General features: G+C 42.3%; 6 protein-coding genes across 10 annotated transcripts in view; 5 read left to right on the top strand and 1 right to left on the bottom strand.

The window, feature by feature from the left end:
• The window catches only part of egln1a (egl-9 family hypoxia-inducible factor 1a), a 41,464-nt gene extending 15,365 nt beyond the window's left edge, over window positions 1–26,099 (top strand). Inside the window, exons 2-5 of one of the 3 annotated variants that reach the window (XM_085428610.1) lie at window positions 9,221–9,340; window positions 24,422–24,558; window positions 24,647–24,714; window positions 24,816–26,099. In XM_085428610.1, coding sequence (XP_085284736.1) covers window positions 9,221–9,340; window positions 24,422–24,558; window positions 24,647–24,714; window positions 24,816–24,871 — 381 coding nt within the window. In that variant the 3' untranslated portion in view covers window positions 24,872–26,099. Of the gene's footprint in view, window positions 1–9,220; window positions 9,341–20,171; window positions 22,826–24,421; window positions 24,559–24,646; window positions 24,715–24,815 lie in introns of those variants that run through there. The other 2 variants (XR_014914376.1, XM_085428611.1) reach the window with 2 other exon arrangements.
• Window positions 26,100–27,256: 1,157 nt separating this feature from the next.
• gpr137ba (G protein-coupled receptor 137Ba) lies at window positions 27,257–32,019 on the bottom strand. The gene is made up of 7 exons (XM_085428616.1): window positions 31,252–32,019; window positions 29,710–29,759; window positions 29,382–29,604; window positions 28,684–28,830; window positions 28,104–28,232; window positions 27,865–27,986; window positions 27,257–27,772 (listed from the first exon to the last, which is right to left on the bottom strand). The coding sequence occupies exons 1-7, from the start codon at window positions 31,630–31,632 to the stop codon at window positions 27,664–27,666; spliced, it is 1,161 nt and encodes a 386-aa protein (XP_085284742.1). The 5' UTR covers window positions 31,633–32,019; the 3' UTR covers window positions 27,257–27,663.
• Window positions 32,020–36,933: 4,914 nt separating this feature from the next.
• On the top strand, window positions 36,934–48,841 carry nid1a (nidogen 1a). Its single transcript, XM_085428607.1, has 20 exons — window positions 36,934–37,201; window positions 38,766–39,068; window positions 39,146–39,372; window positions 39,447–39,736; window positions 39,954–40,094; window positions 40,279–40,530; window positions 40,810–41,010; window positions 41,126–41,359; window positions 41,554–41,691; window positions 42,387–42,515; window positions 42,897–43,034; window positions 44,165–44,284; window positions 44,737–44,958; window positions 45,075–45,247; window positions 45,728–45,854; window positions 45,939–46,110; window positions 46,284–46,441; window positions 46,523–46,646; window positions 47,371–47,483; window positions 48,040–48,841. Exons 1-20 carry the CDS (start codon window positions 36,998–37,000, stop codon window positions 48,162–48,164), a joined length of 3,591 nt encoding a protein of 1,196 aa, XP_085284733.1. The 5' UTR covers window positions 36,934–36,997; the 3' UTR covers window positions 48,165–48,841.
• A 2,841-nt stretch (window positions 48,842–51,682) lies between these two features.
• On the top strand, window positions 51,683–111,779 carry lyst (lysosomal trafficking regulator). 2 transcript variants are annotated; one of them, XM_085428604.1, is made up of 54 exons: window positions 51,683–52,202; window positions 61,550–61,641; window positions 65,638–65,836; window positions 70,641–70,731; window positions 74,868–76,959; window positions 82,057–82,999; window positions 83,101–83,262; window positions 85,342–85,498; window positions 87,228–87,439; window positions 87,560–87,626; window positions 88,140–88,249; window positions 89,015–89,384; window positions 89,475–89,631; window positions 89,744–89,917; window positions 90,009–90,160; window positions 90,848–91,038; window positions 91,746–91,991; window positions 92,629–92,802; window positions 93,663–93,812; window positions 94,718–94,855; window positions 94,936–95,134; window positions 95,225–95,353; window positions 96,149–96,773; window positions 97,211–97,391; window positions 98,128–98,297; window positions 98,438–98,668; window positions 98,857–99,023; window positions 99,793–99,945; window positions 100,056–100,217; window positions 100,570–100,761; window positions 100,859–101,070; window positions 101,189–101,398; window positions 101,675–101,851; window positions 102,062–102,138; window positions 102,242–102,430; window positions 102,624–102,769; window positions 102,862–102,958; window positions 103,048–103,109; window positions 103,276–103,331; window positions 103,443–103,595; window positions 104,682–104,926; window positions 105,158–105,224; window positions 105,313–105,469; window positions 105,892–106,032; window positions 106,130–106,347; window positions 106,448–106,675; window positions 106,799–106,988; window positions 107,073–107,209; window positions 107,318–107,416; window positions 107,845–107,984; window positions 108,086–108,183; window positions 108,303–108,459; window positions 109,443–109,514; window positions 109,613–111,779. In XM_085428604.1, the coding sequence occupies exons 1-54, from the start codon at window positions 52,122–52,124 to the stop codon at window positions 109,749–109,751; spliced, it is 11,634 nt and encodes a 3,877-aa protein (XP_085284730.1). In that variant the 5' UTR covers window positions 51,683–52,121; the 3' UTR covers window positions 109,752–111,779. The 2 variants fall into 2 exon arrangements, with proteins under 2 accessions (XP_085284730.1, XP_085284731.1); XM_085428605.1 differs by lacking the exon at window positions 100,056–100,217.
• Window positions 111,780–112,183: 404 nt separating this feature from the next.
• gng4 (guanine nucleotide binding protein (G protein), gamma 4) lies at window positions 112,184–127,211 on the top strand. The gene is made up of 3 exons (XM_085427509.1): window positions 112,184–112,552; window positions 113,786–113,891; window positions 125,491–127,211. Exons 2-3 carry the CDS (start codon window positions 113,793–113,795, stop codon window positions 125,617–125,619), a joined length of 228 nt encoding a protein of 75 aa, XP_085283635.1. The 5' UTR covers window positions 112,184–112,552; window positions 113,786–113,792; the 3' UTR covers window positions 125,620–127,211.
• Window positions 127,212–130,453: 3,242 nt separating this feature from the next.
• On the top strand, window positions 130,454–139,211 carry b3galnt2 (beta-1,3-N-acetylgalactosaminyltransferase 2). 2 transcript variants are annotated; one of them, XM_085428600.1, is made up of 12 exons: window positions 130,454–130,744; window positions 131,301–131,427; window positions 131,842–131,942; window positions 133,795–134,021; window positions 134,275–134,370; window positions 135,353–135,463; window positions 135,581–135,659; window positions 136,140–136,323; window positions 136,658–136,783; window positions 136,979–137,138; window positions 137,219–137,275; window positions 138,227–139,211. In XM_085428600.1, exons 1-12 carry the CDS (start codon window positions 130,636–130,638, stop codon window positions 138,362–138,364), a joined length of 1,515 nt encoding a protein of 504 aa, XP_085284726.1. In that variant the 5' UTR covers window positions 130,454–130,635; the 3' UTR covers window positions 138,365–139,211. The 2 variants fall into 2 exon arrangements, with proteins under 2 accessions (XP_085284726.1, XP_085284728.1); XM_085428602.1 differs by having other exon boundaries at window positions 130,455–130,744; window positions 133,822–134,021.
• The last annotated feature ends 3,153 nt before the right edge of the window (window positions 139,212–142,364 follow it).

Raw genomic sequence — 142,364 nt, 5'->3', positions numbered from 1 at the left:
CACGTATCCCCTCTCAAAGCCTGTAATTCATCTGTGGATTTCTTCAAATGCTCATGATACCATTCTTTTATTTAAAACCATAATGTGGTCTAAGCCGTGTAGAGTGATTTCTAAATCAGTGTGACATACCAGAGAGAGGGATGAATGCATCTAATTTAATCCAGCATTTGTTACAGTGTCGTTTTCTTGAATAAGTGCTCATCGGTTAAAATGAAGCTGTTAAAATATACATTTTATTAAAGCTTAAAGCGCACATCCATCCTTCTGTTTCCTATCACAGCTGTCTAAGAGCAACACCTGGCCACGATCCAGGTGGAGCCCTGAGAAAGAGCTCTTTGTTTTTTACTACTTGCAACCGTGGGCTTGAAGACAGGAAGGATTTATGGTGGGTGGAGGGTGATAGTAATGGTGGTTTTAAAAAAACAAATTAAAGCATAATTAGAATTTTTTTCTTTTAAATAGAGAAAGACAGTCTCAGGGGATCACAAGCTAATGTATTCCAAGCCCGGATAAACAGGATGGTTGCGTTCAGGAAGGGCATCTGGCATAATTTCAGTGCCATATCAAACATGAACATCCATCCACTGATGAACATATTTTTGCAAATTAGATACTTTAATAATTATAATTGCCTCTTTGCAACAGTAAATGAAGGCTTCGGCTGTTATTTAAGTCATGTTTAATATAGATGTAGATTTCACTTTGTCTTTTACTTAGAAAGCCAATTTCTTAACTCATATCTTGACATGTTCAACTGTAACATATCAACATGCTGCATCACCCAGTTTCAGAATGAGTTCACATGGCTCTCACACAGTTGATGGAGTGGATGGAGCCATCAGAGGTCAGATACAAATATCTGCTCTGTTGGTTTTTGGGCTGTTCGATATAACGATATATATCGGATGACGATATAAAAACGTCTATCGTTTCATTTTACGCAATCGTTTGTTTCGTGGTGTCGCAAAATAGACTGTTTACGGCAATATTTTTTCATTGTTTTGATGGTCACTGTAGTGGCTATGTTAATTAGTTAAAGTTCTCTCTTTCTCTTATATTTTATATAACCACACTACAGACAGACAAGCGTTTGTTTTTATGCGTTGTCGTTAGCAACAACGACGGTAAAACCACCGCGTGTCCGCTTGTTCCACATAAACCTTTCACAATAAAGCTCAAGATCCTGTTGAGACTTTTCAAAATAAACTGAATCACGTGAAAGATGCAGAGTGTTTACGGATGAGAAGCAAAAAAGAGCCGTCATGTGCTAAAAAATAAACCTTAGACTCAAACGTTAGAACAGGCTTTTCCCTGCAGCACGCCGTGTAATAAACACAAAGAAAACGGCGGGCGTTACAACTTATGTCTAAAAATGTATCATTTCAGGCAGTGGTTAAAACACTCGACTCCAGCTACACGATGCCCAGCTGTCGAGCTGCCTAAGATTCACAGAATTTACAGAAAATGTTACATTTTTGGGATTTATATCGTTATCGGACGATAGATGTCTTAATATCGGGATATGAGATTTTGGTCATATCGCACAGCCCTAGTTGGTTTTCATTGAATATGAGTCAAGGCTCTTGAACTCTGTGAAAAATCATAATGATTTTAGTCAATATTGCAATTGTGATTATTTAATAGAATTATTAACTTAAACATCAAGTTATTGAGATTAAATCTTTTTTCTGGGGGATTTCCTTAATAAGCCGGTCGTGCACCTCTCGGTTTTTGTAACCTGTCGCGTTTTGCTGCCACAGCTGGGTTGAAGACTCAAGTGTTCAATCATGTCAGTTTTTTATCACCATTTTAAGGATATTTTGATACAGAAGATTAGAGGGTCACTGATTGCACATGTTTTATTATATCAGCTCTGATGTGATAGTATTGTCTGAGTGGAAACGCCTTTCGTTGAGGAGAAGACCGCAGCGGCTGTCTGCGCCTTAACGGCAAGCATAAATAGACGTGGCTTTAAAAGCCATTAACAGCGGTGCACGAAGCGATCAACATGGTGGGTACACTGGGCCCTTTAGTAGACACTCACAGCAACCATGGGTGAACAACAAGGCGCTGAAGCTGACAGTTTTACTTTCTCTAGATAAATCTTGTTGACCGAAGGCTCTCTTTTAGTCCTCGTGGCTGGAGCTGCACTAAACAGTGAGTGAGCTTGAGATTTAAAGGGAAAGGGTGGGCTCGATTTATGACACAAGAAAAAGCGAGAGCTTTATAGCAAAAATGAATAGTAATAAAGAAAAGTTATCCTTTTTTCCCCCTGTTGGTTTTATAACTCAGTTAATTCCACTAAAATGAATAGACACAGACTGACTGACTGCAGGGCAGTTTTGGTCTGTCACTGGATCCCAGACCTGAGTTTACTCCGGGTGAAACTTAAAGCAGCTCACAGAGACCAGCATATGCATTTATCTTTAGTTCGTCAGCGGGAGAGTGTGCTGAGATATACAGCGCTTTCAAGTTTAAACAATTCCTCTCAGAATATTTGCGTTTGTGTTTCCACCGCAACATGTGGAGGTTAAAGGGTAGTGTTGCTGCTGCATACGTCCCTCAATTGTTCACAGCCTGCCATAAAGAAGAAAAGAGTAAACTGGGCCATTACTTTAAACAAGGATTTCCTCTGAGGCAGCACCACTCTCGGACAGATAAAGCAGTGAGCTATCCTGGGCCAAAACCCAAACTGCCGTGGTTCCCACACTCCTCTGTGCTACAAGGTCTCCATCCCAACTGTTTGTACTCATGTTTGGATAAGCATCTCTTATGTGAAGTGAGCGGACTCCTTGCAGCTTTTCCATTTTTCTCCACCCCAGTTCAAGGCTCACATCCTGAGTTATGTGTCGACACAGGGTGAAAGTTCCCTAATGTCATGTGTAGATGCATTTGTTTCACAGGTCTGTTTTAAGCAACTGTCCTTTATGTTTAAAGCTGTAATCAGTTTTTAGTTTGAGGACATGTTCTGGTAAATGTATGCCATTCTGCTGAATTTCTTAGTTATTTCCTTCTTTCTATATAGGAGCCCTTTAAATGTTTGCATTAGCATTTCTTTTACCCGACAATGTTTAAGGTACCATAGCTTAGTTAATGTTTGAGCTACAAAAAACAACTTGGGTTTATTCTCTCATTTCCCACTGAAACGTTAATCCCATATATATATATATATATATATAGGCTGGGGTCTATCACACCAGGCAAGACCCCAGGTGCAGGCTGTGTAAAGATGCCCCAGAGACAATCCAGCACATAACAGCAGGGTGCAAGATGCTAGCAGGCAAGGCATACATGGAACGCCATAACCAAGTGGCCGGCATAGTGTACAGGAACATCTGTGCCGAGTATAACCTGGAAGTCCCGAGGTCAAAATGGGAGATGCCCCCAAGGGTGGTGGAGAATGACCGAGCTAAGATCCTGTGGGACTTCCAGATACAGACGGACAAAATGGTGGTGGCTAACCAACCGGACATAGTGGTGGTAGACAAACAGAAGAAGACGGCCGTAGTGATCGATGTAGCGGTTCCGAATGACAGCAATATCAGGAAGAAGGAACACGAGAAGCTGGAGAAATACCAAGGGCTCAGAGAAGAGCTCGAGAGGATGTGGAGGGTGAAGGTAACGGTGGTCCCCGTGGTAATCGGAGCACTAGGTGCGGTGACTCCCAAGCTAGGCGAGTGGCTCCAGCAGATCCCAGGAACAACATCGGAGATCTCTGTCCAGAAGAGCGCAGTCCTGGGAACAGCTAAGATACTGCGCAGGACCCTCAAGCTCCCAGGCCTCTGGTAGAGGACCCGAGCTTGAAGGATAAACCGCCCGCAGGGGCGTGCTGGGTGTTTTTTAAATTTTATATTTATTAGGGGTGCAACAATACTCGTATCGATATTGAACCGTTCGATACAGTGCTTTCAGTTCGGTACGCATATGTATGAACAATACAAAATACATTTTTAATTTATTTTATCAACTTTCCTTCTGACGATGCTGTCTGTGTTGAGTGCTCAGTGGATCTGCGCTCGACAGTGCAGCCTAGGCGGAGTGGTCAAACGCAGATTCACTGAGCGCAGGGCAAGCTAGCGAGACAGAAGTTAAGCTCTCCTTGCAACATGGCAAATTGAACCTCCCCTACCCTCATTCAGATCTGGCGTTTGGATGTGATGTATGACCCTGAAGGTAAGCGCATCATGGACTAAAGTAAAACAGTATGTTGTATGTGCCATGCAATGCTCAATTACATGGGTGGGAGCTAGTGTGTTAGCGCAGTTAGCTCGTTAACGTGTTGCACGGGGTGATCCGGTAGCTCGTTAACGGAGATTTGCCGTGTTGTGGCCTTAACGTCATTTCGACGAGATTAACGCTGACAGCACTAGTGGGAACACAACGAATATGACTGCACATTTACTCCGACATCATCCTAGTGCAAAGACAAGTGGAAGCAGACAAAAACAACAAGCACGCATGCACCAAACTTTACCCGAGTCATTTAGACAGCCGTTAGCACATGATTCTCCTTATGGGGACCTGATATGTTTAATATGCTGCTGAGAATATAGCCCAGAAGAAGCGTATAGTATAGCTTTTATTTTGGAAAGAGCCATTTCTCTGTAATAAACTCTCTTTTCCAAAGATGAGTGATTCCTCAATCAGATACAGGGCTCGCAAAATCGCCTGCTCTACGTCCTGGGGCTAGCGATTTTTTCCAGTCGGGCTACCAAAATCTATCTCTGCCCTGCCCGTCGGCCTATCATAGGAAGGAAAAATATATGTCAATGCTTTTGCATTCTTTCGGAAATGTAGCTGGGTAATTATGTCATTGGCATCGGTGAGCCACTGTCAATATGTGACATATTGAAATCGCGTTTGAATTTGCGCTTGTTTTTTGCTTTCACTTTGCAATCGCGCGAACTGTGTATAGAGAGCGACAGCACTGATTGGTGAGTGATGATAATTTGCGCACCAATTCCTCTGACATCGTTAGCTTACTATGCAAACATGATAAGTGAAATCTCCCGCAGCAAGCTCAAACATGTGCAGAGAATCGCTGAGCGTTATGTGTGTGTGTGTAAAAGCAGCAGGATACATATTGTAGCGGGTCAGGGCTGTTCGGGGTTCTGTTTGTACAGTTATGTTTTGTTTATGTTGCCATAGTGACGGGTGACGCCCTCTCACTGCGACGGTGTGTCCTTCCGGGGTCAGAGGGCGCCCTGTGTGTTGTTGTTGCTGTGCGGTTGCCGCGCTGAGCAGTTAGCTAGCGGCAGTGTTCTTCTGCAGATGTCAATAAACGGCTGTGCTCCCTGGCTAGCTCACGGGAAGCAAGACCAAACGACACCTCCGTCTCCTCGTTGTCTGAGCTCGCCACATTGGTGTCAGAAGTGGGATGATGGTGGCACCCCATGTTCTGACCCGAGTGACTTTTCCCCCGCCGGTCGTGACCGGCCGGTGCGCCAAAAGAAGGCACCTGGACATTTGCAGGACTTTGTGTGGGGTAATGGGGTCGTCGGGGACGACTGACCCCTTAGGTGGGGGCTATGTAGCGGGTCAGGGCTGTTCGGGGTTCTGTTTGTACAGTTATGTTTTGTTTATGTTGCCATAGTGACGGGTGACGCCCTCTCACTGCGACGGTGTGTCCTTCCGGGGTCAGAGGGCGCCCTGTGTGTTGTTGTTGTTGTTGCTGTGCTGTTGCCGCGCTGAGCAGTTAGCTAGCGGCAGTGTTCTTCTGCAGATGTCAATAAACGGCTGTGCTCCCTGGCTAGCTCACGGGAAGCAAGACCAAACGACACTTCGTCTCCTCCTTGTCTGAGCTCGCCACAATATTTTAGTTCTGCTGAGCCAAATAAGACAGGTCAGGGTGAAGAAGTGACAGCCAAAGAAAAGCTTACCACAAAACGGAAAAGTTATGACAAATCAGACGATAAGGCAAAAAGAAAGTGCAGCTTTATGGTTTCATGGACAAACGAATTTCTGTGGCTGCAGTATGACGAGCTGTATATCCGGGGCTGCACATAAGTGGTCCGCAGGTGCGCATTCGCTGTCAAAATAAAAAACGGGCACAAGATAAGAAGTTGCAACGCCTGTTTGCGTACATAAGATTTTCAGGAGGAGGACAGACATTTGTTTAGAACTCTTAAAGATGTCGAAGAAGCAAGCTCCTTTAAGCAATTACTGTGATGTTCCTCCACCTCCAAACAAATGTCAGAAGGAGTCCAAACCACAAAAGAAGCACGTATTCTCGGAAAAGTAGTTGCAGGAGGTGAGCTGGCTTCAAACAAATGATGAACGCACAGAGATGTGGTGCGGAATGTGCCGTGAAAATTTAATAAATGACAAATTAAAAAGGCATGAACATTTTTTTTTGTATCGAAAAAATGTCGAACTGTGACACCAAAGTATCGAACCGAACCGTGAATTTTGTGTATTGTTGCACCCCTAATATATATATACACACACACACACACACACTAGTCTGGAAAAATTCATAATGCTAGTTTCCAGTCTAAAAGTACCAGATAAGTAACCCTTCAATTATTAGCTTTTATTATGCAACATTTGAAAGCATGTGCTGCAGCAGCAGTGTTTGAGTACCAGGCTTTATTTGTTATGTTCTCGGCCATTATCAAAGACCCATTTATTTAATTGACTGCTGTTTTTTGTTTTGGTTTTTTCAATCAAGGAAGTGCATGGTTTGGTACTAGTTGCAGGTTGTGCGTGTTTGTAATGTCAATTATTTTCATGCTCTTTTAATATCCATCTGTGAAATGAAGCCTTCCTTTCCTGTGGCCTCAGCGACAGCCTCTGAGCTTTCTTCTGTGACCTCCTCTCGCTCTCTGCCTGTGAATGCCCATCGGCTTCAGAAGCCATGCCTATGGAATGTAAACAAACAACACCAAGAGTAAGGTCAGCCTCCTAATGAGGGCCGCGGAGGAATGCGGAAGAATAAGTGGCTAAAGGAAGGGAAGCTCAAATAGGTATAGAGGTTAGGGGTGAAGAGAGTGAGGAAACAAGTGTGTTAAAAATAGCTTTCATTTGAAAACATTTACTCCTGTCCCCACTATATCAGCAGTAACTCTGTTAGACAAAGGGAATGGAATTATGGGCTACCTGAGTTTAGTAGGACATGTTTTTTATTGTGGGAAATATGATTTTTTTTTTCCCTTCCCAACTATTATTATTATTATTATTATTTATATAGTTGTTATTATTTTAATACAGATTCTAACACGCCGAGGCTGTCTGGATTTTGCATTTTTGTAAATGTTTTAGCTAAAACATCTTATTCTCTTAGGATTTTTGTTTTTGTATAGACCAGCAATCCATATAGGTTTAGCTGTTATGCATGTCATGTTTTTTTTGTAACAAGAATAATCACAAACCGCTCTTGCATTTGTTATATAGCATGTGCTGATGTCAAGCTTTCCTGGATCTGATGAAGCATTAGAACGTTTCTACAGCTGTCTATTTGAGGGAATTGTAAGCTAAAATGCCGCGTCGGGAGTTTTGCAGAGCGCCTAGGCTCTTGCACCTCGGCTCAGCAGACGCACAAACACACACACACACACACACACACACACACACACACACACACACACACATCTCCTAGCAGCCGCTGTTTACCCATCTCCAGCCTTGCAGCGCAAGCCCAGCAGTTGAGGGTGGGAGGGGTGACATTGCCGAGGATCAGCCAGCCCTCCTCACGATCTGCACGTAGCACAACCATTAAAATACTGCAGCCTCTGGAGGGAGGCCAAGAGTCAAAGTTCACTCAGTTCACTCTTGTCTTCTTCTCCAGCCCCACCCCTATGCTTTCTCTGTCTGTGCCCCTCTACCTCTTTCTCTGCCACACACAGACTCACACAAAGAAAGAAAACATACTGGATTGCGACTTACTTACAGGAAGCGCTTTGTCAGTTCGTACCCCCCCCCCATCCCCCAACCCAGCACCTGTTCTTGTTAAACCCACCCCATTTATATTTAAAAAAAAAAAAAGATAAAATCCATGCAGCCAGAGCTACCTCCCCCATCTTTATGTCAGATTTTTTGTTGTTTTTCAGCTTTAAAGGCCCTGATAATGTGCATTCCAGCGGTAACCTGCATCACACAAAACATGTGAACACAATGTGGACTGACGCAAGTAACTGTGATCAGACATGTAGAGTAAGAAGATGCCGACGTGGGTCTGATGTCATTTTATTTTAATGCTCTCACTATGGCGTTAAAAGGCTTTGCACGCAAAGATTTACAATTTTTCTGTGGTGCAGTGAAATAATCATGAAATTTGTGCTTGTAAATGTACCTGTTCAACTCCCGGATGTTCATTTTGAATCCCAGCACCTTCAGTCTTTTCTTTGTTGAAAGGGTAGCTTTAACTTCTAAATGTGCTAGCATAGATGCTCTATAATATTTTACAGGGTAGAAACCCCGAGGAAGAAGTTTAGTCTACACTGAGTGTTTATAATAATGTTGCTATGGTTTATGTTGATGCAAGTTCTTGAAAGAATGTGGATGAACTTGCCTTTGTCTGTCATATCGCTGCTTAGACACTGCTTAGCATGAGGGCTTATTCCACCCTGTGTGCACGTTCACCACTCATCTGAAAAGAAAACACACGCTGTTTGGTGTTCAAGTGTCAGCTGTAATTTCCAGTGCAAAAGCTCTGAGATGTCTGAGAAATCTCTACTGTTAAAGAAAACACATTTTTCTGTATCACAGTCCTCGGGGTGGTGTGCAAATCACCGCTTGTGTGCGTCTTATTCCTGAAGGGCATTCGAAGGAGCGGGCGTGCTCCCTCGATGTTTACACCGAGAAGTTTACAAGAGCTCGTGGAGGTTCACTGCCAACACCCAAGCAGATCATGCAAGTCTTAGTAGAGCAGGAAGAGACGAGGGGAAGTTGCAGCATGATATCTCCGGTTTATTTTCCTTGCCAGTTTAAAGTTTATAACGAGGCAGCTGTGTTTTAGGCAGCTTGTGCCTTGTGTCAGTCCTGGTGCAGGTGAGGCAGTGCTACAGTCAGACTGCGGCGAGGCTTTCTGCTGCTTCCACATCACGAGCCAGCAAATGCAGTTCAAGCTCCTTTGCTCCCGTTCCTCCCTTCTTTCTTGTCCTTGCAGTACAGCTTTTGTTTGACACATGAGCTGTAGAGACTGAATGCCTACATTTCTGCTGTTGTCACTGCATATCTGTTTTTACTAATCAGGGTTTTTTTTTCATGTTCCTCTCTTCAGGCAATGGTGGCATGTTACCCCGGAAACGGGACAGGATATGTGCGCCATGTGGATAACCCTAACGGCGATGGACGGTGTGTCACATGCATATATTACCTTAATAGAGATTGGAATGCCAAGGTATGGTAGTGATGTGTAGAGAACCTTCTTGTTATCACCATTTGATTCAAGAGTGATTTGAAATTAGAGCCCTACCGATACCCGGCCGTTATTGGTCTGCCGCAGATCTTTAACGAGTTTGAGCAATACTGGAAGGTTGATTTTAAGAAAGCAACCCCATCGTTTTGAGTTATTTTACATTATATTTTTTGTTTTAATTTCAATGACTCCTGTATTGGTCGGGCTCTATTTGAAATTATTTGTAAAATAATCATCAAAACAAAGTCATCTGTCATGTGTTTGTGTGTCAGGTCTTCATAACTTCTGACTTCCTGCCACAAGCATTTGACCAGTCAGTGCAGTTGTGGTGTGTGTGTGTGTGTGGCACTGTTGTCACCCTCCACCCTGCTTTATTCCATACACCACACCCGTACAGAGTTCATGATAGTGGTTACGTGTAGGTAAATGCTGTGTGGCCACTCTCCCTTTTTCATATTTCCCATTAAAATGCAGAGAAGGAAAAACACCCCATACTACCTTCCACGTTTCTTTGTTGTTGTTGTTTTATTACAGGAATTTTCATATAGTGGTCAAATTAATTGAACTTTGTGTCATACAGTACTTAAAATATATCCACAGGAATTCAGTATTATCCTAACTTTATTTTTAGATGTCCTGCTAGTAAGTTGAACTGCCTTTCACCTTTACAATTGCCTATTTCATTGAAGGTCTTAGAAATGTTGTCTTGAGATTTTTGTGCATATCAACAAGATAACGTCATGTACTTACTGCAGATTTGCGGAGAGCTCTTTCATGGTTTGATCCTCCTCATCCACCACATATCAAAGCTGCTCTGTTCAGTTGCTGACTGTAGAGGCCATTTGGGGACAGGGAATTCAGTGTTACTTACAAGAAACCAGTCTGAGATTATATAATATATATGACATTAGAGCATATGACCAAAAATATTTATCATGATATACATTTGAAAATTTGTGATAACGATATAACTGACGATATAATTGACACTAGACAAATTATTTTCAACTCCACAACTTTATTAGTGCAAACAAAAAACCATCAATGTATTTTCACTTAAACAAGCAGCTGTTTTTTATGTGCATTAAAGTTATATAAAAATTTAACAGTGCAAATGCAAATTCCTTGCTGACAATTTAACCAAAAGGCATTTCCAGTGGAAATTGGCCAACATATCCTCAGCATAACCATGTATAATATCCACAAAACTTAAAAAGAGGTTATACACACACAATAATAATAATAATAATAATATTATGTTGAAGCGCAGTACGTATCACTCCGCGAGGCTCCTGCCTACAATAGCCGTAATACTCCGACAATCCATCAAGCGGTGCGGGTTCGTAGCTTAGCAAAGTCGTACTAAAACATTTGACTGATTTGCTAACGCCGTGTACCACATAAAGGTCAGTAAACACAACCAGAATTCATACATAAGGCCCATGGGATTATAAGGGGTACTGTCGATTTTCAGAAAAATCAAAGGATTGGTTTTAAGTGTGCCGTATTTTCCAAAAAACATGGTAATAACGACGGCCCTCTAGCATGCTCTACCAAAAATAGTGCTTTGGTGTGTGTCTGACGGACGAAAGCTAAACCAGTTCCACATCACTGAAGTTGCAGCATTTTTACAAACCAATTCTGGTTCATCCGTTTCATTCAACGATCCGCTTTCGTCCTTCTCATTCTGCGTCGTCGCCATGCTTTTTCCGCCATGTGCGTATGAAAACAAAGGCACTGCGCATGTGCGTTTTACCCATATTCTATCGTGATATTTCGTTTTCTTATCGTTGCCCATTATACCGGTATTACCGTGAATAGTATGATATGGCCCAGCTCAATATGACATCAACATCAGGAGATGGGTACACTGGTCACAGAGTGAAGGGCATGGTCAAAAAATATTCAGGTAGGTCATGACATTTAAATGAAGCTCAGCTGGTATTAAAGGGGACAAAAGGGTGTGACATGAAACTGCCTCCCACACCATTACACCCCCTCTTTGAATCTGCTGCTGGAGCTCATCTGCTTTAAGGCTGACGTGTTGCGTGTTCAGTGTGATGTAACAGATGTGTGATGTAATGGGTGGTTATTTGAGTTACTCGTTCTGTCAGTTCAACCCAGTCTAGCTGTTCTTCTATGACCTTTGCCATCACAAGGCATTTTTTATTCATTTAACTGGATCATTTTTCCTTCCAGACGTTTCAGTAAAGCCTAAAGTTGTGCATGCAAGTGTAAGTAGATCCTCTTGGCAATATGCATTTAACTGCAATGTGCTTCAAGAGTTTGACGTATTTGTCCTTAGATAAGCAGTTGGGGAGCATACCTTCTAGACAGGTTCCAAGTTTCCATAACAGAAGGCAGCAACTGTAAAGTGGATCACTTTCATGTTTCTTTGAGGAGACGGTGACATGACACCAGTGCTGGGGCAGTATGACCTGTATTTGTATCGCAGTGTTTTTTAGTCTTTTTACAGAAGCAGGCCTTTTATATATTTTCACAGTAAGTTGTTTATCTGTCAGGATTGTGCAGAATAAAAAGCGTTTTACTGTCATAATAAAAACTAAATAAACATAGAGGGTTTTTTCTTTAAATGATTAAATAAAATAAAAAAATCTACTCTTGGGCTATCTTTAAAAAAATATATACATTTGAAAAGGGCTCTAGAGGCAGTTTTCAACATAGACTGTATATAAAAGATGGTCCTATCCACCATACCATAACCTGTTGCATAGTGAAGTCCTGGGTTGAAGCCTCAAACAGCATTTTCACTACTTTTTCAAACAGTCAGGAATAAATGGCGGGTCTGACAGTGAAATCAAGGGACACTGCATTCCCTGCTTTATCTTCCATTCTGACTGTAGTGAGGAACATAAGTTACTAATTGAACTGCATCTTACTGTCACTGTGACCTGAAACTAGCGACTGACCTCAAAGTCATTCACAAAGTGTTTATTGAGGTCGAAGAGCAAAGCAATCATTTTCCTACAACTGAAAGTCTTTGTGCAAGGCACTTGTCATTGGCTGTACTTGTTCAGAACTGGAAGCTGTGTCCAATTTGTACATATAGTAAAAGTTTCAGTTCACTGTATTGCCACATTTTGGCTTACTTTTTAAATGATTGTGGTGTTAATTGTTATAATCCATTGTCATATAAAACACCTGTTAATAAAATAATCGTGAATTATTATTTGTCAATCTAATATAGTTTTGTTTTTTTTTGTTTTTTTGTTATAAAGAGGGTGCAGAGATCATACAGTTCCCCTCCCAATATGCTCTAAAATGCATATAATATATTATGTATAATCTCTGGGGAAAACCGTGTTGAGCGTTGTCTCTTCACCGATATAGCGATATTTGAAAAGATCATATTATGCATGAAATTAGGACTGGTATACCGGATGTGCGGCTATATCTGCTAGCATTACAAGTCACATGAGTAAACAAGAGGCTGACGTCCACACTTCCTTACATAGTTGACCTCCAGACCTGTATATGAAAATGACATAATTACAGGAAACTCTGTGCTGCTTTGAGATGCGAGTTTGCGGCAGGTCATGCATGAGTCTGTGTTCTCGCTGTGATTTCTTTCTAAACATCTATCACTGAGCGAGCAGTGAGGTGAGTGGAATGTGAGAGGAGACAAAATACACAGCCGAGTTAACAGTACTTTTACATTTAATTGCAAATACTGATACTGTGATCGACCCTTTTGCTGGTCACTTATGTACTGCTTTCAGCTGCTGCCTTATTCATCACAGGTCTCCACATACAACCCTCAGACCCTCAAAGGGATTCCTGGTTGTTTTAACATGTTGCTGTTGTTCATCTGCATTAATGCAGTTTCTGTGATGGTCAGGATGATTTACTTTGATTTGTGATAACAGTAGGTACTTCTTTTTTTTTTTTTAGTTTATCAGATGTCACTACACCTTATTCAAAGCAGCAGTCTCCTGAATCTGACTTGCACCATTTACATTGTATTATCTGTTCTCTGAGCACTTCCTCCGCAGAATTGCCTGTTTTCTTATCTATATAGTAAATCTTTTCCTGTTAATGCGTATATCAGTCATGAGGTAGGTTGTACTGCTTTTTTTATGCGCATGCTTTAGTTGTTACAGCAAGCCATGTGCTAGATTCCTGTTGGACATTTGAATAATTACAATCTGGCCTCTGATTGGCTATTAGTAGGCTTATAGAATGTGGTTGCCTGGATACCGGGGCCTCACTATGAGAGAGTGACATGGCTTTGGAATGTTCAGGTTCAGTTGTTCCAGTTATTTACCCCCCAAATTTATGTCTCTTCAGCCGCCACGCCTTCTGTATAAAATCACTTTGAGACTTTAACATGTAGATGTCCATCTATCTGCAATGCAGTAAATAAAATGTTGATTTAATATTATACACTCATTTACCACACAGGCAAGCAAATGTAAGAGAAAGGAAATGACTCAGCCGCTTTACTGCATATACGAAGTGCAAAGTATGCTTAAAGGTTTAACCTACAACCCATATATTTTTCCCTCCTTTTGGAGTCACTTTAAACATCAAGCTAAAGTACTTTGCGACTGTAGGGAAAGGAAAAGCTGCCTTTCAGAAACCTCAGCATTTTAGTGTCTGCCAAGGTGAGTTGAGAGGAAAGCAAAACGACAAAATATGATCACTGAGAAACAAGGAGCCTTACGAACAATAATAAGGTTAAATTCATGTGTTGTAAGATTTGTTAAAATGGAAAGTAAAGGGGCCTAATCTTTAAAATATAGACGAGCTGGGCTGGTTCCACAGTAGAGGAACGTGATGGCCAAAGGTTCTGCCTCCAGTTTTATTTTTGGAAACTCTCTGAACCACAAGTCTGCACTCTGACAATTGTGTACTCTATTGGAATAATGTGAAAATGCCAGGCCTTAAAAATGCGATGCAGCTTTGTATGCACTGAGAAGAGTTTTAATACCGTTTCTCGATTTAAAGGGAGCTTATGAAGGGAAGCTTTTATGAGAAAATGTGTTCTTTTTGTTCTGGTTGCTCTCAGTACTGTGTTTTTGTTTTTGTTTTTTTTATGGGAAGGTGAATTAAAGGCTTTTCAGAGAGAGAGGCATGCAGACATCCTAAAAACATGAAAATATAAAAGTTCAATTAGGAAGTAACAATGCACCAACAGTTTTTTTTCACTGTCTTGTGACAGGATGTTCCGTTTTGTTGACAATGCTGCACAGTCGTCGAGACTGTTACGTATGAGACAAAGAATATATTCTTGTCAAAAATGACTCCCGAGATTTCTCGTAGTAGCAATAAAGGCCAAGGTAACATCACCGAATACACATGTTAAGACTGTGTTTCCCTGAGGTTTTTGGCCAATATACTTAGTTGGCTTTAGAAAAAGAAAATTACAGGTCATCGAATTCGTTGTGCCTTCAGATGTTTTTGTAGTTTAACCAACTGATGTGTGTGTTCTGGTTGTGTGTTTGAGTCTCATCTGCATGGAAATAGAGATTTATGCACTTTCTTTGTAACATTCCCTAAGGAAGCACGTTTAAGGTAGAAAGTATCTATCCCTAACACAGAACCCTGTGGAACTCCATGGCTACATACAGGAAAGAATCATCTCAGACATAAAAACATGGGGAACTTGAATTATTATGTTAAAAACCTGTGCTGTGTCAGTTTATCTAGTAGGACAAGTATAGAGATGAGTACAGTAGTCTGAGATTGTGACAAGATTGTTGGTGGCATTTGCCGTTTCTGTGATAAATCCTGACCTAGACAGACTTTAATGATACAGCTGTGAGAAAGATGTGATGTTCAAAATGGTCACCATTTTATTTTTAAAGATATGAAGAGTCATGTGATCATTGGTGGTGTCAGTCTGGCTACAGTGCTGGGTTTTTTTCCAGTCAGCAATGAGCAATATGCAATTCTGCCATTACTAAAGGCATATTTTTCAATGTTGTGATACTTTGGGTGAAATTCTTCCACATTAGTAAAACTCCCACCTCCCATGCAGCTGTATCGCAGCTGTATGAAGTATTTATATTTTGCAAGACTAGCTGCTATTTTTTAAAAGTTAATATGCTGTAAATTAGTAAGAAGTATGAAGTGTCCATACATGCTTTTTCTAGTATAATTATTTTACTCAGGGTTCCAGGGGATTTTATCTTCCTCCAGCCTACAGTGGGTGAGTGGCGAGGACCGGTCCTGCGTGCGTTAACACCCACGCTTGTAGTCGCCACTCCTATCATTCCTGTGAGCATGTTGCAGTAATCACCGCCACCATCACCAATACTAAAGCTAAAGTTATGAGCCCTGATTTACAGTAAATGTTATTTTAAATGATAAACATTCATACTGGTATCAGTGCAAGGTGCTGTCAGGTTTGGTGAGATTTTATTTGTTTAACTTGGACAGGGTGTAAAAACATCACGTCCCTACCACAGTTTCCAGCACCTACTCAAAAAAAAAAAGTGTCTCATCAGCAATCTCAGTATTAGTAATTTCATAACTCTGTCATTGATGGGACGCTTCCTTTTATGAAGAAAGTTAACAGACTATTAATACTGAGAAAATTCTGGTAATGTGATCGCTGACTTTGAAATAATTTAAAGCTCAGCCGTCTGTTAAAGCAATCTGTACAGTCCACCCCAGTGTGTGACTCAAGCTGCATGTGTGTGTGTGTGTGTGTGTGTGTGTGTGTGTGTGTGTGTATATTTATAATATATTTATTAGGGTTGCAACAATACACAAAATTCACGGTTTGGTTCGATACTTTAGTGTTATGGTTCGATATTTTTTCGATACAAAAAAATGTTCATGGTTTTTTAATTTGTCATTTATTAAAATTATAAATATATATTTTAACTCAAAAGTACAGTTTTTAAATTTAATGTTGCTGAAACAAAAGTACCACCCAGCACGCCCCTGCGGGCGGTTTATCCTTCAAGCTCGGGTCCTCTACCAGAGGCCTGGGAGCTTGAGGGTCCTGCGCAGTATCTTAGCTGTTCCCAGGACTGCGCTCTTCTGGACAGAGATCTCCGATGTTGTTCCCGGGATCTGCTGGAGCCACTCGTCTAGCTTGGGAGTCACCGCACCTAGTGCTCCGATTACCACGGGGACCACCGTTACCTTCACCCTCCACATCCTCTCGAGCTCTTCTCTGAGCCCTTGGTATTTCTCCAGCTTCTCGTGTTCCTTCTTCCTGATATTGCTGTCATTCGGAACCGCTACATCGATCACTACGGCCGTCTTCTTCTGTTTGTCTACCACCACTATGTCCGGTTGGTTAGCCACCACCATTTTGTCCGTCTGTATCTGGAAGTCCCACAGGATCTTAGCTCGGTCATTCTCCACCACCCTTGAGGGCATCTCCCATTTTGACCTCGGGACTTCCAGGTTATACTCGGCACAGATGTTCCTGTACACTATGCCGGCCACTTGGCCATGGCGTTATATATGGTTCGATACTTTGGTGTCACGGTTCGATATTTTTTCGATACAAAAAAATGTTCATACCTTTTTTAATTTGTCATTTATTAAAATTATAAATATATATTTTAACTCAAAAGTACAGTTTTTAAATTTAATGTTGCTGAAACAAAAGTAATTAAAAAAATAAATATATCTCAGGGCTCTCAAAATTTCAAAATCCCTGGTAGCCCTTCGGGCAGGGACTCTTCAGTTTTTGGTTGCCCAAAATAAATTTAAGTAGCCCGAATAAAAAAGAGAGCAATTTTTTGATTGATGTTTTGTTTCCTGTTTTGTTTCCTTTACAATATTATACATTAAAGTTTAATATTGTAAAGGAAACAAAACATTAATCAAAAAATTGTTGAAAAACAAATTACAACATTGTATAAAAATTGCAATCATCAACTCAAATACTTGGTTCTAATTGAACAGAAATTTCTATGAACTTGTAAGAACTGTGTAGGACATGAATCCATCTGTGTCAGATCCTGAATTTGAAATTTCCGCTGAAGTCACGGGTAAGAGACAAGTGGAACCAAGATCTAGGCCATTTGCTTTTTGAAGTTTGCAAAGACTGCTACATTTTGCCAGTGGTAGTTCACTCTTTGCAACATAGTACGCTGTTCTAAACAGATTTTTCAGGTTTATTTTTAGTATGTTATTTGCAATTGGTGTTTGTTCTGGGAAAGATATTGCAGACTGAGCAATAATGCGTTTCTTGCATTTCTCATGGGTTCTAATGGGGGCCTTTCTTAAAATGACTGGTCCCAGTAACAAAGGCGCTTGTCGACTCAGAAATCGAGAGAAAACCAACAACACACCTGGCAGAACATCATGTTATTTACACGGGTGCACATAAGTGGTCCGCATGTCGGCATTCGCTGTCAAAATAAAAGACGCGCACCAGATAAGAAGTTGCAACGCGCGTTTGCGTCCATATAAAAAGCACTGTTTTTGTCCGCTAGAGTGGGATTTTCACGGCACATTCCGCACCACATCTCTGTGCGTTCATCATTTGTTTGAAGCCAGCTCACCTCCTGCAACCACTTTTCCGAGAATACGTGCTTCTTTTGTGGTTCGGACTCCTTCTGACATTTGTTTGGAGGTGGAGGAACATCACAGTAATTGCTTAAAGGAGCTTCTTCGACATCTTTAAGAGTTCTAAACAAATGTCTGTCCTCCTCCAGAAAATCTTATGTATGCAAACACGCGTTGCAACTTCTTATCTTGTGCCCGTTTTTTTTTTGTTTTTGTTTTTTTTTTTTTACAGCGGATGCGCACCTGCGGACCACTTATGTGCAGCCCTGGTTATATAGCTCGTCATATTGCAGCCACAGAAATTCTTTTGTCCATGAAACCATAAAGCTGCACTTTCTTTTTGCCTTATAGTCTGATTTGTCATAACTTTCACCCATAATCTTCACCCTGACACATACACATAACGGTCAGCGATTCCCTGCGCGATCAACCTCTCATATGTTTAAGCTTGCTGCGGGAGATTTCACTTGTCATGTTTGCATAGTAAGCTAACGATTGATAAGACGATGTCAGAGGAATTGGTGCACAAATTATCATCACTCACCAATCAGTGCTGTCGCTCTCTATACACAGTTCGCGCGATTGCAAAGTGAAAGCAAAAAACAAGCGCAAATTCAAACGCGATTTCAATATGTCACATTGACAGTGGCTCATCGATGCCAATGACATAATTACCCAGCTACATTTCTGAAAGAATGCAAAAGCATTGACATATATTTTCCCTTCCTACAATAGCCCGACTGGAAAGATCGCTAGCCCCGGGACGTCGGGCTAGCGATTTTGCGAGCCCTGTATCTGATTGAGGAATCACTCATCTTTGGAAAAGAGAGTTTATTACAGAGAAATGGCTCTTTCCAAAATAAAAGCTATACTATACGCTTCTTCTGGGCTATATTCTCAGCAGCATATCCGGTTGTTCAGTCTGACGTCACTAGCCGTGTCTGGGTCTAAACTCCGCTGCAAGTCCATATATCAAACGATCACTGTGGCATTAATGAGAGTTGAAAAACTGTCTAAAGTCTTTCATCTTTAGTAAAATGATCAGCGTTCTGCTCTACCAGGTGTAACAATTGAGTTTAACATCCAGGCATCCATGAAAACGGAATTTATGACATTTAACTGAGTTAGAAGTTAGCAGGGAGTTAGCTCGCTAGCTTCTATCTAAATACAATATAGCATGTCCTGACTGCGGGGTTTTGGAAACAAATTCAAACGTACAGCTCTGTTATCACTTCCAGCATAAATGAAGACAGAAAACTAAACAGCAGTGACGTTTGTAGGGTTACTGAAGTTGGGCTAGCTGGTATATAATGATGTGCTACGTGACCGCTAGCGACACAGCTATGCTAGCATAATATAGGGCTTTGGAGTTGACGTCACGCCGCAATGCATTGTGGGAGCGCGGCACCATTTTCGGGGTCTACGAATCAAATCAAACACACTGTGTTGGAACAATGATTACAAGATGCTTAAAAGCAGCTCAAACGAGAATGGACTGTATAGAGACCGATTGCGTCCAGAGGCGAAGCGGCGGTACTTGCAGAAAATAGCGTGCATTGGAAATGTGGGCCCGTATGAAATACGGCCGTGGAGTAGAAACCCTGAAGACCAACCGCTATTGACGTAGCCTGACATATTTCATACCTTATCTGTGGAATCAGCGCGTAAAAGTCGTCATTCAAACAAAGGTAAGTCAGCTCGAGTACTGCGTGTGAAATGCGTTTGATTTCCCTGCAAACATTCACATTAGTGCAGCATAAATTCATTCATGAGGGGAAATTACAGTGAGAACATGTGGAGGCTGTTAGAGGGATAACATAGTGAGTTCAGTGCATTGATGTGACATTGTCCTGAAGGATTGTTATTCTTTATGGTTAAAGAAATTGCAATGATTTATTAATGTTTATTATAAATATTCCTAATTACACATCTTGCTTCCATATTTGTATCCTGTGTCACTAAAAATACATTTTATTTTAATTTTATACATTGATTAATGACCTGCAGAATCTCCTTATCATATTAAGTGATTCATAATTGTCACTTTATGCTTTCTCCATCTCTAAAGTGATGACATCCTTGCATTACATGCTTTAGGTTCATTTTCTGCAGGCAGGTTTCTGACAGAGAACAGACAGATTTACACTATAACCTGCAGCGTTCTATAGATGGACACATAAAGAAATGCATAATTACATGTATGTGCTAACTTTCTAAACACTTTGTTACATTTATGATAAAGTAGATAAAACACATTTACGTCGGCCTTGGCTCATAGTTCTTGTCTTTAAATGAACTTTGTCTGTGTGTGTTTCAGGTGCTGCTCTCTCAAAGACTGAATGAACCAGCATTGCAGCCATGGGTCACTGTGAGCATCACAGGGAAGGTTGAAGTCGCCCACTGCAGCTGTAAGGCCGGAGTCGCAGAGACCTGCACCCACGTCGCTGCTCTTCTGTCTAAAGTAGACAAAACAGTGTTGATCCGTGGCACAAGGACTGTTACAGATGAACCTGCATACTGGGTTTTGCTGGGTAATGTGACCAAGATACAGCCTGAGGTTGGCCATAAGATAGACTTCTCCTCTTCAGCTGCCCAAAAAAAGGCTCTTGATCAAAACATAAACAGACCATCTGTAGTGACAGGTAAAAGGAGCCGTCCTCAAAAAAGAAATCCCACCTGCTACTGTGGAGGAGTTGTCACTGCTATTGGATACTTTGCTGGAACACGGTAAAGCTGTGGGTTGTGGGAATGACCCATAATGTTTTATCTAGGGGTCTAGATTTATGCCTGTAGTGCACTGCTGTGTAAATAATTTGCATTTACTGAATATGTACTGACTGAGTCCCACTGTTCAAAAGTTGAATAAAGAAACAAAATAATTTTGCCTTTTTTTTTTATTAAAACCACTTTATAGAGCATCACATCAGTAACAGTGTAAAATCCATATCATTTACAGTTTACAAATGACAAAATGTTTACACCAAATCATGAGTGTTTACATGATATCACCCACTACTAACGTTACTTTATTTACTGTATCTTTTGAAAAAATAACAGCACAAGACTTAAGAATATTTAACAGGAGCAGGTTTCATTTTTCCCTGGTTTTACTACCACACTGTTCACTAAACGCAGCAAACCTTCACCATCTTATCCAGGAGGGTCACCTCTTCACCCTCACATGGAAGAAGTAATTTGATTGGCATGGTGGTATGTTTGAAGCAGGTCCCTTGTGTAGCGCTGGAACTCAGTCACGATGTTTCATCCATTTCATAGGCTGGTTTGCTGCAATAATGCCAAATAATTAGCAACTCTATAAATAGAAGGTAGTTCTGCAAAATCACTCAGTAGGATGTTTGTTCCAATTTGCTATGACCTCAGAGCGCATCGAAAATGAAACTAATAGGCTATAAAGAGTGATATGAACATATTTAGAACTTACCGGAATGAAAATGTCTGGAGCACCAACAGATATTTGGAGATGGAAGAGAACTGCACGTCAGCTCGTCTCACAGCTGCTATCCAGGCTGGACGCCTTCGTTTGCTAACATCGATACACGAGCTGCTTCCGGGTTGGGAAAGAATGAAAAGATAAACCATTTTCAACCTTATTCTCTTGCCGGTCGTGCGATCGAACATTGCAGCCGACCACACAGCAAATACGAACCGTGGCTGTTGTGTGTGCTCCCTTTTCACTTGCGCTAGACCCCCAAAATGGCGGATCGGGCCAAAATCCTTTCCACGCCCACCCCCGTGACATCACGCTCCAAAGCCCTATAAACAAGCTAACTTTTTTTCCACTCGATAAAAGTTAACGTGAGTGTTCTCGGTGGTCAGGAACAAATGTAATCGCATGGCAGGATGCTGTAAAAGGACCAAACTTCAGCCAGGAGAACAACTGAGATAATCCATCCATAATACCAGGTTAGTCATTCATATACTGCTGCATGGGCTGGGCTGTAGTTACATCCTACGGTTTTAAAAACTGAGCTTAAATAAACGATTAGTGGTAATAAAAGCCGAGGGAGGTCAACAGGGATCACTGACTGTTTTAGGAGCTTTTTGAGATCAAATAGAAGAAAATACATAACATTAAACATGTTAACAACACAAAAGCCATATTAAACGCAGACTACTTTAGACCCGGAAGTAGGATTCGTCGCGTCATCACTGAACAACCGGATTGTAGCGGGTCAGGGCTGTTCGGGGTTCTGTTTGTACAGTTATATTTTGTTTATGTTGCCATAGTGACGGGTGACGCCCTCTCGCTGCGACGGTGTGTCCTTCCGGGGTCAGAGGGCGCCCCGTGTGGTGTTGTTGTTGCTGTGCGGTTGCCGCGCTGAGCAGTTATCTAGCGGCAGTGTTCTTCTGCAGATGTCAATAAACGGCTGTGCTCCCTGGCTAGCTCACGGGAAGCAAGACCAAACGACACCTCCGTCTCCTCGTTGTCTGAGCTCGCCACATTGGTGTCAGAAGTGGGATGATGGTGGCACTCCATGTTCTGACCCGAGTGACTTTCCCCCGCCGGTCGTGACCGACCGGTGCGCCAAAAGAAGGCACCCGGACATTTGCAGGACTTTGTGTGGGGTAATGGGGTCGTCGGGGACGACTGACCCCTTAGGTGGGGACTATGTAGCGGGTCAGGGCTGTTCGGGGTTCTGTTTGTACAGTTTTGTTTATGTTGCCATAGTGACGGGTGACGCCCTCTCGCTGCGACGGTGTGTCCTTCCGGGGTCAGAGGGCGCTCTGTGTGTTGTTGTTGTTGTTGCTGTGCGGTTGTCGCGCTGAGCAGTTAGCTAGCGGCAGTGTTTTTCTGCAGATGTCAATAAACGGCTGTGCTCCTTGGCTAGCTCACGGGAAGCAAGACCAAACGACACCTCCGTCTCCACCTTGTCTGAGCTCGCCACAATATTAAACATATCAGGTCCCCATAAGGAGAATCATGTGCTAACGGCTGTCTAAATGACTCGGGTAAAGTTTGTAGCATGCATGCTTGTTGTTTTTGTCTGCTTCCACTTGTCTTTGCACTAGGATGATGTCGGTGTAACCGTGTAGTCATATTCGTTGTGTTCCCACTAGTGCTGTCAACGTTAATCTCGTTGAAATGACGTTAACGCCACAACACGGCAAATCTCCGTGCGTGGGGCTAGACGGCCAACACATTAATGAGCTAAGTGCGTTAACATACTAGTTCCCACCCATGTAATTGAGCATTGCGTGGCACATCCAACATACTGTTTTACTTTAGTCCATGACGCGCTTACCTTCAGGGTCATACGTCACATGAAAACCAAAATAATTCCAAATGCCAGATCTGAACTATTGAGCATAAGGACAATAGTTTGTGGCAATCTGTTGATGTAATTAGCTGTAATCAATAATAAAGAGTTGCACTGGTGATCCAGAGCACAGCTAACTATTGAATATTAATTCCAATCATGTCTTGGGCTTTTTTTCTACTTACATGACTTTACTGACTGGCTGAACTACAGGATGGACTCCAACCCTGATTCTGTATTTGAGGATAGCCTAAGAGTCTATAGCCATGCTAGCATTTGCTGCATTCAGCATGTTCAGTTCAGCTCCATGTGGGTCAGGAGGTCGTGCCCTTTAGGCAAAGGGTAATCCTGGTTGGGTTAATCCATACAACCTCATCTGCAGGCCTGCATAATAATGGTCAGGCCAGGTGGCTGCCCCTCCCTGAGCCTGGTTCTGAAAGTACTTCCTGTTAAACTGGAGATTTTCCTTCCCACTTTCGCCAATTAGGGTGTCATGGACGTTGACGGATTGTTGTGGTTTTCTCTCCATTATTGTAGGGTCTTTACCTTAGAATATAAAGTGCGTTGAAGCAACTGTTGCTGTGGTTTGGCGCTGTATAGATAGAATTAAATTAAAATCACATACATGGAGTTAAACTGCTGTTAAAATGAGTGGTCCCTGAGCTCGTTGACTCAAATTGCAGGGGAAAACCATTTCTCTCATCTTCTTTGTCGCTATTGTGCTTTATTTAGTTTGGTCACACCATTGGCATTCCCCCTCATTCACTGTACATGGGAATAGCATTACATTAGGGTGTGAGCCTTTATACTGTGCCAGTTTGCGTGTGAAGAGAGGGCTATCATATCAGCTGTGTGAGAGTTTAAGCGGCACGCTTGCAGCAATCTGCTTTTTCACTCCCCAGCTCCTTTATCCAGCCACAGCAGTTTTCCTGTGGGTTATTCTTCCTATCCCTCCACAGGAAAGCCGTCCCCCGCTGCTGCTTCCTATCCTGAGCTTTCCTCCTTGCCCTTGGAGTTGGACAGCCCTTTTCCTTCGACACTATCGTTCCACGTTGATAACTTAAGAAGCTTTTAAGTGTCTGTTTTATGAGTAGTACATGTGTTTATTGTGGGGGCCTCCTGTCTCTGAATAGTTACCTGTCAGCGATGAAGATTAAGTCCAGAGATGTGATCACTGCAGAAGCTTCACATATGTTTGCTTCCTACGGTCTCGCTTTACCTTCCTGCTATTGCTTTGTCCTGATTTGTATACATAATGGGGTTGTTTATTCGTGTTCTGCTCTTCCAGGAACATGGAGGCCTTCTTCGAATCTTCCCAGAGGGAAAGGCCCAGTTTGCCGACATAGAGCCAAAATTTGACCGTCTGCTTTTGTTCTGGTCGGACAGACGGAACCCTCACGAGGTTCAGCCCGCTTACGCCACAAGGTCAGTGTCTAAGTGTGTCCGCTGCACATGCTCAGACAGTCTCGTTCTCTTTTACGGGAGGCTCACTGCTCCCGTTCCATCTTCACAGGTATGCCATCACTGTGTGGTATTTTGACGCAGACGAGCGAGCCAGAGCTAAAGAAAAGTACTTAACAGGTAGGATTTAGCGTATCAACTGCACAGTCTTTGCTTCTGGGTATCAACCCCTTTGTGATGTCTTACGTCATCTCTTGTGTGTTTGTTTCCCTTGCGTGCAGGTGCGGGGGATAAAGGAGTAAAAGTTGATCTCAACAAATCGTCAGATCCCAGCTAGTGGGATGCACAGTTCCCCTGCAAACAGCCATTAAGTGCTCTGTCCTAAGAATGTGGCCTATAGTGAGCGTGCGAGTGTGTGTTTTAACTGCCATACAGCAGACTTTAGTATGAGTGGGTGGAAGATCTGTGCTTATGGAGAGAGAAAAAAACAGACAAAAATCTGGTGATTTCTGTTCATTTTCAGCCAACCTCTGCGACCCAGCGGAACTTGAATGTCATAACATTGTACTGAAAGGGATAGTATGTTGTTTTTGCTCTATTTTCTTTCACCTCTGGTGAAGGAAGCTTATGTTACAACTGACATTTTCAGCCATTTGCTTTGAACAGGTATTAAGCTCAGAGCAAGTCTTCATCTTTTTTTTCTTTTTTTTTGCTGTTTATTTTTTAAAGGTACAGTGTTCTGCAAATTTGTCATGTGTTATGCTTTTCACAATGAATCAGCTGTTATAATAAGCTACTGTATGTGCTTATGTTTGCAGTCATTTCAGAAATGATCTAAAATTCAGATTCCCGTCAGAACGTCTTAGTTTAAGTTCTTCTGCAGCGCAGTAGATGCTAATGGAGGATACATGAACTCGCGCTGACTGATCATTTGTATTTTCAGCGTTGCAATGTGAATATGCGCAGAAATGCATCTTAAGGCTACCTGAAACGTGATTTCTGAGTCAGTTTATTTACGCATACCAACCTTCCACACGCTGCATGAGCAAATATTTTTAAAGCGTGTCTAATTTGTTTTAATCCAGTATGTCTGGACTAAGCAGTATTTGAACTCTCTAAGCAAGGTGCAAGCCCCCCCCCCCCCCCCCCCCCCCCCCCCAAAAAAAACTTTTTTTAAAAAAGGCATGAACTGTGTTGCTAAAAGCACTTTTCAGATTTGGTTTTATTGCAAATCGTCATCTTCCGATGTCAAACAGTCTTATGCAGTTTTTCCTCACATTATTCAGGCTTAACATGAATTATCGGACTCAACATCAAGTTTGCAAGACACATGCTTAGACAGTATCCTTGACAAGGACTCTGTTTTTATGTGCAGTCCTGGTTGCACCATATACAGTACAAAGATCTGTGCTGCTCCCTGCAGGAAACTTGCTGTACTGCATCTTTTTTTGTTTGTTTGTTTGTTTGTTTGGAAGTTTTTTGTCCGTAGATGCGTTGCTGGCTTCAAATTGAAATGAGCATCTATTTTTGGAAATAAAAATAAAAATTTCTCAGTTTCAACAATTGATATGCTGTCTTTGTGCTCTTTTTGGTTTTTAGTTATTTTACGCAGTTACGTTCTAGAGAAGAGCTGACGTGTCTGTGCTCAGAAGTGCTCTCCTTTTCATCACAGCTCAATGGGAAAATGTGTCAGGGCTGCAGAAGCTGTTATTAGTCACGGAGCATGATCATTATGTAACAGTCGTCATGGGTTCACCTAAACCTATTTGTGTTATGTAGGGTTTGAAGATTTGCCATGAGTAAAGGTGACACAGCTAAAATTTGTGATATTGGAGTTGCAGTTTAAAAGGACAGAAATTAAAATGCTCCATCGCATTAAGTACAGATAGATTAGATTTGAATAGTAGTAACTGGCTTTTTTTCCATTGTGAAACCCACAACTGCACGCTGCCAAATTTCAGAGGCAGTGAAGCAACCACAAACTGTAACATCTGCGCCATCATCTTGTCATGGGGGAAATGAGGTTATTCTTCTAGCAAGCTCTATTTGGTTTTCATCAATGTGGTTATCTCAGCTATCCAGTTTTTTCTAGTCATCTGCAGATGCTGCGCTGAAATCTCATTTACTGTAGGACAATTTGACACAATGTTGAGGTTCTTTTAAATCACCTGCCAGACACAGTTTCTATTCACTCTTTAGTCTTTGGAGAAGGCTTCAGATCTTTGAAGATGACCCTCCACGCTTCCAATAGCAGAGAGGACAAGTCCTCGTTGTCAGGTGTTCAAAGAAAATGGATCACTCTCTAAAGAGAGTTTAGTCATCAGTACCTAATCTTGTTTTTTTGATTTTCTGTTCCTAAGTGACCACAAACCCTTGTGAGTTCTCCTTTGAGTGTTTCATTAATAGAAGCTGGAGAGGAAAGCCATCTCTTTCTGCTTTCTAGCAAGACTGTTGAAGTTAAGTATCTTTACCGTTAGTTTCTTGTGCTTATCTAGCTCAAAGGCACTGACATTTATGTACTGAGAATTACTAGATTCCTAAAAGGAAAAGACATACTCCTCATGTGTTAATGTCATAGATGACTCCAGGTGCTACAGAAGTCTCCACACAGTCTCTGCACATTTTTTGTACAAAAAGATGAGAATCTGTAGCTGCCAAAGCTGTACGTGATCCACATAGAAACTATTCTGGTGTGATATTAAAACTAAACTTCATTTGTACATTATTTTTCTTTTTTGTTTTTTAATATGAACTAAATGAATATCTTCTCTATAGAAACAAATCTGTATGGAAAAAATGAAACTTGTTCATAGATGTTACATAAAACAGAAATACAGGACATATTACAGAGATCAGGATATATATTAAGTAATATTCAATATAAACCTTTACAAGCAGATCAGGCTTTGTACAAAGTGTGTGCAAAATCACGTCCCTTTACTGGGTCTGTATACATACTGGCAACAAAAGTCTATTAGTTCTTTAGACAAAATAGAAAATTGGATGTTTGTAGTCTGAAGGGCACTTTGATCCCAGTGTGCCTTGGTCGGTCAGTCAGTGTGCAAAACTTTACAATTTAAAAAAACAAAAACAAAGCCACAGGTCCGAGGAAGTCATCATGGCCTTCTGTCAGTAGTGGCTGAGCTCCTCTGGAGGAGTGAAGTTGCAACTGTCATCGCCGATGTAGGCGCCGATGCCGCCGCTTTGGCTCCCCCACTCATAACTGTCGGCGGCGAGACTAGAAAGTCAAAAATCAAAACACTTGAAGCATCTCATGAACATTTTTTTCCTGTGCAGCAGTTTCCAGGGAACAGGTTGTGGCACGCTTACCTGGCTTGGATGTTTTGGGGCATTATGCTCCACGCTAGGTCATCGTCACTGTCGTAACGCCGCGGGTTGTCAAAGAAATAGGCCCTAGAGGAGAAGATGTGACCAGGAAGCCCAGTGCCGCTCTGCGGTACAAGACAAACAGAAGGCATCAGCGCAAACACTCAAAGGTAACTGTCCTCCTTATAAACCTGTGATCTCAAGGAGGGTTCCTGACTGGTTTAAGGTAACTGCTGGCTCACCCTGTCCAGTTTAGGCTGTCGAACTCTGAAGAAGAAAACGACAAGAGATGTGGGGAGCAGCTCCCACACGAACAAGATCACTCCGAAGACGATGTAGCCGGTGTCGCCCAGAGTCGACTGTAGGTCTGCCTGAAAGAAAAAAAATTGACGCATGCATTTTAGAATAACATGAGAGCAAAAAGGGGACACATGCAAGTCTTGCTAAATTCTGACCAGCTAGTCTGAACAGTCAAAACACAGCTAATTGGCTTTTAAGAGATAAGAGATAAAATATTTAAAGGAGCTGGAAAACAGACTGATTTCTCTAGAACTTGCACTAAAACCCACTTTTTGTTACATATTTGCAGCAGAGCAAAGAAACAAAAAAGTAAGCTTTAGATGGGCCGGTCTGAGCTAGCATAGCTGCTTCCCCTTGTTTCCACACTTCCTACAGTCTCTTTGTGAGGTATCGATTTACTATAGAGAGCAATCATTCCTCTTATCCAGTTTATCCAGTTAGACAGGAAACCAAATGACATTTTCGGACAAATGCACTCAAACTTAACATGAACCATCGTGACCCCCTCCCCCAGTGATTCACCTGGTCTGAAACGTTGTACCAGTCATAGTCAAAGGAGTTAATACTCTTGTTTGAGAGTGCCAACACCACCAGATTGTAGCAGGCCCTGGATGCGTACAGAAGGATGACGATGGCTCCTATAATCGTCACCTGGCACACTGATGTCCCCTTCAGTTTAAAAAAACCAAAACAAAATAGAATGACTCGTGAATTCACGTTAGGCTGAAAATAAGACAAACTGGTGAGACGTCAAGAAATGGCTTAAAGAAAGTGCTCTAGATCGTCACTAAAAATATTATGTGCTTCCCCTTTCCACGCCTCACCACTCCACTAAGTTTCATGAAACTGTGCTGCTGGGTTTTTTGCATCAGCATGCTCAAAACTTGGAAAACAGACCTCCTTCATGCACAGGAGAAATTTCTGTATCTTTAATTAAGGTGTGATTGGAACACAAGAAGCATGTCCACACCGTATCGAACCTTAAGCTTTCGTATGCACCGCAGCACAATTTGTCACGCACAAGAACGACGCCCAGTTGCTAGGGAACTATCTCTACGTGGCAAGCACAAATTATGTGCAGAAGTGACTCTTCATACAAGGGTGCACAATACCTTTTGATGCTAGTGACGCACCGGCTGTTAAATCAGTCGTAAGTGGCAGTGTTCAGGAAGTCTACACCGCACCAATCCTGCCTGACTTTGAGTTGCAGGACATCTCACCTTGGACTCCAGGTAAATGTTGGCCAGCGACATCTTGGCGATCTTGTAAAGACACAAGGCCAGCGAGATGGCGCACAGGACGAAGAGCGTGTCGTTGATCGCGACCCTCACCAGCACGATGGTGTGGGCTTCTGCAGAGGACATCCTCACCAGCAGGGCGCACACCAGATTGACAACTAAAAACACCAGGCTGATGAACAGGAAGGTGAGATACAGTGGCAGCCTGGTGGTGAGGAAACAAAAACAGGCAAAGATTTATTAACCCCAAAAATTACTATTAAAAAGAATAAGACTCTTTATTTTATTTAAGTCCACCAGCTGGTCTTACCTGTACTTCAAAAGCTCCGGTGCATATTTGGACTTTGCCTTAAAAATAACCTGTGAAAAGGAAACAAACAGTTTCATTCAAATGAGCAATGGCCTTGTGTCAGACTGCTTTCACTTCTCTGTTCTTGCTCTCCGAAACGCACAAGACACTCTGATTAAACAGGAACCTCCAGGCTGTAAAACGATTTAGAGCTGAACTTCGGATATGCAATGGTCACACAGCGCAGGGCCTCAGAAGCTTTGAGCCTCGCTTCTCGTTCGCAACTGTGACTCACATCAAGCGCAATAGGATTTACGCTAAAAATAGGCTTCAGGCAGAGGCCAGAGGAGCTATTATTTTGTATCTGGATTATGTAAGCAGTTGAAGGAATGATTCACTGCATCCCACTTTTGCACCTGATGTGAATGGGAGTCTGTTGCACTGAGAGCAACAGGTAATATTCAGTGGACGACTTACTTCCTATATGAATCACCGTTACAGTGGCATGTCAAGCCCGGGGTCATGGCCTGTATCCTGACAATGCCTCTCTAAAATTCAAAATCCTGAAAAATTAAAAAATAAATAGAGCCATCCATCCAGCCATAGTGGGTGGGCATAAGAAAATTATGACATGAGGTTTATGGACCTATATTAGGTCCATAGGGGGCAATTGTGGCTCAAGAGTTGGGAGTTCGCCTTGTAATCGGAAGGTTGCCGGTTCGAGGCCCAGCTTGGACAGTCTCGGTCGTTGTGTCCTTGGGCAAGACATTTCACCCGTTGAAAGGGGTGGTCAGAGGGACCGGTGGCGCCAGTGTCCGGCAGCCTCGCCTCTGTCAGTGCGCCCCAGGGTGGCTGAGGCTACAATGTAGCTTGCCATCACCTGTGTGTGATGGGTGGATGACTGGATGTGTAAAGCGCTTTGGGGTGCTTAGGGACTAGTAAAGCGCTATATAAATACAGGTCATTTACCATATTATCAAAATGTGTTTAAACTGGCCAACTTGTTCAATGCAAATGAATTTTATTTATATAGCACCAAATCACAACAACAGTCTCCTCAAGGTGCTTTAGAGTGGAAGGTAAAGTCCCAACAATAGTACTATGACAACCCCAACAATCAGATGACCTTCTGTGAGCAAGCACCTGGTGACAGTGGGAATGAAGAACTCCCTTTTAACAGGAAGAAACCTCCAACAGAATCAGGCTCACAGAGGGGCAGCGATCTGCCTTGACTGGCTGGAGGCTATACCTAGAGTGACCAGGTGGTCCACCTTTCTCCCCGTCCTCCCATCCATGACAGTAGAATACACAGAACAATCACATACATCAGTGTTTTAAAGCAGCTCTCAGCATTTCCACATTATCCCACTCAAATCTACTCTTTGCCCCACATTTAGTTTGTTTGCTAGTTCATTATCACACTGCAAGTTGGATGTTGGACTAACTGGTTTATAAACCAGCTGGGGTGTGACACAATTTTTTTTAGCCCAGACATAGACTTCCCTCATTAATCAAACACTGTGCTGGCACACGAAAAAGAAAAATAACATCTGAGCAACTCACCTGCGCAAAGTACAGGTTCATGAGGCAGAGCGTGAAGAACTGCAGGCAAACGGGGAAGCAATAGAGCAGCCAGAAGGGAAAGGGTCCCAGAGTGTTGGCCGTGACAAAGTTCTTGAAGTAGAAGGAGAAAAGCACGGTGCGCAGCGCCGACCACAGCAGGCACAGAAACAGGAACACGGTCTGGTAGCTGAAGCGCTTGTGTCGGTACCGCAGGACCAGCCAGAGCTGGATGTAGATGAAGATGAAGAGGATAGAGTAAAAGACGGTGTAGACCACCGTCAGGCCCAAAGTGACGTAGGGTGGCACGGCCGGGCTCAAAGTAGGCAGGGGCTGCGAGTCGTCCGACGCCCAGAGCCCCTTCTCCTCCGCCAGAGCCTCCATGACCTGCTCTCTGTGTCCGGGGTGAGAAGGAGGGGGGGTGATCACCGCCAGCTCCTGCGGCTTCACGGAGCCAGCTTGTCGGCTCTTGTCTCTCTCTCACGGCCGGCTGAAGAGAGAGATGGAAGCCAGAGGGAAAACAGGAGAAAGGGGGAGGAGAAAACAAGGCTGTCAAGACGAGCGAGGAGGGAAAAAACGCAGCAAGTCCAACTTCCTGCAGCCGATCCGGAGAGCGAAGCACGTGATCAGCGATGAGAATGAGCCGTTTGTCGGGAGAGAGAGCAGGAAGCCGCTCAGAGTTGCAAGCAGGAGCTCCGAGAGAGGACCAGCCTCCTCCAGCGCCCCCATCCGCTCCGTTCTGCTCACTCGTTTACGCGACGCATCAGCTGACGCAAGTCGCCGTACCTTTAACCCCGCGGAGGGGTTTCCCACCGCAGCGCAGATCCCGGGAGAGTTTACATGTGTTTACCTTCAGTTCATCAAGATGAGTGAAATAAAGAGTATAATTAATCACGCAGGGGGAGCTGCCCTTCCGGTTCACACAGTTTAATGACAAAAGTCAGGATCCTTAATCAGTTTTTATTTTTCTTTCATTTTGACTTTTTGAAATGTATTTATTTTTTACTCAGTTTAGTTTCAGTTCCTTTCCAGAGTGGAAAGTAACTAGTTTTTGACGTTTTATAATTTTTTAGTTTCAGTTTAGTTTTTAGTACGTAAAAAATATTTTTACTTCGGTTTATTAGTTTCAGTATTAGTTGTTTCCTTTATTGAATTCCTGTTAATGTATGGAGAGAATGTGTCAGGGTTAAGATTCAGGAAAATCTGGAAAGGTATTATACTGAAACAATGTAATGAACATGTCCGCCAAAGCCTCATCAGGTAAGTTCTGAGAATAAATTTAACCAAATTAACAAATATTAAAACTGAAGCTTTTTACTCGATTTATTTATTTATTTTATTCGCATCTAGTTTTACTTACTGTAATAACCTCATGTTTTGAACGAGAACGTGTAAATCCCAGATCAACATTACGGTTTAAAATTTTTATGAAGTCTAAAGACTTATTATACGGTAATTAATGAATTAATTATTCTTAATGAGATACATTTGCATACAAAAAGGAGGAAAATGTTATTTTTATTTAGCGTCTGGCACTTGTCCTCTTTACAAGACAGAGCCTCAGACTTTCGAGGTTATCTCATTTCAAATTACAGTTAATCAGAATGAATTTGTATATTTAATAGATTATTGCAGTCCAAAGGTCCTTACAGATGACTGACAAGCCAATCGTAAAACAGGGCAAAAATTTAATTTACAAAAAGGACACAAGAATTGAATGAGGTCAATAAAGTAATGATTTTTTTTTTCGGTTTGAACCGCCGGTGCTGTGCTCACAGTCAGAGGTGTTTGCCTCTTTCAGGACATCACTTTAATGCGTCAGGTCACAGGACTTTCTAACATTAGCTTTGCCTCTTATCCACACTGAACTTCAAAAAACTGGATTTAGAAACCTTACTGCCTGTAACTGGAATGAGCTCCAACAAATACAGAAATAAATAAACATGGAGCTACATTTTCTGATGTTACCAGAACATTTCAAAATGATCTATTTATGAATCTGAAATCATTCTCATGCATACTTTTCCTCAACTATGTATAATGTGTCTTTCTATTTCTATGTACATTCTTTCTTGATCAAAGGGGGACATCCTGTTTAAATAAAGGGTGTAATACTGAACATGATCTAGATCCCAGAGCAGAAAAGTCTGTCTGAGCAGTTGAAACCTGAGGTTTTGACTCTCTGAGAAGACACTGATGTCATTATTGTAGACTTTTTCCATGTTTAATATGAATATGCAGCACTGTAAGAGTATGTTGATGACACAAAATAAGAAAAAAGTATGATAGGTTGACTTTATGGTATAAAGACACTGTTTATACAGTTAAATTATCATAAAGAAACAGCCAACCTTGGCGAAAGACAAACTTTTAAATGGTCAACAAATGTTTGAACTAATCCTACAGAGGCGATCGTTTCCTGACTTTTAGTTCCTGTTATGAGTCATGATCCAAAAATACTGAATGCTACAGCTTTGATGAAGCAGATCGGTTCTTCATTTGACCTTTCCTGCCTGGAAAACACCCACATTTTTAGAACTTCACAGATACATCTTGCGATGTAGCTTTTTCATTTAAAAAAGTAAGTCCCATGGCTTTCATGACATCATCAGGATTATTTTCTGCCACATTTTAAACTACATCCTGAGTTTCAGAAGACCTCATATAGTTTTCATACATTGAATAGTCCACCTGGTCACAAATAAAACACTTTTTGTGTTTTAAAAATGAAAATGAAATCAAATGTAACATTTCTCTGTAATTCCAACCGCAAGTCACATAATTCAGTTTATGACCCAATCGGTTATTTATCCAATGTGCACAGAAATCTAAGGGACGTTTGTTTGTTATGGTAAATATCCTAGCAGCAAGGTTTTGGTTTCACAAGACCAGGGCATGTGAACACGAAGAATGTCAAGGATGGAGGTCACTGTGATCCATTAATCTTTTAGCACACGGGGACAGTGCCAGCCAGACACCAAACAGGATGCCGTCAGCTACAGTACCTCCGCCTTGGCTGTGAAACCACAGGTTGGTACTCTCCAATATCAGAGATATGTGATTTTGTGTTTGGCCTGTGTAAATGCGAACATAAATGCATAGATTTTTACTTCAAAGATGAATAATTCGACAAGAGGCTTAATTACGGTATGTCTTAATTAGGCCAGGTCAGTGTAGTTTGTACAGAGTGCTGGGATGAACTGTTCTGCTGTTGGGGGATACCATTGCTCTGACATGGAGTGGGAGGTGTGGATGGATGTCTTAGTCCATTCCAAAGTTTAGGTGGGTGGTAAGTGTCAAAGTAACATCCACATGAATGCCAGGACTCAAGGCATTTCCCAGCAGAACATTGCAGTAAACTGACCAGTCAGTGGTTTCACTGTTGTGGCTGTGTACTGTCAGTCTATACAGATAGCATAAAACCTCTTTGTACATGGTATATATCGGTTTCTTTGTTCACTCAGAATTACTTCAGCCTGCCTGCAGCCCTTCATATTGCCTGCATCTCTGGTTTCATCTGTAACAGTATTGGAGTGATAATGAAATAGCACTTCAGTCTGATTATCAGGCCACAGCGTCCTGTTATAGACACATCAAACACCAGCCTGCTGGTTCCTAGGCAACTTGGTAAGAGAAAGCAGACTCGCTCAGACAGTAACGAGTCAGACCTAATGGCATCACCAGCTCTGATGTAAATATCCCAACAAGGGTCCATTGTGTCTCATCATTCAAACGCAGAGAGATCCATTTTATTTCCTACAAACAATGTGCTGTTATGAATAACATTCTCTGCAGCCCATATATAACAATCTAAATCTGTGTTAAGGAAATACAAGTGCACTATGTTATTTAAATATGGTGTATGCAGATTAATTTTGAAGCCATATGAATCTGTGGGGTAGGCATTTAGAAACCACAAATGGAAATCCCACAAAGTGACCACGAGGTGGCGCCTTTTAGCTGTAGAAAAACAGAAAGACATTGGGGGATACTGACTTGCTGATTTTGGAACCACAGCATGTTCGGTGCTGTGAAAAAGTATGTGCTCTCTTCCTGATTTCTTCTTTTTTTGCATATTTGTTACACTTAAATGTTTCAGATCATCAAACATTTCATCTTTTAAACATTTCATGTGTGTGTGTGTGTGTGTGTGTGTGTGTGTGTGTGTGTGTGTGTGTGTGTGTGTGTGTGTGTGTGTGTGTGTAGACTAAGAGATCTCAACATCTGAGATCCCTTTGGATCCCTTTGGATGAATTTCTAAGGTTTTGGGACTTCAGTGAAGCACAGTAGGAGCCATTATCTACAAATGGAAAAACCTTGGAACGGCATCTTGAACATTCCCAGGAAAGGCCAGCCTATTATTATTGCAATAACCCTTTAATGATCCATTCAGGAGGTTACAAAAGCACAGAGAACAACATCTAAAGAACTGCAGATCTCACTTGTGTCAGTTAAGTTCAGAGTTCATAAATCAACAAGTCCACCTTCGACTGGATTTTTAAAAAGGGGGAGGTTTTTGAGTGGCCTAGTCAAAGTCTGGACTTACATCAGATTGAGATGCTTTGACGTGACCTTAAACAGGCCGTTCATACTCGAAAAGACTCATTGCCAGTTATTACTAATGCTTGATCATCGGCCTAACTTTGTGCTGAACATTGGGGGGGGGGGGGGGGGGGGGGGGGGGGGGGGGGGTCAAGATCTCTTTCTAAATAAATAAATACAGCTGGGTAAATTCCCAGATGATTAAATATGCAACTATTTTGCAGCTCAGAGGAACAGAAGAAATATTTCATTTACACAGTCTCAGCAGGTTTGAAAAAGAAGTTAATGTTGGGTGTTTTATCACAACATTAGGCAGCTTCATAAATCACTGTCTTGTTTAAAGAAATCTCCTCCTGGTGGTATTTATGAGAAAGCCACAGAAACATTGTCTAAACATATCAGATACTTTGGAAATCATTCTAGGTCTTGGAGGTAATTTGTCATTGAAGATACTTTAAGAGCTACAGCAGTGGATGAGTCTGCATTTTGGAGTGATGGTAAACATTTGCAAAAACCCTTTGTGGGGGACCGTGAATACCAACTGTCAAAGCACTGTGGACCGAAGAGTTTGACGGTTCACTAAGCATCTCAAAAACAGCTCCAAGTTGAAGCATATTACTGTACCGGCATGACTCTCATTATCCCAACTGGAGATGAGTCTGATAGCCTCAGCACATGCCTCAAATGATTAGTGTATGGTACAGTGCTTTGTGATATTGTCCTTTACATAATGTTTCAGTCAAACCGGGCATGGGGCTCTGTTGCCGGTTACTGGTCCATGCTCTGATGGCCTGCTGGCCTATGTCCAAACCTGCAAATACAGCTTCAGTGTTGTCCCTCCAGAGACAGTGGCCCTTCTATTAAAACCACTTATAATCTGCACATAGCTGTCTGTTTTCTACTGTATTGGCAACACTGCAATAATCCGTTTGAAGAATTTTAAATAAAGGATCTGCAAATGACCTTAGCTCTTCTCAGAGTTTAATTTGACTCAGTCAAAGTGCATGCCATTATAAAAAGAAAACAACAACAACAGCACCATACCATTTGTTTCAGGAACATTAATGAAAGCAAAGTTTGGGCTACCTCTCACTGAAACTCCTCTGTGAGTTAGTGACCGCCCACAACTCTTTCTACAACTACTGGGTTGGATGTATCACTCGCGCCTTTAACGCAGGACTGCTTAGCTCCCTCTGAAAGACGGACCATGGGTTGGAAGGAGAAAGGCTGGATTGCTTGTCTGAGTTTTCTCGGATTTGTGGTCTCGGTAAAGAGCATAAGTCGAGACGAGCTTTTTCCTTTTGGTCCGAGCGCAAGAGACCAGTTACTGGAGCCAGGGAATGATCAGACGTACCGACTGGATCTGAGCAAACCGGTGTTGTTTTATGATGGCACTTTCCTCAGCATCTTTGTAAGTTAATTCTTAACATTTTGATGATTATTATTATTAACATTAATGCACTTGCGTTGGCTTTACTGGTCATCAAACGTCCGTAGTTCTTGCGCAATTGCGCGTTAGCCAGAAATGGAGTGAATTTAAACAGTTCCTGGAAGTTGGACAACGGAGTTCCAGCAGCGTATGACTTTTTTCTTGTCTGTGGAGTATTTGTAAATACTGGATTTCTTATATGCAGATGCGACTGTATCATGTCGAAAGCATGTGCCCAGGCATTTCTTTGTTTCCCTCGAGGTTATCATTTTACTGCCGATACCAAATACCAAACCTTATTTTGCAATCCATCCTAAAAACACCCAGTGATGAGACAGAGAACTTTACAGAGTGGTCACTGGGAGGTTCGTTTCTGGAATAAATGCAGTAAATCATGTAAAACTGTATGATTTGCTAGAATATTAACTGTTGGCCTGTAGTGTTTTTAAAAGCCGCACCATTGTGTGGAACGGACAAACAGCCCTTTATTCCCGCAGTTCTGGTTTCAAAGAAAAGTGCTACATCTCTGTTTCAGTGCTGCATGAGTAAACTGTGCCATGACGCAATGATTACACTAACAGATGCATTCGTCAAAGCTTTGCTGATGTTTTATGCATAAAGATGTTTCTACCAAGCATTCAAGCTCTTAAAATGAAAGTTTCTTCTTTAGTAAAGCTTGCCATTCATTCCACAGTAGCCTGTCCAGTCTCAACCCAGTGGAGGCTGTCTCTGCACGATCTCCATTTAAGGAGATCGTGCAGAGACAATGATTAACGTGATTAACACATGAGTCTGAAGCTTAAATGAAACACATGAATGCAGCGTTCACCAATTAGTCTGCTGACTGCCTCCAGGTTAACCTTCCATTACCCACCACAAACATATTTCTGCGCTGCAGTCAAGATGCCCTCAAGAGTTTTGTTTTCATCTCTGAGACGGTCTGCCCTGAACTGTCTCTGCCCTGGGGTGGGGGGGATGATTCTTCTCACCCTTCATGAGTATGATCCATTTTTTACTGAGCACTTACATGTTAACCACTAACCTTAGAGCTCTCTATCTGCAGCACCTCTGTAAATAGGATCACTGATCATTTTCCCAGATCTACCCTCCATTTTGGCAGGAAGTTTCTGTAATGACATTTAGTGCGCAATCTTTAGGCTCTCTGGGGCTACTCATCGGGGGCAAGGACAGGAAACCTTTTGTTTTTTCCTTTGGTCAGGAAGTGAAGGAGCCCCCATGTCCAGTGTGTGTCTGGGCATGTTTTCTTCACACGAGCGCTTTTTTCTTTCTTTTTTACGAGCCTTGCATGTGTTCCCACTGCAAGTGTGTAAAGACTGCGTTAAATAGCATCTTGTTTGTTCATTAGCACAGTAGTGGGACATAGCTGCTGACTCAAATCATTACTGCAATGAAGATCAAAGTGGGTCAGATTGTATCCCCTGTGAAACAGTTCAAGTTGTGTCAAGAATAAAACTGTGTACAACATCGCAGGGATTTCATTTCAGTTTCTGTCTTCTGGATTAATGATTTTAGCTTTTCGTTTCAGATTAATACCAATGGGTTCGTCGCCACAAAAGAGCCAGAAAGCGAGCTGACGTATCTTGGCAAAATGCCCCCAAAATTTGGCATGATTGCAGCTCTGCAAGGAGACCTGCACACGAGCGATGGTGTGGGGAAAGTTTTCTTCCGAGAGGACTCCAGTCCTGATATTCTACGCCGCGCTGCTGAGCACATCAACAGGGCTTTCCCTGAAGATGACGAAATCAATCCCACCCATGCTGTGGTGGTCACCTGGGTTGATGTCACCACCCATGGACTTGAGAGCAGAGGAGACAGCGGCATCAAGAAGGTGAGTGTCAAATAGTTATTCAAGTAATCTAAAGTGGATGTGATCACTGACAGAGTCTATAATGTTTTGTTTCTCAGAGAAACACCTTCCAGCTGGTTATTGCATCTCTGGAGACCACGTCATACGCTATTGTCCTCTATCCAAGGGATGGGATAAAGTTTTCCTCCATGCTTGTGGGAGACACTAATGTAATCATGCATGCTGGTTTCAGTAAGGGTTTAGTCCGGGGTTTCTTCAGTTCCATCAAGGGACCATACTACCGCACCACCACTGATGACGAGCAGTCCGTTAGAGCTTTAGCAGAGTAAGTCAGACGGTAACAATGACGGTTCTTGAAGACATGTTTTCTGCCCAGAATCTAAACTTTTCCCCCCACAGGGAGACGAACTCTGGCCTGAGGGGTGTATGGGTGTACGAGATTGGGACTTCTCCCTTTTTTAGCAACGTGGCTCCAGGTGAGGTCCCTGAGCTGCCCACTGAGGCTCCACCACAAGAAGATGTTGACGCTTATGAGGAGTCCAGCGCTGCAAGGAGGCCGTTGTACCCTGACAGACCGGTGGTAGCCTACCCTCCTTATCTGCAGGAACAGACTGAAGTCCACCCAGTTCAGTTCCAACCACAGAACCCGGAGGTGGTGGAGGTGGATGATCCAATTATAAATGTAGATGGTGAGTTTATGATGTTTTAATCCAACGAGTGCTTTTTAGTGAGCCGTTCACCCACACTCGCTGATGGTAGCAAGCTTGTCTGCAGCTCTGCTTCCTGAGCCATGCTGTCTATCACAGTGTATTTTGAGAGTGAGAGCATGTCGTATATAAATGTTTATTGTACTTGTCTTATCAGCTGTTCCAGTCATGGTATTCTTACCGTTCCCCATGTTTTCAGTGTTCTCGTACAACCTTGGCAGCTGTGCAAACAACAGAAATAAATGCTCCAAGTTTGGTGAATGCAGGGACTATGCCAACGGATACTGCTGCCATTGCATCTCTGGCTTCTATGGCAACGGGATACAGTGTGTGGCAGAAGGTACACGCAGAAAAGCGTTTAAATATGACGTTTTTTATTAGCTAGTTGATGTGGAAACATTAGAAGAAATCTTAGCTGTTCTTGGATGAAATTCATTTTAAGGGAAGTGGGTTTGCACGTCTCGGTGAGTAACTTCAGTGGGGTGGCTGTGTTTTTGTTTTGTTTTCTTTGGGGGATTTTGCAGGAAAGCCACAGAGGGTGAACGGCAAAGTACACGGAAGAGTGTTTGTGGGCAGGTCTCCTTCTCCGGTGGAGTTCGCCAACATCGACCTCCATTCTTACATTGTTGCGAATGAGGGTCGAGCCTACGTCGCCATCAGTGACCTCCCGGAGACTGTTGGGCCCTCGCTGGAGCCCCTGGTGTCAATTAGCGGTGTGATTGGGTGGGCGTTTGCTCTGGAGCACCCAGGCTTCAAGAACGGCTTCAGCATCATCGGTGAGTGAGAACAACGCTGCAATGAAGATATCTCATGATGTGATATTCAGTAGCTTGCCTTGTAGTTTTTACAGGGTTTAAAAAAAAACTAGTGGGAAGCATAAATTTCTGTAAACAAGCTGTTTGCGCTGCTGCAAACACAGCTTGCATACAGCTGCAGTCTTCTGCACTGTCTCCCTGAATTCCACTCGCATTACCTCAGCTATAACAGAAGGCCACGAGACAAAGTTCATCCCGGGCCAGTATTAGAGTTAACATCCTCCTCTCTGGCCTCCACAGGGGGGGAGTTCACTCGGCAGGCTGAGGTGACCTTTATGCCAGGGAATGAAAAGCTGAACATCAGGCAAGAGTTTAAAGGCATCGATGAGCACGACCACCTGATTGTGAGCACCAACCTGGAGGGCCGGGTGGCCGAGGTGCCTCTTGGCTCCACCATAAAGCTCGACCCGTATTCTGAGATCTACCAGTACAACAACAACTGTGAGACATGACTTGAACAGAGAAACAATATTTCACCACCTTTTCTGATTTTGAGCGAGACATAAAAGAAGTGAAAAAAGGTGAGCGTTTCTAACGTGTCCATCTTGCCTTTCAGTGATCACCTCGTCGTCCACTCGGGACTACGTAGTGACTCTGCAGGATGGATCCAGGGAAACCAGGAGATATCAGTGGCGTGAGACAATCTCCTTCAACGGCTGCTATCATAGCGAGACTTTGAGAGACATGAAACCTACACAGATGCTAAGCGTGGACCACATTTTTGCCATTTACGATCCTGCACAACAACTCATCCGGTTCGCCCTGACCAGCAAGATCGGGGACATCAATGGTGAGAAGACGTATTCGTTTTCCTGCCTTTGGTTTGAGCTCACTTCCTTCCTCAGGAACAACGTCCTGACAGAGAGATTATTTTTGCCAGACAGGCTTTTTGTTGCTATTGTTAAATGGTAAAAATAGGTATGTTTTGCTTCAAAAACCCAAAACAAAACCTGTTTAGAAATAAAATTCACCTTTCCTTTTCAGGAGGGCAGCCGGAGCAGAACCCATGCTTAACCGGAAGACACGGATGTGACACGAATGCTGTTTGCAAAGTCGGAGAGGGAGCAACGTTCACTTGCCAATGTGCTGCTGGTTTCAGCGGCGATGGACGCGCATGTTATGGTAAGAACTGCATATTTAATCGTGTAACAAAGAGCAGTTAGAGTTTATTTTCTGCTTTTGGAAAAAATCTAACTGTTTCCATATCTTTCAAACTCATCATTAAAATCAACCCAGATTTTCTAAAGCCTTCCTTCCTGACTAGGGAACGGCACAATCATACAATTAGCAGGGGGAGTCCCATAGGATAAACAAAGCATTTCCGACTCAGAGACCAGGTTAACAGAGCTATTTCAACCTCTATACAACCGAATCTTTTGCATTAGAGACCAAACAGGAAGAGGAAGGAAGAATTTCAGACAGATGCTATCATAAAAGTATTATTATAAATCTAATCAGGCTCTTTTCTTTGATCCGAAAACATTTGATAATGAAAAACTTATCTGGCAAACCAGACTTCTCAAACTCTGACCCAGTCCAAGACTATTTAAATCAAGTCATTTTGTTTACACGACTCAACGTCACACGTAAAGTTTCCCAGGATTTTACATACATAAAAACAGGAAAAAGGCACTTGGACAGAGAGGCGATCTGTCCAGGATGTACCCCGCCTCTCATCCTATGACAGCTGGGATACGCTCCAGCCTCTTCTGTGACTCTGAATTAGATAAGCAAAAGACAGTAGACAGACGAAAAAAAAATGTTATCAGTTTAGCATCTCATCACTACTCTTTTCTTTCTTTTTCTTTTTTTATCAGACAACGATGAGTGCAGAGAGGATCCTCAACGCTGCGGCCCTAACGCTATCTGCAACAACCAGCCCGGGACCTTCCGCTGCGAGTGCGAAGAGGGGTATCAGTTCGGTAGTGACCAGAGAACCTGCATTAGTAAGTGGCTTTTGTGTGCTGTAAAGTGCTATTCCATATCAGGCAAACCCTACCTGGTTCTAAGGAGGTAGAGGTGCAAACATAACCTGTAATAAAATTCATTATTGTATGAAAAAGTCTGTGGTGATTATTAACACGTGTAGCAGCAGCAGCAAATTAGATTTGCTCAGCGCGGTGGCTGTAAAGTATTTTCTGGCATGCCCCAAAAGGATCCAACTTGAATTTCAGTTAAATAAATATTAAAGTATATTCATTCGTCTTAATTTCACGCCATATTTTTCACCCTGTTCCCCAACTTAAGCGGCTCTATCCAAAACCAGTCAACACATTATTTTTCTCACGCTGATAGCATTTCCCAGAACTTGTTCTGCTTCTCCTCAGAGGTTGATCGACCCGTGGACCACTGTGAGGCAGGCACCCATACCTGCTCACCCCATGCTCAGTGCAGCTACGCCGGAGGCTCGTCCTACGTCTGCACCTGCCTACAAGGGTTCACAGGAGACGGTAGAAGCTGCCAAGGTACTGCAGACAAACATAATGCTCTCAGAATTTTTTTCATTGTTTGTTTGTTTGTGGGTTTTCTTTTTTGCATAGTTCACCAACCTGCAATAAGCAGTGTTACGTGTTTTCTATTATTAAATGAGTTTTTAGGTAATTTTACTGACAAAAAAAGGCTTAAAGTTTGTTGGCTGCATGTAAGGATTTGCAGTTTTCCCTGTTCCTTCCATTTATGAAATAAAATTAAACAATTAAATTAAATAGTAGGAGCTTCTAAAGCAGGGGTGTGAAACATAAGGCCCAGGGGCCAGAATCGGCCCAGCAAAAACTCCACCCCGGAGTTTTAGAAACACAGTTTTAACTTTACTCACTATAACTTCACTTTATTTATATTTGTTTAAGTTTTACACCTTTTCCTATTGATAAAGATTCCCCCCACCCCGCTTTATACTACAGCAAAGTCATCTATAGATACACAATTACATGATGGAAATTTCCTGGGTTTTTTTTTTACTATCTACCACAGAAATTTATGGTTTTGTTTTTTTACAGTGAGTTCACAGAAAACGGCTTTGTTTTCTGAATGAAACTTTGAATTTTATAACTACAGGACAGTCTGGGCAATGATTTTACACATTTGTCATGTAATTTCACTGGTCCGGCGCACTTAAGATCAAAGCAGCTTTAAGTGTGACCGGTCAAAAACGAGGGACATGAAGAAAAATCTGCTGAAAGTAAGGACTACGTTCAGTGTGGCCAAAATCACTTGATTCACCAAATGCATCCTTAGGAATTATTTGAATTGTTACACCATCTGCTCGGGACTGTGGGCGGTCAGGTTGGTTGCATAATACACCAACAGAGACCGAAGAGTGAAACATTAAAAGCAGATGGGAATTTCATGTGTAGAGGTCCCGGGTCTGGGTGTAGGGTTTTTGGAGGGGTTTCTCTGGTCTGGGTCCTTCCATTCTTTCCACATTTTTGCTTGATTTTCTGCTATTTGAGGAAAGTTTAAGTCAAAGGTTCACCCAAGCTCTTCTGCATGGATCTCCACTCATAAAATGACACAGAAAATGTTCATATTTGATTTTTTTCTGCTCTCTCATCCTCCATCCATCCATCTCACCATCATCTCATCCATCTGCCTGAAGACATAGACGAGTGTCAGCAAAGCAGGTGTCACTCAGACGCCGTGTGTTACAACACAGAGGGATCCTTTACCTGCCAGTGCAGGCCAGGTTACAGCGGCGACGGTTTCCAGTGCCTTCCTGGTAGGTGAACTCTCTGAATTGCACTGCTTTAAACATTTGTTAGCTGGCTTGGCTGCACATTCATTCTGGGGGTTGAAAATAAAGCCTGTGTAGTTACATGTTTGTTATGGAGGTCCTTCACTGGAGTTCAGACAGCCGAGTAATAGTTTTTTGTTTGATGTTGTTTCGCAAAATGGGTCATTTTCATTCACAGCCTTGTAGCCGTTTAGGCCGGAGGGGGTGTTTGGAAAATGAATTCCTCGCCAGAGTATATTGGTGCCAGCTGGAATCTGTTTCTCATTCCCTTCTGGAAAGCGCGAGGAATTTGTCATGCCTTGTGAAGGATGTGAATTTTATGTGTAGCTGAAATTTAAATTAGAAGACTCCAAAAAGATAAAAGAAACAAGTTCGGGGAGTTTGTTGCAGGCTGTATTTGTTAATTTTCGAGTCTTTCTTTTCATATTTTTCTTCAGGGAGGCCAAAAACACGATGTGAGGTTCACAGAGAGAACGTCCTGGGTGTGTCTGGCCCACGGGGGCCGCAGCCTCCGATTGGCGCTTACATCCCCACGTGTGATAACAACGGTCAATATGAGCCCATGCAGTGCCATGGAAGCACGGGACATTGCTGGTGCGTGGACCAAAATGGACAGGAGATCTCGGGGACTCGCACCGGGCCTGGCAGCAGACCAATGTGTGAGTAAATCACAGAAAGAGGTGACAGTGTCACTCACAGTGGCATTAAACAAAAACTATGGAAGCACAAACACTTCGGGAGTTTTGATGAACTGATTTGTGTGCGTCTCAATTAGGTATCGACCACAATACTGGGCTGCCGCCCGTCGGACCCCGGCCACGGCCCGATGTGGACGCCCTGACCCCAGGAACACACCTGCTGTTTGCCCAGAGCGGCAGGATAGAGCACGTTCCTCTGGGGGGTTACGACATGAAAAAGAACGATGCCAAGCCCGTCCTCCACCTGCCCGTAAGTTCATCTTTAAGAGAGGAGTTATTTCATAAATTTTTATATGGCTTTTGCAGCAGTTTTATTCTTATTTTTAAGTTAAAGCCACAATTTCCTGTCAGGATTGTTTACTTAATTTAAATAATATATGAGAAAACAGTCACAAATAACTGCGCTCTGTTGTCCTAAAACTTTCTTCAGCTCTGGGATTTTTCCCATCTGCTTCTCGCATCCAAAGCTTGCACTTTACTGGGGGCACATGGTGACATTCAAGCTAATTGCTAACATCAGTCAGACAACTTTACAGTTGCAGTCTGCTTTTCTTGTTGCACTGATTTGAGCTGCTTGAGCTCCTCACTGTGTGACTCAGTTTGTTTGGATTTAAAGTCTCAACGATACCATCCAAAAAGCACATCTGCTCCACGTTCTGGACCGTTGTTGTGTGACGAAAACTGCACTTCAAAGGTTTGTTGTTTGCTCACACCCTCCTTGGCTCCACAGGAGAAGGTCATCATTGGTGTAGCCTACGACTGTGTGGAGAAAATGGTGTACTGGACAGAAATCACGTCTCCCTCCATCAGCAAGGCCAACATCGAGGGGGGAGAGCCCACTTCTGTCATTAGTTCAGGTAGTGTTTTCTTCACGCTACTGGTTCCCCTACATTTTGAAAGAGGAGGTTAAAAAAAACAGAAAAAATGCACTGTTTTAACAGGTTTGGAAAGCCCAGAAGGGATTGCGATCGACCACTTGGGTCGAACAATGTTCTGGACGGATTCCGCTAAGGATCACATCGAGGTGGCGTCTCTGGACGGGTCTAACCGACGTGTCCTCATAAACACCGACCTCGTCAACCCACGAGCCATCATCGCTGACCCTTCCAACGGGTGCGTTACGATTTAACAGCCTGTTTATTGAACATAGTTTGAGTTAAACAGCACTCTCGGTGAAAATCTGCGATGCTCATTTACTTAAAAGAGCAGGTAACATTCACAAACAGATTGATATTCAGTGTTGCTGAACATCACAGCAGACTCACTCTTCACCTGTCCTCCAACAGTAACCTATACTGGGCTGACTGGAACCGTAAAGCCCCCAAGATTGAGACATCTTACATGGATGGATCCAACAGACGGGTGCTGGTTAGAGACAATCTAGGCCTGCCAAACGGCTTGACTTACGACCCTCACAGCTCACAGCTTTGCTGGGCAGACGCAGGTAGATTTCAGACGGATGACTCATCTGTGAAACGGTGTCTGCTGTGTGCAAGCAGCACTAATTACAGTCTCTTGCCTGCAGGCACGCAAAAAATGGAGTGCATGGATCCAGGTCGGGGTAGTCGCAGTACGGTTTTGGAGAGGATCCAGTATCCTTTTGGAATGACAGCTTTCGGGAAAAACATCTATTACACCGACTGGCGAAGGTTTGATTTTTATTTTAAGAATGTTTTTTCAAACTCTGCCTTTTTAAATCATGAAAAAAAAAAAATAATAATAATATTTCTTGCAGCTGGAGTTTGTTTATAAATGAGACCCACTGGTGTTGTAGCACCGAAGACACAGGGTTTTTACTTTTACCTGTGATTCAATGTGTCAAGGCAGAGGAAAGAGAGGGAAGGTTAAAGGTCAAAAAGCTGCCCACACTCAACCCCCTTTACATTCTCTGTGGCAGGGCTCAGACGCTCCCACACTCGAAATTGTGGAGCTTCCTCCACATGTGTCCGGCTCTGTAAGTTATTTATTCCTGAGCGACTGCAGAAAAAAAAGGGGAGGGCTTTGTGTGTGTGTGTGCATGTGTGAGTATGTGTGTGTGTTAGTGTGCACATGAGGTGAGGAGGAGTCCTGAAAAGTGACAGCTGCTTGCAATTTCTCAGCCCCAGACGTCTGCGAGTGACCTCCACAGGGCCTCCCTGTGATCTCGCCAGGGCCGCAGAAAGGTTGAGAGGAGGTGGTGTGGGTGGTGCACACTTAAACAGTTTACCACAAACTATGTCATGTTGTGGCTAAGAAACCTACCCTCATCCCCCTCTTTGGCCTTACTCAGTCTCGACAGACTTTGTAGGAAACATAAGGAGGCCGGACGGATGATTGCGCAAGCTCAGATAGTCCTGGATTTCTGAACTCCTGTGCTGACTGTGTTTGCAACAGGGATGCTGTGATTGCAGTGGACCGCTATGCCAGCAGGGAGTCAGATGAGTTCCAGCCTCAGAAGCGGACCAGGTTATACGGGATCGCCACAGCCTATGCCCAGTGTCCTGCAGGTAGGAAGTTGTGATGGCACATTCCCCTTCAATTCCCCCTCTTCACATGCTCGAAGCGAATCTTTGCACGGTATCTAACCCTGATGTTCAGCTCCACTTTAAAGCCGCATGCAGAAACTGCTTGACCCTTGTATATTTGGGGGCTACCTTTGAGGCCAACCTTATTATGCGTTCCTTTTCCTTTTTGGGACCAGGCTGACCTAGTTGTGACCTCTGCAGGCTCTCTAAAGAATCCTTTAGAGCACTTTGCAAACAAAACAAACAAACAAACAAAAAAACACGAGTACAGTTCTTAATCTTTAAGCAACTGGGGGAATTCTTCCAGCTTGTATTTATTATCAAGCAAAGGAATGACTAATGGCACCAGGCAACAGCCTCTCTTATAGATAAGGCTAAAGCCAGGGAATGCAGAGTCAGGGGAAAGGGGCCTCCAACATCTGGAGATTGCTGCGTGCTTCCTTTGGATGTTTTTAGTGCATTAATAACAAGCAGTGAAAAGGCTATTTCCCACCGATGCCTGCTGTAAAATGTTTCCTTTGTCCCCTCCGTCTGTCAGGACAAAACTACTGTTCTGGAAACAACGGTGGCTGCTCCCACCTGTGTTTAGCAACACCAAACGGCCGTTCCTGCAAGTGTCCCGACAACGCGGCTCAAGTGGGCTGCGTCGAGAGAGAGTACTGAAAGGAGACATCCAGCGCTCCCGGAGTGGACAAGTTTTAAATCCGGAGCCCCTCAGCATGACTAAATTCGAACTGCTGCAGAACCAGAACCGCCTCTGAAAAGCAGAGGTGAACTTACTGTGCCTTTTTTTTTTCTACTGCTCACTGTTATTGTTACCTACATTTTTTGTGTGTGTGTGTTACATTTCCCATTTATAAAATCACAATGAACTGTAAGTAGAAGCACTACCATGGTGACCTTTTTCCTGAGTCCACAAAAACTGAGAATGAAGCTCGAAGGAATGCGTAATTCTAATGTGAACTTTATCAGAGCGGTAAATGACATCATCTCATGCACTACTGCACACTGAACCTGGGCTTTTTCTCATGGAAGTGTTATTGTGGAACAGGGTAGGGGGGGAAGCTGGTGGGATGAGTCTAGATGCTGAGCAGAAATGTGAGGGAATAAAAATTTTTCTGACACCGTGGGCTCCCGAGTTTGTTGCTTTACAGCGACACCTTGTGTTAGGTAAGTGAATTACAAATATTCATATCTGGTGCTGTTGCGGTAGGTGTCGCCATTGTATAACCTCAAAAAGGGGATGCCTTGTGATATACAGTACCTGCCATGGTTGAATAAATAACTTGTCTTGCAGATTTATATGTATGAAAATGTAATAAATGTTTATTCTTAAACAATTTCTGCGCGACTTTTATCGCAGATGACTTATACACAGGTGCCATTATACACCATTTCTTGCAACAGGCTTATTTTTAACAAGCTGTGTGTGTGTGTGTGTGTGTGTGTGTGTGTGTGTGTGTGTGTGTGTGTGTGTGTGTGTGTGTGTGTGTGTGTGTTTCTTGTCACATGACTTATTTTTTGCGTCTGCTTGGATGATGCTTCTTCTTTCTCAAAAAGGATCAAGAAAAGCTGCCACCCACGCAGTCTGTGTGCTGGAGGGGGGAGACACGTACGTCAGTGGTGCATTAAGGGGGCTTTTAATAAACCCGGAATATTTTTATCATAAAGACTTGAAACCTGATTGAAAACCTGCTTCGAGTCGCAGCAGTCGTTACTGTCTCTCTCCAGTGACTTGTCCCATTCACATCAACGCCTTAGGGGTATATCTTGATATGACTCTGAGACAAATCGTCATTTCGATCTCACAAAACAATGCTATGACCATAACTGGAAAACAAAATAAAATTCTGTCCTTTTCTATCCAAATTATCAGTGACTGTCATTGTCTAACAATAAAAAAGTCTGACCATTAGTCCTGTGCAAGACTGCAAAATTTGGTATTGATCAGACACAAAGTAAATATTGAGACAGTATTTTAAATATGCTGATACTTTTAATCTATAAAGACAGCTTAAGTTGGGGAGATCATTGTGTCAGGATTTATTAGAGAAATCATCATCACTTTGCAAATTCTGAATACATTTTAATGATCATGGAATCACTGTGGTCTTTTACTTTCCACAATACTTTAACACAACAAACACACCTTTCAGCTTTTCATATATTTTGAATCTGAGGCTGTGTGTGTGTGTGTGTGTGTGTGTGTGTGTGTGTGTGTGTGTGTGTGTGTGTGTGTGTGTGTGTGTGTGTGTGTGTGTGTGTGTGTTATTTACTATAAATTAAAAAAGACCTGACGATCAAAAAGGTTCAGATATTTTTCAAAGTGCATGTTTGATAGAAAAAAAAGTATCGATTCTATCGTGCTACTATTGATCTGATACCAATACCAGCGTTGGAATCGATACTATTGGTTCAGTCCGCCAACCTCTACTGGCCATCTGTCAAGCCACGGGTAAGGAACAGCAGGGGAGATTGTGACCAGAACCAAGTAGCTAATTCTGTTTTTCATAACTGTGACAGATGTGCTTGTCTTGCTTCACTGATTACCAGCTGTCCATTAAAATGTATGAATAAGGGGGGGGAATTCAGTGTCCTGAAGCCCACAGTAATGTCACCATAAAATAAATAAAAGCAGCAAATCCTTGTTCTTTTTTTTCACTAAACACATCAATCATTCGTCATTACGCAAAAATTACCTCAGTCGATTCGTTTAACTTTATAAGTAGTTCAACTACATTTTCATACTCGTAATAACCCTAATCTGCAAGAAAGATAACCTAACGCCGGGATTTTTAGACAATTGTCTCGAGTGTGGCGGCTTCTCACTTTGATATGCACAAACAAGCAAATTACACTTTAGGGGAAAAAATGAATTAGCTTGCCAGTCTGTTCTGCCATCTACAGAGCTTCCCCAAACGCACCACCATTCCCTGGGCTAAAAGCTTTGATTGATTGGAAAATGATTTGCGTGTTATCCAATTGGGAGCAGAACAGCAGTCAGTGGGCACTCCACAGACCGTTAGCGCTTAATAACAAAATGGTCATTTGCACCCTCAGACAAGTCTTTGAGGAAAAAAGCTGATCAGCGCATAGAAAACTTAAGCTAACTATTTGGCTTTCAAGGGCTAAACATGCATTATGCATTACGCACAGCCATATTAAGTCTTAGATCATATTAATAGTTTCCAAGGAAATAAATCGCGAAATTAGTGTACCTGTTTGGGTGTTATTACAAAACATTTGCCATGACTTCTCTTTGGATTCTAGGAGGTTCTTCGCAGCCAACTAAATGGGCTGTATTGTAGAGGGAGTTGTCTTGCAGTCAGAGCTGAGGGCTTAACGACCCAATATCTTTAGTGCTGGATGGATGCTAGCTTTAGCTGGGTTAATTTGGGGGAAAACGAAGGTATGTCATAAAATTAATTCTTCTTATTACAGGTAAATATCATACATGTAAGAGATACGTGGCTATACCCATAGCACCTGCTTGTTTTGGATGTTCTTGAAGATGTGTTGGTCGCTCTGTGATACAGTTTTGACAGCTGCCGTACACAGGACGGTGCGATGCAACAATCAGCAGAGCCGCTAACGTCACGGCTGCTGGCTAAAGAGCCAAGAACTCCGGAATAGCTACTTTATTCGTTAAAAAACGCTCATAAAGTCAGTCGGTAATGCGTATCTCCGGAGAATATGGCATTTATTTGGACATTTTTTTAAAGTTACCGAAGCTGCTGGGTTGTTTCTTTTTCGGTCAAGCTAGCCACAACTATAAACACGCTAACGGAGATGAACTTTCAAAATATATCTAACTCGTTCGTGCGATGTAAAGTATGTATTTTAAGTAAAGCCCAGTTCCGAGGAGGGGAATAGCCACATTACAGAGTTACCACTTGCAATTTATATATTTATTTTATCTCAGTATGAAACCTAGATGTCTCTGCATTTGAATATTTCCATAACACACTTGAAACGAAATTTTAAATATAAACATACAAATTACATTTGAGTGTAATTTAACCGTTTAATACTGATTGAATACAGCAAGCATCCAAATTGGATATTTTATTTTCAGTTTATTTGCGATTCGGATTATCGATGTTCTTTTACTGCAATATAAATGTGGGTGCATTTATTTTGAAAACACAATTTGTCGCCGGAAATGGGATGTGTGTCGCTGCCTAAAGACTTCACGCAGTTCTGTCAGATACCTAGCTAGCTAGCTGTCTGTATGGCTAGTGTCCGTTTTGTTTTGGTAATGCCCTAGCGTGTCAAACTCGCTTGGGCGAAGTTTATGGTTCAAGTGCGGGTTTTTTTGTTGTTGTTTTTAACTGTTAGTGTATCTGCGTTTGTTGACAAAAGTGAATGCGGCATTGCCAGCTAATTCTGCTTTGCTAACCCATCAGACTTTGTATTTTTCAGCAGAAGCCCAGTTTAAAAGTGGCAGAGCGATGCAGTGAATATGCTATGAAAGACTCCGAAGAAGATTTGGGGCTTCGTTCGGGTTATCCCGGGGCACTTCCAGCCACCTGGAGGATTGAGAAAGAACCCCAGAGGAGACCTTTCTGATTCCTAACTTCTTCAACCAGACTTGGTGTTGTATCTGGAAGTGTGGACGATATGGCCAGTCCACAGGAGACAGATCTGTGCTATGCGTGGGAAAAGTATATGGACTGTAGACTGCAAGGAGCCGATCTCCAGGTATGGCGCTTCTGGCAGGAGTGTAACGTCAGAGATCATTCTTTGGGTGGTGGTGCTGCTTACTTTTTACAGGAGCAGGTCCTTAAAAAAGATGATGTCATTGTACTTGGGAAAAGGTCTGAAGACAGCCATGTATCTTGTTTATTCTGATAGAGACAAATTATTTGTTTTCAATCACGATACAGTTGCAAAACCGGTTCTCTCCAGGATTTCATTCAAAGGGCTGAGTTGATACGAAGTTAGTGTGCTTTCTACGCTTGAATAGCAAGAGTTTGTTCTGTGACAGGTGCTATATGAACGCTTTTAACCTAGATAAACTCATGAATAAGGTAATCTTATCCAGAAATACTTTGCTTCTCATTTTTGCCCTCGCTGTGCCGAGGTCAGTGTTCACTAACACGTTTAGGCAAAATGCTCCAGTATGAATTTTGTGCAGAATTATACATGTGCATATGAAAAGTGGGTAAGGGGAAGAGTCACTGACTATCAAAGAAAATGACTTCCGATGTGTTTTTGCATATACCTTAAACCCTCTGGTTTACCTTGGCGGTCCCCAGATATCACTTAAGTGGCCAGAAATCTGGCTGGTGCACACCAGAGGCCTGCGTAGGCCCAGCATTAAGTCACTGCACAGAGGTGGAGGCAGGTGTAAACCACAGATTATTCACTGTTGGCGCTGCATAAAGGTGCTTTGCTTTCTATCTCATTGTATCCTGTGCATATGTGGTAGCGGTTCTGAAAACTGTCAGATCTCTGCAGCTCTTTCATCCCCCTCTTTCTGTCAGGGAATGAACGGCATCCAGATCACGAGACTTGGATTAGGTTCAGACTGCGGATCTAAGAGTACACACTCGCGCGCACACAGAGGCACACTCACTCATAATGTACCCCATTACTTTTGATTAATCATGTGTGATTTGTCCTTTTAAAGACAGACCTACTATCATTTTTAAAGCTAATTAGTGTTTAGAAAGCCTTGAGGGTTTATTCTCTCTTGGAAATAATGACTTCCTTCCTCCATAGTCATCATGTCTTTGCTGGTGTAGAATGCTTCATTGCTTTGTTAATCACATTAGTCTGCATTAGGATATCAGCAGGAGGAATGGTGCTGGCTTTTTCTCAGTTGTTGCAACACTTGGAGTGTGCCAGGCAGGCTCAGCCTTTCTATTACTGGTAACTTTTGTCACTTGTGACGAATCTCATGGGACAACTGTGTGCGCTCCTCCACCTGTCAGCTTCCCAGTGATCAAAGTGCCATGCAAGTCTGTGTGTAGAGAGATGGTTAGGTGAGCACAGCTGTCCTGTCCTGTGTTATGATCCTGTAGCTTGTCCTCCTGATTGAGCCTGCAGCACACAGATGCAGCTCATTCCGCCAACCCCGTCAGTGCAAGAGCGTCTACTTTCCATCCTTTTCACCCAAAGTGACATCTTCTGTTCATGGCAGTCAGTCTACAGGTAAACACAACAAAGCGATCATGGGAAATGTCCAACCGTTGACAGAAGCAAGCCTCTGTTGTGCTGCTCTGCATCCATTTCTGTGATCACACCTTCTAGAGAAGAGGGGAGGGAAAACACAGCTTCTCCTGCTGCAATCAATAAGAGAGCACAAAAAAAGGTGTGAAATATACCGGTGTTGCAGCAGCTCCTCACTTTTATCATCTTTTATTCATGCCTCTCTCTGCTTTTCTTCTTAAGGTGTTTCAGGACTAATTTCACACCCTGTATTTCCATCATTTGTTCACAGCGCAATCACCGTGGTCATTAACATAAGTGCTGGGTGGGCTAACCCTGACCGATGTGTTCCTCTTTCTGTTTCCTCTTGTGGCTCGATCGTCACTCTCTTCTGAGAAAGCAGAGTTTGTTTATGCTCCACGTAATCACAGATTTTTATGAAGCTGCAAAGACAAAAGACATACAATTTCTCTATGATTTATATTATTTATTTATTTATTTATTTAAAATGCCACAAGGACGACCTTAGATGTGGCCACTGAAATTTGCATACTTATCACTGGTAACTTGAGCGTTCTTAATGTGGGTGTTAGCTTTTAGTGTCTCAGAGTTATGCACTCAACAAATATCTTGCTTCTTTGTAGGATTTAGCCTCACAGTGGGACTGTGACCTGTCCAGGGTGCACCCCATCTCAAACCCTATGACAGCTGAGATAGGCAGTTACTAAAAAAAAATCAAAACTGGTTAGAGTAGAACGTTTGGATTGATACTGCTGCCTCTTTTTGCCCCTTGTCACTTAGTTTCTCCTAGTTTGCACATTATATTACCATTTAGATGACAGCAATATGGCATAACCACAGCCACTTCTTGTGCTGAATTGGTGGTATTTACCAAGGGTGTGCGCATGTATCATAGCTTCAGTATAACAGGATTACTGACATTAAGCTTTTCTATGCATTCATTCTAATGGAGCCAAAGCTACTGAATTAGTGTGATCTGCTACAAAGAGGATATTTCGAAGGATCCGAAAGGATACTTTTCATTCAGTCCAGTCTCTCTGAATCTTGATGAGCAGAGTCCATTTAGCAGAATGGCTGCCTGGCGAGGAGCCAGGCAAGAAAACAGGTTGCCTGTTGATAGTTAAGTTTCATTATGAGCTAACAGGATGTTTCAAAACACCAAAGTGAGGTGTTTGTAGCACTTCTCTTTTTCTTGCTTTTTGGCACAAAGGGGGTTCAGCTAAGTGATCTCTTTGCTTGCTCTGTATGACTCCTGAACTACTTAAAATTCCATTAACTGAACCAGTTGGTCTTGAATTCATGTAAGGTCCGCTTGGCTTTAGCTTTTTTGCATAAATGTGGATAACCAGTCTTTTCCTGCACGGTGGATGAACACATCTTGTGAGTTATGGTTTTGGCAGTTTACAAATTATGGGCTGTAGTGTTAATTACACTGTCTGTGAGGTGTCAATTAATATGTGACAGCAGATACTTTTGTTTAAAGCTGATAAAATGGTATGTTTGTTTTGTTTTAATTGTTTTTATTAATTATTTGTTTTAAATAAGGACAGCCACACATTCCACCCACATCACTTGTTATTACTTCTCCGAGTTCTGTTCTGTGCATCTCATTCATGCTGTGGTAAAGCACCTTGTCTAAAGAAGATTAAACTTGTCGAGCAAAGCATGAGGCAAAAATGTGGTGAATACTAAAAGGAGAGTAAAGATGGCAGTGCTGCTTTACTTTCATCCCCAGCGTTTGTTATTTGGCTTGTCAGGACTGAACAGTGAGGGGAAAAAACTGTGCCATCCTCGTATTTTTAGAATATTTTGGTTAAAGGCTGTGCTGTCAATGTTATTTCTGTGATTGTATTAACTGAGACCTTATGCTGTGCTGTTTGTCTTGCAAACGATTGAACTCATAGCAGTACAGGAAATGTAATTGTAGCAGTAAAAATGGAAAAATAATGAATTAGATTTATATAGCGCTTTTCAAGGCACCCAAAGCGCTTTACAATACCACTATTCATTCACTCTCACAATCATGCACTGGTGGAGGCAGCTACAGTTGTAGCCACAGCTGCCCTGGGGCAGACTGACAGAAGCGAGGCTGCCATATCGCGCCATCGGCCCCTCTGGCCAACACCAGTAGGCAGTAGGGTAAAGTGTCTTGCCCAAGGACACAACGACCAGGACAGAGAGCCCGGGGATCGAACCGGCGACCTTCCGGTTACAGATGCGATTCCCAACCCCCTGAGCCACGGTTGCCCAATTATAGTGTTTTCTTTTCATTTTAGGGTGAAGTACACTAAATGGTCTATAAGGCATATATCTGCAATGCTATATTTAGTTTAACCCTAAGTTATTCACTAAAGAATATTTGGTGGTAATTTTTGAACTGTGTGTATCTATTTGTGCAATGTAAGTTCTTATCGGTGTATCTCATTCATCTTCATAGTAGTCAGAAACGAATGTTCAGTTCTTTCTTACCATAATTTAGATTAGTGATTTTGAAATTTATGTGAGTAACTGAAAAATGACAACCACTAAGTTTATGCTGGAGAGTTCTCGATCTTTATGCTTTCAGTGTTAGTAATTCCTAACCTCGGGTGGTGGGGGAGCTTCTCGGAGGTTGTCCTGTCATACCTAATGTGTCAGAATCACGTGGACCAATAAGATGTAATGCATTTAGAGACCACTTCAAGGTCTTTTCTTTTTTCTTGTTTTAGACTTATCCCACAAATAAATCAGATCACTGAGGTCCAGTGAATTAATTTATTAGGCAGAGGTGGACTTCAGTCAAGATGTAGACGCATCTTCAGCGTCACTGATGGAAGTAGGACACTCCAGAGCTTTTTTGCAAGCCCATCAAAACAGACCGGTAACAGTAATATTACATTTAGAGAAACGCCTAAAAACTTGATTTTACTTTTTCATAGGCCCTTTATTTGTTATGCCTTGTTAATACTGAATTGGATGTCTTTTTACCTTCAGAACTACCTTTATTTTTTGTGTAACTTGCTGAGATTTAAGTCCATATCAACGTGGTGGCATCACGTAGCTGCTGTAGGTTTGCACATGCATGATGCAAATCTCCCGTTCCACTATGGAGGCCATTTGACTTCAAAGAACCTATTGTGAAGAAACCAGTTTTAGGTGATTTGAGCTTTGTGACATGGCACATTATCCTTCTGGAAACAGCCATCAGAAGATGGGTAAACTGTGGTGAAAAAGATCAGCAGCAACACTGCGGTGTTTAAAAGATGGCTAGTTGACACTAATGGACTGACCACATGTAGCTGTCGATACAAGACAGGATGGATTTGTGCTCTGTTTATGCCAAATTTTAACACTACCATGCAAAAGCAGAAATCGACACTCATCAGCTGGGACACTGTTTTTCAAATTTTGATGAGTCTGTGGGATTTTATAACCTCAGTTTCCCATTCTTAGCTGACAGGAATGGCAGTGTGGTCTTCTGCTGTTTTAGCCCGTCTGCAGCTAGATTTGATGTGCTGTGCATTAAGAGATGCTCTTCTGCATACTTCAGTTGTAAGGAATGGTTATTTGAGTAGCTGTTGCCTTTCTGTCAGCTCAAAGCAGTCTGGGAGTTTTCCTCTGACTTCGGGAATCAACGAGGCATTTTTTGCAAAGAGAATTCCTGCTCACTGGATATTTTCTGTTTTTGTGGTTGTGTGGTAAAATCTCGGTAGCTCAGCAGTTTCTGAAATATTTAAATGGGCATGTCTAGCACAGACACTCATGTTGTGATCAAAGTAACTGAAATCTCCTTTCTTCCCCATTCTGATGCCCAGTTTAATCTCCAGCAGCTCATCTTCACCACGTCTGCATGCCTGAATTCACTGAGCTGATGACGTGATTGGAGGATTTACTTTAATGAGCAGTTGAACAAGTTTATCTAACAAAATGCTTTTTCCAGTGCACCATTTCTGTCCTTCAGTGCTGAATAAACAATAGAAGTTTTAGGATTACTCATTTCTAACATCTGTCAACACAGTAGATAAATCATTTGATCCTCAGTGATTTGCCGATACTTCACTGTTTAGTGATTCACCACTGAATTTTAATTCAAGTGCTACAGATCATGCCGGATCTGATCGTGCTGTCTTGTGATCATCACACTTTGACAGGCTGCTGTTGGCATTGTTTATCATCGCAATTTTAGTGAAGTTGCTTTGTTGGGCTTGCTGACTGACCATACACTTGTTTCACATCTGCTTTCATTGTTCTGCCCTTTAGCTTCAGCCTGACTCCTGCTCGCTCTGGTCTCCGGGGCTGTTCCAAACCACTGGCTGAATGGATGAATTATTCATCTCTCTGGTTTGGGGTTGAGTCAGATCCCAGCCATTGCTATGCCTCAGCTTTTTCCACCCGGTGGCTTGTTATTAAGTCAGATTCCTCCTCAAAAAACACAGTGTCTCAGGCCACAGGGGAAGAGAAAGGCCAGAGCAGGTTGCTTGGTTTGTAATTTTGACTTAACACCAGCTTGCGTGCTATTTCCCTGTCATGAAAACAATGAAGCAGACAGTAACAGATTTTCATTTCCTGCACAGTGGCTATGCTCAAACAAAGGTCACTGTTTGTGACAGCGAAGATCTGAGAGTAGCAAAAACACCAACATGCTACCTTTTTTTTAAATTGTGGCTACCTGATATTTTGCCTGTGTCTTATTGGACGGGGTTGGGGGAGCATTTTATTATGTTATTTATGATCTTGTGTGAAAGGATTCTGCTCTCTGACTCATAGCGGAAATGTGTAACGTTAGGGGCTTCTCATGATGCTCATCACCCAAATGTCAAATTAAATCAGCTGAGATCTCAAACTAAAAAAAACAAACAAGATTGCATAACTAACGCTACACGTCCTCTCTCATGAGGACAGGATCACATCGCTTTCCGCGCCTCTGCCAAGTTGTAGACTGCCCAATTATCCAAGCAGAGCTTGAGAGGAAAAGTCTGTACAAGCATGGGTGACTCACCCATCACACTCCCATGACTAGGTCTCCCATGATCACCAATTGGATAAAGACACAAGTCACAGCAACTGTATCAAAGCAATTATGGAAAGTCAGAGTCTCAGCTGGAATCATGTATACCTCCCATGTAGTAGAGAAGGGAAGTCTGATTTGAATCTGTTATTTTTACTTAAATGTGTGTTACTTTAAGCAAATTAATCTTACACGTGTGCAGTGGCAGTCCACGAGAGAAGATGAAAGGAAAGGTCGACATAACCAAAGTTACCTGTGGTTAAATTATGTTAATGTATTCTACTGTCGCAAGCTATAAAACAGAAAGTAACACCTTAAATAAGCGATAGTAATGGAAATCTGTAGCGGCAAGTGTCAACCGACCTGGATAGCCTGCCCACGTCTACATGACAAATGAGCGAATAAAGAAGTCGGTGCAGAGGAAAGGTCAGAACTTTCCTTTTGTTTACAGAGATGTGTTCAGTGAGCTTTGTGAACTGCTGATTTCCCTTCTAAGCTGCATTAATCGCTATTGGCAGTCTCTCCATTATCAAATCACGCTGGCTGCTTGGTGCTGAGTGCATTGTAATATTGGATTAGAGCCTCGGAGGAAAAAACAAACCTTTGCTGGGAGATGTTATCTCGAACCATTCAGTTTCCCTTTCCCATATGAGGAATACAACCAGAACACAGGTACACAAGATAACACGAGGACAAACACAGTCATTTTAGATCCTCATTTCGGAAGATTAATTTAATAGACGGCGTGCACAGCTCCAGCATTGCTTCAGGGCTTATTTATCAAACTAATAACAGTTTTTGCGAGCTTGAAGCTTTGATCTCCTGCCAGTCACCTCCTCTGTTTATCTTTGCTCTCATCTGTTGCTGCATTTATTTCTTTCACCTTTACGCTCTTGTCCACTCTCATGTTTTTTCCCCCCCTTGTCCTTTCCTGTCTCTCTCATGCTCCATGCATTTCTTTTTCTTCCCTTTCCCGTCTGCTCTGTATGATGTTGTCCAGCCCCCTGATGTGCAGTGACCCCTCCCCCATCCACCCATCACATCAGTGCTTAGGTGGGTTGTTGCCTCAGGTGTTGAAGTATCACCCTCCCTGACCCTCCCTGACCCTGGTGAGTGTGGTCAACTTTGCACCTTCATCATCTGGTACCTCACAGTGTAAGACACCTGCCTTAAATGTCTACATGCTTTTGACCATATGACACACATGTAAAATCTGTTTCATACCATACATAAGCTAACAGAGTAAATAACCTCCTTTTGACAGTTATGACACAGGAAGGAAGTTGACTTCTCGCCTAAATGTAGGGTAGCAGAGCAGTGATGCCAGAAAATAGCCTCAGTCCTTATGCTAAACGTGATGCTTGGCGTCAAAGGCTGAGGTGTAATAGAACTTCAGCACCTGAATAACCGATGTGAAACTTTTCCCCCGTTGTGTTTCAATCATAGCGTGTGAGAAAATCACACTTTCACTCTAACTGTCGCCAAGTTTACTTGTTAAAGTGATGCTTTACATCACTTGGCTTTATTGTTTTGTCATGTCGTACTGTAAGTTGTGTAATGATAAAAGACTGTTTTGCAATGAATCTGTTCAAGGTGCTTGACATAATCTTTTATCCAAAGATAAAGATCTTTTCAAACTATCGTTGTTTTGATGGGGTTGGGGGATTTAAGGGCTAATACTGGGCTCGTGACAAAAATGAAGACAAATCAAAAACAAGTGTGCTTATTTTCTGCTTTTTCTTTCCAAAATGCGCGGTTTTTCCTTCAGGTCTATGTTGATATATTCCATGCATGTGATTTATCTTTTATTTGAAGGATTTAAATGCATCTTTATATTATTTTTAATGGACCAGCTGTGGGGATTGTCATTTAATAACCATACCTTCCAAAAAGCAGTGTAGGGATCACCCTAAGCTTGTAGATCTTGTTGTGTAATGTAGTATGTGGTGTCTGTTCTTTGGCTTTGTGACGCAGACACTCGGGGCAGCCGCATCAGTCAGGGATCAGTGTTGCCTGAATGAATCCAGTCAGCGGTATCAGATTAGCGGAGGCGTAAAGCTAGCTCCTGTGTAGCATAGGAGACAGCAGTATGCTGGCTTAGTGGTTCACCCGTCTGTTGGCAAGGTATTAACACACTATCCTAGAAAAGTAATGCAGTTAAAAGTGGTCAGATGGCATGTCTTACCGGTAAGAAAGTTCCTGTTGCCTTCCAGCTCTAATGACAGATTTGTGCTTGGCGGTCAGGCTCTGACCGCTGCACTGTGACAAAACAGATTCATCATTATATGGTCTTTGTTTCCCTACACTGATAGATGCCTCAGTACTATTAAGCTTACTACTTTTATTGCTAATATTGTTAATTGTGAACTTTCATAGTGCTCTCCAGTAGGGCAGACCTTTTGTTCAAAGTGTTAATTTTTCACTTTGCTAATAAGTTTATGGAGTTGGGGCAAAGATTATATTAGAAAGATGCTAAAAGAAAATGTGGTTATTTTCATCAAAATGGCATCAGAAATATTATAACTACAGGACTTGTAATTTTGGTAACTTATTTTTCTCTTTGAATGTGTTTTAAATCGGTGCTTTTATAGTAGGAGGTTAGAGAGGAGAGAGAAAATATACTGGCTCCCAGCACTTTATCTGACCTGAAAAATCTATATTGGAGCAATACGCTCACATAATGACATTGGAGGCTTTTACATCACTATTGAATGGACTCTGCTACCATTTCGAATGATTGTAAAACCTAAAAATGTTACAGTAGCTGTCACTTTAAAAGAAAATGCTTTCAGGTCCTCTTTGTTTTAGCACATGTACATAATAACCTGGGTTTAATTTATGTTGCTACTCTTGTGTCTCATTTGTGTGTCTCTGTGTGTGTTATCAGGTCAGCCTTCAGAGTCTGGAGAATTTCCTTTGTCTCTTCCACTACGTGCAGCACCACTGCAAGCACAGCAGCAAAGATGCACTGAAATTCTGGTAAGGTCTCATCACTCTGTCAGTGTCTTAACACCTCATTATAAGACATTTGTGTCACTTTGCCGGGATAAAGCCTATGTATGAAATGAGCTTTGGAAAATCTGGTGCAACAGTGGAATCATAAAGACATATTTATTAGCATTATTGTAGGCTAATAATACAATCACTATAGTTGTGTCTCAAACTATGTTGTCAAAATCAAACAATCAAATTTAAGAGAATAAACAAGGCCACATGCAACTTAATGTATATATTCAATTCAGTTCAGTTTTATTAATATAGCGCCCAATCACAACAGCGGTCACCACAAGGCGCTTTATATTTTAACATAAAGGCCCTACAATAATACAATGGAACCAGTGTGTCGTAGATTGGATGCAGTGCAAACATGCAGGAAGTGCAGTTATTTTAGTCCTCTTTTTCTCTGTTTTGGCAAAAGAACGGCAGAAATGACACATTTATATCCTTTTATGTCCTGCCTCTATAGTAGAGGTTTGAGGAATTATGTAATCATGGTGCATTGGCGTTTGGAGTACCCTACTGCATAGATTTACATACTGATGAGGAAAATTGTGGGACTTTAGGAACCTCGAGTACCTCTTGTTTGTATTCTGTTGAGTGTGGGTAAGTCGGTCTCACACACACACACACACACACACACACACACACACACACACACACACACACACACACACACACACACACACACACACACACACACAGTCTGCCTAGAATTAAGTGGATGCATTAGCATTTGCAATCCACATGTTCCTTCAGCTGAAAAATCATTGTTAAAATACCAAAAATAATGTCCTTGTGTAAAGACGAGCTTGAGGCGTTTTGATGTTTTGCTCTGTGAGATCAATTACTGAACACTAATTTGCTTAATTAACAGAGCTTTTTTTATGTGAAAATGAAGCAGTTGGCTAACAGATGTTGTAGAAACAAGACCTCATGCTGTACAACTTCTTACATTGGACTAGGTTGTAGATTTTTACTTGTGTGCTGTTACTGTGGTTTGTTTTAAACCATCAGACGCTTACACGTTTATAAGTAATATTGTTAGAGGAGCATGATCACAGATTAAAGTAATACCTATACTGCCTACATGCTTACATGTGAACAAAGAGTTGTGCCAAACCTTTAAAAAAAAAAAAAAAAAAAAAAGCATGTTTGTCGGGATTATTTGAAGAGGCAACATCCAGTATACATATAGTTTAAAAAAGAAATTCAAGGAAAACACTTGGATTGCATTTTGAAATAAACTCCTTTTACTTGAAATTGTTTGAGCAAACGTGAGTAGAAGTGTTGTTTCTTTTTTTTTGTTGCAAAACTAGAACTGAGAGAGGAATTGAAAAATTTGACTGTAAGCCTTTACAAAGTTCTGAAATGATACAGGAAGATTAGTGACCATAGTACCGCTAATCCTCCAATCACAGTGACAATGTTCACGGTCTAAATATGAAAAAGAGATGTCACAGGAGTATCGGTGATGGTCTGTTTTACCAGTACTGTACCTTTTAATTTAGGGGAACTGTGGCGTAAACCTTACACTGGGTGGTGGTGTAGTATTTTTCTGAAACACTGTACACCAATTTATCTACTTCTTTTAAAAAATATTCTGTGCTTTGAACTTTGTTAAAATATTAAGGGAAATGAAAAATGCTGTGTACACACACTACTAATTACAGTAAGACGTGTTTGAAAAATGTGAGATCCAAAGGTTGTTTGGCAAATTGAGTGGCTTGAATTAGGTAACTGTGAAACAATTTTTGGCAAATTCAGCAAATTTAGTCAACGAGCTGATATATTTAGTCATGTACCAAAGGTTCAATTTGAGATTTATAAAAATTTAGATTTGTTGCAACTGCATTATGCAAGCCAAATTACATGCAAATTCATGCAGCCAGTTATGAGATAAAAATGCTTTCAGGTTGTGGTGCCACCTATTAGTGAAGCACAATTCGCTTTATTACATCAGACTTCTGGAAGTCTCTAGAATTTCAGGTTGAAATCCCAACTTGTTTACAAGTTATTGAAAGCGTTTGAAAATTAAAGGATGGGAAAATAAAAGCAGCTCAATGTGGGCAACCTCAAATGTAGCGAAGGCTTCTTGGGAAAGGTTAAGCGTCCTCAGAGACAGTTAGAAAGCTTCTGTAAGCAGAGGCAGATCTATACAAAGGCAAAATTTTAGACCTGGCTCACAAAACCAGGTGTTGCAGCTGGATTTTCTAAAATGTGCCGCTCTCTTTTCTATTTTCTTTAGCCAGTTCACTTCATCTACTTTCTTCTTGTGACCTTATCTTTTTCTGAGTCTAGCCGGCAGTGAATATCTGCAGCCCACTCCTCTTTCCGACAGTGCTATTTTTTTATTTTTTAATATTTATTTATTGTGTAAACCTCATGGCCTTAATTAGAACCAATATTGGAACTGCAATAAATTAAAAAATAAACATGTTTTTTACACTTAATATCTTACGGAAATGGTGTTTACTGATTGGAAAAGTATAATTAGAAATAGTTGGGGAAAAATGTAATTAAAATTTGCATTTCAAATTCATCACCGTGCAAGGTTAATTTGTAAAGATGAAAACAGCAAAAAGTTTGAGAAATATCTTTTTTTTTTGTGTGTAAAGTTTCCCTTATGGCACCTTCTCTGCGTATCCTCTGCAGGGCTCTGTGTGCATTAAAGAAAACCTCTCAGCTGTTGTAGTGGAGGATACAAAGGCAGTTACAATGAATGATGGTTGAGGTCTCGTATGGGGCACTGGAGGCTGATCAGCTCAGAGGGCCACTCCCATCGCCATGTGACATCACATGCTTTCATGTGATACGCTGATCTGCTGCGAATCTGGAAAGCTTCCATTTGAAATTCCAATTTAATGGAATTTGTGCTGCAGAACAGAAAATTCAGTCAGTAGTCATGTGAGATGGTATGCAGATACAGCCAGCAGAGCTGCAGTCAAGCTTTCAGCACACAAAAGATGACTGGAAGGAAACTATTTGGCCCAGTAACATTTGGTAAGATAAGAAGGACTGTGCGTGTTGCAGAGGTTTGTGTCAGAAATGGGTGTTTTTTATTCTTTTAAATTAAGTACATGTTGAAGATTTTATTAACCAAGCCCTCCTGTGTGTAGATTATTGTATTGTACGCAGGTTTGGATTAGAGGTGAAATGTAAACATCCAAGTGTGAACACTGAGTTATTGGATCTGTCTGATGGAATTAATCATGTCTCAGTCCTGAGGCCGTGTCTTGAATTCGCGTTGTGCTGTGTTACAGAAATTGTTCTGAAACGGTGATTGAAGGAGGTGTGTGGTTTACAGCTTATGCTGCACGTGGTTGCAGCAGGCATGCACATACAAGCCTGGAGCCGCTCTAAATGGCTTTCTTAGTAGAATAAGCACAGTTTCCTGTTTGATTTGGTATCAGTACGAATCAACAGTTTCATGTTTGATCATAATGAGCGTAATTGGAGCATTGATTTGTTTTGCTCATTTATACAATGCCTTGTATAGTCTGGCTGTTTCAGGGGGGTTGGGTTTGGCGGTTTTTCATTCATCCCATGGTTTTGTGTCGTAGATCTGACGTCACCAGTGGATTGTAAAGGGAATGCAGTTTTACAAAACAAAGGCTGAACTAATGTGATTACATCCTTGTTTTGTCTCATTAGTTAGAGCTTCACAGCCATCTCAACATATTATGGCAAAAGGATTATTTGTTTGTTTGTTTTTGGAGTGTTTTTTGTCCTTTTTTAGACGTAAGTGAGTGCTTTTGCTAAAATCGGATATTCACGTGATTCATGTGTTTTCTTTTACTTGAGAGAAATTTACTATCGTTCGTCTGAGCGAGTTAAGTTACAAACACACTAATAGCAAGGTGTATTTTTACTGTTTGTCCACTAATGCTTGTGAAGAAGGAAACCAGAGTTTTTCAGTATTATAATGCTACAATCCGAAATATTTATGAGTGTTTTGATGTTTGTCTTCTGTTGTAGCTCAGACATGAGTGGGGCCAGTAACACACTGGCACGGGAGTTCTTGACTGATGTGCATCAGCTCTGCAGTGCGGTAGCCCAGAGATCGGAGGCACGGGAGGAAGATGAGGAGGAAAGTCACATGGTGGCTCTGGGCGAGTACCTGGTCAGGGGACGAGGCTTCCTGCTGCTCAGTACCCTGGACTCGATCATTGACCAGGTAAGGAGAAGTCAAGTGCACCCATCCTGACTTTGATTATAGAAAAAAAATCCATTATGTATTTAATTCCCCAAAAAGTTAACCTTTCTGTGCTGTAGTTACAGAGAACCCACAAACATTTATCATTTATGCAGCTTTGCCAACACCAGCGTATCAGATTCAAATTTCTCTTCACTTGCCGCCTCTTGCAGCATCTAATCTCTTGATCAAGGAGAAACTGCAGATAGACTTTGCAGTAGAGAGATGCAATATAGTTAAAGCACATGACAGAAATGAGAGAATGGAGATATTTAATGACCATTATGCATTTATAAGACGCGATAACATTTTAAGAGTGAACAAGATGGGATTTAGTTGAGCATGCTGTATATTTGAAAATTTCCTGGAGTTTGATGGTTGTCAGTAACTTTCTCTATGCTTTTTTTTAAGTGCCTGGAGGTGACTACTGTTGTGATGTGGTGATATATAAATAACGCTGGATTGAATTGACTGCTTTTCTATGCTTCTAGAACCTTTATTCACATTAGGGGACTTCCAGGCATTATAGCCAATTCTTTTACTACCACAGAGCCAGTATTTTCTGTTTGTTCAAAGGCAATTTAGGCTCCTACAATACATCTGCTTCTGGTGTTTGCACAACTTACAAGACGGTTTTATCATAAGAGGAAACTGGCGATGCCCACACGCTGTTGATGACATGAATGATTGCTGAGAGACGGTCTTTCTGCTTCTGCTATATGCAAATTATTGATGCAAGTCTTTATAGAATATATGAGTTGCACTTAAAAATGCGCGCGCGCACGCGCGCGCACACACACACACACACACACACACACACACACACACACACACACACACACACACACACACACACACACAAGCCCATTCAGCTATCTTAGTGAGGACCTTGATTGACATCATGCTTTCCCTAGCTGCTTACCCTAACCATTAAAAATGAATGCCTAACCCTGAACCTAAACATAACCTAATTGTAACCCTGACACTAAAACCACATTTTGAGCCTCAAAATGCCTTTAAATACCATCAAATTTGTGAGGACCCGTTTGTGTGTCCTCACAAGTGATGGTAAGTATAGTAGAATGCAGATTTTGGTCCTCACAAAGATAGCTAGACTGTGTGTGTGCATTTTTATAATAGATCATAAAAGACAATTCCTCGGAAAATTCTTTGTGATGTGGTCTGAACAATATTAGTACATAGAAATAAATGAAGGCCAAAGTTTCCTACCCACTGTCTATGAGGGTAAGTTGAGGCCTTTTTTGTGGTGCTCCTGTTAAATAGGATGTGCCTCTTTTAGACACAGTTTTTGTTTCCTCTGTTAACTGGCACCAGGCTATGACAGAATGCAGGGTTTTTTCTGCCTACACACTTGTGTACCAGTCTTCAACTTCACCTTGGAGCTCACACTGGAGCGCACTGTGTGTTTCTTATATATTGATTTGGTCTGTGAGTGTTTTTTGTGTCAAGAAAGAGTTTAGGAGATTTTTCATTTGTTTATTTGTTTATTTATGGTTGGTTTTTGCAGCTTTCACATGACTGCTGGAGCGCTTCCCCTTGATAGTTTGTGTGAGAAAAAGATTTCGGGAAAAATGACCTGTCTATATCAAGTGTTTTCTTGAAAAAAAAGAACTGTTTGTCAGTGTCCCCACTGCCTCATGTTATTCATATCTTTTAGCTAATTTGAAGTAAATTTTCTATTTTTGTCCAAGCCTTCAGTGTAAAGCATCCATGTGCAGCTGTGTGCATCAGCAGCATCCCAAGTGGAATAAAGCCTTCAGAGACACATTATGAAGAACTTAAACTTTTCGAACAAATCAGGTTTTAAATCATAGACCTAGTGTGTGAGAAAATGTATTTTGAGTAGTGTTTATTCCACACAGTTGTTATGTCCTCCCAGACTGTGTCACCTTCACTCTGTTGGTTTAGATGATTCAGATCTACTCTGTAAAATTCTCTTTAACAGTAGAAGTGTTATTAGTCTTTACATTAGCAGAACAGGAGTCCTGTAGTCAACCATGTAACATCCTATTGATTTGAGGGTTTTATTAAATTATTTTTTGTTCCCTTTTAAATTAAGGTTGTGTGTTGATGTGTTAAGCGTCAGGCTTGTGTCGGCTCTTTGATTTCACCTTAATGGTTTACCTTTCAAATGATTACTACATATACTACAGCTAGAAAAAAATGTATTACAGAAGTCATCAATAAATGGTAGTAAAAGTATTTGAAAAATTCCAGAGTAATACTAACAGAATATCTAGTGAAGATACTACTGGATATGTGACTTGCATTTACTTACTGAATGTCGGTGTGAGTCATTTCTGTCTGCAAACAGTTAACGTTGACACACCCATTGGAGATAGGGCTGAACGATTATGGAAAATAATCTAATTGCGATTTTTTGCCCCAATATTGCGATTGCGATGCGATATGCGATTATTTTTTAAGGTCTTTGTCTTCTGTATTATTAAACAAAGACAAGCAATACATCATATAGTATGGCCAATACTATATTACATTAATTTTAAACTGTTCTTTCCTGGAAGACAGACCTCTGTTATGATGACATGAGGTGATGCATGAATTGATGACTGACATTTTTATTTAACTTCTTCAATCACAACAGTATATTTGAACATACACAATAGTTTATTTTTAGCTTACAAACATCTGAGCATAAAGTGCTGACAAGGAACCCTGGTGTAAACATTAAAATGAAAGTCAGTACAATGTGCAGATTGCAGAAATATACATAAAAAAAATCAGTGGCTTTACCACACTCAGTTTTTCGACATCTGTGAACTACTAGACAGTCATTCAATTAAAAAATAATATTAAATAAATAAAACTAATAAATAAAAAATACACACATCTTACTGATCTCTGCAGTCAGTAACATTACACATAAAGTGCAAACATAATAGCAATTGTATAAACACACACACAAACACGCCTTTAAAGTTTAAAGGCGTGAAATTGGACGGTCTAGCCTTCTGATTAGCGTCACCGCTGTCTCGGTGGAGTTTAATAAACTCGGCCGTCTGCTTCTTGCTATCTAAAATATAACCAGACACTGGTGTAAATTCTCGACTGTCTCATACTTCTGTTTAATAAGTTTTCTGTTTGACGTTTAGTCAGCTGTGTGAAAACCAAGGAGGAACCCACCCGGGGGATTAATAAAGTTTTATTTTATCTAATCTAATAACTTTAATCTCAGCCAAACCGATTTACTCACGAACAAACAAAACACTGAAAAAAGCCCAACAATAACATTTTTAGGTTGTCTAAGTGACTTATATATTACGTTTAACCCGAGCAGCGAAACTCCGCGGTGATCTGAAAATGATGTGCCGGGAGTTGTGCCGTTCTCGGCCGCATCAGTAACCCTCGAGCTCCCGGCTAGCTGTCGAGCTGGTGGGTAGCAGACGCCTCTGAAAACGTCGAAGCACTTTTGCAAATATGGGATATCTTGATAAACCGAGCAGATATTCGATGTTTACACAACTACTTTCTCGCCTGAAAATATGTTAAAAGTTTATTTTGTGACCCAGAAAGATTAGTATGAGTAATTTTAAAACTTAGTAGCGGCCGCCATTGCTGGAAACTGGAGTTTGGCTGGGCCGCGCTATGAATTCTGGGATATGGTAGTAATTTGGACAGCCTTCGGCGCATCGCTGTGACGTAATCGGTCTACAAATGCGGCCTCAGGAGGATGCAGCCCATGAATTTGGACATGTCCAGAGTATAATCGCAGCCTTTGCGGTTAGAAAATTGCACTTGATCATGTCGCGATATTATCGCAAATGCGATATATCGTTCAGCCCTAATTGGAGATGTCCTAAAGAACAGAACCATCAAAGGTTGCGCTGGAGCACCGATGTTTTGAGCCAAGGCAAATAGGCATGTTGGCCATATCTCTTACCCTGTATTCACATTTCAATAACAAGTACACTTGAGACAAAAAAGAACTGAAAACAGTTGTGGCTATAATGTTCACTTACCCCTGGACCAGAAAAAACCTAAGAGAAGCACCAATTAGAAACACAGAAGGAGTGGGACTTCATCCTCTGCCAAGGATGCTATTATTACTCTCCTTTGGGCATTTCCACAGCAAAGGTGTTTGGTGTTGTGTTCATACTCTTCTATTATGAATCGTTAAGAGAAGAACAGCTTATTTTCTCCCTTCATTATCCAAAATGTACCTTTTGCAATAAATGGAGATGCATATTTGTAAAAAGTAGTAGCTGAATATAATACTTTGAAATGCTCAAAATGATCCTGGAATGAAATGGATTGCACTTTTTCTTTTTTTAATGCAGTCTAAGTCGGCGTGCGCTATAAACTAAACATCCTGTATGTTTTTGCTAAATCAGAAAGCTGTTTAATTCACACATGAAAGAGTAGGTTTATCATTTTTAATTAACACCTGGAGGAGGAATCCCCTGGATAGACATGAGCTCCCCGAGGTCTCAGAAGTAAGTCTGTCATGTAGCTGCTACATTGCTCCTCGACGCACTTGCATTGGAGATTAAATAACTAATTCAATAAAAGTGCTTATAAAAAAAAAAAAATGCGTTATTTCCAGCTGAAGGAAGTTTTTTAAGTTTGTTACATTTAGATGCAAGGCAGATTATTGTGTCTGGCAATAATCTATTCATTCTAACTGTTGAAAGTAGTGCAAACCAAGTGTGGTGGGTGTGTCTTGGTGTGACATTGGAGTGTGACCACAGGGAAAAGCAAAGAGAGGCTTTCTAGGTAAACTCAGTGTGCTTTGCTGCCCTCTCAGGAGCTGACCTGTCGCGAGGAACTGCTCACTCTGCTGCTGTCTTTACTCCCATTGGTCTGGAAGATTCCTGTGCAGGAGGAAAAAGCCCCAGGTCAGTGCCCACACATGACGTGTAATGTAACATTACCTAAAAAGTTTCCTTTAAATGTGTCCAATTCATAAGTATAAAATTAGCTAACCATTATAGTTACTCTGTTTCGTGTTCTAGCGTTTACATTATTCTTAAAAAATTATTACTATCAAGCAATCCCAAAAAGTTGATTATGGGAGAAAAGAGACCGAAGAAGTCACTTGAATGAATGACGAAACGTTTCTCCCACTGAAAGTGCTACGTTCAGATGAACACAATCAGCTTTCTGGGATTTACTTACCTGGATGATTGAGCATGCATCAAGACTATCAAGCAGTCTTCCAGCATCAGGTTTGGTGGGTTTATCAGTAATATGCAAGAGTCTTTACCCATTGTTCATTTCTTTATATTTTCATTGGCGAATGGGGAAATGAATGCAAGGATTTAAGGAAACATGTGCAGACACACATGGAAATAACATATATAAGTGAACATTAAAAGTTTTCACCTTTATTCTTTTGCACAGCTTTAGTTGAGCTTCTTTGTAATTTCTTTAAGTAGCCTTCAGGAATAGTTCTCCAGTTTCTTTGGATGTTTGCTGCCTTTTATTCTGTTCTCTGTTAAGACAATCCCACACTCCTTCAATAATGTCGAGGTCCTTGACCAATAGTCTTCAGCTGTGTTTTTCTATCCATGCTTATGCTTTTACTGCTCTGGCAGTGTGTTTGGGATCATTTTCAAGCTGAAAAATGAAGCCATTACCATAGTTTTTGCATTGATAATAGGGCTGCCACGATTAGTCGACTAGTCACGATTATGTCGACTATTAAAATCGTCGACGACTAATTTAATAGTCGACGCATCGTTTGAAGCTTTGTAAGAACACAAAGGACGCAGGAATGAGTAGTAGGATTTAAGGGTGTAATAACGGACTGAAACAGAAGATGGCAGCACTGCATGTACAAGGATGCCAGCTGCCGTTAAACCCCGAAGAAGAAGAAGCTGTGTCCCAGAATTCATAGCGCAGCTGTCAACAATGGCGGCAGCTAGTTAGTTTTAACTTTACTCCTATTATTCTTTCTGGGTCACAAAATAAACGTTTAACATATTTTCAGGCGAGAATGTAGCTGTGTAAACCTCAAATATCTGCTCAGTTTATCAAGACACCACATATTTTCAAAAGCTCTCCGACGTTTTCGGAGACGTCTGTTACCCACTAGCTCGTTAGCTAGGCGGGGGCAAGACTAACTAGAGCCGTGAGAACACCGGACTCCCGGCAAATCGTTTTCAAACCCACCACTGTCTTTCGCTACTCAGGTTAAACATGATATATAAGTCACTTAGATAACTTAAAATGTTATTGTTTGGCTTTCTTTAGTATTTTATTTGTTCCTGAGTAAATCGGTTTGGCTAAGATTAAAGTTATAGTTTTTGCACAGCTAAATAAACTTCAAGCAGACAGCTGATCATCAGAAGTTTGAGACACTGGATAATATACTCCGGTGTCCTGTTATATTTTAGAAAGCAAGGAGTTTATTAAACTTCACCGAAACAATCTGCAAATTTCATTAAAAATTAATAAACTACCATCTTGTCTTTATTTTTAGTTAGCACAAACACTTCAAGCTGTAAGCTAATGATAGTTATATAAGACCAGATGCTGCTGGTGCAATAAGCTGTACGCTGTACGTCCAATGGATGATGATCTGATTAGTCGACTAATCACAAAAATAATCGGTGACTAGTCGACTATCAAAATAATCGTTTGTGGCAGCCCTAATTGATAATTAAATCTATTTTGAAAAGATCCCTAACACCACTGACTGAAATACAGCCCACAAAGCCCATAAACTCTGGAGAACTGCTGGTCAAGACCACTTTAAAAAAAATTACAAAACTTTGTCTCCTTGGAAACCGATAAAAATTGGGGGGAAGCTCAAGAGTTTTGCACACTACTGTATGTGAAGACACTGAAATTGGTTTTGACTTTAAATTGCGTCTCTAATGTCCTTATTGAATTACTTATTTTTACCTCAGGGCTGTACTTGCACAACACAAACTTTCTACTGTACTTGTTTCACAACGGATTAATCAATTTTAACCATTTACGACATTGTGAATGATGTTAGTATTGCAAGCACAAGCAGCCACAGAATGGGAGAAGAGCAGTGATTACAGAGTCCTGTGACCTCCAGATGACACTGGCATTTAGTACAGGGCTGCCGATCCTTTCTAACATGCACCCTAGACATTTTTACTTTAATTAATTCTTGCTTACTGAGAGTTTGAGCAAACAAGGTACGGCTGCTGAGATGCAGCTGAGCATTACACTTAGGAAGTAATATTTTTGATATTTAAAAATAAATATTTGTCAGGCTGGTGTCTAACATTACGTGTCAAATACTAAAATGTGACATTTACAGCTGCTGAGTATACGTCTACAAGTATACTCAGCAGCTGTCTATAGGTAGTCCCATGAAAAATGTTGCCTTTTTGGTATTTGTACAGATAACATTTTGTACTCTTTGAAGCAATACCAATTAATACAAGTGTATTTAAACCCAAAATGTAACAACTTGACTGCATTAAACATTTGCCTATATTAAATCAGTAAATAAATATCAGACACTTGCAACAAAATACACCTGTACATATGTAACACTATCAGATCCACATAAATGGAATCCAGCGTTTGTGAGATCTAGGGTGGGTTTTTTCCTTTCTGTGGGAGTTTGTGGTATAATCACTCCAGTCGCAGTCAGGTTTTAAGAGAAAACCTGAGGGGATACCTACGAGTTAGTCAGGGTGATTGTGGCTCAAGAGTTGGGAGGTCGCCTTGTAATCGGAAGGTTACTGGTTCGAGCCCCGGCTTGGACAGCCTCGGTCGTTGTGTCCTTGGGCAAGACACTTCACCCGTTGCCTACTGGTGGTGGTCAGAGGGCCCGGTGGCGCCAGTGTCAGGCAGCCTCGCCTCTGTCAGTGCGCCCCAGGGTGGCTGTGGTTACAATGTAGCTTGCCATCACCAGTGTGTGAATGTGTGTGTGAATGGGTGGATGACTGGATATGTAAAGCGCTTTGGGGTCCTTAGGGACTAGTAAAGCGCTATATAAATACAGGCCATTTACCATTTAGTCATAGTACACATAACAATGATTGGCTCCAGCAAGTTCAGATCAAGATCACTTGATGCGTAAAAAGAAATGAATAATAAAAGGCCCAATGAACCCTCCCAGATTTTATCTCGGGATCTGCAGGTAACTATTTCAACTATCGGTGACAAAGTGCATGTATTTACAATCAGAAAGCAATTTTAACTTGCATGGGTGCAGGGCCAATACAAGTCTTTTCTATCCAAAAACAACATTAAAGCTGCAGCTTGCCAGTGAACATATGGGCAAAGAGCTTACCTTTTGGAATATTGTGTGGTCACAGTAATGATAGGATGCAGAGCACAGGCCAAAGACAGCTTTTGATGAAAATAACCCCATTCAAACTGTGAAGCATGGTGGTGAAAATGGTACGGCTTGAGGTTGCTCCTCTGCCTCAGGGATTTGGCAGCTTGTTGGCAGGGCTTTAACTTTCATTTTTCACTATCAAAGCTTACTTGTTGATGATGATGTAAGCTATTTGTAAATGGTAAAAGGACTGGCACTTTTCTACTTAATCTGAGCACTCAAAGCGCAGTCTGAGTCCTCAGATTGTAGTCTGAATGTCTAAACAATGTAGGACCATTTAATAGGATAATGCTTCTAAGGACTCAAAGAAATCAACCAAGGAATGGTACAAAAACAAAAAAAATGAGGTGGTGTTGAATGGCTTGGTCATAAAGAAAAAGACTTTCTATTCCATTCCATTTAGATTTGCTGGGGAAACCCTGTATAAGATTTTTTTTTCTTATACAGGGTGCCATAGTAGTTTGAAAGGTTACTATATTTTATCCACACAAGCATTTCACATCTATTGATATTTTTGTTGAAAAGGTTTATTTTGGTCTTGTTTAAGTATGTCACCTTTATCTGTAGACACCAGGATCAAGTGCTTGTCTAAATATTAAAACAAAAAAAACAATACTCTCACTTTGTGGGATTTTCTTACTTTTTTGCGATTTGCATGCACCTAGAACAAGTATGATAGATATGTATTCTATGTATTGACAGATTTCACCCTGCCGTCCCTGCTGGAGGTATTCCTGAACCGGGAGGTGAAGGCCATCCCTCTCAGAACAGGGCTGAAGGCTGCAACAGATGAGCAGACCTCTGGGAAGAGATCCCGTGTTGCCAGCAGTACCTGGAAGTCACGGAGGTCCCGGCGGACAGCGCAGAGATACTCTGTGAAAGATGCTCGCAAGTCTCAGGTTTCTACCTCAGATTCAGAAGCCAACTCTGAAGACAAAACTGGCCCAGGTAGTGCACGGAGCCGAAGATCACATGGCTCCACCATCCAGGTAAGCTGTCAGCATCATCGATCAGACGCCTCGCAGTTCACGTCCACCGGCACCACCACAGAAACCATGAGTGCCCCATACCCACATCCCAGAGCCCCTGGATCCCAGATGGCTGACAGCGAAACCCTAACAGACCCAGCTGCAATATCAATATTCAATCGAATGGAAAACTCGCCTTTTGATCTCTGCCATGTGTTGCTTTCCTTGTTGGAGAAAGTGTGTAAATTTGACATGAGCATCAACCACAACCCTGGCCTGGCTGTCAGCGTTGTACCTACTCTCACAGAGATCCTTACTGAATTTGGAGATTGTTGTGGTCCAGGGGGTGGAGGAGGAGCAGGACCAGAGGAGCTTGCTGGAGGCTGGACAGAGGAGCCAATTGCACTAGTTCAGAGAATGCTACTACGAACCATCTTGCACCTGATGTCTGTGGATGTGAGTCAGAATGACAGCCTTCCAGACAGCCTGAGACGTAGTCTAACAGACCTGCTGCGAGCCACTCTCAAAATCCGGAGCTGCTTGGACAGACAGAGTAACCCTTTTGCTCCTCGGCCCAAGAAGACTCTACAGGAAGTACAGGATGACTTCTCATTCTCTCGTTATCGCCACAGAGCGCTACTGCTTCCAGAACTTTTAGAAGGAGTACTGCAAGTGCTGCTGGGTTGCCTGCAGGCTTCCACTCCCAACCCTTTTTTCTTTAGTCAGGCTCTAGAGCTCATCCATGAGTTTGTTCAGCACCGTGGCCTGGAGCTCTTTGAGACTACAGTGCTTCGATTGGAGGGACTTGGCAGAGCCAGAGATTCTAAAGTTGGAGGTGAAGCCTCAGAGAGGCTACGAGGCCTCATTGCAGGGGTCTTCAAGATTGTCAGTGCTGTAAAGAAGGCAAAGTCAGAGCAGCTGCATCAGTCTGTGTGTGCCCGAAGGCGCCATCGTCGCTGTGAATATTCCCACTTCCTGCATCATCACAGAGACTTGTCAGGTTTGCCCGTCTCTGCTTTCAAGCAAGCTGCTAGGCGCAACCCCTTTGAAGAGGATGGAGAAGGCGGAGGAGAGATGGAGGGTGAAGCAGTACGTTATCCTGAGCGCTGCTGCTGCTTGGCTGCCTGTGCCCACCAGTGCCTGCGGCTCCTACAGCGCCTGTCCCCCAGCGGGCCAGGTGTGTTGCAGGTATTGGCTGGGGTGCAGGCTGTTGGAATCTGCTGTTGTATGGACCCCCGTTCAGTCGTAGGACCTTTACTCGATGCCTTTAAAGCTCCACGGCTGCGTAGTTACCAGTCTCATGTTCTTAGTGTCCTGGGGAGACTGATCTTAGACCAGCTTGGTGGGGGACAGCCTTCAGAAAAAGCCAAGCTGGCCTCATGTAACATCTGCACTCTGGATAGCAGCCAGCTGCCAGGCCTGGAGGAGACATTGCAGCACGGGGAACCTTCAGCTATTTCTACCAGCCTGTGTTACCGCTCCCAGGGTATTCTGCCAAGTGGAGGGGGCACTGAGGATATGCTGTGGAAGTGGAATGCTCTGGAGGCCTACCAAGAGCTAGTGTTTGGTGAGGACTGGCAGCTTAGTCAGCAGATAGCTGGCCATGTGTGCCACCTAACTCAGAGGGGCAATGCTATAGTGCAGTGGCAGCTCTACACACACATCTTCAACCCTGTGCTGCAGAGAGGGGTAGAGCTAGCCCACCACGCCCAGCAACTGGGAGTTTCTACTGTCTGTACTCAGGTCTGCAGCTATCACACGCAGTGCCTGCCTGTGGAGGTACTACTTGTTTACCTACAAACTTTACCATCGCTTCTCAAATCAAGGTGAGCTGGTTCACAGGTTCAGTTAGTTTAAAATATAATTCTCAGTTTTCCCTCTTCGTGTGTGTGTGTGTGTGTGTGTGTGTGTGTGTGTGTGTGTGTGTGTGTGTGTGTGTGTGTGTGTGTGTTGTTAGATGTCAAAACCTCCTGAAAAAAAGCAGCACGTTCTTTGGTTATGAATATTTTCAGAAGCATTAGCAATTTATTTTATAAATTTCTTCTGAAAGACAAGTGATATAGATGTTTATTTCGATAGATATTGCATATTTCTTTTTTATGAAATGGATTCCTGTCCTTTTGATACAATGACCTAAAGCAAATATAATCCGCCAGTTCAAAGGAGGATACCTAATCTACTTGGAATTTCTTTGTCATTAGATCTATCCCTCCAGGTCATTGCTAATTAATGCTAATCAATAATTTAGCACTGCTTTGTGAACTCAGCGAGATGGAGAGGATTATTGACAGTTTATGTAAGAGTGTCGTGAGTACAGTAGCATAACATAGCAGAGGCAGATAATGTTTGTTCGTGTGCTTTTATCAAAATGCTGGCAAATGTGAAGTTGTGTAAAACTGTATTTTTGGTTTTTGGTGTGGATATTCTCAGTTGTCTGTAGAATTCTGAGATGTTGAGACAATCCAGAGACATACAGGTTAAGTAAACTCTGAAACGCCCATAGAATGGGACGTGCAGAGGTCTGTGCCTGTGTGTTAACCCAGGTGACCTGCTTAGATTACATCTCAGCGGCCGCTCTACACATGCTGTGATTGGTTGCATGTTCTTGCGACCCTCAGCAAGATCGGGAGTGTTAAAAAAATAGATGGCTGGATGCTTTGAGATGTTTTGTCAGCAGTAGGCTGATAGATTTCCTTGTTAAAATTCAGAGAGTTCTCTGCTCTCTACAAGTTTGACTGACATCTGTGATGGGTTTGGGTTTTTTTTCTCTTTTAACCAATCCTCTGAATTACATTTTACAACTCTTTAGAGCATAACAATAAACTGCTCATATCAATGAGGTGTCTGATAAAATATTTATTGATAAAAAGTCCACATGTGTTTTAACAAGAAAAAACATTAATAGCCCAATAGCTAATCAGTTTAACTCTGCTGCTATTTTTTCATTATGTTAATTTTTTTTGAGACAAAATGCACAACAATTTACTTTTAGATTCAGAAAAGCAGGAATCAAAATTCTCAGCTTGTGTCGAGACTTTTAGTTTAATTAATAGACTATAAATGTAGATCTATAAGTTTATATAAACAAGTTTTCACTTATCCTCAAAGCCCAAATTAAGGGGTATAACATTTACAATTAAAACTCTGTTTTATGTTTTCTGCAGCAACTTTAAGGTTTTTGTGCCATATTCAGTTGTTTGGTATGCAATGGATGTAGTTGTAGATCTAGTTGTATTGGTCTGTTTTATTATAACCTCAGCTTACAGAACACAGGATAGTTGGTGCGTGGCTTACTAAGATGTTATATCTGTACTGGTCTCAAGGATGAAATTGAACGACCACATTTCCCCATGAAGTCTGCAGCATTACTCCATGACAGGCTCCAAATTAAAAAGTCTTCATTGGTACTGAATTTGCAGTTGCATATGGTCAGACCTCACATCTTTGCACATGGTCACTCTCGCTAGGTTAGACTATACAGCTCCATCTACTGGGCTATATACATATTTGTTCCAAATATAGCTGCAAAGTTAGCTGGCTGCAAAGCGGTGATTAACTTGTGTTGTTTAGGTTGGCAGACAGATGGAAATTAGGCGAAATAGGATCCACAGATCATTTGATTTGGGGCACATTCATGTATGAGTTACACAAATTGGAGCTTCAGAGCCTTCAGTACTGCGGGAAAAGGTTTGAGCGACATGTGTCAGATTTTTCTGTCTTTCGTGATCTCACAAACCGAGCGATTGAATCGATGAGGACTGAATTTTAATATTTGTGTGATCATCCTTCACGTGGATGGGCAAAACCAATTCTACTTAAGTGGTTTTTACATCCCCTTCTTATGCAGTCTGCTCATGCAGGAAAAGTTATCGAAAGATAACCTGAAAGACGAGCAGCTTTTCTTCAAAGTTGGACATCATCTGATGCATTGCCCGCCACTGCATCATCTCCTGCTCTCGTTTCGGTTTCTGCGAAACAGGAATCATATTTTTCAGAAGTGAGCATTAAATATGCAGACTAATGAATAGGGATGGGTATTGATAAGATTTTAACGATTCCGATTCCATTTTCGATTCTGTTTAACGATTCGATTCCTTATCGATTCTCTTATCGATTCTTATTTTTAAAAAAGGAGAACACTAAGGTCGATTAGCTTAGAACTTTGTTTTATATCTTCTCTTTGAACAAGATAGAAATTTAGGAGTAACATGGCCTTACAAACCCAACAGTGGGATCTTAAGAGATCCACAGCCTACGGCTCTTCAATGGGGTGTCACAGGGTCCCCAGGAAAAAAAACGTATATGTAAAATAATAAAATAAATATTCTCCTGTAGCAATAACAAAGTTTAACATAAATTATTTTGTAGCAATTACACAAGAATATCCAGTAATGTCCCTGCCTACAATTAAACACATTCACTTACCAAAGTGAAATCGGGGGCATCTGCTGTGGCAAATGGGTGGAAGCCTTTGACCACAAACTTAGACACTGCTCGGTGACATTCGTCTATCCTGGCCTGAAAGGAGACGCTACCGGTAGACTGCAGCGAGAACTGCCAGCATCTGAGCCAGCCAGACTCTGTCTCTCTCATCATGGTTATCTAAATGCAACGCACAGTAATAGCAGGTTTTGTAATAAGGTAAATCGCGCTAACATAATATGCAATGCTAATTGATTAGTTACCTGCAGTATTAACGGGAGAGGACGTGGAAACGCTACCGCTGCTGCTGGGTTGAGCTTCGCTAGTCCGGAGCGGATCAAAAACACGACATTCGTTGAAAGCAATCGCGTGTTTTTTGAGCAAATGCTTTTGCATATTCGTAGTGTTTCCTCCCTTTGATGAAATCTCTACTTTGCAAGTATTGCACGTTGCCCTGTTGTCATCCTTTCTCATAAAGTGTAACCAAACTTCTGAGCGTTTGTGCCGCTCAGGCGCCGTGTTTCCTACTGGGTAAAAGACGCTACTCAACGTGATGACGTCATTCGGGGCGACTGGAATCGATAAGGGAATCGTTTTTAAAAGTGGCAAACGATTCCAAGGAATTGAAACAGTGGGAACCGGTTCTCAACAAGAACCGGTTTTCGATACCCATCCCTACTAATGAATAGCCATTCTGATGGAGTTTCAGACCACTAATGAAAGGAGGAAATGTTGTGAAGAAGCAGATTTAATCAACGCTACATTTATTTAGAGGAAGACTGGAGAAAATGGGTTTAAATTGGTGAAAAGAAATCAACAAGTTAATAATCTGTTAAATTTGTTTTGTGTTTCACGCTCCCATCCTCAAAGCTCTAACTGAACATCTGTGTCACCGCACACTGCAGAGAAAACTCCATGCTGAGATTAAAGTGGTTGTTTTTTGTTTTTTTTTGTGGGATTTCAGTCCGTTTGTAATGTTAGCACTTCTCTCAAGTTGTTTTTCCACACCAAATGTTGATTTCACTCAGAGGTGATGCTTTATTCTTTCACCATAATTTACCTTGTGCTTTGATAGCGTCATTTATTATTCATCACAGCCTCAGTAGTGTGTGTATATCACCAGTAAACAAATTTAAAAGGGTAAGGTGTCAGCTGTGTTTTCCCAGTAAATATATGATTTGCCTTAAGATAACAAGTCGTGAATTTGTCTTTCATGTTGCTCAATAGAATAAACATGAAGCAGAAAAGACATTGGAGAACAAAGAAAACGCAGTAAATAAAGACTAGCAGGTGTGTCCGTGTGCATTATTGTAGATGATGACTTATTTATGTAAAGGTGTTGTGCTGGAGAGAGAATTATTTCTGCAACCTGAAGAGAACAAATGGAGTTGGCGTGTGACGGCTCCTGCGTGATGAGGTTTTTTTTTCTGTCACTGGCTGGTTACAGCACTTGTCTGATTGAACTGAGCGGTGCTTTTTATTTTAATAAGGGAGCGCTGCGGTAGGAGGTATTTGTGTGCACTCTACACATCTACCCGAGTTGTCAGCATGTTGTTTATTTTGCTGGCTAATAAGAAGTACAACTCCAGTTCCAAAAAAAGTTGGGATGCTCTGGAAAATGCAAATAACAGAATGCAATGATGTGCAGATTTCATAAGCCCATATTAAATTTGCAGCAGAAGATAGAAAACATATGTTTAAACTGAGAAAACATACCATTTCAAGAAAAAGGTTATTTTTAATTTGATGGCAGCGACACGGCTTGAAAAAGTTGGAACAGGGTCATGTTCACAATCACGTAGCATCTCCTCTTCTTTTAATAACAGTCCATAAACATCTGTGAAATGAGCTGCTGGAGAGAAATGTTGTCCCATTCTTATCTGATACAGGATTCTAGCTGCTCAACAGTCCTGGATCTTCGTCACTCTTTCCATTTCATGATACACTAAATGTTTTCAATTGGTGAAATGTCCTCAGCACCTGGATTCTTCTACTATGGAGCCATGCTGTTGTAGTAGATGTAGTATGCAGTTTAGACCTTCCCTAAAAAGGCATTGTCTGGATAGGAGCATATGTTGCTCTAAAACCCGGATATGCATTTCAGCAGTGATGGGGCTTTTCCAGATGTGCAGTACCATAGGCACTGAGGCACCCCCATACCATCAGACAGGCTTTTAAACTGAACGCTGATAACAAGTCAGATATTCCCTCTCCTCTTTAGTCCAGAGGGTGTGATGTCCATAGTTTTCAGAAAGACTTGGTACATTTTCTAAGTACAAATATTTTATGTTTTATATGTTCTGTTGTCATTAATAATAATTCATGGCATTCTGTTTTTATTTACATTTTACATAGCTTCTCATCTTTTTTGGTGTTGGGTTTATATATATACCCATTCTTTATGAGGGGGGTAATAAATGACACAGTGCATTTTAATGTGAAAAACAACTTATTAAAATGTCCTTTTTGTTTAACTTAGTTTCTCATCTTTTGTATTATAGGGTGATCAGAGACCTTTTTATTAGCTGTAATGGACTCAACCAGGTGACAGAGCTTGTCTACTTGGACCAGACACGCTCTTTAGCTTTGAAGGTGTTTGAGACTCTGATAATAGGCAGTGGAAAGCAGCAGGCTGAGGGGGTGCTTCAGGAGCTGGAGAGTGCTGATGCTGAAGAAAGGGAGGCTGTCTTAGGCCTGGCTGAGGAACTGGGGTCCAGAGGCATCGGAGAGGGCGCACAGAGTCTCAGCAAGTTCTATGAAGGCCTGAAGGAGGCTTATCCACGACATAAGAGCCGTAGCGGCCAGGCTCGTGGACCGGGGCGCAGCCGAACAGAGATCCACCTTCATGTTATCAATCTTTTTCTATGTGTGGCCTTCCTCTGCGTCAGCAAGGAGGCAGATTCTGACCGGGACTCAGCCAATGACTCCGAAGACACTTCGGGTTATGACAGTACAGCGAGTGAACCTCTGGGTGGACGGCTGCCATATCTGTCCCCAGACAGTGTAGCCCTGCCCTCTAAAGAGCAGCTACGACGCGCCGCTGATGTTTGGTCAGTGTGTCGGTGGATCTACCTGGCCAGCCCTTTGTTCCAGAGACAGTTCTTCAGGCTGGGTGGACTGGATGTCTGTTTGCGCCTTATGGCAATGGTCATTCAAAAGCTCTCCTGTAAAACGAAGGATGGAAAAGCAAAGAAGAAGAGAGACGGCAAAGGTAAAGGCAGCCCCGATTCCACAGCCACTTCACTGGGACTGGAGGAGACTTCTCATGATGCATCTGAAACCAGCAGCACCAGTCCAGCTGAAGGAAAGACCAAAGATCCATCAAAGAAACTTGAGGAAGAATGGCAACTTCAAAGTATTCGTCTCCTTGAGGCTTTGCTGGCTATTTGCCTACACAGTGCTAACTCAGCCCTGCAGAGGATAGAGCCTGAGCTTTCTTATCAGGTATGTTGAGCAATGTGTTTAATTAACTAACCCCTAAACAGGCCAAATACGCAAAAAAATACTTTGGCTTAACTTAAAGTGTCATGTCCTCTCGATTATAGCTCCATTCAGTGGAGGATACCTTGTTAGAAGTGAGAGACCAGCTCTCTCGGTCTGGAGTGGTGAACTCTGACCTTGCCATACCCCTGTTTGACTCTCTCCTGAGAGTGGCCTTGGCTGAGGTGTCATCCTGTCCCGATCCCCCTGAGGAGAAGCCAGAGAGGGTGAGTCCTGCCTTGGGAGAACCTGTGAGACAATAAATATTCTCCACTTTCATGAAACACTCATGTATAAAGAGACATGAGGTGCCGTCATTGTTGATCACATCTAATCACTCTATAAAGCTTTTGGCAAAATGTCTCTCCATTATTTGTTCGGCTGAATTCCATTTACTCATTAAAATTAATCTTTTTTAAATCTCTTTTTAAAACCATTTGTTTTCGTTTGCACAATATGTGCCTGTTTTCACACTACTAAAAAGTCATTCGTGAAATAAATATTTCAAATGACTATATTATTGCACTAAATGAAAGCTGCTATAGGTTGATTTATTGACCTTTTGTTGAGCAGTTAGTATCTTGGAGGCCTTTATTGCCCATATCTGTCCTGTTGACTCTAAAAACAACAGGCATACTTTCCTGCCTGTTTTTTACTTCTCTGTCTTTTATGTTACTGTTTTTCTCACTCTTTTAACAAATTCCAGAGATAATTCCTACTGATTTCAGAAACTTGGCAGAAGGGCAAAACAAAAGGGCAAATGCCTTCAAAGGTTTCAGGCAGGGCTGAGAACTAGAGAGAGAGTTGAGAGCCTGTGTGATCAGAAACAACTGCATTTTCTTGTGTGTGACCCCATGTTATTAACTCATCATCTCCCACCAGCAGCCACTATTAACCAGTCAGACGGACAATAACATGCAGTGCAAACACGAGTGAAAATTGTATGTTTCTTTTTGCTGCCTCTTTTGTCTGCAGAGTGAAGTATCTGTGCATCTACAGCGTGTGTTTGAGCACCGTGGTAAAATATAATGAGCAGTGGTGTTTATTTAAGAGGCAAGCGTACAATGAGAGGAAAACCATTTTCCACCCAAGTGTTATCAAGCATCAGTACTGCCGTGTAAGGCCACTCGCACTATGTTGCTAAGCAGCTGTTATCAGCCTGATGTACAACAACAGAAACGGTGAACGTAAATAATTGTAGCCTTTGTGTGGAGCCAGCAGCGGATGCAGCCTCATTTTAAAACCCAGCATGCTGCTGATGTTTCTTTGTTTTAGTGGATTTTACACTCTGCTGTCAGCTCTTCAGACAGACTTAGTTTAATTAACATATTGAAAACATTTTTTAATTCAATCAGTTATCTTCACACATGTTGACAGTTTCTCATTTGCTCAGTACAGATGGGCCTCTACAAACTCACCTCCTTAGCAGTGCCACTATCAGTGCAGGCTTTGTAAAGCGTTATTTAAGATTCGCAAGAGACATGAATCTGTTTTTTCATTTATTCCATAAATAAGGCAAACACGAACGAAAAGAAGCCGTCCGCACTTACATGACTGAAAGTAACTGTCTCATGTCTCTCAGCCGTGTTTTCTTCAAGTCTTAAAATGCCTGTCTGACTAAGCCTGTTCCAACACAGGAGGATTTGGCTTTTTATATAATAGATTTACCTATTTCCTAAGAGCTTAGTTCTTTCTCAGTGAGCACTGGCAGACTGTGATGTTCGCTTAACCATTACAAGTATGTGCTTGAAGCACCGAGATTAGTCTTCCACCGCAAAGTTTGTCCACTGATTTAGACCAGTCTTTTAAAATGTTCACCCACAATTAAATATAAAAACAGCCTCATATTAGTTTCGAAGGAATAGAGGTGTGTGATGCAAAAAGCCTCTTTGAACCAGGAAATGGTTTAGTTTGTCAGTTTACGTGTGTGTGTGTTTGCCTACATGCACATATGATGACTGTTCATGTCGAGGAACTGGGGCTGTGTGAGCGCCTTGCAGGTCAGCTGATATTTGTCTTATGACTAAAAATCTTGTACTTTCTTTTTCCCCCGTTTTGAGGGCAGTCGATTCGCCGCATCAGGCATGACACTCCATGTCATGTTTTTTTTTTTTTTAATTTTTTTTTTTTTTTTTTAAAGCAGCATTGGGTAAGCTCTTATGAAAGCAATCTTATCTTAAGTGCTTGAAAGTTAACCAGCCGTTGAACTTGGAGTGTATGGGATTGAAATTCATGATTTTTTTTTTCTTCTTCTTATTCCTACCTCCTCTTCTGCCTCACTTGCTCTTTCACTCTCTTCTTGCCAGAAGCTCCAGGTGTTGGCGGAGGGGGCGGCCCCAGCGGGCGATCTGTCTGAGGAGGTGGACGAGGTGCAGAGCTGCGGCGGCAAGCCCCCAGGGGAGGAGGAGGGCTACGACGCTGACAGCGAAAGCAACCCAGAGGACATGGCCAAGCAGGAAGAGGGTAGGTCCACACTTACTGCCACACTACCACACACACGCATGCTTTTATTCTCACTTACTCCTCCTCAAGGATCCATAGCTGCTGCACATACCAAACCACTTCAGATATTGTTACTGAGGCTGGTTGCAGTTCACACTTATATGAGTCTTATTACTTTTCACTGCCTATTCATTTTTCAGTTTATTTTCTGAACGCTATAAATCATTTTTACTTCAGATGTTTGTCTTCTCTGCATCTTGTTTTTATTGGCTATAACAACAACAGACTAACCTCGCTGGATTGAGAGGTCATGGGACCGTTATAACCTCTAAACCTGCTTGTTTTGAGTCTTGGGAAACCTTGTTTCTCACACTGTTAACTGTTTAATCGGTCTTTTTGCTGAATGATTAGTCCTTTCTGGAGTTCTGTGCATTCACTGGATGCTCTTTTTTTCAGTGCAAATGCACATACAGACAGTTACTTCTATAATAAAGAAAAAAACAACATCCTCCTTTGGTGTGCTGTGAAGGATGTGAAGCAATAAACGGTGGCTAGTTTTTAATTCATGCATATGACAAGGCAGAAAATGCGTTTAACCTCTTGTGTCAGCTCTGTTTCACCGCTTGCAGGTTAAAGATACGGCCCGATTACACTATTTTTGCTTCATCTCCTCAGAATAAAGTCATTGTTTTACGTTTTACAACTGCAGGCAACTAAATTCTTTTGGCCTCATGAGCTAGATCCTGTGACTTAAAGTCTTCATCAGATGGAAATTTTAGCTTCCTGGAAAACTCTTATGTCATGAGAAACAGAATCTTTAACCTTGAGTCATATTGAGCAAACCAACTTCAACTTCACAATGCAGTGCTATTTATTTGGTAATTAGCCTTATCTCGTGTTTCTGTAAAATCAAACCACTTATTTCCACTGAAAATCCTTTTTCAATGGTACATAGCTCAACTTAGGTAACTGAGCACAAGCACCAATGACTGTTCCTTTTTTCACACTCAATTAAAACTTGATCCTTTTTCCTGTATTTTTTTTTAATCTAGCATTACAGCAATTCAAAATTATTTCTAATATTTAATAATAAAAATGTTTATTCCAGAATTTCTCTCCTCAGGCTGTTCTCGTTTTGTCCAAATTGGCTCCTGTAGCTGCTGCCTCCTCACATTTCCTGGTCTCTTAGCGGCGTTTACACTGCTCCAGATCCTTGTGTTTATTAGTTTGAGGTTAATTGAAAGGATAAAGACCATAAACATAGCGAAAAGTGACGTGAAATGCATACTGTAGACTTCCTGCAATTAAATTTAACCACAGACCAAACACAAGCATCAGTATAATGCACTATCAAGGCAGACGGGTATGACAGTTGGTACGTGGCTTTTAGTTTATATTTACTGCTAGCAATATGTGACTGGATGTGTGTGTGGTAGATTGTAACAAAGCGTGTAGCGGTGCACAGGAAGACAACCAAGCTTCTTTAATTAAAAGGAGTTTCTAGGAGCCGTGTGAGAGCCTGCTGGACTGCTTTCCTTGAAAACACGAGGCAGCTCTGCAGCTGAGCACAGAACTGAGGCAAATTCATTTTTATGCTCTACCTCCAAGAACCCAAGAGAGGGAATGCCTTTGAATCATGGTGCTGTTCAAGGAGCAGAGGGTGGCATATTGTGCCTGTGCTTTAGCAAGGCAGGCAGTGCGTGCCAATCTCTTGTTTGTGTCTCTGATCTTCTTCTGTTGGGTTTCTTAGGTTTGAAGGTGGAGCCAGCCGCATTGCATGAGTTTGTAGCAGTGGCAGACAGGCCCGGGCGAGGCGCGCTCCTGTTCCCAGAGATCTGTACGATGGAGTTGCAGCTACTTGCCTCTGGCTCCCCAGACCTGGAGGTTCTGAGTCATGTGTTTCACAGCCTGCTCAGTGCAGTACACGCCAATCACCACAATGCTGCTCTCCTCTATGACCAGGTCCCGCCAACCACAGTTTCCTCTTTGTGCTACACTTAACCACCTCCCGTATTTGTCTTACTTTACTACTCAGCTGTGGTCTGAAGAAAATGACTGACTGCTTTGTTCCTGTTTTCACAGGGAGGAGTCAAAACTATCCTGTCTGGCTTTCACAACATTCTCAGTCAAACAAACCACTCGTTCACAGGTTTGTTCTTCATCCTGCTTTATTTTTTTTCTGTCTTATCTGATCTAAACACATATTTTTCATGTGTGACGTCTCAGGAGGAGGGGAGCCCTCTCAGTTTGCTGTTTTCCTGAGATTTTTTCTGCTTCTGACATTTCAGCTGGGTCCCCTGGGCTCAGTGTCATGTTTTATCATAGGTACCTTTAGTAGTTCTTAGTCAGTCTTACCCGGTGGGCTTCTTTGGAACTTAAGTTGATCTTATTTAACATTATAATATCATGATGTCCAAAATCTAAAGGAAAAACAAGATAAGTGTTTGCTCTCTGTGGTGTTGGGGAGGATTTTTGTCCTTGGGATATTTTGTCAGCCAATTTCTAATGGCTAAAAGTTCAAATACAACATAGATTACATTCACAATTATTGAGAAAGCTTAAGAAAAATCATCTATTTTCTGTGGTAAGAAATTATTCTGATGCCTGCCAAAATGCGATGATAACTCTTTATGTAATCTGCTCTTCATTGGTCTACATTCAGATTGCCAGACTGTGCTTGTGGAGCTGCTGGTTGCCATGGTGAGCCAGAGGATCACAGCTGAGGAACTTGCTCTATTGAGTCGCCTCTTCCTGGAGAAGACCCCACCTACTGTAAATAGCCATCTCCTATCAGTCACTCAACAGTGTGCTGTTTGCTTGCACTCGTGATGCCTGACACTGATGTCTTCTTGTTCTCAGTGCCTGCATGCTTTTGCTTGTTTTAAAGCAGGAACAAGAATCTATTTTTAACACACCGTGCTGTCAGCCTCTCTTCTCACTTCTTGCCGCTTTAAAATGTATCAACACATAATGCTCCCTTAGGTAGCTTCATTCTGTATACAATTAACACCAAAGTGTGCAGAACAGATGTAATACTAGTACTTATTAACACACGTCTGCATTTAATTGGAATTCAGACGTCTATGAGAGCAGACAGGAAGGATTTATTTTTAACAACTTGCAAGGCAAGTTAATTTTGTCATCTGTGCGGATAACACACAACTCTTTGTGCTTAGCTGTATTCATCTGCATTCTTCATGGTTTGTTTGCTGGTTCTTTATCAATATTCTGCAGGTTTATTATGGATCACAGATAAATCAGTTACATTTCTTAGTGTATTAGCTTTTATGGGGGGGCTTGGTTTTGTTTTGTTTTTTTAAAGGGGACATATCTCTTTATTGGGTGTGTCAGGACACCCGCTGTGAAAATCGGCACGATCAAATATGTGGGGCTACCCATTGTGGCAACCCCTTGTGAATAAGAGAGCAGCTGAAAACAGCTTTAAGTTTAGGGTTACAAAAAAGCCCAGATTTAAGTGTTTTTGCATCAAATTTAAAACAGTTCCCCTAACTTCACATTTACTTTGTTACCTCCCAGGAGATTTTACTGAAGGGCATCTTACAAATTGTCGAAGCCAACATGAACATCGAACCTCTACACTTTCTGAGTTTTCCGATAATCCTTGGGGCTTCGACTCCGGGAGTGTTTTCCCCCAGCTCCAGACAGAACTGTGCCGCCGGAGGGAAAAGTGTTGGTTTGCCCTGGAAGAGCAAGCTGTCTCCAGGCCGTAGGGAGGGAGAAGCTGAGTACCAACCGAGCCACCTGCGCACCTCTCCCTGGCACATCGCCCCTCTCCACCTGCCCTTAGTTGGACAGAACTGCTGGCCCCATATGGCCAGCGGCTTCAGTACCTCTATATGGCTGAGGGTGGCCGAGCAGGGAGCGAAGGACGGGGACAAAAACAGGGGTGAGGCAGAACTCCTTTACTAAGAATCCTTTGTGCATGATGCCCATGAACACGAATCGTTTTTGACATTCTCTGATTATTGTTTTCCAGAAGAAAGTAACCCTCCTGCAGCTGAGTTGCACCATGCGTCATCTCAGGCAGGGACAAGATTGCTAGAGGAAGGACTCATTCATATTCTATCCATGGGCTCCAAGGCACTGATGCTTCAAGTGTGGGCAGACTTCTCTACAGGCTCTCTCACTTTTAGGTGAGCTCCAAGGAGTGCAGTCTCAAAGTAGTGTCAAAAGAATGAAGTGCTGTTTTTTAAGTATTCAGATTTTCTTGGACTTTAAGTATTCTAATATATTTCTTTTCCTCAGGATTTGTATAGACCCCAACGATGAGATAAAAGCAGGCCTGTTGGCACAAGCAGACTCAGCTGAGGGCCTGTTCAGTGGGGGCCAGTGGCAACACCTTGCCCTCACTTACAGCCAGCAGCCGGAGGGAAAGAAGAACGTCCACGGCCGCGTGGTCGTCTGGGTGTCTGGCATCTGGTGAGGAAAACTGACCGAAATGTAAGCTGTCGTTTGGCTCGCATGGTTTGATAAATAATTAAAATTCAGTCCAAACTGCCATTTTCTGTAGGAAGTGTGAAGTTTCTTTGGATTACACCCTACCCAGAAAGTCCAGTTTATCATCTGACAGCAACAAAACCTTCTGCATGTTGGGCCACTGTGTGCCATCCTCAGAGGAGATGGGAACACGCTGGAACATGGGCACTGTGCTACTCTTCAACGGTAGGGCTCCTGTTAAACTGAACTGAAGATAGTGTCTGTAATATCATACTTAGACATGCGCACTGCAGTCCGTTTTAATTGTTTAACTGCCCTCAGTGCTGCTCTCTGGTGGCACATTGATTATCACCTTCACTTTTACAAAGCAGTAGAAACTGTAGAAATGCTTTGTGATGCATTTGTATTTTAAAAGCGTATGCAGCTGTAGAAGGCTGCGCGTGGTGTGATGTGTGGCGTGCTGTGGATTCTCAGCATTCTCTCGGGAGGCTTACTGAATACTTCTCTGGTTACCTCTAATTGGCTGTGAAAGCCTTGCATCTAGGCGCTCTCGACCTATGAGCCCAACTGATGTGTTTAGACAAGCTTGGCCTCTCCGCTGTGGTTGGAATTCATTGTGTGTAGCAGGTTCTTCTTTGAAAAGCAGGACTGAAAGTATCAAGAAAAAAAAGTTGACCAGGACACCTCGGGAGTCTTGCATTGCATCAGCTCATGTGTTATTAATTTGCAGCGTATTAGTGGAATCATATAAATCATTAACTCTTTGAGTTCATTCAGGCTTTAGTTTGGATTTCTCACAAATCAATTTTACAGCTTCTGGATTGCACAAACACACAAAGATATTCCTTAAGAGAGAGGATATTCCCTTTTCCTAAGTCAAATAATAATAGATGTTTGCATGCCTCTTCTCAGGGTCTAGAATAGGATCTGAGGAGGCCTTCTACCTGTACACGAGTGGACCAGATCTCACCTCGATCATGCCCTGCAAGTATGGCAAACCCAGTGTAACATTCTCCAAGTTTGTCACCCAGGAAGGTCTGAAGTGTGAGCACGTGAGAGAGATTTTAATGAAGAGCAAGGATGTAGACACAACAACTTTGGTCGTAAGTCTCTTTTTTTTTTCTCTTCTTTTTTTTTTTTTTAAACACGAGGCATTAAAACATCAGCCGTGTCACAAAAAGTGTAATTATGAAATGAAGCCAGAAAAAAAAATGTTGCCGTGTTTGTTCATCTCTCACTCAATTCCTGCAATGCCCGCCGCCGACCCCTCTACTTATGCAGGGTGATTCAAGTGCTCTGTTAGCGTGGCAAATCCCCCCTATGTCTCATTTATTGTTTCATTTCACGGTGTATGAGTTATGTGCTGTTCCAATTAGCTGTCATTAATGATACTGCATGGTAGGAAGTAATTTGTCCCAAATGGGGAAAAACAACTATTATAGTTAAGCTGCAGTTATTTTAGTCAGACTGAAAATAGTTTTTCTCCCATTAAGTGGGAATTGCTTTGTTGATAATAGCTCATTTTTAGCTAATAGCTAAAAAAAGAAAAGCCAAGATGATAAGAATAAATGTTTGGCCATTTTTTTGTAACTTACTGTTAAATCTAACAACCCTTGCCCTGGTGTACATTTGTACCCTATTTGAGGACATTTTGGCTCCTTATTTATTTATTTTTAAAATTACTTTATATCTAATATCCTAAATCAAGTATCAACAAATTTCCCACGTGTGGGACTAATAAAGGTTATCTTATCTTAAGATATTACTTTTTTCCCAAAAAAGATAATTGTGTGCGTTGGTTTCTGCACAGGAGAGCCTGGCGGTCGTGTACGCCCCCAGCAGTCCGAGAGTCTACACAATTTATGAGCCTGTAATCAGACTGAAAGGTCAAGCAAAGACTGTGGTTACCCAGCGGCCCTTCAGCTCCAAAGAGGTGCAAAGTGTTTCCCTGGAGTCCAGTGCTCTCAGAGCTCTGCTCCCCACCGAAACCCACGGCCTGCAGAGTGTCCTGCACAAGATCGGAGGAACTGGAACTTTTGTCTTCCTCTTTGCACAGGTGGGATGATTTAACCCTTTCTCACCCAAGTGTCATACTGGCTGCCTGGACTTATTTTGTAATTTTGGCTTTAAAATTGCTACATAATTCTCAGCTTTCAAGAACTATTTGAATTTTCTCTCTAGCCCAAAATAGTTGAGGAGTTACAGTAATGTGAGGCACATATGGTAAAATCTAGAACCTGATTTTTCTGTCTGTGTGCACACAGCAGTATCTCGTGAATGCTTTGTGCTACCGTTATACACCAAATATCTCCATAAAGCTCATCTTCTCTTCTTTCCGAAACCAGTTGGGGTTTCTTTCTGACACAAACTGTAACAGAGTTATGATTATTTAAAGAGACCCAAAATAAGTAAAGGGTTAAATGTGAAGGGCAAAGCCTATATATAATATGTATGCAATTTGATTGCAGTATGTAGGAGAAAGAAGGCTCTTGAATGACTTTGGAGAATTTTTGTATTTGATTAATTATATTCCAGGCCAACTGATGAGGTGCCCATTAGTTCAGTTTCATTCATAAAGAAAGCATTTGACATTATTTTGTGCTTCTGTGAGATCTCAGTGGCCACAGCAGGCCCTCATGTTCACTCTGTTTTGTTTTTCCCCCCTTCGCCTCCTCTGGCACCGTTGTGTCCAGACAGTGGAGCTCAGTGACTGTGAGAAGACCCAGGCTCTGGCCCTGCAAGTGCTGCTGTCGCTGTCCAAATTTAACCAACACCGCATCCACGAAATGGACTGTTACCATGGTTACTCCATGATCCATCAGGTCCTCATCAAGCCCAAATGCATCGTAGGATATCACATGTTGAAAGTGAGTCACACCTTGAACTCTTGTCTTCTGTCCCTGCAGCCTCAGCTGATCTGCACAGTAAAATATATCCTCTATTTATTTGATTTTTGGGGGGCCATGAATCTGATCTGGCCCGACACACTGGTTCCTCTCTGAGCCGGTGTTGGTGACCCTGCTGTTACTTGACCCTCTGGCTGTGTCTGTAATTGAGCTGTGTAATGGCTCTGGCTGAAATGCATTGTGTCTGACTTGATGAAACACTGAGCTCCTGCAGAGTAACACAGCAACTCTGATTGCATTTGTCACTTTAGGCTTTCTCATCCTGTATTGTATAGCATAGAACTGCACTGATTAGTGGCATTAAATTCCCATGATCATTCCTATATAAAAGGAACACGCTGTGCTACAGTTGTTGATAGTTTCCATTTGTACCTTTCACTTCATGCTGTAAAAGAAATCTAATTCTGGTACCTTTCTTAAACTGGGGTAGTTACATTGTTAACCTGCATCTTAATGTTTTAACTGAGTGCAAGGCTGCAAGCTTCTGTCTTCAAGTAACAAAATGTACCAGAGACATAAAGGACTGCAAGATTTATGACCACTGCAGTGAATCTGGTCACAAATGATACTCTTTGATCGATACAGACAGGGCTGCTCGTGGAGTAAATGGAATTAGTTTTGACTGAGTTGACTGAGTGATAAGCACTCCAAATATTTCATGGAGAATGTATTGATTTTCTTCCTGCTTGAGATTCAGAACTAGAGATTATCAATATGTTGAGGTGTGTTTCTGATGAGAGTGAACGGCGCCCTGTGAGTTATTATCACAGAAACTCTACAGAAGTCGTTGCGTTTCTGACGGCCACGATTTTTCTTCCTAGACTTTACTCGATGGGTGTTGCAGTGGACCCATCCTCATCCTCGGAGAAGACGGTCAGTTCCATTTGGACGCGGAGTCTGTGGCCGTGGTTCAGGATTTAAGGCTTCTCTCAGACATTCTGTTGGATTGGAAGATCTGGGCCAAGGCGGAGGTAAAGACTGCATTACAATTAAATGTAACTATGGCACACCGTCTAATTCAATTACATCGTTTTGGTCAGGTCCATCACGTCCAAAAGCAACATCCATGTATTTGCACACATATATTTTCTTAAGAACAGTTTTTATCATTTATCATTTACATCAAAAAGAAACTGTAACATTACATCAAGTTAAAGTCCATCGCCCTTCGTGCGAGGATATCTGTAATGTAAACATCCAGAAAGCCTCTCTCCTCCTTAATAACAACTCATCATCTCCACTCTCCTCGGTGGAAATAAGTAGAGCATAAATAAATAATGTATGATGTTTTTGAAGGACACTGTGTCTAACAAAGGCAGACAAAACATGAAAAACTAAGCAGGTGAAGATGAGCAATCACACATTCATTACTGTGAGGATACTTCAAATGAGCTGCATTTCTAATGCAGTTTGTTCAAGATCTAATCATTCATTTTCTCATCACACCTGAAGGTACAGTTGTAAAGAAAAGAAGGAAAGTTGTCTTTTTTTCTGAATGACTTTTGTGAATCTCAGCGTTTCTGGTTTTTTCAGGGTCTGTTCATTTATTTATTTATTTATTGTTATTGATATCCTCTCCTGAACAGACAGAAAGCTTAAAACATTATCAGCTAAATGATGAGCTTCTTAGAAATTCATACATTAACTCTAGTGGCCATAGTCACTGATTTTAGTTCTCCCACAAAATCCCCGCGGCCTCTGAAGCGCTTTAAGGTTTTATCTTCTGGTGAATCAAATGTTTTCGGAGAAAGCATCAGTTAGTGGTTATTCCTGCAGTTTTTGTGCTGCAGACGACATTTTTTAAAATCAAAGAGTCCGTGAGGATTCTTTCCAGAACTGTTTTACTGTCTCAGCCGTCATTTACTGTTTGTGTCAGTGCGGAGTGTGGGAGACGCTGCTCGCTGCCTTAGAGATCCTCATCAGGGTTCACCACCCTCATCAGGTCTTTAACATCCGTCAGTTCCTCAAGGCTGAAGTAGTGCATCGCTTCCTGCTCACCTGTCAGGTATTACAGGTAGGTCGCTGCCACAGAGCTGCTTCACATTCCCTTCCCTCTTCCTTCCTTTTTATTTTAAATATCGTGTTTGTTTTAAGGAACATCGGGATGAGCATCTCACGGCGATCCCACAGGAGGTGTCTTTGTCATTCATCAAAATCATCCAGGAAGTACTCGGGTCTCCTCCTGACATGGATCTGCTAAAACTGATCTATAACTTCCTGATGGCAGTGCACCCACCTACCAACACCTACGTCTGCCACACTCCATCCACCTTCTACTTCTCACTGCATATAGGTGAGGAAGCGGTTACAGCTGAGCGCACCGGCTCCATATCAAAGATCCATTAAGCTAATGTGCCATGTTCCTTTGATGTTTCTCTGTCAGATGGGAAGCTGTACCAGGAGAAGGTGCAGTCCATTATGTACCTAAGACACTCCAACAGCGGAGGAAAGTCTGCCAGCAGCTCTGTGGTGTCGCTCTCCCCGACTGCTTTTGCCGATGCTCCTCATGACGGTACAGCTGCTCCAACTAAACACCAACCTTAATGCACTCCCAGTACCCTAACACAGCAGATAATTAAATACAGACCTCAGGTTGTTGCTTTGAATGATATTATAAATCGAAAGCTCAGCAGTGCTTTTATGAGAGTATGTGCCTCTAACAAAGGAAATTTGTTTAACATGTTTAGTGCTGTATCAGCCTGATTACGTTGGGTTTTTCCCCCTCACTCTGTGATGAATTGGTCTCAAAAGTTTTATTTTAAGAACTTAATGTAAACATCATTACTTGTGGGAAAAAGCTGATGCATGAGCATTAGGTCATTATAACTCTCCCTCCCATCCTCCTCTGCTTTTAGCTTTTAAAAAGACTTGAAATAACCTCAGCTTGATGTAAGTCTATTAGAGCCTCTCTTTGTAATACTTTGTGATATAAATTCAACATATCTAATTACTCTATCGTTTTACCTCTTTTGACTGAGCATTTATTATTCCTGGTTTTACTTTAAGAGCCCCATTTTGCAATCACGGTGTTTCTTTTTGATTTATATTTTATTTTAGTTAAACTTTAGCAAGCACATGAGTAATTCCTACAATACTTTGTGATCAACTCAGCTATAAGGGGATAGATTTAATTTCCTAGTCCTGTTTAAACAAGGACGCATTATGTTGTTCGCCGCAGCCCGCTGGTCTCTGAGTATTTGTATTTGCACTTTAAGTGTTGTATACTATGCGTGCATACAAATAAGGTGCTCTGCAGCCTTTAATTGAAGCATTTGCAAATACTCAATGAGTCTCTTGTGTTTTCCAGGCCATCTCCATGCTTCTTCCCTTGATCATGGAGGTGATGATCAGTCATTACGTGCCCCTAGTCTGGGGCCGTCTCCGTACTCTTCGCCTCTGCTGACGCCTCGGCTCGGACGCAGTAGCTCAAACGAGGCAGCCGAAGGTGACGGGGCGTCCCTCGCCACTCATCAGGCTCTCGGAAGCACAGAGACGCTCAAAAAGGGCGGAGGTGATGAGCAGCTCCTCAGCAGCTGTGAGTCTGCCAAGACGATATGTGAGGACAAAGACGCGGGCGAGGGAGCAACCCCGCGCACACCATCCATCAGTGTGGAGGAGGAGCGGGATGAGGCAGCAGAGGTCGACAGCCTGGCAGACGGGAGCGTTGGGGTGGCAGAGTCCGAGGACAGGTTCGAGTGGGTCATGGACGAGGCGCCACGCCGACCTGACAGCCTGAAAGGCATCCCATCCTTCCAGAGGAGCCACAGCAATCTTGCTAGTCTGGGTCTGGCCTTCCCAGCTACAAATGGCTCGCTGACAATCAGCCGGTGGCCCACAGCTGCTGACCGGAGCTCCATACCTGAAGACTGGGAAAGTTACACCTACTCTCCTGGCTATGAGAGGGCTCACAGCAAGACTGAGTCCAATGACAGGTATGTAGTTCTCTTTAACATGGCAGCTTGATATACTGTGAATGAATAAATAAATAAAAAAACACTCGGGATGTTTTAAGCGCTCATTATCATAAGTAATTATGTTTATGCAGCCCATAACAAACTGTGGCCAAGCTGCAGTGAGCAACAGTTTATCTAAATCCACGTGCACGTGGGTTTAGCTCTGAATGTATCACCAGAAACGTCTCGCATCTGATAATGACCAGAGTTGGGATTTGCATAATCTTCATAAAGCATGTGCTCAGAGTAATAATCCCCAGCCAACTATGACAACGATTTGTACTTCCGTGATAGATTCAGCTTATTCCTCCTTGTTATATTAAATTCAACACTCTGTCTGTACTTGACTTTCTTAGTGTTATTTGGTTGGTGTAGCCGTTCATGTGCAGTAACATTCGTCTTGGTGTGTTTCTTAGGTCCAGCACAGAGGATTGCCTGGTGCTGATCTGCTGTGGGCTCTATGATCTTCTGAGGGGCATCTTGCTGCTGTTGCCTGACCTCATGCTTGAGGAGGTGATGGACAAACTCATCCAGACAGAGGCCCTCATCGTCCTGGTCAATCACTCATCACCGCTCATCCAGCAAGGAGTCATGAAGGTTGGTTTCTCCTTAGAGAGTCTGATGTACTGTAAAGCAGAGGGGGGTCTGATTCTGCACCAGGAGTTCATTTTCATCCCAGTATCTTCTGCAAAATACTGTTACGGGCTGTAGGATGTGTGAGCTCATTGCCATTCCAACAAGCTGTAGTTACACATTAGTTTTGTATTTTATGCTTTGCAGCAAGCACTTTTCCCCCCGAGATACCTCACACTGAGCTTTTAGAAAGCTGGGAACAGCTTGGACAGGCTGAACACTACTTTTTTCCTTAATGCTTACAAATCCCATCAAAACTCCAAATCACAAATGTGTCACTGAATAGCCTTTTGTTTTACTTTTGTGTATTTTTAAGAATTTTATAAACTAGGTGGTTATTGCAGCTAAAAGGTTTGCACACTGAAACTTCACTACACATTTTCTTTTGTTAATCATAAATTACTTGTAAATAGTGGCTCTTTGGGAAAAACCTTGCATTCAGCCCACTATATTTTCCAACAATTAATCCAAATTTTTTTGTGCATATCCCTCCTAAATGCCAACACACATGTGGTTCCTGTGGAGCATAGGGGCAGTGCTACAACCCAATTGTCAGAGGTGAAAGGGTGCAACAGCTGTTAATAAAACAAACAGGAGGATTGTCGTAATACCACGGATGCCTCTATGAGGCTGAGGGATAACACTGGCGCTGTACTCCTCTGTACTGACAGGCGTAATTTATTCTGCTTCTCCCACCCAGCTGCTGGACGCCTATTTCACCAGAGCTCTTAAGGAGCAAAAGGAGAAGTTTCTGAAGAATCACGGTTTCTCACTGCTGGCCAACCAACTATACATCCACCAAGGCAGCCAGGGGCTCCTTGAATGCTTCTTGGAGATGCTGTTTGGACGGCCGGTGGGCCTGGAGGAAGAGTGAGTACATAACATCCACTGCACCACAGGCGCATGATTGCACATTAATATGTATAGAATTGTCTGCCGTATGAATAATGTTGGATGCAAACATATTCTTCATGTTGTGCCACATTGTTCTTTCTCGTGTTTCTCTTTAGTCTGGACCTGGAGGAAATGGAAAATCTCTCACCCTTCAGAAAGCGCTGTATCATCCCAGTGTTGGGTCTTATTGAGAACTCTCTGTATGAGAACTCTTTGGTGCACAACATCCTGTGTATGCTCCTGCAGCTCATCAATGCCTGCCCCAAGCTGGCAGACATCCTGCTAGACCACGGACTGCTCTACGTGCTCTTTAACACCCTGTCTACCCTCAATGGCATGGAGAACGGGTACGACTGCCAGAACAGGGAATGATTCATTCAGACATCTCCACGGGTTCATAGCACGTTTGTGTTGAACCTTTGAGCCAAGAATTAAATCATTAATCCTCTTATTGTTGGTTGATCTGGCACATGTGAGTGGTAGACTGACTTCCTGAGCTTCATATTTTCTTGTTTTCCTTGTCCTCCCTCTGTAGTATTCCCCTGAATGACTACAAACTCCTGGTGTGTGACATCCAGCAGATGCTTGTAGCTGTGACTATTCACTCCTGCAGCTCCTCTGGGTCCCAGTACTTCCGCATCATCGAAGACCTCATTACCTTACTGGGTTTCATGCAGACCAGCAAGATGCGTCGCACACAAGGTGAGAACCGTATTTCGATACACATGCAAAACACATCAGTCTTGTCACCTCCCATGCTCTGCAATCGTGGATGATATTAAGCTGTCAAGCTTGGCTACAGAAACAAATAGGGCTGTCACTTTATTATCTCCATCTGCAGAGTGGAAACTCATTTGAGAAATATCTCCCATTTTCATCTTCCCACCAAATGGTTTTCTCTCATTTTTCCCTTTTATTTGCTCTCTGAAAAATATCTCTCCCTCCTCTTCCCCATTAGCACTTATTTCCTCGCTATATTTATGATCTGATATTATCATTCTGTGATCACAGAAGCATTAGAATGGCATTATGAGTGTGTATCTTTTTATTTTTGGTTGTTTTTCATTTCAGATATTATATTCAAATGTTCAGATGTATTATTAACATTATGGGGCTCTGTGCAAAAAAACATTTTGTATTGTTGTTCTCAACTTCTCATAATTATTCTAAGTCTTAATTGTACAGCACTTTGCAGTTTGCTTATTTCAACTTAATGACTGTGTCCTTGTTAGTGAGGCGTGTGTGTTCATCACTAGTGTAATCAACACCATTAAATGCCGCATGAGGCTACCTGTGCTGCTCTGTCTGCAAGTCCTGTTGCCATTAATTTTAGTGTTGTCAGTATCAAAGAGCAGTAATTAATTGTAAAATTGACTAACCTGTCAGTTGACTGTAGCATGAAGAGCGTGACCTTGAGTCACTCATCAGAAGCAGGTTGGCTCTAACATGACACAAATCTTTCTTTTCCCAGAGATGGCTGTGGCTTTGCAGTTCCGTGTCCTTCAGTCGGCGATTGAGTTTATAAAAACGACCGCCAACCAGGAACCTCAGAAACTGAGCACTTCTGTTAACGCTCCAAGCTCTCCGCATCACGCCATCTATCAGAAACGCAAGAGCATCGCCGGTGAGTGTCTCAAACTGGCTCTGGCACTGTAGAAAGCTGCAGTCTGCTTCTGTGCTGCTGGAGGTAGAAATGTGTCTGTTTATTGATCGTCTCTTCATCCCGATCTGAAGGTTCCATTGCCATCAAAGACTCCATTATCCCCCGCATCCCCAGGCAGCACTACTGCTCCTATGGCCAGATCCCCTTGTCCCCTCCATTCAGCTTCCTGTCCCAGGACTCCCCCCTCCCTTCCCCCACTGGAGCTCCATCGTACATGCTCCACTGTGACGCAGGTAGCTGGGACTGCGGTCCACAGCGGAAAACATCCTCCCTGTCAAGGGGCATGTTTCCCTCTCATGCAGTGAACTCACCCTGTCCCCAGGACCTCACCTTGGGGGTTAATTTGCCCAGTACCCCAGTGTGTTACTGGTGCCTTCTCTGTGTGCATGTGAGTGTGTGAGAGATCAAATGCTTAACTTCGTCAGTGTTAAGCATTCCAGCACAGATGACTATTTGATTAGTGAATCCTAATAATTTTCTCTTTACCAAAAACACGTGTGCTTATCCTTTCTGAAAACTGGCTAATTATCCCAGACTACCAATTTTATAACCACATTCGAGCACTTATCAAGATTGTTCTTGTAGGTCGGCGCCGGTTCTCTCTGGCCCAGACTGACTCTCTGCTGATGCGAATGCGCTCTGTAGCCAGTGACGAGCTCAACCAAATGATGCAGAGGAGGATGAGCCAGGAAAACCCCATCCGTGCCAGTGAGACCGAGTTTGTCCAGCGGCTGCAGAGGCTTGTGGTTCTTGCCGTCAACAGACTCATTTACCACGGTACACAGCCTGGTGTTTCTTTGAATGATCTGGTCTAAACCCTTTATGAACACTGCACGCTAATCCTGCTTCTGTTTTTTTGTTTTCCTTATTTTAGATGTGAGTCAAGATTTATTTGATCTGCTGAATATCCCAGAGTGCACAGACCAACAGCTTTTCACACCAGATCCAGCTGATCAACCGCACGAAGATGGTGGCTCCGCTTCTGTCCCGCACTCTCCAACTCCCTTCACTCTACCTCCTGCGAGCAAGAAGAGCTTCCAGAAGGACATCCTCCAGCTCATGATGGACGGGATCAAAGTCAGCCTGGTACGACAGCAGTCCAGTTGAAGCTTTTTCATGCTTTAGAAGCTCTTATTTGTAAACCTCTACTCTGAGCGTTGTAGCGTTTGATGGCTAACCTAGTGTTGCTACTGTGTATCCGTAGGGGAGCACAGGTCGTGGCGGAGCCCCGCATCAGCAGTGGCGAAGGATCCTGTGGTCCTGTCGGGACACTTTTCGGGTCCAAATTGGCCGTTTGCTGGTGCACACACTCAGCCCTGCACTTCCTCTATCAGACAGGAAGGAGGCACTTCAGTTTGTGTTTGATCCCAAACATTTGGATATCCTCAAGGAGAGTCTCAGCCCTGGACTAGAGGTGAATGTGATTTGTCATGTTAACTCCCATGAATTAGACCCTAAAGTGAGATATTTCTGTTCATTTTAATCTATATAATGAGAGAAATTGCGGATTAGGTACAGAAAAAAACTCTTTAGCTTTAAAAGTTCAAAAATTGGTGTCTTTCCCTGTTCATCCCCCTGCCAGACTTTACTGAAAGCTAGATGAAGCTCGGCTCCAATAGCCAGTGTCTGTGACTTACTTCAGACACAAATAAACTAAAGTCTGCACTTTCTTTTCTCTCGCCGCTCTCAGCACGGACCAAAGTTGTCGCTGTACCTGTACGAGATGCTGCACGATCACAAGGATAACCTCACCAAAGAAGAGCAGAGCGCCGTGGGTATATTCATGACCTCTCTCAAGCTTTGCGGTCATCGCTGCATCCCACCCAATGCTCCACACAAACAAGACTTGCTCAAGGCCATAAAAGAGGTACGTCCTACACGGTCATTGTCAAAGAGTCATTGTTAAAGGAAAGGGCACCAGCTTCCAGGCTGCTTTAGTCTGACCTAATTCACCTGTTCCCTTCAGCTGTATGAAATATATTAACTTTAGTGCAAGCAAAAGTCTGTCTTTGATAACCTGACAGGCTGTGCTTAGCATTTTTCTTATTATTCAGATAAATTTGTTTACCTGCAACAGGAAAAATTCAAGTATGAAGCAGAAGAGAAAACAAGTAAAGTGGCATGGGAAAAGAAAATGGCAAATGCTCAGAGGAAGTGAGTATAATTCTTTTCTTTCTTTTTTCTATTGTTAACAGACAGAATCATATGTTAGTTTGTTTTATTTCGTTCGCTCACTCTTTTTATTTTTCCTCTGCAGTCTTATCCAGAGGCTGGATGGAAAGTCAAAGGATATATCCAAGATTGCAGCCGATATCACTCAGACTGTGTCCCTCCGGCAAGGCATGGAGAGAAAGAAAGTCATCCAGCACATCAGGGGCCTCTACAAGACCGACCTGAGTGCCAGCCGCCACTGGCAGGAGCTGGTGCAGCAGCTCACACACGACCGGTAGGAGTTGTTCATGATCTACATTACTGCTCATGTCATCCTCGCTGTGGCTGCTTGTTTGTTGGTTTTGGTTAAAGTGCGAATAAAACAAATCAAATACTTCCCTTTCAGACCTGCAAAGCTTTCTTTTGTACTGATGTAAGGTTTTGAGTGTGCTTTTTTAGTTTCTTTTTCTTTATTTTTTTTCCTCCAGTGCGGTTTGGTATGATCCCACATCCTACCCAACTTCCTGGCAGCTGGACCCCACCGAAGGGCCGAACCGTGAGCGACGGCGGCTACAGAGATGCTACCTCACCATCCCAAACAAATACCTGCTCAAAGACAGACGCAAGCCTGAAGGTGGGAGGAAAAAATGCTCTTTGGCTAAATTTTGTGTCGCACTGGTGTCTCCCAAATCTCATATTTCTTTTTTTTTTTTTTTTTTTTAATAGAAACTGTGAAGCCACCGCTGTCCTTCCTGTTTGAGGATAAGACTCACTCCTCCTTCTCCTCCACTGTTAAAGACAAAGCCACCAGTGAATCCATCAGGTATAACATCCTGCTTCTTTCTTCCTGTAACCCTTTAAGTGAACATGTCATGTCAGGTTGTAAGAAAAACGTCATTCTTTTGTCCTTAGGTTCACCAGACGTTGCATCAGCGTTGCCCCTTCCAGAGAAACAGCAGGGGAGCTTCTTCTGGGTAAGACACCGGCCACTGTTTACACAGAGCTCCATAATCTGCTCTCTCTGAGGCACCGCGGAGTATTGCTCCTCCATCACACACAAGCATTTGCTATTTATTCAGTAAAGGAAGCGTTTGTTTGTCTTGCGTTCAAATCTCACTCTCACCCTGTGCTGTCTCACAGGAAAGTGTGGGATGTACTTTGTGGAGGACAACGCTGCTGACGCTCATGACAACCAGGTAAAGCCAGAGCACCGTTCAGGCGTGTTCCCTGCCAGAGGAATGACAATAATTTCTGCAATAATTTCCGCCTGGCTACTCAACACCGAACATGTTTGTGTGTCTGAGCAGAGCCTGCACGGGGAGACCGAGGCACCTTCTTTCTCCTGGACGTACGAGGAGATCAAGGAGGTGCACAAGCGATGGTGGCAGCTAAGAGACAACGCTGTGGAGATATTCCTCACCAACGGCAGGACGCTGCTGTTGGCCTTTGACAACTCCAAGGTGAGTGGAGTCAGAGGGGCTTTTAAATAAAAGACACCAGATCGTTTGTGGAAGGTTTGGTTAATGCTCATGATTAATAAACAGTAGATCTTGTAAGTTGTTTACTTTAGCTGTTCAACATAACTATTGCAGAGCGCTGACTGGACTAGACTACCCAGCAGATTACAGGAGGAAATATTCCAGTCTGTGTTTTATCTGAGTATAAAATGTAACCGCACAGGATGGACTGTGATTAAAAATGATAAAACAAAGAAGCATAGTGATGGTCAAAGAGAAAGATTGGACAAAATCACAGTTTCAGAAGAAGAAAAAATAAATGCTGTGGGAGTTAATTGTTGAATTGCCTTTTTGGTATTCTGCTCTTGAAACCTCTGGCTCTGTAGTGCTCCGTGCGAGAAATCGATCTTGACAATAAGCCATGATAATAAGATTCAGTAGCATCGCACTCTGCTGTGAAAATATATCGTTATTTTGCAGTGGCTTAAAGTGATACACTGAGAGAAAGTTACAATATGGTCAGACAGATGGCTTATTGCTCATGCTTTTAATTCAGAAAAATCAAAGGGCGTGCCGACCTACTGAGCACACGAAAGCCAAACAGATAATGTTTGCAGACTTCTGAAAACCTTTCTGTCAATAAGGCAGGAAGAAAAGTTTTCCATTTCTCCTTTGTATTTATTTCAAGTTCAGAAGGATATGGAATTTTTAAAGTGTAAATGTTTGCATGCTTGACCTAATGTGATGTCAGTGGATCGGGATTATAGTCGGGAGATCATCGTAATTCAACATCATTACGATAATATAAGCCTCACAGAGCTACTAATGGTTTGAAGCTTTTTAATTGTAAAGATCGTTATGTTCTATCATAGTTGTTGCAGAATCTGAGGCTCGGTTTGCTGGAGAAGCTTTAGAATGAATGAAACTAAAACTAAAGAGTAATTTAATTGTTTTATGTGGATTAGCCATTAAATATTTTTAAATTAAAGTTCATCTTTCATGTTACATTTGCAAGTTAGCACCATGTTTCAGTCAAGTCTCTAAACTACCTCTGGAAATGATCTCGTGGTGTCTCTGCTCTGGCCTCAGTTCCGAGATGACGTCTACCACAACATACTGACCTCTGATCTTCCCAACCTGCTGGAGCACGGAAACATCACGGCGCTCACGCAGCTTTGGGGCTCGGGTCAGATCTCCAACTTTGAGTACCTCACGCATCTCAACAAGCACGCCGGCCGCTCCTTCAACGACCTCATGCAGTACCCGGTGTTCCCCTTTATCCTGCGAGATTACACCAACGAGACTCTCGACCTGCAGGACCCAAACATCTACAGGTCCGTGCTGGATGACGAATCTTTTCCCGAGTTGACATTGACACAAAAGCTAATTTAAAGCCTCCCGTTTAAAGCTTTTCTATTAAAGTATTATGAATCCAGGCAAACATTGAACTGTTGTTATATTTTTTGAGAAAAAGTGAAAGGGAACTGGCGTCTGTTTGAAGTCAACGCTTCTGTCGCTGATGATGTCATCGCTCAACAATTTTTTGCTTTCGTATTTTAACGCAGGAACTTGAGCAAACCCATCGCCGTCCAGTCCAAAGAGAAAGAGGATCGCTACGTGGATAATTACAGGGTAAGTCCTCGTGTCTGTTTCAACACGTGCTACTCGAGCATTTTGCGTATTCCATAAATAAAAACACACTGACGTGTTCCTCGTGCAGTACCTGGAGGAGGAGTACAAGAAGGGCATCCGTGAGGATGACCCCATGCCTCCCGTCCAGCCTTACCACTACGGCTCCCACTACTCCAACAGCGGCACTGTGCTGCACTTCCTGGTTCGAATGCCTCCTTTCACAAAGATGTTTCTCGCCTATCAGGGTAAGTCGCAACATTAAGCCTCCTTCAGAATACAAGAAGAAAATCTTATGGTTATGGTTAATTGTTTTGGGCCTCTAATAAATGAATGATGCTATACTTATACTGACCAAACAGTATGTTTTGTTTTTTTTATGTGAAGCCTGAATCTGGCACGGTGCTCTCAGATCTAACATAGGATTGCAGTGTCTGTGTTATTGCTTCATGAAAGCCTGCTTCATCTTTACACTCTTCTCTGATCAGCTCCTCACCCTTCCCCTTCCTCGCTTCTTTCTCTTTAATTTATTTTGCATTCATCTGATCCTCCGAGGCATCTTTTTATGTGATTTGTAAACGTATTCAGCGACCGTGGTGTTTAAGGTCATGAAAGATGTTTTCAATCAGTGAGTCGAATTTGTAATTAGACTGTCTCCGGCCTTAATCAGACCAGAGCTTTGATATCCCGGACCGGACGTTTCACTCCATGAACACTACGTGGCGTCTGTCCTCTTACGAGTCAATGACTGACGTCAAAGAGCTCATCCCAGAGTTTTTCTACCTCCCAGAATTCCTGGTTAACAGAGAAGGTAATTAGTTTTCCTTTCCTATTTTTAGCTTTTGTGCGTTCATCTTTCATCTTCTCAGAATTTCCTCTTTTTTTTTGTTTTTTCTTTGCCTGGATAGGTTTTGATTTCGGGGTTCGTCAGAATGGCGAGAGGGTGAATCATGTGAATTTACCGCCGTGGGCTCGCAACGACCCACGTCTGTTCATCCTCATCCACCGACAAGCACTAGAGTCTGATCAGGTCTCCCAGACGCTGTGTCAGTGGATCGATCTGGTGTTCGGGCTCAAGCAGAAAGGCAAAGCAGCAGTCCAGGCCATCAATGTCTTCCACCCAGCTGTACGTAGCTGCTGACTCTCGCATTTCCTCGACGTTAGTGTAAAAAAATAAATAATAAACCTTTGTCGCTCAGACACCAGTTTCATGTCACTCTTTACAGACCTATTTTGGCATGGATGTTTCGGCTGTAGAAGACCCTGTTCAGCGACGGGCCCTGGAGACGATGATCAAGACATACGGACAGACGCCCAGGCAGCTCTTTAACACCTCTCACATCAGCAGGACAAGCACCAAACTCATGGAGGGGGAGCTGCCAGCAGCCATGGGCCTCCTGGTCCAGCTGGCCTTCAGAGAAAGCAGAGAACCAGCCAAGGAAATAGTCTGCCCGGTAATCAACTCTGTGGTGTTTGTGACTCTGGCAGCCTGCTGTTCGCTGAGCAAGACATGACTTAATTCACCACCCGTGAAATGATCTGCTCCTCACCTAGCAATTTTCTCTTCCTCTCCCCAGAGTCCGCTGCCGTGGATCAAAGGTCTGAAGTGGGGCGAGTATGTGGGCTCACCTTCCGCTCCGGACCCAGTGGTGTGTTTCAGTCAGCCGCACGGGGAGAGGTTCGGATCCCTGCTGGCTCTGCCGACGCGAGCCATCTGCGGCCTCTCCAGCAAGTTCTGCCTCATGATGATTTACAGCAAGGAGCAGGGTAGGAAGCCCAAAGACTCATTCCAGAAAGTATTGCACAAGTGCCCCGCTGACTCGCATTAAATTTTTCTTCTCTGCTCTGCAGGTGTGCGGAGCATGCACAGCACAGACATCCAGTGGTCAGCCATCTTAAGCTGGGGCTACGCGGACAACATATTGAGGCTGAAGAGCAAGCAGAGCGAGCCACCTATCAACTTCATTCAGTGTTCACAGCTTCACCAGGTACGCATCAGTTTATGCTTCGACAAATCCTGACCACCTGTTATATAAGAGTTATCTGGCTTTTGGTGTGCGCTCCTCCATCCAACCGTCCGTCTCCCTCTCCTCCAGGTGACCAGCTGCGCCTGGGTGCCCGATGGCTGCCAGCTATTTACGGGTAGCAAGTGTGGAGTCATCACCGCCTACAGCAACCGCTTCACCAGCACCACGGTGCGTTTCCATGGCAATGTCCCCCTCTAACCTTCCGCCTGCACACGAACACCCAAACCGCCCACCCACCGCTGATTACACCCCCCCACCCCCCCGTCCTCTTCTTTAGGCAGCCTCACCATGCTCAAACGCTCAGCTTCATTAGTCACATCACAGCTGCCCTTGAAACACATTTCCACCGAGCCCATAAGTGGGATTAGAGGTCTCAGAGTTCAGTCATCAGAGAAGCTTTCAGACCTCGTCAGTCCCCACCAGTAGACATGTGGATTTGCCATTTTTCTGGACTTCCAGCAACTACCGAGAGGCAATTTGACTTTAATTAATAGAGATTTTTAGGAAAAAGCAAGACACAATATATAAGAGTCACGGATACATTTAGATCTGTATTTCTTCTGTGTGTGGTCTCTAACATGTATTTCCCTCCACAGCCATCAGAGATGGAGGTGGAATCTCAGGTTCACCTGTACGGGCACACGGGCGAAGTCACCAGCCTGTTTGTCTGCAAACCTTACAGCATCCTCATCAGTGTGAGCAATGATGGCACCTGCATCCTCTGGGACCTGAACAGGTCAGTGTGTGTGAAAGGTTTTTATGTTTTGTTTTTTTAAAGAAGAAGAAACTGCATTATGCAGTGTTTGTGTGGTTTCTGAGTACTTCTGTGTTTTCCAGACTCTGTTATGTACAGAGTCTCACAGGCCACAAAAGCCCGGTGATGGCTGTGTCTGCCAGCGAGACCACAGGGGACATCGCAACAGTGTGTGACTCAGGTATGAGGGGGCGGGCGTCTTCTTTTATAACCAGAGTGTTTATCGCGTCTCATCTTCTGGTTATTGAAGTGTCTTCTGGTCCTTGGTGTGAGTTATGGCTCCTCCTCTTTTGTTTCCAGAAGGAGGAGGCAGCGACCTTCGCCTGTGGACGGTGAACGGGGACCTGATTGGGCATGTCCACTGCAGAGAGATCATCTGTTCTCTGGCTTTCTCCAACCAGCCGGAGGGCGTGTCTGTCAACGTCATCGCTGGTGGGCTGGAGAATGGCGTCGTCAGGTAGGCAAAACTTTTCTTTTGCCGTTACGTTTGTGTCCTGTTCCACTAGACGGCTTTGGAAATTTTGGAGGAGGGAATACTTTTTCGACTTCAGCTTTTCCTTCTCATATAGATCCACTCCATGGCCACTCACCAAAGTAATTAATACAGTTAGGTCCATATAAATATGGACACTGACACAAGCTTGGTTTTTTACATGTTTACTCAAACATATTTTAAATATAGTCATAGAAGTTTATATAGTTATAAGAACGAACATTGTATTTTCAGTTATTTAATTTGTCCAATTACTTTTGAGATCCTGAAATGAAGGGATTGTGTTCAAAATACTTTAGTTCTTCACATTTTTATCCAATTTTTTTGTTCAACCCGCTGAATTAAAGCTGAAAGTCTGCACTTCAACTTCATCTGAGTTGTTTCATTTAAAAATCATTGTGGTGATGTTACAAACCAAAATTAGAATAAAGTTGTCTGTCCAAGTATTTATGGATCTAACTGTAAATAAGTAAATATTGCATGACAGAAAGTTCCTGTTTTTCACTCTCTGCTATAGAATTTATTTATTTTACAATAGCTCAGAAGTTTTTTAAAAAAGGAGAATAAAATAGGAAATTGTCTGTGAATGACCAAAAACGTTTATACTTGGAGTGCAGTCTGAGCAAAGAGCTACCAGAACATTGTAATTTTACACATTTATTTCTTATAATTTAAGCCCAAGGAGTCGTGCTGACAGATTTGTTTTACTGCAGCAGAATTTCTGTCATGTAGAAAATCCCAGATGTCCTGTTGAAACTGCACTGCTGGTTTTCTCATATTAAGAGATCCCATGAATTAAATGTGTAGTTAAATGTCTTTGGATTGACAGGAGCTTCACTTGTCCGGCCCACTGGGCTTGCATGTGGCCCACGATGTAAAATGAGTTTGACATCCCGCTCCCTGTACTGTTTATTTTTTATTTTTTTTAATCTCTGATATGTTTTCAGGTTATGGAGCACCTGGGATTTGAAACCAGTGAGAGAGATCACATTTCCCAAGTCTAGCAAGCCCATCATCAGGTTTGTTTACTGCGCGCTGTTCTCTTTGTACTTTTATGCCACGCCTGTATGCTCGTCAGCATTTTAAGTCTAACAGTCTCCTCTCGTGTCTGCTTCAGCCTGACGTACTCGTGTGATGGCCACCACCTCTACACGGCCAACAGCGAGGGCACGGTGATGGCGTGGTGTCGACGGGACCAGCAGCGCATGAAGCTGCCCATGTTCTACTCCTTCCTGAGCAGCTATGCTGCAGGATGAGTGTTTGTGTGATGTTTGCGCCTGTCCACTTCTCAGCAAGAGGACCTCCCCTCCTCCTCCTCCTCCTCTTGTCTGCACTGACAGAGAGGAGGACATGTCAGCATGTCCTCAAACTCTCTGAACCCTCCCTGACTTTTAAATAAAGCCATCCCCAGCAGAGCAAACTGTACCGCCGCCACTCCCAGCATCAAGAAATGATTATGAAAATAGTATTATATGTACATAAGTATATATTTATAAATACATTAAAATGGACTCTTGCAGGAATGGTTGAGTATTTGGCTGAGGCTGCATCAGACACTTTATACAAGATGTATTTCTGAGAGTGTTTCATTTGTCGAGTCTTTAATTCCTGCTGATGTGTTTTTGTTGGCTGGTGTTGATTTAGCCGTTTCCTGGTAAGCTGCTATGGTCTGGACAAAGCCAGACTCAAAGTGTGAAGACCCTCGTGTTTCACCTCGACATCGCTCACGTCTCCTGCAGCGTGCGGTCTGACAGATCGCCGCCCCAGCTCAGTGAACGCGTCCTGCTGACGCTGCAGTGACTGCAAGGGAAGGGAGCCCCCTCCTCGCGTCTGTCGCCAGGAGAGGTCCCGCTCTGCGGGAGTGAGACGTCCCTCCGCCGCGCTGTCTGCTCCACTCAGATCTGAACGCTAGAGTCACAGACCTGCTTCACTTTGTGTCTGAGCTCAGTTGACGGACCGAGGGGACCTTGTGGGTGCCTGTTGTTCTGTCCTGCTTTTGCATGCTAGGACGATGCTGCCCTTGACTGTGTGAATGTGGATGTAACATTTGCTGCAATGCTCCTTGTTTTAAGGCTTCCCTTAGTTAAACCAGCCCATTTGCTCTTTAAAAACACCATGGAGGCTCATCTCTGTCTTGCCCGTCGCTTAAATGCACAAGAACCACTTTTCACTACTTTACAGGGCTGATTTATTTATTTTTTTGAGAAAGCAATTAACAAACTGTTAGATGCTTGCAGTCGGAGGAGGAAGAAGGCGGAGGAGAGAGTGATTTCCTGAATGCTCCGTGATCCTCACTGATCTCCCACACTTACTTAGCACCTGTGCAGCATTACTAAAAGGGTGCAGTGGGTGTGGGAGGGTTTAGTAAAGAGCGTCGCGTCGGCTGATATCATATACACTACACACATCGGTCTGGGAAATGGCCGAGCAGCTGTTTCTTTTTCTTAACCCACTCCAGGATCCATGTAGCCTTTCTTTACATTCCCACTTACGTTACTGCACTTCACGGTTTCTTAAACGAGAATCAAAAGCACTTTTTTTCCCCCCCTCAGCTACTTCAGTTTAAGTAGAGCCAATGATCTGTGGCCTTAACACAAACTGAGCTTGATTTAATTCCACTAATAAATCAAATCCAGAAAGCAATATCAGACACAGACATGCAATAGGTCATGTTTTTGGTACCTTGTTTCATGTGGGAAGAAACCAGGGTGCATTTCGTTTCTTTTTCTAAGACAGCTGTGAAACAATTAGTTTTTATTCCCTTTTGTGGTGACTGCAGCACCCGGTGACGACTAATGTCTTACACTTACTTGAGAAAGGGATTATTTCTTGTTAACTCATTCCTTTTCGCTTCGACCTGATTTATTTTTCTTCCTGATCCTACGTGGACATGATGTTACTGTGTTTGTTTACTGATTTTCTCTATGAAATGTATGAAAAACTTTATGTGAACCACAACCTCTCAACCCAAATGTGTGTTTGTATGTATTTTTTGTTTTGTTTTTTTTTAATGTAAAAGGTAGAAAATGTGACAGATTTTCTGACGGAAGGAAATATTATATTTCTGTTAATGACTTAAAGCTATGCATAATTTAAGATCATCGTTTTAGGTTGCTTAAGTTGTATTTTGGCCCCTCCTGCTAGTTTTCAGTTTTTTTCCTTTGCATTTTTGGCATCTTGAAGGTTCCTAATGTTTAGTTTTGTTTGTATGCGTGTACGTGTTTGAATGAACCAAGTGATAAGCATATTATAAATATATAAAAATCTATAAATATTTGAAGAAATATTATCGTCGTGTTGATTGTGTCCATTTCTTTGTGTGCGTGTGTTGGGGGAGGGGTTGCGTTCAGGGACATAATGTAAGCAGAAACTCGTGTCGTACTGCACAAATCAGATCGGAAGCACGAACAGGAAAAACAAATTAAAATTTTAAAAGTTATCAGGATGCAAGCCACGCTTAAGAGCGCGTGCAGTCGTTAAGGGTGAGGCCATCAGGGGGACACGGTGATGTCAAAGCTGATAGAAAATAAAATAATAAACGATACGGGGAAAGCCTGCAGACCTGCGCTGCCTTTTGCAGCAATCAAGCTAATTAGAATCAGCCGCTCCTAATTTGACTAACAGGCAGCGTCGGTGCGTTTACGGCCACTCTGGACAGCTGAAGCTCATCCCGGCTCCCTGCTGCTGCTGCTCCTGGTCCACTGATCGAGTGCTCCCCGCCCCACAGCCTGTATCTGATCGTCATACAGAGGTTTCCCCCCCTGCTGCTGCTGCGTAACATCTCTCCAAGTCCAGCCGTGGTGCTCACCAAGACCTCACCGCTTGGAGCTCATCTTCCTACACGGAATACGCACTGAGCGAGCCGCCGAGGCGACATTTAAAGACGCCGAGATTTTTGGCTCCTCGGGTTCAGTCCAGACCGAAGCGAGGCTGGGATTTCCTCTTATCGTTTCATATTTGACAGATCTTTGTGTGTGCGCGCGTGTGTGTATCTGTGTGTGTTGGGTGGAGTCAACCCGGAATTCTCCCAAATTGGAAAACCACTGGCACATTTCAGGTAGGTCGGCGGCTGCAGGCTACATTAATGAGCGCGTATCCGACCAATGCAGGGATTTATTTCAAAATGTTTATCATCAGTGCAAAAATCATTGCTGCTCCTTCCCCCCCCACACATGATGCATGGTTTGCTGTTTTCTGCTCTAACCAGGGCCGCAGCTCGCTGTGTGTCCACAGATTAATCTCCTCTTAGAAATAAATAGTCGCACGCGTTTTCACAGATCTGCATCAGCAATTAGCAGCATCGTTGCATTTGGATAAAACTGCACAGGGGCGAATACAGCCGAGCAACCCTCAGGATGGATGCATCCAAAGCAAACCTAAACGGAGAAGGCCCGATGGCTTCCTACGAGGGTGTGATTTAAAAGCTATAAATTGGCCGTAGAGCTGTGGAGGCTGGAGGGATGGCAGAAGAATTTGTCGTCTTCGACAGTCTGCTTTAAGATAAATACATTTTTTGTGATTTTTAACAAAGAATAGATGCGCAATAATAATAATGCATATTATCATAGAAAGGGGGATTGATTCAGCAACCCCTCACCTCCAGAAAACACATCTGTGGGCACATCTTTGCCGTGGCTGCCAAACTGGGACATTTCAGTGGTGAGTGGGTGGGTGGGTGGGGGTGGCTCAAGGAGGCTAAAATGGGAGTAAGATGTAGTGATTGCGAGAATTGATCTGCAGAGCTGCAGCTGATGTACTCTTGAGGTGAAAGTTGAGAGGAGGAAGGCCAGCAGTGGAAAGATCTGCAGATCCTGGGAGGAACTGGGGAGAAGCTGCAGGTGCTTTGCTTTTCTAGGTGTACCAGCATAAACTCCTGCTGAAGAGCACTTGAGCAAAATACTAGGGGGGTGTGTGTGTGTGTGTGTGTGTGTGTGTGTGTGTCTCTCTCTTAATCCCTCCCAGCCCTCCACTCCACTTGCTAACCTCCCCCCCCCCCGCCAGTTGGTCTAAATAATAACGTGACAAAGGAAGAAAAGCAATCATGCATGAGCGCTGGCTGAAAAATGACAAACCGCTGTCCAGCTGATGCCCACAGAGCAGCTTCTTCAGATAACAAATGGACAAACAAAATGGGTCCTTCCAAGTTTCACTGTGTAAAAAGGAACGGGTGGGGGTGAGGTTGTAGTAGAGTAGCTGCTCCATCAGGGTAGAGCTGTCGCCAGGGGGGTGCTGATTTAATGTGACGTTCACTGAGTCTCCCCCCCTCCCTTGCATCTGTTTGGCGTCACAGGAGCACCATGAAGGACGGCATCGCCAACAACAGCACGGCCAGCATCTCCCAAGCCAGGAAAGCTGTGGAGCAACTGAAGATGGAGGCCTGCATGGATAGGATAAAGGTACAAAGCTTTATTGTTGTTATTGTCTGCGCACGTGAACAAATATTTTCACATCGCTTCTGTTACCAAGTATGCAATTACTCAAAAACCGTACCTCCACTTATCATGGAACTGAAAGCTTTGTGTGCCTCTAACATCGGCTGGGATTTTGGAGCAGTTCAATAGGCGCGTCTCGATGAGTGACAGTTCTCAGCAAGCATTTCATTTTTGCTCATTTTTGTCTGAATAAAGCACAAAATTAACTTTGCTGGCTTACAATTGGCAACATTATCACGCTTGGCTCTCATGGCTTCATATTTGCACACAGTAACACTGTTTAAAAGAAGAAATGGCCGAGATGATGGTGCCGTCGTCCAAAAACTGGGAAAAATGCATCAATTAGCCACACTGCATTGGCTTTTCCTCGTGTTTAAAATACTCACTCGTGCACTAAATCTGCATCCTTTATTAATGCACTAATTACTCCTGTTTGAATCACCGTTGGTAAACACTACAGTGCCCAGCTGTTTGAACGTTATTTATTTAATTTTTAAATGAATCCTCATTTCCACAGTGGGGTTGAATTGGCTTGCTGTCAGACGTATTGAGGTAGATCAAAATAAACCTGGCACAAAAAGTAAGGAAATTTGTCTTTGGTCAATTTCTTTTTGTTGTAACAAAAAGCCTCTTGGGAATAAATATTATACAGTTGGAAATCTTGTTTATTTTTCCTTAAATGGTACCACTTGTAAGGAAAGTGCATTTGTTCCGCCCATGAAAAACTTGCCAACTTGGCAAGCTAATGGACCCTGCTGCAGCGGTCAGTTGGTGTCTAATCCAAACATGCCACGTTTGACTGATTTGGTGCTTGCGCTGTAGGACAACGTCAAGCTGCAGAACCAAGATGCAGCATTATTTGGAGTGAGCTCTAGTACAATCTCCAAATTGAAGACGAAGATTCCGATAATGGAGGATGTCAGAGAAAGGCGGTGAAGTTGGCGTCCCAAGAAGACTGTTTTCCTCCCTTGTCAGCACTTAAGAACTGTTAGCAGTCTTCTACAGATTTGCAGGATGACAACGGCTCTCTACCCAGATGATCTAGAACAGGCTCCATGCAATCTCCGGTTTTGTGGCGGCCTGTCCCGAGCCCTTCACCATCAGGCATGTTTGCACTGGTGTCACCAATACGTGCACTGGAACCTGAACATGTGGAGGAACACCATGTTCAACCATGAGTCCAGATCCTGCTTGTGCTTGCCCCTGCAAATCAGAGACTCCATCCAGAATTTGGGAGTGGAGTGGATGGTGTGGCATGCCGGCAGTAATGACATCAACCCCACTGAATACTTGTTTGATCAACTTGAGCGTGCTGTTCAATTACACTGACTTATGACAAATGCTGGTTGAAGAATGGGACACATCATGAGGAGGTGTGACTGTATTTCCACAAATTTCTTTAGGCAGGTTTAGGTATATTTAGAGACCAAGACACACGCTGTACATAGGCATGGAAACAATGTATCACTAGTCCTGTTTAAACCTTCATCCCTGTGACATGGTCCACTTTTCTGTTACTCCAGCCTATTATGTTTTCTTGATTTAGAAGCACAGTGTAATAACTCTGCACTCATAAAACATTCAAGATAACATCCATGTGTTGAATCCTGGGTCCGCTATTACTGTGCACTCTTTGTCTCAGTCCATTATAAAAGCTTTAACCCAATTATTAGATGGCCTGGTCCAGTTGGAGTAAATCACTGCTATTATCTTCCCTCGTCTTTCTTGGATTTCTTTTCTTTAGAGAAGCGCGCCACAGTTTTGAGTATTGCAGTGCTGGCATTTTTGCCAGACTCGTGATGGATGCTTGGCGTACTTTTTCCCACCTTGCAACTCGACTCGGTGACAGTTCAGTGTAATTACAAACTTGCATATTTGTTATTTTGAGTCCCTGGATTGTGTAAAGTTGAATGAGGAATGTTGGGCACTTCTATAGATTGTGTATATAAAAGGTAACTGTGGTCACTATGACATCAGCAGGGCCTCTTGATGTTCTGAAGGAGTACCTCTGACGTAGGGCTGCTCGATTATGGCAAAAATGATAATCACGATTATTTTCACTGAAATTGAGATCTTGATTATTTGACGATATTTATTTAACCCTTACGACCTACTATAGAACCAAGTCCGCCAGAGCTTATATTATTATTTTTTACATGTTGTAGTGCCATTTGTGGGAGCATTTCAAGTTGCTATACAACTATTATAGCCCATATTTTAATAATATGTATGCGTTAAGTCCATAGTAACTACATTAATTGCAAAAAAGTGCAATAAACTACAAAAAAATTAAATCATTTTTGTTTTGTTTACATATATTTCTACTTGGAGAAATTTAAGAGGTTTATCCCTCAAAACTTTAAATACAAAAAAGTTGCAAAAAATAGTTTCCCACCACAGGAAATTTATTTTGAGTGTCTTTATAGTTTTATTTTGGAGATACACCAATTTTTATATACTGCAGGAAAAACGAAAAAACAATCCTATGATGCAAATTTGCAAAGAAAACAGCAGGTGCATCAAAATAAACTATTTCCAGCAGTGCAATTCGAGTTCTAAGCATCCCAGCAACTATTCAGAAAAGTCAAACATGACTTATAAAACACCAGTATAGGCTTTTAAGGCCTACAAGTAAAAAAACTACATTTTCCGCGAAAATGACGTCACTTCTGGTTTTGGGCAGGAAATGGCGGACATGCGCGATAATTCGCACTGACGTCTGTTTCACTGTGGGAAGTGTTAGGAACAGCTGATCGGATCGGCAAAGCCTGTTTCTGGAATATTATGTTTTTGTTCCTGCAAGCGCTTTTTATGCAATTTTTGGAAAGCTTTATGTGGAAGGAAACCGTGACCGAGAACAAGCTGATGGCATCAGATGTAAGTACAACTCCTCCGGTTTCATATGCAAAAAAAAATTATTGTGCTAGCTTACAGGGCTCAGGGTTCTTCAGGGATTTAAAAATAGTTACACAAAACTGAGCGTTCAGCTCTGACCGGCTTTAAAGGGTTAACAATAACAATGTATTGAATAATGACTTTAAAAAATAATAGAAAATAGTGTGCAACACCGCTGAAGTTGTTTTTTTTTTTTTAACCTCTCTTTTCAACCAACGGCAGTCACTCTCCTCTCCAAATAACTTCTGCTTAGCTGGTCTCCACCCTTTTTTGCGCCACGGACCGGTTTATGCCCGACAATATTTTCACGGACCGGCCTTTAAGGTGTCGCGGATAAATGAGGGAGGGGCTAATAATCGGCTCAGTCATTTTTAATGATCGTTGAAAGCCCAGATCGTAATCGTGATTAAAATTCGATTAATTGAGCAGCCCTACTCTGACGTTCATGGACATGGTTGTGGATTGCGTGTGTCAGTTGCATATGTGGGGAGGGGAAAAATAAATGACCCTAAACTACCTCTTTATTTTAACCTGTTAAATGCATTTTAAACACAATCTTGGTTATGTAGTGGAAGGGATCAACAACCAATTTATAGCAATTAGAAGGGAGGGAACGTTCGTCAGCGCTAGCTAGTTGGCAAGTAATTGACGTTTGATGATGTTTGGTGTTTGTTAGTGAGGTTTGAGTTCTTGATTTATGGCTCTGACTGCAATCACTCAAATTAGCGACGTTCTACAAGTAACTGCCCTCTAATTTAAAAGCGCGGACAGATTTCCAGCACATCTTAATCACTCTGAGATTTACGCTGATGGGCTCAACTCATCTGTGATGACTTCTTGCAGCAGGAGACTCGACTCAACTGGTTCTATTCTTGTTTCTCTCACATGAAAAGCAAAGTTGCCAAGCCACTTTGTCATTTTGTAGTTAAATTGCATTCCTGCAGCAACCATGTCACACTATGTGGAAGAATTTCAAACTTATTGTAATTTCACCCCCAGCCGGTCACAGCAGATGGCTGCACCTCTCTGAGCCTGGTTCTGCTCGAGGTTTCTTCCTGTTAAAAGAGTTTTTCCTTCTCACTGTCGCCAAGAACTTGCTCATTAGGGCTCCTCTGACTGTTGGGATTTCTGTATTATTTTAGGGGATCTACTTAAAAGCACCTTGAAGTGACAGCTGTGATTATGGTACTATTTAAATTAGATTAAATAGCCAGCATGATTACATTAAGCTGTAAACTGATGGCAGATGGACTCTGCCTTATTGGTGTTTCAATGCCAAATTGAGGACCAAAGTTGATCACATGAGTTCTCAAAATCAGGTCTCAATCTTTGAAGCGGCCATTTCAAAGGCAAAGAGACTGCAAGTTCATTGCACAATAATTCTGGTTGTGCTGTAGTCTCCGACCACTGCTGTCTGATCCGCTAAGTGGGATCACTTCTTTTTAACTCCCCCAATCTGCATCCTCACATTTTTCTGAGCCTTAGTGATATCGCTTGAGTCAACATTATCAGATTTGGCCTAGTTCCCTGTCACATAAACCCTCAAACTACAACCGTTGCATTTCCCACCACTGACTTCCACAGCAGACTGTGACATGCCAATAAAATGCACGTGGGTCTTTTTTTTTTTTTTTTTTTTTTTTTTTTTTAAATAACTTTAGTCCGATGTCTTCTGACAGGCATTGCACGAAGTCTCGGTTCACCTTATCATCGCCTCTGCTGTGCACAGCTTGGAATTCCAAGCAGACCAGCGTGTTAAATGTGAGGGATGAACCCGTAGGAAAGGTGGGCTATGGTGGCTGCTAACCAGCTCTGACAGTAACTTTCCACCAATTTAGGTCAGTGTGGCTGCAGGATTACTTCTCCACCACACACATTATTGTGAAACAGTATTGTTTCCTCATTAAACAACACCTGGTTAAATATTGACTTTTGCTCCCTGTGCACTCTTTGTGGTCGATCACCTCGAGGCTGTTGCTGCAATTAGACATCAGTTTGGTGCTTCCGTCCATTCCAGGCATCATTTTCTCGGTATGTTTACTTCCTGTTTTCTGTTCATGTATCTGGCATGTTGGGGCAATTCTGAACACTTTCTTTTATGAATGACTTCTTATGCAACTTAATGTCATCTCATTCAGTAGGCTCCTCGTGTGTTTGGGGAATGATTGCCCTGCAGATCAGAGGCTGTTCACTCAGCAATATAGCTAAGCATGGAAGCCGGCCAAACACCTTCATTCCTACTCGGCACAGCACAAAGGCTGCTTACAAGCAAACCTCATAGTCTTAAAAAGTAAAGTGATCCGCCCGAAACTGCAATCAGTTTTAAGAAGATTAGGTATCAATTTGGGCTTCTTTCAGGTAGCTCATCAAAATAAGACCTCATGCGTTTTAAAGATATTAAGTGTACCGAACAGCAAAACCATTACTTGGTTTTTAACACAGCATGTGTGCAATGGGACTGCAGCATTTTTGTAGACAATACAAACTCTAAAATGCCAAATTTTCATTGGAAAATTGCTGAAAATGTTGAATTTTTTTTAATTTTTCAACACAAACCAGCAGATTGAGTTCAAACCCATTATTAAAGAGCAATTCTTCCTCTGGTTTTGAAGCCTGTTAATAGCATTATCTTTATTATATTAATAAATCTGATGCACTTTGGCTACTTTTTGTGAGATCATTGTGGAGTCTGTGAAAAGTGTTTTTAACAGGACTCCATGCAGTATCCTCGCACTGCTTCCACAGGCACCGAGCCGCTCAGCCAGGATGCTGACAATCAAATGCACTTCATTAACTGATCATCAGCAGGTGTGAGCACCTCTATGAACGCAGCCGTTTTGGCAGTTTGCGTGTCTGGAGCATTCAGGTGTGTTAACGCAATCTGTCCCGGGAGCAGACGTCCCAGCAGTTTCACCCCAAAGGTCAGACGGTGCAGTGCTCTGACAGCCAAGAGCTTCCTCTCTGCAGGCATCAGTTAGCATGTTAAAGTTCATGAGTACATTTAGAAAATGACTGAACAAGTCTGACTTCTTTGGAAGAGTTGTCAGAAGATCATGCAGCACAACTTAAGTTTGCAAACTTGTAAGAATAATGGCGCACTGACTAGTAAGTACTCTATGTAAGGAGACGTCTTTACCTTAGAGTGAAGCAGAGATGATTGAAAAACTAAGACTAGAAGGAAATGAGGAAGGACAAAACGGCACGTGATCTGCCAACCTGAGATGGGGAAACTCACTGCAGTGGATGGGAAAATAAAAATCCAAATTCTCCAGCATCTATAGGATAATGCCAAGAAATCAATGTTTTTTGGGAGATTTAGGCTCTAAAACCATTCTAAATTTGTTCAAACTCTACAAATTTAGAAAGAGTGGTCCAAAATTTCTTCACAAGATGTGAGAGATTGATAGTCCAATTTGTTGCTGCCAAAGGTGGTTTTAAAGCTACTGAATCATGAGTGTAGGTAGGTGTGTCCCCTCACATGACTGTAAGTAGCCATTCTGACGTAGAGCATCAGTGTTCCCGAATCAAAACGCGAGGTTTCCTCCCCCGTATGCAACCGCGTAGAAGAACTTTCAGGTTTTGGATGGCAGTCTTATCAGACTGTCTATGCAGAAAGAAAACCCAGCATCAGAAAAATGGACAGTTTCCTTGTTTTTTTTTTTTTTTTTTTTGCACATTATGTTCAGGCCTGCAGCCAGTTCTCGAGTGGATTCACAGGATGGTGCCAGAACGACAGCAAGGCAGCTGAAAAAATATTGTTTGATTCATAAATTATTGTCTTGTGACCCACGTCTCTACACGCATTTCAGCAGCATGGAGTTATAAATGGTTTATTGCAATATATAATGAGTCTCTTGTCTTAAGATGAGAATTAAAGTTTTACTGTCAATTTAGGATTTTATAGAAAAAACTGCTTTAATAACAACTCTATTCTTTAGCCAAATCCTCCTAACTTTGGTTTTCATGCAGGTGTTGTTACACTGATGTTAAGTATTGAGGATCATCTGCTTTTTTCCTCTTTTTATATGAAGCGTTAGCTTAGCTGTAATGGTGTTCAGACATTTTCAGGCAACATATTTTAAGCTTTGTTTAAATTTCCAAATTAAGGGGGGGGATCTTGTTGCTCTGCAAAACAGCAGCTTCAGTTGCAGCATGATTCACATCTGTATCATTTTCTCGGCGGTTGCTCAACGAAAGCGAGACAGCTGCTAGTATTTAATAACCGCATAGTGCATCAGATGTGGCGATCCAAATAATACTTCATAAAAGAACTCGAATGTGCATGGATATAAAAGCAGAGGGAAAAGGAGACTTGGCCACGCCTGGCGATCCCTTAAATTTAATTAAGGGATCTGACGAGGGAGAGTGTGACAAGAGCAGTCTCTGTGCTGCTGATTGAGGGATCACCACACTCTCATTAATTGCTCAATCAGCCAAAGGAATGTGATCTGTGCTAATTAGGAGGACTCTCCTTCCATCATGGGGCTGCGGTGTAATTACAATCAGTCTGGGCCTGACGACACACACTGAGCAGTACCACTCTCTGTCCTGTGAGCCTCCTGTTCAGAGCAGGAGCATTTGGCTGCAGTTGCATAATAATATAATGACTGCATTTACTTTGATTATGAAAATAATTAAACTGTTTGCTTTGTTAGTGTTCACACTTCATGCGAGCTTGGATTCTCTAATTAGTGCCTGAGTTTGGTCTTTTTTTTTAGTTTTTAGGTAGCCATTTGGGGTACATTGTGTCTGAGCGACTAATTTTTATTTCAGCTAATTAAAGTTCTCTGTTAATCAACGCATTAGTCACATTATTCCAAATATTCAGATCACTGGTGGGTCTGTAAGCGTACAGTCACTGATGACGATTGATCCTCTCATGAATGCAGTGTTACAATTCTGCCAACTAAAGTGTGGCGTTGAGTCTTTTTTTTTTTAGTTTCAGCACAGACACCTCTGTTCTGAAATATCACCGTGTGGTGTATTGAGTATTAGGTGACTTAACAGCTTTTATCAGCAACAGAGGAACTGCAAAAGGGGATCCATGATGTAGGTGCAGACATAAATAATAGAAACGCATTAGCTGGAAGAAGGTGGCGACAGTACCGTGGCTGGAGCAGAAAGCTGACAGAATGATGCAGAGAGGTAGCCATGCGTGGTAACACTGCTGTGTCAGTATGCTTGGCTTTCCTTTTTAAGTTTCATGCATTGCACAGCTTATAACTAAACTTAACTTTGGGTTGGATTTTGCTGAAAGAGGTGCTCGATGGAAATGAAAGCAGCAGTGGGGGGGAAATGACTCCGCTGTGCATTTGTAGTTTGAACAGGATGTCGTACTTTCATGGGGTCGTTTTTAAAAGTAGTTCAAAATGAGAGATGCACTCGCTGTCCATCTTCTATAGTTACACTTTGCTTGTACTGGGTTAGAGCACAGTTTTGCCTTTTTAATGGCATCAAGAAGGTGCTTTAAACATTCCTCATGTTTTGGTCGATGCTGACATGAATGCAGTACAGTTGCTAACAATCTCCTGTTCAGTTGCATGCAAAAACGGGTTTGGTGACACTGGAGGCCATTTGAGTACAGTGAAGTCACCGTCATGTTTAAGAAATCAGTCTGAGACAGATTTGAGCACCTTGACGTGCAACAACACCGTACTGTAAGCGGTCATCAAGAGATCTGTGCACCGTGGTCATAAAAGGATGGACATTCAGTAAAAATACGATATGATGGGGTCTTAAAATGATACACAGTTGGTACTAAGTGTGCCAAGAAAATATTCCCTGCACCATTACACTGCCAGCACCCCTGAAGCATTGATACAAGGTAGGATTTGTCTATGCTCTCGTGTTTAAACCATATGCTGCCCTTCCATGTGAGTGTTGCAGCAAAAATCGACTCATGAGACCAAACATCATCCAGTCTTCTGTTGTCCTCGGTGTGGTCTTCCGCTGCTGTAGCCCATCTGCTCCAAGTTGTGACGGGTTGTGCATTCAGAGATGCTCTTCTGCACAGCTTGGTTGCAACAAGTGGTGATTTGACTTCGTGTTGCCTTCCTATAATCTCAAATCAAGTTTGGTTATTCCCCTCTGACATCAACAAGGCATTTTCACTCACAGAACTGCTGCTCACTCAGTATTTTGTCCTTTAGACCATTCTCTGTAAACCCCAAATGGTGACCATCTCAGTAAATCACCAGTTTCTGAAATGCTCAACCTTGAAAATCCTTTAAATCGCCTTTCTCCCTCACTCTGCTCAGTTTGAGCATGATGACGTGTCAAGCTACACCGAGCTACCATCATGCATTTGGCTGATTAGAAATTATTTTTGCATTAATGAGCAGATGTACCTAATAAAGTGGCCATGAGTATATCTAAACTGTTCTTGGGTTTTAAAAATTTGGGCAAAAGCTAACTTTCCAGTGAGAATGAATTACGATTAGAGAGTCTGCCATTCCTCTCAGCAGTCCAACCATGTGGAACAAAATCAAAGGCTTCACTGCTCCTTTCAGGATGGTCTGTGGGGACACTGGTGATCCCTGACCTTTTAATAATGTCACATTTTTTAATGTGGCCAATATTTCATTTAATGGATAATATCGCCTGGACTGTTTGTTTTTGTGGCATTTAGCAAACAGCATAATGCTAATATGGTAAATATGGTTGATACTGTAAACACGATAAAGCTTCTTAAAGTCGGCTCGCTGACATTGGCGTTTGGCTCAAAACTGAGTTGTTGAGATGGCTACAGACTTTTATTCTTGTTTTCCGATTTACTGGCACAGCATGATGTACCTCAGTGTTTGCCAGACTAGATATGGGTGTCCTTGTGGCTAAGTGCTTGGTAGGGATGTTGAAATTAAGAAACTGAATAACACATCCTGGTTTTCTGCCATTTCTTCTTTTTGTGGGATTTTGAGTTGAAACGGCTCCATTTCAGGCTGCAAGATGGTCGAAACGGTAATGTAACAATCCATGCTGAGGACCAAAGCTGTGCTATTCTCTTGTGAGAGCAGCAGTGGGTGAGGTGAAGTGGCAGGCAGGAGATCAGATGGCTCTGTCCTCCACATAGATCCCTGAGCCCTCGCCAGCCCTCTGATGCAGCTGCTCCTCTGCTCTCCATTTGCCGCCTCCCCTCCCGTAACCTCCCACTCAATTCGCAGTTGAAAACCTGCATTCACATACAGTCTGACTGTACTATAAAATTTATGGTCACCGTTCGACTTTTTTTTTTCTTTTCATTTGCCTTGGAAGATGTCACATGCTTCGTGCTATGCTTGTTGAAGTCCCACCTTAAGACCCGTGAGTTACCTCGACGAGCTTTCTCGCCCTGGTTCCTGAGGGTCGGGTAACAGTCATCGGTGCAGTTGAAAGAGCCTTACAGCAATTTGCCCAGGTCTCATCTGGTGTGAGTTTAACTTCAGAAACATCTGCTCTGAGAATGAATAAATGGTGAGCTGCAGAGATGTGTGAGCTTATTCACCTTGCTCTCAAGAAAAGACGTTTGGGCCTCGTCCACTAATATTTGCACTAAAATGTTTTTACCCTGCGCAAAAAAAGTTTGTGCGAAGCATTACTGTTGGCAACATGAAACGTGCTATCTGCATACTGCCACAACTTTATTTTCCTATGTAAGGGAACATGTTTCTGTGTGGGGGATGAGAAAGAGGAGTCTGACAGAAGACACTAACGCAGTGGGGTCTGAAGAGCAAACCAGTGTTTCCCATTAAAAATGAATAAAAACATAAAAATTCTCCAGCATTACTATTATAGTCGCAAAAAAATCATCTCCAAGCGATGATGCCCGGGACTGATAGATGAGAGGAATATTGGTAAATGTTTACACAGTTCATCAGTTGGTGCCCATAGTCTGAATTTGATTGTACAATACGAATTAATTCGGTTACTGAAATATTGATGGGTCACTAGTTTGAAAACTTTACCATGAATACTTTGATGTGTGCGTACGGTCCGACGTCTGCGAGTTACTCAAACCTGTACTTGAGCTGGACTTGAGCACTGATGGGGTCTCCACACTCTGCGCTGACAGCAAGGTGAAAGGTTTCGGTCCTCTTCAGCTCAGGAGTCGTTGATTTCCAAGATATTTCATAACAGGACTGTTTTTTCACTTCATGCCCAGAGAAGGGTTACCCTGCAACTTCTGAACACTGAGCTCCTTCACACTGGATTTCATGTGACTGCATGGATTTCATGAGCTGCAGTGACCGTTTCAACCTCTTTAGCTTTTAAGCACCAACTAGGGAAGCTTCTCACAACCGATCTTTGTCTTATCTCTTAACAAAGATACAAAGAAAGCCAGCATTTAATTGATTCTGGGGAAAAACTAATCATCTGGTATAAATTGTGTAATACGATGTTATTCGCTATTTTCTGGGGGTCCTTTATGCTGCTTTGCAGCTAAAGTGCAGAGATCAGAAATGAGATGCAGCTATGGCCCCAGGATGAGTTTGAACTTTGAAGCCATGACTACTGAACTTTAGTAAGAGAACACTGGAAGCAACTTTAACAACATGAACATTGATTGAAAATCTGAAATGCAGGACTGCGTGTTTCTGGTAGCACCCCCAAAAAACGGCCTTGAAACATCATCACACAGTTTAAAGAATAAATCTGAAATGTCTGATCAAAAAATTTCTTCTGAATATTTCAGGTATCCAAAGCCGCCGCAGACCTGATGGCATACTGCGAGGCGCACATACGCGAGGACCCCCTCATCGTGCCCGTGCCCGCCTCCGAGAACCCCTTCCGGGAGAAGAAGTTCTTCTGCACCATCCTCTGATGAGCTGCTGGTAGAGCTGTGCAGGCATGGCGTTGCCTGGCTTCTCTGTCTTCACCACACCTGAAGCTACTGGCCATAGGCATTGAGCTGAGTTTTGCCAAGGCGGGGACACTCTGTTGTTGGTCAGCTCTGCCCCTGGTGGCTGAAGGTTTTGGGGGAGTCAGCTACCAAACTGGCAACCCAGTGGGCGTATAATGTCTTGTTAAATAGGTTTGTTATTGCTTTGTTATTAGAGAAACAGCCTTGCTTAGTGCTCAAAGAGATGAGAGATGTTTTGGTTTTTTCTTTTTCTGTGCTAGATTTGAACTTGCCTCAGGAAACAACTTTGCCCAGTGTTTGACTTTTTTTAAAAAACATTTATTTCCCCTTTTTCTTTCTGAATAAAAATGTGTAGGTCTTTGTATAAACTCAATCATGACTTGTTAGTGGTTTTTTTTTTTTGTTTTTTTTAAATGGCTCTCAATGCACAGATGTAACTATTAGTAGCAACACTTAAAGCACCACTAAAAATTCGACGACTTTCCTCAGCAGTGGTTTCAGTTTCAGCATCGACAATTAACCCACTCGCTTTAGCACAATCTGATTCAGATTAAAGCCCAGAAACGGAAACCGTATCTCACAGTGAATAATTTCCGCTGCACTCTCAGTAAGAATGAGGCGGCCGCACGTCGCGTTCTGCTGCAAAGAAATGAGTGGACTGTTTTTTGAAAGGTGCAGAGCTAATGTTTCAACAGCCAGATGAGTTCTTCGGGGTTATCACTGTGCAAACAAGCCCTTAAGTCAAGAATTATTTATGAATCTGCCACCTTCTGCCCACTCTAATGCATTCTAACTTTGCTTCTCGGTTTGATTTGCTCTTTTCTTTCGAATCTGAAAAAGCATCAGTTAATCCTGCAGCTCTCTGCAGGAATAGATATAAAATATCATTATTATTTTATTTTTTTGCAGGACATCTTGTTCCCTTCAGCAGTCTCTCTTAATTTCTGGGCATGTTTCCTGAGCCTGATTCTTTTCCTTCTTTTCTTCTTCCTTTTTGCCTGTCCTAGAGTGAATGGCGAGGCCTTTGACATTAATACCAAACTGGAGGCCTGCATGTTTCTCTGCTCCTTTTTGACAGCCTCCTCTGTTTCCGAGGGACCGTCAGTCTCTTCGAGTGTACAGTATGTTACGGTGCCAACTTCTGTGGGAGCGGTGTGATCTTCACACTGTGCTTCCCGGAGCCTTTTCTTTTTCTGTTCTGGGTTTTTTCTCTTTTGGAAGAAAAAAAGCACACTGTCGAAACATTTCCTTTACATGGTAGTTGAATAGCATTTGCTGATTTTTATGATGACTTGTTCTGATCGTTATTAATATTGTTATCAGTAGTATTAACGAATATCTGTTGCACAGCACTGACAGCTACATGACGTGCAGTGCTCCTAAGCCTGTATGATACGTAGAGAAAAAGAACGTTTATAAATCATGCAATTATTGATACTATCGTGAGTATTTTTTAAAAACAGCGCTGAGGGTCGTTTACATAATGGGGTCCCTTGTTTCTTCTTTTCTTTCCTTTATTTGGAGGTTTAGGCTTTTTGCATCAAGGTTTCTATCATCGAAGGGGAGGGTGAGTGGGGACTTCCTTTTTGGTACTTGAATAGCCATTGCATTAGGAATCAGTCTCTGATACTGGACCGTAACAAACGCAGACTCAATTGTCTTCAGGATAATTATCGACTTTATTTCCTATCTGAAAACCTGAGCTGACCTCAGGACACTCTCGCTGACCTCATCTCAAGGATGGTGCCAAAATCTGAAAAGAAATACGACGGCTAGAGATGAATATTGCATGGATTTATTTCTATTTATAACAGAACTATTATGATATGAAATATTGCCTGTTCATTGACTTTTCTGGGTGCTACTCTGCACATAATAATCTCCCTGGAGTCCGGATATGTCAACAACGTGCAGCTGTATTCATGAATGGTATTATTGTTTTTTTGGGGGGGGGAATAAATAGCATTTACATAGCAGACTTTGTAAAAATCCTTTGACGGATCAAATTAATTAAAAGAAAACGGCAACCCACAGTGTGCTGTGTCTTCAGTATTTTTCTCTCTTTCTGGCATCTGTCTGATCACACCGACAACATGCTGCAAATCGTTCTGGGTCTCGCAGAGGAACATCGTGTTTCGGTGTGTATTGGAGACCTCCTGTGGCTGAGCTGAACCATGGGCCATCTGGATGCACTCTTGTGTTTTTTAAAAAAAGAAAAGGATTACGATTCAGTTCAGCCTTGGCCAGTTTGCCTTCTATTCTGCAAATCTAAAGCGGGAGGGCATTACATGTGCTGGGTGACAGCACAGTTTGCACGAAGAACGGCCTCGATTTTTATGATTCGAGGTATCAGCGGCTGACATCAGCATTCACGTTGTCTGCTGTTGCTCCTTCATGTCTCCATCCATTTACATCCTCACTGGGGGAATAGGCCAAAATTACAACTTTCCACCTAATTTAGTTGATAGTGGTTATTTTATTTTTAGCCACTTTTCACTGCACTTCATGGTCTGATGATCGGGTCAGAGGCAGAATTGTTTTTGTTTTTTTTTTTGGACAAACAAGGAAATCAACTCTTGCGTGTTGATATTATGAGAGACAGCAGTTATGATTTAATGCACAGCACTGACAGTTTTGATGAATGACACTGAGAAGGTGAATACTGGTATCTCTTATTGATTTTTTATTTTTCTTCGCCCGGTTGATCCCAAAGGGCTAGGATGTAATTAAGAAGTAGTCAGTGTTATAGTTTTTCTTTTCTTTCTGTTTTTTTTTTTTTTTTTTTTAAGGCTTGGGACCAGCTGTGCTGTGGATTATCTACATTTATTTCACATTTAAACCCCAGTGAGAGGCAAAGTTTCTCAGTCAGCATCTTACAGTGAATGATGGGCTCCTCCATGAATACGCTTCTGGTTTCTAAAGTTGAAACGCTTTTGTTTTTCCACAATCTGAATAATCTTGATCTCTGTCAATCTACACCTTAAATCTCTTGGCAATTATATTGCTTAAATTTAGTTGTTGGTCATGGCTACATCAAAGTTAAGAAAAATCCTTTTGCTTGTGGAAACGATATGCGCTATTGAGAAGACAAATGGTGTACCCAAAAAAAAAAAACCCCTAAAATTAGGTCCCTGCATCATTGCAGGCACATTGTTCCCATGTGGGACCTGACTGGATAAGAAGAAACTTTTATAGATGTGGAGGGAAAGTACAGTGATTCCTGAGTGGGAAAAGATGAGAAACACAAGTTGGAATAGTATAAATAGAGTATGAACTCCACATATAAATAAGCAGACTCTGATAGACGAGGGCTGGAGAAGCCACAGCATTGCGGGATGTTTGGATGGGTTTCAAGGACCCCTGAACATGCTATGAATAGCCTTTTCCTTTCAAATGAATAATGTGTTGCGGGGAGAGAACTAAATCATCCTAATGAGTAGATCTATGAATAAGAGTCCAAAAAGAATTATATAATGCACAGGAAAGTAATTATCCCTGGGGCAGAGGGTTATCTAATATTGGATATCTGCACTGGAGCAATTTTCCAAATTGAGCAGTGAGGCCCCCAAAGTCTACCAGAATAGTAATAATTCCTGATAAGATTATTCATCTACAGGCACAGCATGGTGTTCTGCAGCAGCTTCTCAATGAATTCTGCTCAGGGCACTGACATGCAGCACATTGCAGTGTTTCCCCGTCACATTATTTTTTCACTCCGAGGGGCAGTAAGGTCTCTGAAATGGCACTTGTGAAATGCTGGAATTCCATTAAAATCAATACAAATAAAATGTTTACAAGCACTATAGAGGGCTTGTTTGTTTTTTTTTCTTTAGTGGGGTGATCCATTCCTCCTCCTCCGGGAAAACACTGGTGCTCTCCGAGTCAAAAGAAATCCTCCTCAAGCGTTCGTCTCCATGCACAAAAGATTCCATTTAAATGATTTATGTGCAGCACAGGGGAACAGCTTTTGATAAAGTTGCGCTCTTAATGCTAGAACACATCACCTGGGTTTAGAGAGGATGAAATGATTCATATGTTACTTTTTGTCTTTGCTTACAGTGTTTTCCTCACTTTACTGTGTGGAGTAAAGGAAAACAAACCTACCAAACTGACATGTCTTTATGTGATAATCATGGGATGGGACGCACCTTTAGTGTTTTAGCGTTTCATTTGTTTTAGGGACATGGGATAAAATATTTAGTGAACATACTTAAATTAACATACTCTTGACTTTAATATGATTTGAGTGGAAAATAAAACAGCACGAGGCTGATTTATTTTTAATGGAGACACATTAAATGCTAGAAAGTGTTGCCTGCTGTTGTCAACACATTTATCTTTGTACACAGTATGATGGAGGAAAGGGAACCGGACCACTGTATCACATAAAAACTTTTTTTTTTTGGCCCTAAATATCCAGTATTTGTCACTCTAATTTGCATCTTTTTTTCCATGCTAGTCTAGCTAAGTAAATGTACTAGATACATGTACTTTATAGTTTTATTTCACTAGCTAGAGTTTTAAAAAGTAATGTAATACTTAATATTTTTTAAATACTATTACTATTAATCCTACAAATAATAATATTGATAATAATGAAGCTATGTCAAAAAAATAAAAGTAATTTTATTAAGCTGAGAAAGGACCAGAACATACATTTGTATGATTTATTATTTTTATTATTAACCTAGAGAACTGCTATATCAAGTTTAAGGCTCGTTCGATTGGCTACAGGGTTGAACTTCACCTCCCAGAGTGCACCGCGGTAGGGCTCCTCGTCTCCCATTGGTCTCGCTCATCGAGCAGCGGAGGCAGACATGAGGCAGTGGTGAAAGCCCGGCGGAGAGCTGCGGAGCTGAAATGAAGCGCACACACGGAGCAGCTCACACCGCGCAGCACCGTGCGGCTCGAGGAAGGTAGGCAGGCTCCGCGCCGCTAAAGCTGAAGGCTGCTCCGGCTGAATGAAGGGCTCCGTCCATGCGGAGGCTAGCGCTCTTTCTGCTTCCCTGTGCTGTCGCCGTCCTGGTGCACTTGTGGTTGGCACAACGACCCTCCTCCGCCCCGCTGGACAACAACACATACTCGGGTACTTTTTTAGCCACTACCCCGGGCTTTTACCTCCTCAGCTTCGCAACTTTTTTTCCTTTCGAGCGGCTGGTTAACTTTGCCTTTACCGCCCCGGTGTGGTAGTTTGCTAGTTAGTGTGTGTGTGTGTGTGGACAGGTAGTTAACGGCAGTGACTGTAATGAGTGTTTTCTAATGTGTGTTTTACGGAGGAAAAAGAGGTGAATGTAACATTTGAATAGTGCGGGGCGTTGCTGGGATAGTCCCTCGCCGTGTTACAGTGCAACTACTGTGCTCCGTGGCTGCTTGAAGCGGGTTATCACTCATTATCAGCCCTCACGCTGGCTGTGTGAAGCGGCTTCACCATCAGATCAGTGTAGACTAACTACCTTTTAATGCACGAGGACATTAATCTTCACGGGGTGCATCGCAGTAAGTCACCGCAAACTGAGTATGAGAGGAAAACAGGTCTGGTTAGATTTCTTTTTTTTTATCCATATGTTACATCTGCCCTTACATTTTGAGTACTCTGCTGTTGTGTGAGGTCATCTTCAGTGAAATGTCTGTCTCCAATGCAGATGAGCCATTACCTTTCTATGAAGTTTTGGTGGGGGTGCTGTCAGCAAGACATCATTATGAACTGCGACAGGCGATAAGAGAGACCTGGCTGGGATACCTCAGACACCACCCCCACTTCCAGCACAGGTCAGCAGGCTGGACCTTCAACTTCACAGCTTTTCTGTTTGTTTTGATTTGTCTTGCCTTTCTTTTTCTCACCATGTCAAATTCATATAGTAGAGAGAAAGGGAGGGGGGGTGAAGCCAGCAGCAGCTGGCAGCAAATAACTGACAGCCCCATCAAGCCTTTTATCTTTACCTGACCAGCGGCCAATATTGTTCTCTTTCATTCTTCCTCTTTGTCCATTTCCTTCTCATTGAGCGATCCGAGCACAGATAAGGTGTGATGGCCTTTAAGCAACCCCCCGGTAACCATGGCAACGCAGGGTGGATAGATGGACAAGCTTTAGAAATCTTGTAGCTGAATATTGCACAAACGGGGGGATATGTCACAGTGTTTGTGGTGTTGTTACATATTTTTTTGTTGTTTTCTCTCATCCAGAGTGGGGGTGAAGTTTATCGTGGGGGAACATGGGTGTCCTATACCAGAGGATGACCGAGAAGATCCTTACTCCTGCTCCCTCCTGAACTTCACCGAGCCAGGTAAAAGAGGGGGAAAATAGAAAAGCAAAAGAGGGGAGAGGCATCTGACTGCAGCTCTAATTCTCTCGGCAATCTGTTGCTTGCGTGCACGGTCGTCAAAGGGGAGCGGAGGCAGGATAACAGCAGAGGAGTCGAGAGAATGAGAAGAATGGCTGTTGAGAAAAAGAGTGAAACACCTTTTTATTCATGTGTTCCCACAGCTCAAGGACAACTTTCTCTTCCTTTTGTATATCTAAGGCCAAAGCAGAAATGCTCACTGCTGCAGGGCTGAGGGAAGAGGAGGTGGGGTAACTAGAACTGCTTAACACTTAGAAAAGTAGAGCTGCACAAAGAGCAGACACTATATGAAATAATTTAACTCCCTCGCAGTCAGTTTTGAACATTGGCAGTAATTGTTAACGTCTGTCGCCTTCGCCGAGCCCGTCCACTTGAGCCGGCTTTCTCCACTTTTACTGGCGTTAAGCTGCCTTCATGGAAACATAATTACAGCTCATCAGAATGGGCTTTTCACACAGTGGCCTTTGGGGTCATGGCAATGCGTTACATATATATTTATTTATTTCTTTTTTTGTTCCCCAGCCCTTTCTCTTGCCCTCCACTGCGTTAATGGCTGTTGGTTGTTGACGTGATTTGCTTCAGAATGGCAGGCAGGCTTTGGGTGCGCGTGATGCTCCGTGTGATTGGAAGAGAAAGAGGCAGTGGCAGCTTTTTAAGCACAGTCGGGGTACCTGACGCAGGATTCAGGTCAAAGCGCGCGTTAAGTGGACAATTAATTGTGGCGCTGAAATGTGTTTGTTTGCTCTGCGTTCATCACAGCGATTTTTTTTTTTTATTTTTTTTTTTGGACTACAATAAGGTGAATGCTAATTAGCTTCTCAGAGCAGTAATCCTGCTGCCGGCAGAAGGGGTGGGTGTGTGTGTGTGTGTGTGTGTGTGTGTGCGCGCGCGCTTTGAATCCAGGAGAAATAGTGAGATATTTAATGATGTTTGAAGGTTTTGAGATTTCAGAGCTGATATAAACACTACAGCATGAGATGAATGGACTGATTGACATGTAATTAAAGATTTTTGTCTTTGCCTTTGAATTCTGAACTATTACAGAAAACAAGCACTTTAAAGACACTGAGTTCTTTTTTTTGTGTGTGTTATTTATTTATGTACTTATTCTTTTTTTTAGACTGAATGTTCATCCACTAGCCAGTAATAAAAATAATGGTTTGATTTATGATCTATTTAATGAGCCATGCCCAATGCAGCCTATAGTTGGTGCTTGATATTGAAGTAATTGCCCATAAACACCCTTAGCGACAGAAATGTAATGATAAAAATGTATGATAGTTTGATAATCACATTTTTGTCATGTTTCCGGGGAATAAAGCATCGATCAAAATGATTTGTCTATTGTCTCTTAGTGGTAGCACAATCCTGCGGCTCAGTCCCATTCAGCTAACGTGAGAAGCGTTTGGCGTGATAAAACCTCTGCTCCTCTTCGCCTCTAATTGTCTTTATTTTGGAAGGAGCTGTAGAAGTTGTGTAGACTGCACATAAAGTGAAAGCGGGGCAGGGGTGGGGGGGGGGGCTTCGCAGCTTCGCTTTAACAGCCTCGATCTTTTCATTGATCTCTCGGGTAATAAACTGCTCTTTTGTAATTAAGAGAGCACGCTCACAAGCAGGGGCTCGCTTTGAAGACAGCCGTCCTGAAGAAGCGGCTCCTCAAAGTGCTGATGGTGTAGCTTTCCCAGGGTCCGCCGCTTTTTCCGAATGCTTTCTCTCGTCTCTTCATCACTAGGAGAAAAAAAGAAAGATAGTCAGCATGTTGGGATTGTAATAAATTTCATGTGTGCTTGCGCAGTGACTCGCTGCCCTCTCTGTGTCCCAGCGGCAGGCCGGGACGGAGAGATGGAGATTGTGACGGTGTCTGATCCCTCGCTGCTCGCCCCCTCCGACGTGTCTGCCATCGCCCTGGACTTCAAGGTGCTCCACCCGGTGGTGATAACCCGGCTAGGGGTGTTTCCCAGCGGGACCCGAGCCGAGCTTCAGAGCAACGTGACGGTGAAGCTTCTCCAGCTGGACCAGGAGGTAACGTGGCTTTGGCCTGTGAGCATAATGCATCGCGTATGCTGCGTTTCTGTGGAGCTCGGTAGAAACGCAGCCCGAGGGCAGCTGGAGGACTCTGTGCTGCTGCTGTTTGTTGAACAAACTTCAGCTCATTTTAGAGTCCTGCTGTTGACAGAGCAGTGTGTGGCTGTGTTCAGTATGGAGGACGGCATCTCTGTGAATTCTTTATGGATAAAAAGTTTGAATATTTCTTTTTTTGCACTTTCTTCTTCAGGAGGCTGTGGTTACTGCTCGCTTCAGCTCCATTAGCACGGGGACCTTGGTGAACTGGATGTGGTACAAACCAGTGGAGCAGTTCATCCTGCCGAAGGTCAGTTTGTCGCTGATCCTCTGAGCTGTAGCCACGACTAAAGAAAAATGGAGTAAAAGTCCTCCAGTCGGGAATATAAGTCTTCAGAAGCTGTTTTAGTTTATTCTATTTTTTTTAAGTACTAGAAAGCTACTTTCAGCTGCTCTTATTCACAACAGGTCACTACAGCAGGTAGCTCTGCATATTTGATTTGACAGATTTGTTTTAATTTATTTTTTAACCTGGATTTTCTTGATGCAGCCACAAAGGGATTTGTGTCTCCTCCTGGAATCAAACTAGGGATCTTTGGGTTGTTTTCATTAGCTCTGCTTGGGTTGATAACTGTGGAGGAGACGAAAAGAGAAAAACACACGAGACTTATGGAAGTTCAGGAGTTTATAAATTTATTTAACAGAAGGGATTTATCATTAATGTGAATGGGTGCCACATGCAGATTTAAAGAGGTTAACCCCCCAAATCAGAGGAGGACACATGAAGGCATTCATGTGTATGAGCTCACTCACTGAGGATGATGTTAAATAGAATAAGTATCTGTTTGGAGAGCCAAATTTTGGAGAGCCTCGCTTCATTTTGTCCTCTTATATTTATATAACGGTGACCTCGCGCTGAATTTGATGTTTACCTTTGAATAAGTAAACATCCCCAACCTGAACTGATGCAGAAAAGCAACACATCAGTGCATAAAAAAGTGTTTGATGCTCACGATGTCCTGGCTTTAACACGCACCGCCAAGCGAAAGCCGTCCCCGTGTCTGCACGTACACCTGGCGGTGATGTCAGGGGTACAAGAGTACACCGGTACATCGCTGCAGCAGAGGCTAGGTTCAGGGGATGTTAAATTAATCTTTCATTAACATTGTAGCGAAGCATAATGTAATCCACTCTAAAGTTTCCAAGTCTGCAGTGTCCTTGATGGTAGCTAATTACATCATTCAGATGAGATGGCGTTGGACAGCACACCCATAAATCTGTCTTTATTCCAGGGGTTTGAGGGGACGCTCGTCTGGGAGAGTCTCGACTCTGCCGCACTGACCACAGTCAACTCCTCCTCCGTGCAGCTCAGTGATGGAGGAGGCGTCCTAAAGATCTCTTCTGTATGTGTTCGCACACAGTATTTAGAAGGAGATATATGAATAACGCACTCTCATTCCTCTTTCAAGTTTCCAATAACTTAAAACTTTTTTTTTTTGCTCTTTTTCTTGGAGTTGCAGATTGCAGAGGGGATATTGCCTCATAGAAGTGCTCTTGGATTTCCTGGTTTGGCTGGAGGCTTCACATTTACTATCTATGGTTAGTCCTGCAGCAGAATAAACTTTGCACTTTTTTTATATGATAATTGTGTGATCAAAGCCACATTTTTAAAAACAGACCAGATGTAAGAGCTCGAAAAACACCGCTCACCGTGCTGCAGGCTTTTTGTATATGTTCCAAATAGAAAATAGCATTTTCATAGCCTCAACACCCGGCTGTTCCAGTATTGATTTTACCTACATGTGTTTGCATTTTGAATCTTAAGAGCAGATTTGGTGTAAATCTGTGCAAAACAAAATTAAATCCATCATTCAGCATCTCTGAAGAACCGAACTAATGGTCCATTGTGCCAAACGTTATCATTTTTTCATATCGTTTTACTCGATGGTAATTAAAGTTATTATACCTCAAGCGCCTTAGGTTATTAAAAAATTTGGGCTGAATAAATATAATATTTGCACAAAAACTATTACAACTTTTTCTCTGATTACCCCGAATGTTTTCCTCACTCTGCGTCAGATGGAGACGGTCTGTCAGAGCTCCTGCGGGGCCGCCCAGCCAGGATGGAGCGCCATGCCTCCAGGCTAAGGGAGGAGGATGCCACTTTGCAGGAGGAAAGCCTCAGGCATGGCGACATGGTGTTCGTAGATGTGGTAGACACCTACAGGAACGTGCCTTCCAAACTGCTTCAGTTCTATAAATGGTATGCCAAGTGCTAATGACTCGATTCTCTGTCTCCAAATTGCCTGGGCCCTCTGAGGAAATCAGCAACCTGAAATGAAAGTGTGCCGACGCCTCAAAATGTCTCACTGTTAAAATCACGACTGCAGTCGCTCAGTCAAGAAGTAGAGTTCTGAGTCATCAGATAAAGCAAAATACACAGAGTGGTCTTAAGCTGTGATGTGATAAGTGTTATACTTATTTGCAGACCTCCTGCCCTTCATGCTCGCTGGTATTTGAAAGTAAATCCACTCTGGGATATTGTATAAAATCAGAGGGTGGGCTTTAATTAAGGCTGCATATTCCCTCTCCGGCAGGTCTGTGGGAAACGCTGACTTTAATCTACTGCTGAAGACGGATGATGATTGTTACATCGACGTGGACTCTGTATTAATGAAGATTGACCACAAGGGTCTCAAACGCAGCAATTTCTGGTGGGGGAAGTAAGTACAGTTCGGCGTCCGGTACTGTTGACAGCGTATACTTTGTGTCCACTTGTGCTTACAGTTTAACTTCAGTGCGCTGTCAGCTGAGTTTTGGAGCGAAGAAACGGGAACGCTGTGCACGGTTAAAAAGCTGATAGGTCACCTGAAATGGAGACTGTATTTGATGATGATGTCTCTGCCATCCTGACCCAGTTTCAGGCAGAGCTGGGCAGTGGATCGCATTGGGAAGTGGCAGGAGCTGGAGTACGCGAGTCCAGCCTACCCGGCGTTTGCCTGCGGCTCTGGCTATGTGGTCTCTCGTGACCTGGTCCAGTGGCTTGCCAACAATGCAGAGAAACTGAGGGCCTACCAGGTAGAGTACGAATGCTAAATAAGAGCGTCTGACGTTCATGATCATAACGTGAGCAGCCCATCCTGGATGTCTCGTTGCAGGGAGAGGATGTGAGCATGGGGATATGGATGGCAGCTGTTGGGCCTCAGAAATATCAGGTGAGAAGCTGAATGGTATGAACTGCCAGCTTTAGTAAAACATAAATGATTTGTTTTGCTTTATTATCAGTCTAACACTGGCATAAAATACAACTTAGCCCAGTGCTTTCACTTTCCCTTATCAACGTCAGACTGATAAAGGTCAGCGTCTGGCATTAAGAAATGTTAGAAAGGTACAGATATGAATGTGTTTAATGTGTACATTTTTCTTAGAATATAAATGGCAGCTGAATTCAAGCTGTAAATATAAATGGTACTTAAATTTACAGCAATATTGATAAGATACTGTGTATTAACACATTGTTTTGTTTTTTTATATGACTTAGAGCTGTTAAACAATGTCAGACAAAGAGAAAAACAAATAATAATAATGGATTGGATTTATATAGCGCTTTTCAAGGCACCCAAAGCGCTTTACAATGCCACTATTCATTCACTCTCACATTCACACACTGGTGGAGGCAAGCTACATACTGCGTAACAAAAACTGCACTCTTTTGTACTCACTATTGGTCCTCTGAGCTTCATTAGCCAAACTTTAGCATCTCACTAATAGGCTCTGCAAGCAAAAGACACAACGTGAAATAAAAATGTGAACTGAAATGATAAAACCCCCTCTCACCCTTGAGTTTTTTAGTCTGCTAAGCACGTACAATTTGATTTCTGTGGAGAAAAAAAGTGCAGCAAAGAGGCATGAACATTTATGATTGTTTTTCTCTTACCAGTAATTCAATATGCGGTTTGCTTTACAGCTTAACATTTTTATTACGAGCATGCGTCAAAAAAGCTTTGCTAGTGGAGTCGCAGTTTAAAGGCGTAATTGTGTTAACTGGTTTAATGTTTGTAACCTGGAGCATATCAAAATAAAATACTGCCAATTTAACCCGAGAGAAATGTGACCCAGCGTCCGCCTCATAATTAAATAAATTTTATTCCCCTTCCTGTTGCCAGGATCCCGGCTGGCTGTGCGAGAAGGAGTGCTACCTGGACATGCTGTCGTCCCCCCAGCACACGGCCAAGGAGCTGCATGTTCTGTGGGATAGGAAAAGAGCCTGTGGAGACCCCTGTGGATGCCCCTGGGACCACTGAATGTGGTTCACACTACACTCACTACGTGACACTGTGGGTAAAATGCACTTGACACTAGCTGTCAGGTCATTTTCTGTAATATTTTTTTCTTAAAACACTAAACTGAGCCATTGTCAGTTACTAGAATTATGATTATTATATTATAAAAAAAAAACACTTAGATTTGGAAATGTGGGACACTCTGTAGGGAAAATAATGTCAAACTTTGCAGGTTCGTAATATTAACAACATAAACCATTTGCAGCTTAAAGAAAAAAAGACCTCACCTTTAGCTGTAGCATCCTGCCGGTATTTGTATCATGAAGTCGGTTATTAAATTTGAAAATGTCAAAATGTGGGAAGACTGCAGATGAAAAGATGCTTTATTAATGTAACTGTCAGGGATGGTACAAGAACCATGTGCAATACCAGCGTGTGAAGGTCATCATGTTCAGGGTGATTGCTGTGAGACTGAGTACTTTATTCTAATTGTTGGTACTCTGGAGACAGAGCTGAACCTTTTTTTGGTTTAATGCAGATATTTGATGGCGTTTTAACGATGATTCCTCTGCATTGCTATGTTTTGTAAATTTATTGTCTGAAGCTTTTCATCTTCTTTACTGTTTGTAGGTTTATGATGGGCTTTCTCACAGACGCACACACAGTTTGTACTGTAATTGTTATTGTGCAGATAGTGATGTGGCCTTACTGTATTTGTTAGGCGTCATACTGTACCTATGTTAACACTTGTGATATTAACAGATTTTTTTGGGGAACTTGACAAAGCAGTTGGAGCGACTGTGGAATAGACTCACTCGTTTAACACGGTTTTATGAAAGCCTCCTCAAAGGTAATAAAGAACATTTAAGAGAGATTAATGGCTCACTTGTTGTTTATTTTGGGAACGATGAACGCAGTAAACTTGGGGGCGCTGCTGATGCTGCTGTGCTCAGTCCACACTGGATACGGACCACACAGGTCCTTTTTTTCCCCACTTAAAAAGGAACAGGAATCCTATTCTTCTCCTAAGAGAGTAACAGCGCTGGAGTTTTGAAGCAGAGGATGTGTTGGCACCAAACTGATCAGTGTTTTCATGTAATCGATAAGACCAAGGCTTCTTTGGACACATGCTTCTTTTAGGGGGATCTGTTTGTTTAGCCATGTGATTGATGCTGAGTCCCCACAATTAGATTTCCTCCCTGTATATTTTCTTTTTTTTTTTTTTTAAATTAATTTATTTTTTGGGGTAAATAATGAAAGATGATGCTGAATGTTTTATTAATGGAGGACAGTTTGAGTCGTTTGTTTTATTTAGGCCCGTCCCACCTGCCAAGAAATCTGTTCCTGCACTTAACTTGACATTCGAGCAGGCATTCCTCTTCTTCTCCTAACCACCCTCCTCCTCCTCCCTCCCATCGTATCCTTTCGCCTCCTCTCTTTCACTGAGCAGCATGTAGGGCTGAACGATTATGGAAAATAATCTAATTGCGATTTTTTTTTGCCCCAATATTGCGATTGCGATGCGATATGCGATTATTTTTTAAGGTCTTTGTCTTCTGTATTATTAAACAAAGACAAGCAATACATCATATAGTATGGCCAATACTATATTACATAAATTTTAAACTGTTCTTTCCTGGAAGACAGACCTCTGTTATGATGACATGAGGTGATGCATGAATTGATGACTGACATTTTTATTTAACTTCTTCAATCACAACAGTATATTTGAACATACACAATAGTTTATTTTTAGCTTACAAACATCTGAGCATAAAGTGCTGACAAGGAACCCTGGTGTAAACATTAAAATGAAAGTCAGTACAATGTGCAGATTGCAGAAATATACATAAACAAAATCAGTGGCTTTACCACACTCAGTTTTTCGACATCTGTGAACTACTAGACAGTCATTCAATTAAAAAATAATATTAAATAAATAAAACTAATAAATAAAAAATACACACATCTTACTGATCTCTGCAGTCAGTAACATTACACATAAAGTGCAAACATAATAGCAATTGTATAAACACACACACAAACACGCCTTTAAAATTTAAAGGCGTGAAATTGGACGGTCTAGCCTTCTGAATCAGAAGGCTAGTTCTGATTAGCGTCACTGCTGTCTCGGTGGAGTTTAATAAACTCGGCCGTCTGCTTCTTGCTATCTAAAATATAACCAGACACTGGTGTAAATTCTCGACTGTCTCATACTTCTGTTTAATAAGTTTTCTGTTTGACGTTTAGTCAGCTGTGTGAAAACCAAGGAGGAACCCACCCGGGGGATTAATAAAGTTTTATTTTATCTAATCTAATAACTTTAATCTCAGCCAAACCGATTTACTCACGAACAAACAAAACACTGAAAAAAGCCCAACAATAACATTTTTAGGTTGTCTAAGTGACTTATATATTACGTTTAACCCGAGCAGCGAAACTCCGCGGTGATCTGAAAATGATGTGCCGGGAGTTGTGCCGTTCTCGGCCGCATCAGTAGTCCTCGAGCTCCCGGCTAGCTGTCGAGCTGGTGGGTAGCAGACGCCTCTGAAAACGTCGAAGCACTTTTGCAAATATGGGATATCTTGATAAACCGAGCAGATATTTGATGTTTACACAACTACTTTCTCGCCTGAAAATATGTTAAAAGTTTATTTTGTGACCCAGAAAGATTAGTATGAGTAATTTTAAAACTTAGTAGCGGCCGCCATTGCTGGAAACTGGAGTTTGGCTGGGCCGCGCTATGAATTCTGGGATATGGTAGTAATTTGGACAGCCTTATAATCGCAGTATAATCGCAGCCTTTGCGGTTAGAAAATTGCACTTGATCATGTCGCGATATTATCGCAAATGCGATATATCGTTCAGCCCTAGCAGCATGATAACAAAGTCATATCCGCATCTGTTCCACTCTCCAGCATAGATAAGCGCGGCGTTTTCCGCCCCATCAGCCTTTCTCGCTGATTCACATCGAAGCCCTTCATTGTGAACTGGGAGAAGCGTGGAAATGACACACTGACAGGAGGGGAAAAAAAGGTCACTTCTGCTTTCCGTGCCGATGATTCTTTAGGGGAAGAAGTTATTAAATTTGTCTAAACTTTGATGAGCGCTGGAGGGATACTCATGCAAAATGTTTAAATTATTAGCTCTAGAGATATTCTTCATCTCCTCTGAATCCTTTTATTCGAGTCCTGTCCTCACCAGAATCTGTCATCGTGTGAAACAAATTGTTCCGTGTTTACTGTCAGATTGCAGTTATGTATTACACTTTAAATCTCCTCAGGCTTTTCTATTATTATAATAATTTAACAGCTCGGCCGTATTTCCTGAGTGTTTTCTTCCGTTACGTTTGCCACTGTTAGTTTTCAGAATAACGTGTAATTATGAACTTCCTCATATTTGGAGGGAAGATGAGCTCCTGTTTGGGCTTAAGCAAGAGATAGAAGGTACAAAGTGATGTCGTCTAGGGGGAACACTACTTAAGAATTCCTTGTTTTTCCGAGCGATCAATACTTGTGAACATATACGCTCTCAAGGCTGGACGCTTAAAGGCTAAAGAAGCCAAAGTGTAAAAGTGCCACAGCAGTAAAACGAGCGGAACGAAAAGATCTCAGCTCATCTAACTGACCCAGAATCTGTGATTCATTCATACGTTTGATATTAATAGACCCCACACGTTCTGAATTGTTCTATGCCCTCAAGCGTGTATGTAATCTTTTCTAAGTGACGACAAGAGTACAATTCCCTGAACTACTGACTTCTTTCACTCTATTAATATTTTGCCATGAAAGTGCAATCATCCGTTTAGACTGTGACAAGCGCTGCTCAGAGAAAATAGAAGGAAGTTGGGCGCTGGAGTTAATTGTATTTATAAAATCCTTTTCATCGTTAGTCTCACCTCTTCCAAAAACTCATCTTCTCGTGGTGCAGAGTGAATACGAGAATGTGTTGACATTACAAATCTGAGTCTCATTTTCGGGATGGGTTTGGCAGACACTTAATTTTTGCTTGAGCAATTTAA

This window comes from Rhamphochromis longiceps, linkage group LG13 (genome assembly GCF_057381845.1).
Source record: "Rhamphochromis longiceps isolate RC_006_pf linkage group LG13, R_longiceps_female_GT1.1, whole genome shotgun sequence".
Taxonomy (NCBI): domain Eukaryota; kingdom Metazoa; phylum Chordata; class Actinopteri; order Cichliformes; family Cichlidae; genus Rhamphochromis; species Rhamphochromis longiceps.
The sequence above is the reverse complement of the archived record's forward strand: the minus strand, read 5'-3'. Positions and strand labels throughout refer to the sequence as shown.

What these genes read in the sequence shown, in the direction of transcription:
- b3galnt2 (XM_085428600.1), top strand. Translation starts at nt 130,636, where the DNA reads ATGCGGAGGCTAGCGCTCTTTCTGCTTCCCTGTGCTGTCGCCGTCCTG. An exon ending in CTGCTTCAGTTCTATAAATG is followed by an intron (nt 136,324 to 136,657) that starts GTATGCCAAGTG and finishes CCTCTCCGGCAG; the next exon opens with GTCTGTGGGAAACGCTGACT. An exon ending in AGAAACTGAGGGCCTACCAG is followed by an intron (nt 137,139 to 137,218) that starts GTAGAGTACGAA and finishes GTCTCGTTGCAG; the next exon opens with GGAGAGGATGTGAGCATGGG.
- gng4 (XM_085427509.1), top strand. Translation starts at nt 113,793, where the DNA reads ATGAAGGACGGCATCGCCAACAACAGCACGGCCAGCATCTCCCAAGCC. An exon ending in CCTGCATGGATAGGATAAAG is followed by an intron (nt 113,892 to 125,490) that starts GTACAAAGCTTT and finishes TGAATATTTCAG; the next exon opens with GTATCCAAAGCCGCCGCAGA.
- gpr137ba (XM_085428616.1), bottom strand. Translation starts at nt 31,632, where the DNA reads ATGGAGGCTCTGGCGGAGGAGAAGGGGCTCTGGGCGTCGGACGACTCG. An exon ending in ACATTTACCTGGAGTCCAAG is followed by an intron (nt 28,831 to 29,381) that starts GTGAGATGTCCT and finishes TTTAAACTGAAG; the next exon opens with GGGACATCAGTGTGCCAGGT. An exon ending in GGTACAACGTTTCAGACCAG is followed by an intron (nt 28,233 to 28,683) that starts GTGAATCACTGG and finishes TTTTTCTTTCAG; the next exon opens with GCAGACCTACAGTCGACTCT.
- lyst (XM_085428604.1), top strand. Translation starts at nt 52,122, where the DNA reads ATGGCCAGTCCACAGGAGACAGATCTGTGCTATGCGTGGGAAAAGTAT. An exon ending in GCCACCAGTGAATCCATCAG is followed by an intron (nt 102,959 to 103,047) that starts GTATAACATCCT and finishes TTTTGTCCTTAG; the next exon opens with GTTCACCAGACGTTGCATCA. An exon ending in TGGCCTTTGACAACTCCAAG is followed by an intron (nt 103,596 to 104,681) that starts GTGAGTGGAGTC and finishes CTCTGGCCTCAG; the next exon opens with TTCCGAGATGACGTCTACCA.
- nid1a (XM_085428607.1), top strand. Translation starts at nt 36,998, where the DNA reads ATGGGTTGGAAGGAGAAAGGCTGGATTGCTTGTCTGAGTTTTCTCGGA. An exon ending in CACTTCTGTCATTAGTTCAG is followed by an intron (nt 45,855 to 45,938) that starts GTAGTGTTTTCT and finishes CTGTTTTAACAG; the next exon opens with GTTTGGAAAGCCCAGAAGGG. An exon ending in ATCGCTGACCCTTCCAACGG is followed by an intron (nt 46,111 to 46,283) that starts GTGCGTTACGAT and finishes GTCCTCCAACAG; the next exon opens with TAACCTATACTGGGCTGACT.